The 144179-nt window shown below is 39.7% G+C and overlaps 1 protein-coding gene across 22 annotated transcripts; it reads left to right on the top strand.

The window, feature by feature from the left end:
* The first annotated feature begins 27810 nt into the window (after positions 1-27810).
* SVIL (supervillin) lies at positions 27811-142487 on the top strand. 22 transcript variants are annotated; one of them, XM_061468112.1, is made up of 41 exons: positions 27811-27905; positions 71815-71881; positions 77078-77169; positions 82554-82611; positions 82738-82889; positions 83300-83984; positions 90136-90219; positions 92222-93106; positions 93439-93609; positions 94244-94278; positions 95430-95491; positions 95858-95997; positions 96770-96865; positions 98069-98321; positions 99774-99797; positions 100874-101360; positions 102851-103070; positions 107118-107247; positions 111365-111442; positions 112015-112083; positions 117744-117894; positions 120370-120459; positions 120543-120629; positions 123824-124001; positions 124294-124466; positions 125690-125845; positions 126611-126747; positions 127260-127407; positions 127534-127679; positions 128538-128713; positions 128814-128958; positions 129290-129566; positions 131467-131618; positions 132516-132621; positions 133720-133927; positions 134592-134725; positions 135409-135564; positions 135967-136110; positions 140325-140446; positions 141247-141402; positions 141528-142487. In XM_061468112.1, exons 4-41 carry the CDS (start codon positions 82604-82606, stop codon positions 141612-141614), a joined length of 6708 nt encoding a protein of 2235 aa, XP_061324096.1. In that variant the 5' UTR covers positions 27811-27905; positions 71815-71881; positions 77078-77169; positions 82554-82603; the 3' UTR covers positions 141615-142487. The 22 variants fall into 22 exon arrangements, with proteins under 22 accessions (XP_061324096.1, XP_061324099.1, XP_061324102.1 ...); XM_061468102.1 differs by lacking the exon at positions 27811-27905 and adding an exon at positions 32082-32183 and having other exon boundaries at positions 117747-117894; XM_061468101.1 differs by lacking the exon at positions 27811-27905 and adding an exon at positions 32082-32183.
* Positions 142488-144179: the final 1692 nt, after the last annotated feature.

Here is a 144179-nt window from a genome sequence, read left to right as displayed (position 1 = left end):
TTCCTGTCTTCAGGTGAATGTAAGCTCCTGCTTGGTGCAGCCCGACTGTAATCCCCTGGGGGGATCATTTCACACTCTTTGTTTTCCTGGAAAATTTATAGCTCCCAACTGCACTGCTCAGTTCTGTGTGGATACAAACCATGCTGACTCATATGTTGAACTGTTGCAGCCTTGCTCCATGTAAACACAAGCACACTTCTAAAATATTTAATTTGCAATGTCCTCTGTGGAGAGCTATCCCACAGCTCCTGGCGGAATTCCCAGAAGCAGCCAGATTCTGGGGTACTGGGAGTTTCAAAGGCCATTGGTGCCCAGCGGGATAACCGTCTGAACTAGTTTAGTGTAGTTTATCCTGGCACTGGGACAGTTTGAACTGAGCAGGTATTTAATCTTGCTTAAAGCAAGTCTGCTTTGAACAATACTTGGTATGTGTGTAAATGATTTGAAGCCTGTTGGGACATGGCTGTCAGGAGATCTACATGGTAGGGAAATTTCTGTTATGACAAATAAACTTTGGTGTAGATGTACTTCCTAAAAAAATTTTGAAAACCTTATCTGTGTGCAGCTAGAGTAAAACCGGGAATAAGCTTTTAGAAGATTAGTTTTCTAAGTTCCTCTGTGGCAAAAAACAGCAATAATTCTTTTGTGAAAGAGATGAGTTTGTATTCATATGTAAAATGCTTGTTAGAAAGAGCTCAGAAAGATGGAAACTAGCCATGCACACAAATACGCTGGTAGATCTTTTAATTGAAAATAAACTACAATATATAATTTGACTACAAAGAAAGAGAGCGGAACCAAAGAATTATTTCCAGGTGCACTTATTTTGTCTGTACCTGCTAAGTGCATCACTGGAATTTTAAGATAAATACCTTCTCCTTTAAACCAGTAATTAGTTTAGTGGGCACTAATTAATGAGAAATTAGAGTTCCTTGCCTTTTTGTGGGGTTTTTATTTGGTTTTGGATTTGTTTAAAGTATTATTGTAATCTTGATTGAAAGAGTAATCATTATGGTAAATAGGGAGAGTAATATGGGAGAGGTTCAGTGCAGATTATAGATGGTCCAGATCATTTACATCTCACTTGGTCGTGTAGGTTGACTGTCAGTGCGCTGCCTGTAACCAATAAAAACAATCTGTTTGCTTCACTGGTGTCATAACTCATCCCAAAATCCTGCACTTGTATGGAGCTTCCAGTCTTACCTTTGTTTATTTTGAGAACAGGACTTTAGAGACGCTGGAGTAGTGAGATATGCTCAAACCTGGATAAATCTGGGTAGCAGAACTGCCTCAAAACTCTGGAGAAAAAGTTCCTGGTGAGGCTCTAAAGCTTGTATTGAGGTGCCTTTTGGATACAAGCCATCGCTCCCTCTGCCACAATGTGGCAGCACTTGTAGCAGTTCCTAACAAATGCAGCTTTAGTGCAGCTGAAGAGCAGATCTGTGCTCTTCTTACCTGTACTAACGGTAAGCACTCCTGTTACTGCTTTGCCTGCAGGAGGAGTGCTTAGAATAATACTGTTTTAGTACCAGAAGAATCTTTTCTGGAAGTATGATTCAAATCTTTTCTTATTTTTCTTCTTTAATCAGTACATATATTCCCTTTATATGGGGAATTTCTTAGAAAGCTTAATTCCCAAATTGATTTCAGTAGAAATTCTGTATCAGAAACTTGAAATTGAAGCATACAGGTGTGGCATTTTTGTTGCTTAGGTGTGCTGAGAGATGTGCTTACCATTGACAGAACCCCAGTAATTACAAGACAGAATCTTACAACTGGTATTTCAAAATTCTTTTTACAGTGGCTATTAGTGGCATTTTTCTTTGTGAAAATGAAGGAGATAAAAATTTGTGCCTGCGTCTGTTATTGTTGCTATGACAGCTGTCTTTGTCCAGTTTTAGCTATCATATTCTGAATAGCTCTTAGCTGGGATTGTAACATTAATGGCTATGTGCAGAGGAGGTAGAAGAGGAAATATTTCAATGCCATCTCCTTCTCTCAGTCAAAAAATGTTTCTTTTGAATTACACTATTTTTGAACAAGATGCAGTGGGTTGAAATGTTCCATTACTAACTCTGTTTTGGTGCCTAGCAAAATTAGGGGTAGTACAGTTGCAGTATAAAGTAGCAGCCAGTTTGTTAGCACTATTTAATCATGGTTTGTCTTGAGCAAGACTGATGATACCACTGATATTGTGCTTCCAAGACTTGAAAACTTGTAAGATCACTTGAAGTAAGGTGATGCAATTTTTGTGCAAGGTCATATACAAAACTGTGTTGTTTTCAGGTGTCAGTTGTGAAACAAGCACATGCTCCTTGCAACATGCTCTCAGTCACTGCGTAAGCAGCAGCAAACAAGGGCTGTCCCCCTTCCTATGTATAAGCAGGGGGATGTATTGTCTTTCAAGTGCCAACTGACTTTTACATCAATGTGCAAGACTGCTGTAAAAAAAGCTGTAAAGTAGCCCACGTTTATTCAAACCCTCCTTTCCAGCAAACTGAACACTAACTTCTGTGTAGTCAGTGTCTATATTAAGAGCTTATATATGGCTGTCTTCCTCATGCTAGCTGGAAAATACTGTCACAAGCGAAGGTTTTTTTGTATGTTAGATGTCAACCTGTTTGTCTCAATAATGCATTGTTGGAAACCGTTGGTGGTAAACTAGCAGCAGTTTGAAAAGCTCTATGATCCTAATCCAGACCTGTTATAAAGGGTAACTTCTAACACAGAATCTTGTACGGTTTAGTGCAGTTGGAGGGCCATCTGTCTATTTTGGAAATCAGACTGCTGCCTTTTAAGATGAAAGCCGTATTTCTGCGAATATGAACTCTTTTGTATCTCCTCACTGTGCCTTGTCTGGGGGAAGGAGCAGCTGTAATGCATTCGCCAGACCTGCATTTGGCTGTTGCTGCCATTGTGTTGTGTGTAAACATGTACCATTATTTTGGATCACATAGCAGCCTGTTCAAAAGGGTCTCGCATTCCCCAGCTGTTCTGCAACTTTTCCATCTCTGAGCTTGCCAGCTGCTTAATACAGGCAACTGTAGCTGCATTTGTTTCTGTGGTGTAAAGTATTAAGTGGAGATAAAATTGACTTCTTGTTAAATACTAGGTGCTGCGAGCCCCTCTCCTGTTTCTAACGGACCTAAAAGAAAAGTAGGCAGTTCTTACTGTATAAAAGTTCTCAAAAGTTTTCTTTGCCACTAGTTGTACAGATTGTATAAAAATTTTATTTTCTTAGATTTGGCACAAGTATGAAGTACAGTTGTGTTTACATATACATGAACATTCACATCCTGTGGTAGTAGCTAATCGAGAAGAACTGGGGTATGAAAAGGTGCCCCTTAAATCCATGCCAACAACTCTTTTGTTTTCCCACTTCTCTGAACAATGTTCAGTTTTAACAAGGCATCCTCTGCGCTCTTGTCAGCCAATTCCTTCATTTACCAATGCTTGAAACTTGAGTTATATTTCAGTAGCAGCGCTGCTCATATCAGATGTTGAGGAAAGAATAGGGGCCCTAAAATGCCTCCAGGTGAAGACCATTGGCTGAGCCCTTCCTTGTGGATTTTTCCATCCAGCCTGCTGCCCTGCTATGAAAGGAATAGGAAATGCCTGGAAAAGGTTTTGTGTGGCTGAACGCCTCTTTTCTGCAGCAGTGAATCTATAATCCATCTCCCTGCAGATACAGAACTTAAAAGGTAGACTATCTTCCTGTGGTGAACTTCAGTCAAAGTTCTGAACAGAGCAAATTGAAGCACCTTTAAAAAAGGGGAGTCATTCTGTTAATGACTAAAGTTACTGTTCTAAACACTTAACCTGTTGTACAATGTCAGTTTGAAACTCTGGGTCAGAAGGAGCATATGCTTTGTTGCCGCAGGAGATTGTTAAATATAGCGATAAAGGTAAGTTTTCAGAGGCTTGAGCTGGTTTCATTAACTAGTAGTCTATACCTCCATTCAAGGGGATAAATGAGGAGTTTTTTTGAAACATATTTAGTACAGTTTGTAGTTGAAGAATGTAAATTTAAATTTTCTGGCTATGTGAATCATTTCATGTCAAAGGGAATGACTTGTGCATTCTTGCAGTTGATAACAGAAAAGGCTGCCTTCTTTGCCCCAGGCTCCTAGTTACGCTTTATAGCTGGTCTGAAAACCCTATTATACAGACAGGAAATTTTCAGGTGACTGTAGTTATATTTCTTTTTTCCTACCTTTTCCTTTTTTTTTTTTTTTTTTTTTTAATCCCCCCTTTACAGGGCCTACCTTGTCCTAGCTGGTTTTGTCTTGTGTTCATATTAAACATCAATACTACCTAAATTATGCTAATAAAAGGATGACTCTGGCTTAATGATAGAGCATTGCCCTGTAAAAACAAAACAAAACCAAAAAGTGAAGTCTCTTGGTTTAAGGTAGTGTATTTCAGGATCTGTTTTTCATATCTCTAAATAGCTGAGTTTGAACTTTCTATTCTAATGCTAGTGTCTTAAAAGAAGTTGAAACACTGTCTTTGGCCAGATGCTTGCTCTTGTCTTCTGGAAAATTACTTTTTCAAGGTGAGTGTTGGAGTACTGGATCAGTATTTGTGTAAAGTTGTAGCAGAAATATAGGCTGATAGTTTGAAATGATCATATTAGTTACATTAGTTGAGCAAAGTTGTGGATATTAGCTTAGCTTTGATACAGAAAATGTAGAAATGAATGTGTATTCTGGATTCAATAGCTATATGTGTGAAAAGTTCTTCAGAAAACAGATAATGGTTTCTCATCCAGAACAGCAGACTTCAAGACACACTTCAGAAATAGAGGAAGACAACACTGAGAGCAGGGAGAAATTGGTGGGGAATGCAGGAGGAACATCTGTCACAGAGAAGCTTAGAGTGTGCTTCTTAATTGTCTTTATTTTTCTTTTTTTTTTTCTTTTTTTTTTTATTTTTATGTGCTACTGATTAAATCATAAACCCCTTTGGTTGGGAATGGACAAAGACAAGATTGGGAGCACTGGAATTTGAGAAGTATGAAAGTAAGGAGGGGTTGGTTTGTCCTCAACTGAGCAGAGGAGGAAGACAGTATCTGGCTGTTAAGAGATGTTCAATTATTAAAGGCTTTAGGAGAAACAAATACTTATTTCTCACAGAAGGTGGTGGGAAGTCAGGTGATAAGACTTTAAATGGCAGTAAATTGCCAAACATGCTTAAAAGCACCCATCTCTAAAAACTGTTCTTAACCAAGTTTATGTAAGTTCTGGAAAGGCATAAAAATAGAGCATTGGAAAAATTTGTTAGTTTGTTGGGGTTTTTTTCCCCTTTCTTTTAAATGAAAGGTTCTGTCAACATTGTTCAGTTGGCTTAAATTTGCTCCATCCCCTACAGGGGAAAACATTTATTTTAAAGTTTCCTCTAAACTTATATTGATTTTCAGCCAATTTAAAGACATGTCTGTCTAATGCCTTCCAACTCCAGGAAAACTGACAACCGTAAGACTTAGCAGAGGAAGAGACCTTGTGGATTGCACAGGAGAGCAGCGTTTTCAGCAGCAGGGAAATTGCTGTTCTGAAAATATAACTTGAATTAATCCCTTCAACCTTTGTTTCCTTTTGCTGTTGTTAATGATTTCCTTTGCACAGCTAGTGGCAAGTGCTGCTTTGCCTGCTTCACTTCACTGACTCTTCCACTGCTCTGTGAAACTAAGAATTATATTATGTGTTAATTTAAAGACAGAAATAGAGCAGTGGCAGGTGGAGCTGCTTCCCCAAGACGCAGGCTGATGTGTGATGAGAGCTGTCACCTCTAACTTGGGCAATTTAAGTTGTTTCTCCCCAGGGTGGTCATTGCAGCTCTTACTGTGGGTTGTCCTGTACACTGGTGAGCTTGGGTGCCGGTCATCTCACAAGCTGTGGGGTTCATGACTGCCCTGTATGTAGCTGATCAACCATGTGTATGCCTGCTTACACACAATTGTCTCTACCACTGGAAAGATTCAAGGGCTTGAAAGAAGCTTACTTACACAAAAGCTTAAATAATGAACAAAATTACACAAAGAAAACAAAGTGTATTTACTGAGGTAATACTGATCAGTAAGGATCTGGCTTAGTTAGGCTGTTGTTATGGTTGCCTGTTACAGTTACTTGTGTTCTGGATGCTTTGCCTTGTTTCTGCCCTGCATGTGGGGCTGCACTCCCATCTGTAACCAGCATTTATGTGTTAACTGCTAAAAAGTAGTTGTTCCTTCTTCTCCTGTCTTACTCCACAAGACTGCTTAGCTTATGTATTCCTGATTAGATCACACTGTTGGTTTTAGGCTTAAATTACTTAAGTTATTTTGCCATTTGCGGTTTAGAGTATACACTGTGACAAATATTACTTCAAAGGCATTTCTACAAAACTTGACCCTTGCAAAGCTCAGAGCAGACTCCCCAGAACTCTAAACACCCTGCAGGATTGCACCAAACCTCTCCTGAATGCTTTCCCCAGTGCCCGTCCTCTTCCCTCCTGTTATATGCCAATAGTAGACAGACAAAGGACTTGGTTGTTGGCTTTTCTTTTTTTCTTAAATACCCTTTTTTGTCTTGTCTCCATGATATTTGGTACATGCCTGACTTTATAACTTGCATGCAAATGCCTATTTTTGTGTTGATTTTGTGGGTTGGCAGCAAAGTCTTTCTGTTTTCCTGTTGCAAGCAAAAGCCTGGAGTATGGAAATAAGTTGTTTATATGGGTTTGTGGTATGGAATGCAAGTTTGATTCTTCTAGCATGAAATTAAGTTAACTCTGAATTTAAGTGGCACTGAACCCAGCAAAACAACTTTCAAGGATTTATATTAATAAAAGCTAACAGTAGCATAACTAACTACTGCTAGGTATGCATTTCAGGATCTTAAAACTTGTGGTTTAAGAGGGGAATGCTCAGCTGATACTTCTGTAATGAACTTCATGTCTGAAATGCACTGTGTAGTGTATCCTGCTGGGATAGTACAGCTACAGACAACTTGAAGGCATTTGTGTGGGCAGGGAGATGGCAGATGAAACATTCCAGGTGAGATACAATTTTCCATTCCTTAGTTTGGGAGCCTAATCCTCCTTCCAGTAAGGAGCTGCAAAAAAGAAGATACCAGTGATTTTGTTTCATCTGACTTTACTATTGGAGTCTTGACCTAGTAGCATTTTAAAAGAAATCTTTAAAAGCAGCGTTTGGTTAGACTCTTTCTGGGTTCCCAGGAGGTGCTTGCCAGCAATGAGCTGCTGAAATCAAAAGCAAAACCCCCAAAGGGCCATATATATGTGTGAAGTAGGGAAGCCAAGGACCAGAGTGGTTTTGTGCTGAACTTCAGCCTAGCCAAAAGACCTTTCCAAATGCAATAAAGAGGGGGAACACCTGAAATACTGTCTTTGAGAATCATTATCACTTTCGAAATTCCTAGAGTAACGTACAAATGTACTTTCATGATGCAATAGTAGACAGTGTACTTCCAATAAACTGTATGCTACTGCATTAAATGTTTCTTTTGCAAAGACTGACATGAGAACTTAAAAGCAGGCCAGTCTCTGCTGAAACAAAGCAACTAATCTTGGTGTTACAGAGGTTAGTTTCTTAAGGAAGCCTGAAAAAAACCTTTCCATGAACAAATTGGTATGAATTGGCATTCTTTCTTGCACAGGAAGCTGCAAATTCTTATTGTGGAAAACTTCTAACTCTTGTAAAACTGTCATTAGTTTTGTGTATTAAAGTTGTTCAGAATGTTCTAGTTTTTGTGGTGTGGCCTCTAGAGAGCTGCTGTAAGAAATGTTACTCTTGATAAACAGTAGATCACTTGCTCAAATGTTTCCAGTCACTTGTATTCACTGTGCGTGCTATTGGGCTTGCATATTTGTCAAATACCTACTAGCCTGAGACTGTCTTTATTCCTCAATTATTTTTATCCCCTCAAGTCTCAAAATATGACAGTTGTAGCAACTGAACATGAGCCCTGTATTAAATACAGCAATGTGTTTGATGAGTTGCTTTGTTAGGGTTTCTGCTTGTGGTGGTTGGGTAGCTCCTTGGATCAGCACGACTCAGCGTGCACATGTGGATGCATACACACATGCACATGTGGGCTTGTGTGCTCTCCTTGGTAACACTTGGCCAACACTTGTGTCCCATGTCAATGTGACTTGCATATCACCACTGTGTGATGTGTACTACAAGCTGGAAGCTTCAGGTTGAAAATTTGCTTGTTGTATCACTCCACTGGGACTGTACTGAGCATTCCTCTTTTTTTTTTTTTTTGTTATGCTGGTCTCTTTCATTATGACCCAGTCTTCCCAATCTCTCTTTCCCTCTCCACACCCAAAACCACTCAGTTTTTCAGACTTCACCTAAGATATCTCTTAACTGAGAACTGCATCCTTAATTTGTTCCTTTCAAATACACTATCAAGAGTGTAACTCAAATTACACAGCACATTCTTCTTGGTTTTCGTTTTAATGAAAGGAGAAAGAGCAGTGGGTGGGAACGTAGCAAATTATCTAAGATAGGAGTGATAAAAGTGATTTTTATTTTATTTTTATTTTTTTTTTGCATGCAGAGCAGGCAACTTATTTGAAACAAATTTATCACGTCATCTTCATTAATGTTTTATACTTTCTACTATTCTGGAGTGTTAGTTGGGCTATTAAGTACTGGAACGTTACTGCAGCTATTTAAGACAGGACATCTGTCATTATGTGTCTAGAGTCTGATTTCCCCAAGCCTGAACAATTCTTGTCTTTATATGCTACCTATGTAGCTGTTGCTCTTTCTACGACAGAAAAATACTGCAAATAAATAGAGCTGCAGAGAGGTTAAATGACTCTTTGAAAGACTGTGATTTCTGAGAGTAGAAGCTTGCCAGTACTTATGTCTTGTGTTGTCTGGACAATGCTTTGGCAGAGTTTTAGGAATTTGCTAAACTAGGCCAAATTAACTTTCCTTTCTGGTCAGGCATGGCTTTCTGTACTGGAAGGGTGTACACAAAATAAATTTGTGCTTCTCACAAATGGTGTTAACACTGTCTCATGCCGCACACACCAAGGCTTCTGGGATCCAGCCACAGCAGCATCCTGTTTGTGTGCACCCTTGGCTTACTCCCTTGCTTCTGGAAATCATGGCTTGCATACCAGCTTCCTTGGGTTTTGGGACTTCTCCCTTGTGGTATCCTCGGTGTTGGGTGCCCTCTCAGTTGCGGTTTATATCCCAACAGCTGTTCAGTTTGGACACTTTCATTGTAAATTATATTTACGATATCATGGTATTATTCAATATTCCCTGCACAGGATAGTGAGGTTACTCTGTGGAGCTTCAGAACTCATTCCTAGCAGGGCAGACTTCGCAGGGTAACCTACAGAAACTATTTCCCTTTTCCCACTGAAACCCTACTTTGAAAGCTTTATTTCAGAGGCAATTTTAATGAGCTTTGAAACCTGCATTGCAGTTTTCAGTCCAACTCTTTATGTGTGTGGCTTTGCAACAATACCATTTTGAGGATAAAGTTTTATGAGTCTAACAGCTCCCTATTCCTCCCTACTTTCCCTCTTCCCTTCCTGCTCCCAGCTGTATGCCTGTGCTGGTAACTGAGGTGGTTCTAGTCCACTCCTTCAACTTTGTAAGCTGCTTTATCTCTGGTTTTGGTTACTGGGTCAGCACATCAGTGTTCTGCTGTGTTAGTGAACCAAGGAGGTTCTCAGACCTTCAGTGTGTGTGTGAGCCAGTGCTGTGGGGAATCAGCCCAGCTGGGAATGGGGGCAGAGAAGGAAGAGCGAGCTGGTAGCATAAGGCCCTATCGTCAGCTCCTGACTTCAGAGCCTCAGTCTTCATGCTGTTGGGGCAAGGTGGAGCACAGTCAGACTGGACAAAAAATATGTGCTCTTCATGGTTCACTTAATCTAATGTGGATCCAAGTATGAGCATGGGATTTCCCATTGCACTTTTCAGCTTTGCTTTGACAAATTCAAAGTTTTTAAATGGAACACTGAAGTAGTGTTTACTTGAAGCTTAAAATGCTGGAATTGGTTTGGGTTTTTTGTTTGGTTTTTTTTTGTTTTTTTTGTTTGTGGTTGGTTTTTTTTTGGTTGTTTGTTTTGTTGGGGTTTTTTTCCTCCCTTTATGTTTGTGGCTCCTTTTCCCACTTATTTTCTTAAATTGTTTTCTGTTTAAAGGAAACTTTACACTTCTGGGGGAAGATCACAGCTGGGAAAGGCCAGGAACTGTTGCAGCTGCATAATGTTGTTTGGCTCTGTTGGATTGTAACTGTGTTTGACTGTTACTAATCTAAAATCGCAGATCTTTTACTTGTTCATCAGATTGTAAAGATGCTATGTGACCATTAGCATCTTTCAAAGACATTAAGAACTGCTGTATTTTGGAGTTACAGTTGTCATGGTGACATGACAGTGCTAGTGGGGTAAGTTAAAGAGAAGGGAAGAAATGCTAGGGAGGAAGGACACTTGGCATAACTACTTGGACCAATACAAAGGCCATAGAAAGTTTTGGGAAGCTTTGTTAAACTTGAGCTGAGTACTTAAAATTCTACTAGAGAGTAATATGTGCTATTGAACCTGATGGCTTTGGCTGGAGATCATCAGTGAAGGTCTGCTTTTTCACCTAGTTTTGCAATTGCGGATTTACTTTGGCACAAGGGAGATAAGTGTCTTGTTTGAGTTAGCAGAGTACAAGTGTCTGGAAACATTCCTAGCAATTATCTGATTCCTAGCCTTTTCTGTAACTGCTCAATAGTGTTACCAACGTGTATTTGGCAATAAAAGTTATGACAACTTGCATAAACTTCAGGATTTTTTAATGTCTCAAAAACACTTGAATATGTGGTAAAAAGTGGTGGTTTGTAAACACTGACTTGAAACAAAGTAATTGGATTTAACAGGAAGGCTCCGTGGATTGTCAGTTTCAAGTGTGCTGGCTTCCTAGGAACTGCCAGCTGAGGTTAACAAGGCTGCTTCTGCTTGCTGATTTTGTGGGATTACAGTTGCAGTGTGGTAAGTTGACTGCCAGCGACTAGACCTGCGCACCTACCTCGCAGAACAGGAGTCTTGTCTCCTAACACATCATCTTCCAGACCAAGATCTCGAGTTCAACCAAGATCTCTAGTTCATTGCTAGGCTTTGTTTACAAAAGACACCTGGGCTGGCTCTGTTGGCTGCTGCAGGCATTGAATTGCTCCAGTGATTTAGAGAAGGCTGTGCTGTACTAGCAGTACGTTCTCCAGGATAATTTATATATACACTTTTGACTAAAATAAAAAAGGCACTATCTTCTTATCAATTTTTTTTGCCTTTTATGAAGTAAATTGAAGTATTTGAGTTGAAAACAAAACAATTGGATTTCTCACTTCATTCTGGCAGCAGATGCACATCTGCTGTGCAAAGGGGAGACTCATAGTGGTGTTAAACTCCAGACATGGGAGGGTGTTCTACATTACAGGTGGATGAAACCAGTTTCAGAGCCATCTGGCAGAATGCAACTGTTTGACTGCCTTGAACTTTACTTGTATAAACCTCTGTCATAGGTTTCATTTTGAGGAGTGGGCTGGAAAGATCCTATTTTATTTTTTTGTATTTTACATTTTTATCTGGTGATATTATTGTCCAGAATATTACATAATTTAGATTTGAGATTCAAACTCAAAGTTAAGGTAATGTCTCCACAGTAAAGTCTATGTTGTTCAGAGATGTTTCAGTTTTAACTGTTAACAGAGGTGCCCTCACTGCTCAGCTGAGCTGCAAGGTTTGTTTGCTGAGCACTGCTTACAGCACTCTAGTTGTTCAAGTGCTATTTCTGGTGTCTCATAGCACCCATGTATTTAACTTAATAGACGTGACACGGAGGACCCTTATCCTGAAATGTGCTGCTAGAACTTCGTTGGACTGATTAGGTTATGCTCATAAATACTACTCTGTATTTTCACCAGATTTAATTGCACCATCTGTTTAATTCTATTTAAATAGCATGCTTGAGTTAAAGGAAGGGGAAGAAACCCAACTGACTTCGATCTTTGAGCACAAGATCTGATATTATTTGGTTGATCTTGGCAACCAGAGTATTGTATTGCGTGCTATTGTTTAGAATAACCATGTGTTCGTGTGTGTATTTGATTCACAAGAATCACTCTTATGTTCCAGTAGTCTTAAGCACTTGAAGGTCTTACTTCATCTTGTCTCCTGCCTTTGCCTCACTTCTTTTCTTTCTTGTGTGGTACTATCCATTTCCAAAACCTTGGAGACAGGCTTTCAGGTACAGCTCTTGCTTTCAGGTGTAAGTCTTCAGCCTTGTTCCATAATTGTGCAGCGACGAGAGCTATATCAGTTGTTTTGGAGGAAGCTTGAGATGCTTTGAGGCATTGCAGATCAGAAGATGATCATAGTTCTGTAAGAGTACCTTTCTTCTTCAGTGTGATATAATGTTGTCACTTACAGAATGAGCATTTTTAAAAATTCACTATAGGTGAACAGAAGTGCAGTAAGCTACATGAATTCAGTGTTTCCCTGATTATATTGTTTTGTTAGAAAGACAACTTCTTTTAATAACTTTAGGAATTCTTACATTTCTTGATGTATTTTTAATGAAGTTAATTTCATTAATAAAGGTGATGATTTTAGTCATGCTGTCATAAGATGTTTAAGTGCAGGAGATAAATCTAAATTCTTAATTTGAATACATTCTTAAGAGATTATCTGAATAGGCCAGTGCATGACCTACTGGTTAATGACCATGCAGCATTAGACTTGTCTTTCTGCCTTGTTTGAAAGAATTAAAATTTTAATCCTCCTCCCATTTCTGAATCTGGCCTTTCTGGAGACTGTAATTAGCTGTGACTGTTACCTTTGGTAGGATATTCATCTGTTTCTGTTTTGGATTTTATGGTCTGTTTCTGTCGTTAGTCAGTTCTTGGGTGTTTGGGGTGTTTTCTTTGGGTTTTCTTTTGGCTGTGTGTTCTTCCCTGACTTGCTCTGAAGACTTCATTGCTAGACATTCAGGCTATGTCCAGTTGATCCACATAGTCCCAACGGCCAAGATGTCTTACATTCTGTTGGAGTTGGATGATGTGCTTATGTATTTTAGGATGATACCTAGTAACCTGACCAGGAGAGATGACTACAGAAAAAGGAAGAGGAAAACAGGATTCCGAATTATGTGACCTCTTGCTAGCTTTAGGGAAAGAGCTGCTGGAAAGCAGGTATACTTTTAAGAGACTGCTTTTCTATTATGGGTCTCTTAGGAGCTGCAGAATTTTAATTCTCATTTGAAACTTTGGGAATTACTCTGCTCTTTCTGGTTTTATCCAGATACACAAAGCAATCTTGCCATTGCTGTGCTGACCCAATGACTGATGCTGTTTCAGTGCAGAGTTGTAGTAATTGCTAGTTTAGGTTGGTCAGGAAATGGCCAGTCTATCACTACTATCCCTGCCAAACCCAAATTTTATTCTTTCTTTGTAGACATATAAAAGGATCATGTGCTAACACTCTTTGCAAAGCAGATCTTACAGTATAGCTGGGTGTAACTGAAGATCAGAGCTACCTGCCAGATTTTATAGTTCATGATATGTGATGGATCCGCTGGAGACCGATCTAATGGAAACTTCATTATTGTACTGTTGAAGACTTTGAAATCAACCCTAATTGACTAATTCAAATGGGAAGGCTTTTAGTCAGCAAAAACTTCAAACGTAGTTTGCCCTTCCCTCCCTTTCCAGCTTTTTATTCATATAGGACATTCCTAGACTTACTACTTCCACCTTGGCTGCCCAAGCACTGGAGCTGCCAACCACTGCATCACTTCTGCCTTTTCTGATCTCCACCAAATCTCCTTTAGCCATATTTGCAGCATCTTTCTTTTCTGGCCAAAAGAAAGCATGTGTGTCTTATTTGTATTTCATTTTTTGGTTTATGCACTGCAGTAATTTCAGTGGAGTGGTGCAAAAGTGTGGGTTTGGAAAGAGGACATGAGTTATGTAAATTATATTGTCTCAACAAATTTTACCTCTACAAGTAGAAGCCCAGTGTTGGTCAAAACAAAACAAAAAAAAGCTCTTGCAGACTAATTTGGAAAACTTGATGTTCAAAATTAGACAGTTATTACATGTAGAACTGTCTTTTTCAGGATAAATATATATATATGTTGTTAATGCTTGTGACACCTGTCTCTGTTACCCATTTTGTCAGTGCTGGCAAGTTCAAAACTGCAGCTGTTGCTTGTGATGAGCTGGAATTGCAGTGGTGACACTGCTGTTGGTTCCCTCGTTACCTGTCTCTTTCTGTGCTTGATGCAGCAAGTCTGTTAAACAGTTGTGATAACTGCTGCTTCTCATCATGTAAGAAATTGTAGGAGTAGGATCCTCTCCTTCCCTCTCAGGGAAGTTGTGAATGCTCCATCCCTGCTGGTGTTCGAGGCCAGGTTGGACAGAGCCTTGGGTGACATGGTTTGGTGTGAGGTGTCCCTGCCCATGTCAGGGGGGTTGGAACTAGATGATCTTAAGGTCCTTTCCAACCCTAACTGTTCTATGATTCTATGATTCTAAGTTCATCATCTTTGAGGCAGTGAATAAGTTATGCTACTAATGGCTTTGGATTAAGTAGAACTGAGGAGTTCCTCGCCTAAAATGTCATAGAATCATAGAATAGTTAGGGTTAGAAAGGACCTTAAGATTATCTAGTTCCAACCCCCCTGCCATGGGCAGGGACACCTCACACTAAACCATGTCACCCAAGGGTTCGTCCAACCTGGTCTTGAACACTGCCAGGGATGGAGCATTCACAACCTCCCTGGGCAACTGATTCCTGTGCCTCACCACCCTTACAGTAAAGAACTTCTTCCTTATATCCAATCTAAACTTCCCCTGTTTAAGTTTTAAACCCATTACCCCTTGTCCTGTCACTACAGTCCCTAGTGAAGAGTCCCTTCCCAGCATCCTTATAGGCCCCCTTCCGATATTGAAAGGCTGCTATGAGGTCTCCACGCAGCCTTCTCTTCTCCAGGCTGAACAGCCCCAACTTTCTCAGCCTATCTTCATATGGGAGGTGCTCCAGTACCCTGATCATCCTCATGGTCTCCTCTGGACTTGTTCCAACAGTTCCATGTCCTCCTTATGTTGAGGACACCAGAACTGCACACAATACTCCAAGTGAGGTCTCACAAGAGCAGAGTAGAGGGGCAGGATCACCTCCTTTGACCTGCTGGTCACGCTCCTTTTGATGCAGCCCAGGATGCAGTTGGCTTTCTGGGCTGCAAGTGCACACTGAAGCCGGCTCATGTTAAGTTTCCCATCAACCAACACCCCCAAGTTCTTCTCTGCAGGGCTGCTCTGAACCTCTTCTCTGCCCAACCTGTAGCTGTGCCTGGGATTGCTCTGACCCAGGTGTGTAGGACCTTGCACTTGGCATGGTTAAACTTCATGAGGTTGGCATCAGCCCACCTCACAAGTGTGTCAAGGTCCCTCTGGATGGCATTCCTTCCTTCCAGCGTATCAACTGAACCACACGGCTTGGTGTCATCGGCAAACTTGCTGAGGGTGCACTCAATCCCACTGTCCATGTCAGCCACAAAGATGTTGAACAAGACCGGTCCCAACATCGATCCCTGAGGGACAAGGGTCCTTCAAGGTCTTGTTTGTAAACCCTCTTGCAGATGGATGATGCACCTGATTTTCACTGTTTCTTATATATTTAAATGCTGAGGGAGACAGTAAAGTATTGAAATTGATGAAAGCAGATATAAGCTGATTTGTATGGGAGAAAGGGAATGCACTCTGGCTTGAAGGAATGATTTTCTTTACCTTAGTACTGGGATGTATTTCCGTACTTAGTACTGAAACTTCATTTAATTTGAATGCTGTAGACAAAGCAATAAGGAGGTAACATGGCAGTTGGTCCGAGAAGTGAGAGAAACTGGGCAAATCAAAGTTATTTTGTAGTAGTGAAGTCTTGAATGTATGGATTTTAAGAGGTGGTTAAGAACTGTAATTTGCAGTGTAATCAAATGTGTCTTCTGGAGGGGGAAAAGGTACCATTGCTATGAAATCAGAATACATAAATGTCTCTAGGCCTGAAGGAATGTTTAAAAAAAATCATTTTGAGAACTTGGAAGACAATCTAATGATCAGATGTGGAAATCTGCTAGGTAATACTTATTAGGTTGGCAGGAGTCATTGGTTTACATGATGATAAAGTATCTCTTTCGTAATTGTTTCTACTTGACAAGTCTAACAATGTTAAACTTGGTTTTGCAGCCTTTTCAGATGTCCTAAATAATTGTTGCCCCTACCAAAGGCGCTAAGAGAGACAATGTTATGGAACCACCTCTGATGTCACATTTTAATTGTATAGGAGCTTATTAAGTAATTAAACCTTTAAATATAAGATCAGTCATATTTTAAGACTGGTATTTATTTAATTACAGGTGTGCTTTATTTCTAGGGATTTTATGAGAAAATTGAAAGTTGAAAATGTTCTTGCTCAGACACAGTTGAGCATGACAATTTACAAGTCTCATTAGACACTGGTGTTTGCCTATCTTAAGGCATGAGTTCAGCATGGAACACTGTGACAGATCAATGGCAGCTGGTTTACAAATATAAAAGGAATCTTCTGTTTGCCAGGTGTGTCTTAGTCAAAGTTGCTGAAGTTGCTTGATGTAGTCAGTCAAACCTGTAAAAGGGGTCCTGAGTAGAATTTAGACTGTCACTGGGATATGCACACTCATACTGTGTAGAGCATGTGGCAATCGCTGCACTTCTTAAAATTGGATTTGGGGGATGAACTAGTTCATGCAGCTAGTACTTGGCTTTTATTTTGGTATATCTAATTGATACGTAAAAGATGAGGAAGGCATTCAAGCTGAAGATTAAGGAGTGAGTGTGCCTAAGAGAGCTCAAGCAATGTGATTTGCCCTTTGAACTCATGACTGAAGCTCTAACTATAGCACAGCACTGTGTTTCTGGCCACTGTTTCTATCCGCAGGCACTCTTGTCAGAAGAGATTCCTGCCCCTGTTACTTACACACTCACACATGTCAGAGGTAACTCTCTCAGTAAGGGTGCACATTGCACAATATACACGGTCCTGATTTATAACTGAGGTCTGGCTGAGCAGAGCTGTGCAAGTGCAGGTTAGAAGTCACTCAGATAACATAAATCCAGAACACTTGGGTCTGCCAGTTGGCTGATACATGAAGTGGGTGTTTTACAGCATACTCTAAACTGTGAGGAAGAGATTGAAAACAACAGTTGATTTCTAGATTTGCTGAAAACCATTTTAATGTGTGTGCTTGTATTGTGCTGTTGATGGGGGATCTTCTCCTGCTTTTTTTAGCCTGTTGGTAGGGAAATTCCCTTAGGTGAAATTCAAAGGTGATGCAAATAGTTACTTTTTGCATCCCTCGAGGTTCTTACCCTTACTCATTCAGCACAGGGGGGTTACCTGGCGGAGAGGAAATTGCCTTTCTGTGATGTTTCTAGCTTTTCAGAAACTTGTTACCAGCCTAAGCTGGCCCTCCTGCCCCCTCACTTTCAGACGTTTGAAGTGAAACATAGCAGTCTAAAATTCAATAAAAAAAAAGAAATCAAATTTACAGCCCTTTGTGTATGTTTAAGAAAATGCACTTGTGTGCTATTGGCAAACTGAACATCTGCCCTAAGCATGTAGGTTATGAATTTGCTTGGAGTTGGGGGAAAGCAAGAGGGCACAACTCTGTGCAGGGCAGGACTGAGCTGGTGTCTCTGCGCTGCAGTTCCTCCGGTGTCTGAAACAGGGAGGTCTGCTCTTGTTCAGATGTCTTCCAGTGGAAGGAGTGCTGACTGAGCTTGCCAGCAATGATAAGGCCTCCAGGTGGTGATCACAGTAAACATGCTGTGAGAATCCTGCTTTCCCAGGAGTTACATGAGGCAAGGATGTACTTCTGTCACTTGTTCCATTGGAAGCTTCTTGCCACTAGCAGCCAAATAACATGCAGAGCAATCAAAATATGGCTCTTCTAGCGTTACTGGTGTTCTGGCTTATGGTACTTGCTTCTGTTTTCAAAGAAGAATTTGTCAGCATGGACAGACTACTTCACTCTAAAAATGTAAAATCTCATCACAAGCGCTGCTTGTGTGGTAATAAATGCATATAACTTTAAAACAAGAGCTGCATATAATGCTTGCTTTTTTTCCCCATACTGTTTATTCAACAGCCTGCCAAACAGTGTAAATATCTTCTGAATGGGTTCATACAAAACTGGCAAATCAAGTGGTAATTACGCTGCTTCTGTTAAGTTCAGACTATTGTAAGGCTGCAATTGACTACAAGGAAGTATACCACAAAATTGCTCTGATCTTAGATTAAGCTATAGTTTGAGACTGCTACCTTAAAACAAAAGACCCTAAGTCCATAAATAACCTATAAGCAACAGACTTTTTAATAGCAGATACAGTTAGCAAGGAACTGTGCAAATCCCACAGGACTAGATAATCTCTACCATAATTATGTAGTCCACTGAGTAAAATTTCCAGAGCTCAGTTCATGAATAAGACTGGATTGTTTGTCTATTCATGTATCAATATGATTTTGTAAAACAAGCAAAGAGACTAATGGCTCCAGAAGCTACTTAAGGTTCTGCAGATGGGTTAATGGCTACTGCTTAATTGTTTAAAGCATGTGTGAGGAGATACCTGGCAGTTGTAGAAAGTATATGTAAGAAAGAAAACTTTTAGGTATGTGCTGAATTTCTTTACCAATACAGCTGTGTTTCCGGCAGGTTGCTTTTATAATTTTTCTATTCAAATCTAATCTTTAAATGTTGAGTGAGGTTTTTCTATTTATTCTGCTAGATAATATATGTTGCTAAATATTTTCTGCTGTATTCTGATTGTGCTAATAAAGTGAATATTTGCTGTGATGTTTTGGTTCTGCTTTGGTACTATTAACACATACCTGTTCTGATCCCATACATCCTATCTAATTCTGCCACCTAAGACAACTGTGATAATAGAAAAAGGGAAAAAAACACTTGTAGCAGTCTAGAAGAAAATGCTCCCAGTTGGTGGACTTCCTGACGGATTGTCTTTACTGGCCATTGAGGTAGCTAGCCCCAACAGCAACAGAGGTACAGCTATCACACTGAAGATCATAGGAAGCTGTATCTTTACTTAGGAATGCTTTAAGAATAGGCTGGGCTTCCCTTTCTTAAGAGATCAGAAAAGAGATTCAGCCTCTGGGGACACCTTAACTCTAAGGAATCTCCTGAAGACCATCTTTTGCCTTTTCTTTTTTTATGGGTAGGTGTTGACTTATTGAGATAAAGCAGCATGGGTACTTCTGATACAGCAATTTGCACTTATTCAGGTAAATCTGCTGTGTGATGTCCCACACCCAAATACAGAAGGAATCACAGATGCAGCAGTAAATGGTGACCTTGTTGAGTATGCAGACTTTTAGAAGGGAAAGCTCCGTCTGTGGCTGTTTCCTGGAGCTTCTTGCAAAACTAAGGCTTATCCTGGATTTTCCTGCCTCAACATGGATCCCTCTTTAAGCTTTATTTTACTTCAGTAACTCCTTGACTCAAAATCCCTGAAGAATTTATAAATTTGGGTGATGGGAGCCACAGACTTGTCCAGAACGGTTATTCTGTGGAAAAAATTCCCTTCCTTAGGCACATAATCTGAAAAATTGCTGTAGTGAGTTAACATGAATCTCGGTGCTAACACTGAGTTACTCATCCTCACCAGACCCTGTGAAACTGGGGAGTTCATCCTTGAATGATGGTTTGGGAGCTGGATTATGGGATCTGGATTATGGGGGCTGGGTCTAGCTACCATGTGGTCACCCACATGTACCAGATTCCCCCTCACCCCATGTTCATCTGTGTTTAATGTGTAAGGAAGCAATTGAATAATTTTTATATTTCTGGTCTGAAATGAGTCAGTGCAGGGTCAACCATGTTGTGGAGCAGGGAAGGGATTGACTCACACTGCTAGGGAGAGGAGTGGGAATCTGACAGCTAGCAGCTGGCTGAGATTGCCATGGAGCCACCGAGCAATCACGGTGACTTCTCCAAGGTCATACAAGATTCTGTCAGCAAGAAATTGAAACCATCTCTCTTGTGTTATAGGGTGCTGACCACAGGTCTGTCACGTGCAATCACTAGTGGGTAGTGGCTTTAGATTTATTCTACTTGAATTTGTTGTTAGCTTTCAAATGCTTATGTGTGAATTAATAGATGCTTTCTTGTATATGCCAAAATCCAAGTATACTGAGCTGGTCATAACTGTAGATCTTCAAGTATAAACTGGCTGCATTCCATGATGATTACATAGTTCAGGTAACTTCCCCTTAGAAATGTGATTTTTTGGATAGACAGTGATCTATTGACTACAGCACATTTATGTTTAAGGGCTACTGCCTTTTAATAAAGATAGCTTGGGAATTGGTGTCTGAAACAAATCCTTATGCAGTTTTATATTGCTAACTCAGTTAAAAAATAAGTCAGTATACAGTTGTCTGATAACTCTCACAATCTGCAGCATGATAGTATCAATAGCCTACTACAAACTTTAGAACGGAGTATTTCACTAATCCTAGACACATATTTCTTAGGGGATACAGCATTTCGAGCTATATGTTCCTTATCATTAAGATGGTGCTGAATGTAAGGGTCTGAGGGCAGAGCCTAGGTTATGTACTCTGCCATCAGTTTCTATGCCTTTTTTTTTTTTTTTTTTGATTCATTTGGAAAGGAATAAAGTATCTTTGAAGAGTTCAGAGCTCTGTGTTGGTGATGAAGCTGTCTGCTTTGCTCCTGTGTTTTTACAGTTTCTTTAGAAAACGGGCTGTCCAAAAAAAATTCTGAACATGATTATGTGTAACATATGTGCACTTTCTTTCACTATAGTTAATTCATGTTGAAGGGCTTTATCCTAGCTTTGGCAAATTTTCTTAAGCTACCATTTGACTTAACTTCTGTGCAATCTTTTTTCTTTTTTTTTCTTTTTTTTCTTGAAACCAAAGAAACCTTGTTGCACATAAAAAAATAGAACAAAAAAAAAAAGGCACTATTGGAGAAATCTATCTCCAGCAATGTAATGTATTGTCTGATGTTCTTCTAGGAACAAATGCATCATGCGGATTTTCATGTAGGAGGACTTTTAGGCTTTTAATGGTTGGGTGTTAGCCACAAGGTTCATGTGACATGACAAATGTGGAACATCTGTGTACTGATGCACATCACTGTTCTAAAAGTCATTTCCACTGCTACATGCACTAAATTAAATACAAGAATTTAGGAAAAAAATAGTTGGAAGGACACATTCTGTGAAATACAATGGGAAGGATCTGTTGTGCAAGCCCTCAGACCTCAGTCACGCACTTCTCATTCTGATGTGCTCTGTGCATTAACTATTGCTCCCTTTGGACTGGGAGAGTGTTATTGTGCTTTCCTAGTTATTGACAAACTATTTTCTGGATAGAAATTATGGTTTAGCATAAGGGATTTCTCAATATAGTTCCTTGTCTGAAGAATATATGTGCTGCATGTGAGGTAAGTGGTTGGCTGAGTTGGCATACTTGAATTGGAAATGAAGTGTGGCTGAGTGGCTTTGACTAGGATCTGTCATATTAAAACATGAATCTTATTTGTAAGTCTGCCTGAAATGACCTTACATAGCGACTGATATCTTTGTAAATCCTGCGTGCTACTGGTTTGACTCCATGCTATAACTGGAGTAAGAATTTTTGGCTATAAGATGACTGTGATGTGTTAAGGAAAATCAATTCTTATAGGTAAGATTTGAATTTAGCATTCTGGAGCAGTAGCTAGGAATCCCATTTCATCTAGATCTCTTACTAAATAGCATGAAGGGTACTGTACTTTATTATGACTCGTATACTTGATGCTATTACCATGGTCTGACTAGAGAGGCCTCCAGGTTTAGATTGCAGGATATAGTACATTCAGAAAGCTGACTTCAGGTTGTAAGTCACATCTTATGTTGGGGTGGAATTCATTGCTGGGGTGGCAAGAAGCTCACTGCTGTGCAGAAGGCAAGTGCGGTAGATAATAATAATTGTCTTCCTAATGACTTGCATGTATTTCAGATGTGGTCTGAAGCTTCAGATGTTTAGGTTTAAACACATCATTAAATAGTGTCTTTTTTTTTTAAGGAATGCAAAGCTATTCTTTCAGATGTTGTTATTACAGACAAGGATTTACTGAATTCTGGATCTTACAGATAGAAACCAGTCTTAAAAACTCAGTCCTTTCTAGGTTATCTTCACAGGCTCAAATCTGGGAGGGCAAATGTAGAGGACCTCCTTTAGTTGATCTGAACTTAGTTTCAAACAGCTCTCTGAAATGATTTCTGAATACTTCCTTAATATGTTGAAGTTATGATGACTGTTTTCATGCTGCACTTAACTCTTTTTGAATTTAGTATTTTTGAAGCTTTTAATACCTCTTCAAAAAAGATTAAAATTTATAAGAGCTTCTACTCTAGAGTGCATGCAAAAGCTCTTGTTCCAAGATAGCCACATATGCCTCCACTTTAGAGACATTGGAAAGCTTGGAGACTTTGAAAATGTCACTTCGCTTGGAAATAGCTTCTGAATGATGCCTTGCTTTTAAAGGAGGCAAAAGAAATGGGTTGAAGTAAGGGGAACATCTCTGGGATTTGTTGTCCAGAGTCAGGTGCTTAGGGCTGGACAGAAGTATACAAGCCATAAATAATTTGGGCATCCATTTTAATTGTCATGTTCAGCAATACTGTCTTAGAATTTGCTGTGCTTTCATTAAGTAGTTTTTATCATAAGACTACAGTTAGCTCATAACAAAATACAGATTCTTTAAAGTTGGGATGGAAAATGTTTTTGTTTGGGTTTTATGTTGATAGTTTTGAAATTATTTTAATTTTCTACTTCTTATTTTTTGTTTTTCCTTTTCCAAAGCTGTTGGTCCAAACAAAGCAGCTACTTTCCCACCCAGACCCCCATCTGCCTGAGCTCTCTAAGAGGCCATGCTGCACCCCCTCAGCTGACTCTGGGAGTCCTGTATCTTTAGTGAGCGAGGACCCATGAGGATTTTTATATCACATTTCCATCAGACTTCTTGTCTTGAGTAATGGCTACAGTAAGTACATCTGAGCCAGCAGCACCGTCCACATGCCCTCTGAAAGTCTGATACAGAATCATACAGCTCATCTAATTGTGATCTACCTGGTACAGGACTTGCTCAAGCTGAGTGTTTGTTTGAAATTATTTTTAATTGAGCTTTGAAGATTTGTAGTTAGGAAACATTTTTGTACAGCCAGAATGTTTAGGTATGAAATAAAACTGTTGTTCAAAGTAGTTAAATGCAGCTTTGTTGGAAATAATGTAAACACAGCAGTGCCTTTGCATCCTTAGAGCAATTTAAGTTATGTAGCTTCTTTTACCCATGCTCTAGTTTTGTTAAACAATTGAAAGTAATTCAGTGAGACCTGGTTTATTCAGTCTGGTTTATTGCATGAAAGTCTCCTTCAGAGTGCTGGGAAAACAATACAAAAATTTTCCTAAGGCTTTGAGGAGACTGCTGATGTCTTGAGTTTTTATTACACTAGAGGTCAGTGTATGATGGGAGCTTCTGCGAGGTGGCATAGAGTTTCTTGCAGAATCCTATTTCATCGGATTTGAAACCAGATTCTAAGAGAAACTGTAGCCTACTACTGTGGAAAAAACTTCACATTAACATGTCTTATGACTGTCTTGGATAAAGGTTTTTTTTAAGGTTCCTGCTTTTAATTCTACTTGCTAAAGGAGTATTTGGCAAGTATCAATAGCAGCACTTTAGTGTGGTAAGCATGAATATGCACAGTCCAACATGCACCTCAGACATTCATCTTGCTTTGCAATAGCATGATTTTTTGAATCAGATGTATTTCTATATGCTGTGCTATTTGTAGGAGTTATCCTTAACTTGTGCACTGTGCTTCTTAAGGGTATGGTGGAAGAATTGCACATGCACCTATTATAATTAGTGTAGATGTCAAGTTCCTGGCGTACTGAGCTGGTAACTTTCAGATGAGTGGCTTCACTTTAGAGTGCTGAGGGAAGCATATTCAGGCATGATTCTATGTCCTGCTGACTGGAGCAGACTGCATCACAAATGACAATATAAGTAAGATGGTGGAATAGGGAAAAATAACTGCAGGGTGGATTTGAGTTTTGGCTGTGTTCTCTAAGAGAACTAGCTACAAACAGACATGTCTGTATCCTGTTATTCTTGTGTAGGGCCCTTCTGAAATTCCTCAGAAAACAAGAAAAATGAGAACACGGGATGCCAAGATTTTACAGGCTAGCACCAATATAGAGGGTAAGTGCAGGCACAGAGCTGAATTTAGGTGTTCTTAAGAGATCTTCTGAGTGTTTGAGAGTCCTGGACTGATGAAAATCTTTGTGGTTTTTTTTGTTTTGTTTTTTTTTGGTGGGGTGGAAGGGGAAAAGGACACAATAAAAGCATAACCAACAGTCTGAAAATGTCCTTTGCACTTGGCTGCTGCCCAGTATGTTTTGTTACATGCCTCTGGAGCATTAAGACATGACACCTCAGCTGAGATAGTGTGAAGGAGGTATTAGAGTCTGGTTTAATTGAACTCTCTGTAATGATACATGGCTTCACAGAAAAGTTGTTGCATTCCTCTGCCTCTTTCCCAGATTTTTCCAAGTTATTTTTTTTTTATCCTCTGTAAGAAATGAAGAGGTACTAAGGCTTTGCAGAGTGGGGCCTTGTCAAAACATCTCCAGTTTTTGCGGTGTAATGCTTTATTGTGTTGGGTTTGACAAGCATGAGAAGATGATGGCTTTGTAGAACTGATGTGATAAAAATCATTAAGCAACAATAAAACATCCTAAAAATTTCTTTTCTTTTCCTGTCCTTTTGACATTGGAGGGACACAACCTTAATTTATTTCAGTGAAACTCTTTAAGATAAGCCTCGTAGTTCTGGATCTCTTATGTGCAGAACAGACTTTAAAGAAGAGAAGCTTTTGTAGCTGTCCCCTACCCAGCCTAGTGAATAACCTGATGGGTCAGTGCTGAGTCTTGCAGAGCAGCTATATTTCTGTCTGCTGTGCACATTGTCTTTACTGTTCTTTACTGGTTCAGGTGTAACAGCTGTCAGGTGTTAAATTAGTCCAAATATTGATGTTATCTGCATCCAGAAGAATCTTTTTCTTGAAAAACTGCAAGCTTGATTATTCCCTTGGATCTAAAATGATGGATCTTTGTGAATAAGCAGAAGGGATTGCTCAGTGGCCCCCCTTTCTAGTTTGTAATAACAAGTATCCAAACGATATTCTGATGTCTGTCTTTCCTTCATAATGTATTGACAGATTCCAGGATCTATCTATTGTGCAATAAGCCAGAGTACATAAAAAAATAAAGAATTAATATTTGAAGTGCCTTTTCCTGCTTTTGTTCTAAACTCTCAAAATGCAGGAATTATAATTATATGGTTCAAGTGGCTTGCCAGCCACCTCTCAGATGAGCCGGAGAGAGAGTGAAAAATATTGCAGCCAAGGTCAGTCTTTAGAAGGTTGGAATTCAATTGCCAGCTCTTGAATTTTGATTTCAATCTCAAATGTTCCCTAGTGGGTGATCTGTAGTTCTTAGAACTTGGGTTTGTCTCATTGTGTGTTCTTGCCAAAACTTCACGTAAGACTTCTGACAGTAACAAGGATGCATGGAATACACTGACATATGCAAATATAAAAAGAGAACCCCAACAATTCTGAGAGGATAGTTCAACTCACACCAGATATTCAAGGTTTCTTTGAAAGGGTAGATTTTGACAGGCTTCAAAGCTGCAGGGCCTTCAAAACTGCAGCACCATGGTCCTCAATCTCTTGTTCCAAGCACAAATGTGGCATTTTCAGAATGAGAAGAACTAATGAAATATGCTAGTGGGATAGTGGCAATGTGCACCAGGTTTAATGCATGCTCTGCATTATAAGTGTCACCTCTTCCCACCCCACAGTGGCTTTCAGGAAGCCTGTGAAGTAGTTGACCAAAACTGTAGCTGGATTTCAAATCCTTCCTTCCTTTTCTGTCTTTTTAAATGTCGATACATAAAGAGGAAAAGCCAGGAACAGTAATGGAGCAGCCCTACAGTTAAGTAGTAAGACGGAAATCGGAAACTGAGCATTATGTGATGGTGAAGAAACTGGTTTATTTTACTTTCAACTACCCCTTGGCAACCATCTTTTTTTTTTCTTCAAGTTTCCTACAGGTGGAAAAGTGAGTCCCTGCTCATTTACCCCTCCTAAGTGCAGGAATGCTCATTTGAGGAGATTGAAAGTTGGGAATGGGAAAACAATAGCATGTGGTTTACCATATTTTGGGAACTTTAGGCTAGTTTCCTGCCTGAAATACAAAGATAAATGTGGATAGACCTTAAAAACTGTCTTAGTTAAAATGTGTGAACAGATACATATCATTAGGAAGAAGACTGAATTGCTGCCTTAGCTGTTCCGATGGACTCTAAGGTAGTCTATGTTTGGAGGTTTGTTCGTCTTCTAAAATCAGAGTTTTTCCCAGCTCTGGCAGAATTCCTATCTTTTTTGCCTTTTCAATGGATTACATTTGTTTTGACCTCTTCTCTAGATGTCGTTATTAGTGTCTGACATGTTCAACAGCTGCAGTGGAAGCAAAGCACTGACCTGACTTCTCTTAACAGTTGTTGCTATGGTCACACAGGATATCATGACTTTATTTCATGTCTCTTAGTAGATAAAAAAGGAAAGTTTAACAAAACAGCTGTGGAAGTGAAAGAAGTATATATGGCACCTAAAACTATTTGCAGGTAAGCTGAACCTCAGCCTGCAACAGTAAAAATGTTGGTTTAGCTACCAGCTGTATTACAGGAGGGAGACAATAATCAATTTAACAGGAAAGACTGTTTCATGGAGTTCAGGTCTGCTCTGGAGAGCTTGTCACTGCTCTGTAGAAAGAAACAACTGCATTGGTGGAACCAGTCAAGTCTGGAGTAGCTCATGATTGTGAGTATTAAGGAGTTCAGGGGCTTGGCATCTTCAAGGACAATGTGGTGCTGGGATGATTCAGTTGAAACAATCCCAGTTCAATACTACATCAGTATGAATCTCCACATGGGCTAAATCACCATGTGGGAAAGCAATTAGTGTTACAGGGAGAGCCAGAGATGTTTTACATTTGTCAGAGAAGAAAATAAAAGCAGCTGTGATTCAAGGTGTGGGGATCAAAAATCAGGCAACATGGCAGGTGTCGCCCACAACACTGAACTCATTTGAAAAGGGTATGTGCTCCCCACTGGGAGAGATCTCAGGTCTGTCTCCTGATTGCTGTGGTTCTAGGAAGAGAGCTGGCTCTTCCAGTTGCACCCACTGATGTTTAAAGTTTTTGAGGGTAATAGTCTTTTGGTAGATGTTGCCTTCAATGCTGCTTGACCTTACCGAAAGGTGTAATAGAGACTACTTTCTGCGAGGTGGTTAAGGGAAAGCTTGGCATTTCTGGGGAAATTGGTGGTTCAAGGATATGTCTCATGTGAAAGGCTCAGCCTAGTAAATGCAGGGTCAAGTTGCTTGGGGCTCCTGGCAAACTTGCAAGACCTCTCTTTCCTCGTAAATACGTGCTGCATGAATAGTTGGGCTTTGAAAAGTGCTGTTGCTTGTGGTGATCTTGTCTATATGAATGGACAAGGTTGCAAGATACTTGAAACTGCTTCATTCTCTGTAGTCAGTCAGGTCGTCCCCTTTGTGCATTTGTAGTTCTTACCCATGCTTTTTTTGTGTTTATTTCTTGTAGGAGTAGTTGCCTTTTGAACTGTGAGCCAATTGCGGATTTGGTTGTGGTGATGCAGACCTACCTAGAGGGTCAGGCCTGGATGGCTGAGATTTAAGGTGAGGCCATGCTGAGAAATGGAAGCAGAGGTGAACCAAGAACTATGGGGTGTTGTTTTTCTTTTTTTTCTCCTGGAACTGTTTGTATCAAGCATTTAAAGAATAATCTGCATATGCCTCCCAGTACATACGCAGCAGTAAGAAAATGCGCTAAGAGAGCTGATGTTAGGCAGTTTCTTTCTTGGGGGTATGATAGGTACCACTTCAGTTGTTTTGCTCCAAAATTATATGGGAACTGTTTTTGTTGCAGCTTGCTGTAGCTTATGAAGGCACAGTGTAATGAGTAAAAGTTTGAACAAAAGCTTATTCTGCTTAACATCTTATTAAAAAAAAAAAAAAAAGAGAGACTGGGGACAGTGCTCACTTTTATATATGATCAAGAGCTTGAAAAGTTGGAAGGACTTTCAGTTGAAAAGCAAGACCTAACCTTGATTCCTGAAGATTTGGATTTGGTTTCCATGGAAAAAAATTGACCGAATATTGACAATTCTGAATTAAAGCAGTTGCATAAAGTATCCTCCAAAAATGTCTGGAGCAAGCATATTCAGATCACAGTTATTAGCTGTATGCTTTCTGTGTGGTGAACAAATTTAATGAAGGTGTGTGGAAATAGCCTGTTCTTGCAAGAATAAAGCATACACTGAAAACAGTCCTTGAATTTAGGTTTTTAAGGGTAATATGTACTCAAATAACTTCTTCCAACAAAGACTCACGTAAGTCAAGCCTCCAGAGAATTCCTTGCTGAACTTGCTTCTTAGTATGTACCATCGTAAATTGGTTGTAACCTTCCAAAGATAATGCTGTTAGACCATGTGAATGGGTATTCTCGCTGTATTTAAAAAATCACCCATAAATCAGCAACTAAAATCCATAAGGATTATTTTAGTAGGCAACTTAAACAGCCAGAGATTGTTAACAATACATAATTTACAGGCTTATCATGACTAAGATAAGACAAAGCATGGCTTAAGAAGGTCTGATAACTAAACCACAGGATATAATCTTCAGATAAATGTATTTAAGTTTTTCCACAGCATCTTGAACACTGTGCAGTATTTACTATACTTATAACTGGCTTGTAGTATAGATTCAGTAACGTATTACATGGACTATCAGACTGTAAAAGGATGGAAGAAAATTGGTGATTTCTGGAGGTCATGACCTAGCTTCCTGCTTTGTTGCTGGAGTTGCATCTGGGTAAGATTGTCCAGTTGACTTAAGAGGCTGGGAAATGTGCAGGACATGATGAGTCACTTATAGTCTCTTTTAATGTCATTCCAGTAGTCACAGTTTATGAACAGGTATTTTGGGCTTTTTTTCCCCTTAATTTACAGTGCATTGGCTTTGCTAGCAGCATACCATTTATCATGTACTACCTGTATTGTAGATATAAGGCAGCAAAGCCGAGACTTCATGTGCAAGTTCATGTGCTGTCTTGCTGGACAGTTTAACAGCCCTGCATACATACGAAGAAACATGCAAAACCAGTAAACTCATTTCTGCTGTCCAGGATGGAACGGAAACCCTGGGGATGCCCAGTTTTTATAAATCCCCTGTCACTGTCCTTCAGGTTAATGTCACATGTTGAACACCTGTGCTGTGTTCCCTCTAACCTCACTGGAAACTTCATCCTTTCCCTTCTGGGGATAAAGGCAAACCCATTTATTTCTTGTTCATTTTCTCAGATGGCAATAAGACTGTTCTCCCCTACTATGTTTTCAATGCAACTACTTTTCCAAATACTTTGTAAGCTGAATTGTTGATGCATACAGTGTTTTCAAAAATTATGCTATGCAGTACCTCACAGTATCTCTTGCTGTTCCAGAATTTTTTGGGTGTTTTTTCCCGTTTTGAGAACAGTTTGCTTGAACTTTTGTGCTTTCCTGCTACAGAACACTAGTACTAGACTTACTGCCAAAGTTAAGCTTACAGGGAGTGAGGGAGTGTCATCCTAACAAAAGTGGTTTGCTGTTCTACAGCATATGGTAATGCTTTTGTTAAAACGTGTTTCGCATAGTACCTGTTGTGCCTGGTGTTCTTTGGCAGTGTTTCTCATTCTCAGTTTGCCTGAGGGTGGAAGTGTTAATGCTGGATTAGCCTGGTGTCTTGTAGAGAGTCAAGGTCCTCAGTTGTGCTTAACAGTGTACCAGTTCTTCACCTGCTACCTTGTTGGTAGAGACTGGTCTTTTGCTATTTTTGTTCATACAGTTCCTTTCAGGCTTTGGGATTGCACCACTTGAGCACATGCTCAAACCTTGGATTTGTTTGTTTGATTGTTTAGACATTGTGGATTTTTAGTAAAGATGTTGCCAGGTGAAGAACATGGGATGGAGAGAGAACAAAAATATCTTCCTTATTGCTGCATCTCTCTTCAAATGAATAATTATTGGTAAGGAAGGAAGCTATGCCCAGTGTCACTCCCAGAAATTTAACATGGTATCTCTGCACATGTCCTGGGCTGTTGCCAAATGTCCATAGCTATTTATTATGGTCAACAAAACAGCGTCCTGACTATTTGGGAGCTGTAAACTTTGGATGAAACCACTAATCCATTCAGTCTGACATCTGTTCTGACACTATGCTTCTTTCTGTAGTAAGGCTTTTGAGGAGCAGCCTGTCCACCTGGGTAATTTCTTCCTAATTTCCATTCAGTGACAGTGTTTCTAGGATCTGAATTACTTTTGCCTCTTTCCAAAGCTTTGGTTGCACTGTCCTACTGAAAATGTCAGAAATTATCCTTTTAAGGAATATTTTGTTTCCATGAAGCTGTAATGACTCGAGTATTGGTGTGAAGCCATGCAAAGCAAGAGAAGGTCAAGAAATCTGAGAAGCATACTCAGTTATATTGCTTTTGCTAATTTCTTTGAATTGCAGATTCTAACTTCGTTAGTGGCTTTACAAGCCTTGGTGTTCAAGAGTAGCAACTGATACCTTTTCTAAAAACAGAGGGAGGGAGGAGATGGTGTACTGTGTTTATTTCAACAATCAGAAGCAACACTTCCAAAATATACTTGTGGTTGTATAGCAGAGTTATGAACCTTAAGTTATCTAGCAGTGACTAATATGTTGAGACAGTAGCCTAATATGTCCATGCTTTATTTAGAAAAGGTAGTACTTATTGGAGACAAGGAACAACACTAGTGTTTCATTCACTGTGTTTGCTGAATCCCTAAGTACAGATATCTAAGGCTGTCAGCAGTTCACGATGCAAGATACAGAAGTTTGCCTCTCGGGGTCTGACTGCAAGTTCTGAAGGATTTTGCAGTAGAGAAAGAAACAAACTCCTTTTCCCCCTACACCTTCTCTCCTTCCAAATGCACTTTCTAGCCTGTCCTATGGTTTGATCAAAGTTAGCAAAGGGTTGTGGTATCTCTTGATCAGATCTTTTTCACTTACATTGTGGTAAATTCTTCTAACGCTATTATCTCACTGGAGTGGTGTTTCACAAATAGATTGTGACCGCTTTCTAAATTCTTCAGGCAGAGCCTAGATTATACCAGTTGTTACATTTAGAGAACCCTACAGGTTAAGAAAAAATGACTACTTCCTCACAGCAGAGTTTAACCCATAGAGTCTATGTGTGTGTCTCCTGTTCCGCCTACTTCAAAATAAAATAGAAGACCTTATCTTCCCTCGCAAACTGGGAGATCCTCAGTTTGGGGGTTTATACAGTTTGCATTGAAGATAAACTGGGTTGGAGGGCGTAGGCTTTAACACAAAATACATGGCTTTATTCCTTTAGACAGTGCAGCCAAATGGGATTACTGAAGTCTGTGGGACTGTACTCCCTGACTTGCCACCCTCTCATCAAGCATAGGGAGTTGCTTGGCCTGTGGCAAGAATACCAACTGTAATATGCATCTGATAGTAAAAGAATTAAGAGTTTGTTCTCTCAGAAAGACAAGAAGTGTTTGTGTTGGTTTTTTGTTTAGGGCTTTGTTTTTTGGTGTTTTTTGGTTTTGTTTTTGTTTTTTTTTGGTGGGTTTCTTTTGTTTGTTTGTTTTTATGATAAATAAAAAATCCCCTATGGGTCATTCTGGGCTCTCACAGAAACTTGAATATGCTAAATGAGCATGGCTCCCTAGCTGAGCCAATAGGGATGGCCAGATCCAGGCAACACTTTTATCCCACAAGAGGGAGGAGGGGTGAATGAGCTAGAAGATATAAGCTGAAACAAAGCCATGCTGTCCTTCTGAGTCATTCGCATACACTGGATGGGTAAGGCTTCCTGCTTCCTGGGACGCAGAAGTGGGGTCATGATTCTAACAATGGATGCTGGTAAGTCACTTTTTATTAAATTTGTTTGTCTGGGTTTTTTGTTTTTCTTTTGTTTTGTTTTTTTTTTTTTTTTTTTGTTGTTGTTGTTGTTGGTTTTTTTTTTTTCCTGGGAAGTCTCTCCTTCTCCTTCCCAGCTGGAAAGAGATAATTCTTAAACTGGGAAGCTGAATTGTTAAATAAATGCAGGCTTAATCCAGACTTCTCAAGCTGTGTGCACTTTACTGTGTGTTACACAGTGTTACTTCTTGACTGTTACTTATTGAATTATATACCCTCTCTTGCAATGCAAGACAGAAGTACATAAATCATCATCATCTTCCAAGTTGTGGAAAATTATCAAAAGTGTGTCTGTTAATTTGTACTCTGTCTTTATGGGGACAGAACCTGTGGCATGATGTCTCACTCTCTTTGATAAGAGGTAATAGTCTCTGGAAGATATATGCTAAATCATATGCTTGCTGTAAAGAGCTGGTGGTGATCTAATGAATTCGCTTCCTCTATGTTTACAGAAATTTTGTACTGAGGAGTAAGAGGGAGAAATTGTTGCATTTCCATGGTAATTTTGCTTTGTGTGTTTATAGCCAAAAAAGTCGATGTAAAAAGAGCACACACAGGATTTTAATTTTTCTTTTTTTTTTTTCAAGTTAGGTGCAAAAGTGAAAACTTTAACATAGTTTCCTGTGTGATAGGGAGAGTGGTTTCTATAAAAGAAACAAGCAATCCCAGTCCTGCCTCTTGAGAGGGGGTGTGTTTCCATGTCATAACTCGCATCCTTCAAATTCCAGAGTAATAAAAGACCTTGGATTTTAAATGGTTATGGATAGGACATAAAGCACCAGTGGTTGTGCTCTGGCAGCATGCTCACGGCTGCTCTCTCTCTTACCAGTTGCAAGCATGCCTGCTGCATTTTTAAGAGCGCTGTTGAACTTTTGTCAGTAGTTGGTTCAGCTACTTTTTTTCACCACAGTGCAGAAGCATAATGTGACAAGTTCTACAAGCTGAGTTCAAAGTGATAAACTTATTGAGGCAGATCTTGCTGGTCTGTTTTGTCTACTTGTCACATGCTCAGTTTACTCCATGCTAATGGAAAGCTCACTGTCTCCTGTTGGGCATTTGCTAGGGCCTAAAGGGAAAACTCTCTGTGCCTTCTTCCAGTTGTTTGATTTTTCTGAGACTTCCAGAAGGTGACCCAGCTGTGATCTTCATGCTTGGTTTAGAGGAGATAGCAAACCACTTCATTTAACCCACCCACACTTAACTGAAGTTGCTTTGTCATCATCTGTGTAGGCAAGATTTTGTATTCAGGTTACGTTACCTGCTTTGCAAATCAGTTAAAACCCAGGCCCTTTAACTGACATGATAAACTTTAAGACAAGCTCAGAGAGGCATAGAGTGGCATATGGCTGATAATTTTCCATGGCGTAGAAGATGATGATGATTTATGTACTTTGCCCCTTTCAGGAGGCATATTTCAGGTACTTAAAGAAGTTTGAATACCCAGAATTAGCAATCCCCTTCTACCCTGGCTTGTGAAAGTATAACTGATGCCTCAATGGAGGATGTCCTGGCAGTGTTCAGGATTTATGTGCTTGTGGGAGCTACAGACCCAGGCTTTGCTCATGAGATACTTCTTCCCCTTTGAAGGCCAGAATTCCTGTACTGCACTGAAGTAATTGAACTGTTTGTTTTGGAAAGACTGAGGAAATGTTAATAACATATGGTTAAAAAAGTATCTTTTATTTGCATATACTTACGTACTTGCATTGTGCGCTGTTTCTTTGTGCTGTGAGGTGAATCATAAAGAAGTGACCCTGCTCACCTGTGTTTCACCGGATTCAAACCTGTATTTGATTCTAGAATGGTGTCACTGCACTAGTTTCTCAGAAATTACAGTGCTCTAGTAGTCCTAGTAATTTTCAGAGTTAACACTGACTTCTAAGGTTAGTAAACACATCTTTTGGAAGCTCCCAGCTCCTTAAGAATTCTTAAATTACAGTTCTCTGGTTCTTTATGGGAAAATGGTTCTAACTACCTGAAAGGAAACATTGTAATTCAAGGATTTATAACAGTGAGTTCTAGTACTTCTCAAGTATATTTAAGTTACAGAAAAAATATGCAGGCAATCCAATGCTTTATGATTTAGTCTGGGGCACAGATAGTGCTCCATGAAGTGTATCTGCTTGGTTTCAGCTGCCTTTTAAAGCTGAGCTTGCTATTCTTGGAACTGTTTGCTTATTTCAGATTTTATGTTTGCGTTACAAGTCAGGGCTAATTAATTATTTATTTAAACGGGCATCATGTTCTTAAGTTGTTTTTTAACAGAATAAAGCTTGTTGTGTTCCTTAGGATAAGTGTAAGAATACTTGGGCTTGTGTTTCAGATTTTCATTAAATGCATTTTATTCTGCTGCATTTGTCATTGCAGCTTTTAACTTCTTGCAGGAGCAGGACTAAAAAAGTTTCGGACTGGGGGGGAGTGGAAAGGAGAGCTGCAAGATAAAGTTGAGAGTATAATTGGATTTGAAGCTGCTACAGGCTGGGACTGCTGCAACAGCTGATTTGATCCTTCTGAGTTTCAAGAGCTATTTATGGTAGATTAGCTGTATCAAAGCTCTACTGTTCCAACCATAAAAGGCTGGTCCTATGTGAAGTTGCCACACTGCATTTGGCTTACTCTTCCAAGGTTGGAGAGCCTTATAGCGTTTTGTGGATAAATTCAGTGATGGATGGAAATACTAAAGGCAGATCAAGGAATAACACTGTTGAGGACTTCAGATGGCAGCGAACACTTAAAAGGAGATTTTCACTAATAAATTTTTTGCTCTAGTGTTTGGAATCAGCACTTGGATATAGCTCCAGCATATTTACTGCATTTGGTGAACGCATGCTTTTAGGAAAGCTCTGTTCTAAATTTATCTGACTTATCTGAATCATCTTGACTGCACATATACTTGCCAGCCTTGCATGTTGATATTTGGTAACTTCTGTGAAGTCGCTTTTCTGTTTTCTTAGTGGGTGAGCATTAGGTCCTTCAGAAGGGAATCTTAGCTGAAGTGAGAAGCTTTTCTAAAACAAGAATTATGAAATACCTGACTAAAGAGAGCTTTGGGCATTATCAGTAACTATTTTGAGAAGACTTTGACCCCTTCTTCTGCATCTCTTACTTCTTCCTTTCTTCCCCTGTGTAAAGGCAGACAAGTGGATTTTTTACAGGATTCTGAAGTAAGTAGCACGTCATTTGGAGCTTGCGCGCAGTCACTCGAGCCAGTTGTAAGAACATTTGCGGCTTTGTCAGGTTGAAATGTGAGTGGGTTTATTCCAGCCTGTGCATGCCACTCATTCAGCCTTCCTTGAGGCATTTTGTGGTTTTATTCTTGTGGTTTTGCTTAGAGGATGAGTTCATTCTGCTATGAATGGAAAATCCTGCCACTAGCTGATTTGTGTGTGAGATGTCTGTCTTTCCTTTGTCACTTTTAATAGGTTAACCTAAGCCACAGTAGTACAACCAGTTATAAGAACACTTCTATAAACCCCAAATCCTTCAGCAGTAATTTTCTGTTGAAGAAGTTCTATAAACACATACGAATACTGTTGCATTGGATAACTCTGTATTTTGAGACTTGGAGTGTTTTGAAGAAAACCTCCTCCAACTTTCCACTCTCTTATTTTTAAATATTACCAGGACACCACAGGTGGAAGTTACTTGCACTGTTTTACCTTCCTTTTCTGCAGCAGTTATCAGCTGTTGGGGGGGGGGGGAGGAGTAGGGGAAGCATAAAGAGCAGTAAGAGGAGGTTCCTTGCTTCAAGACCATTCCAGGTGGTGTATCCTAACCATAGCATCTCCAGAAACATAAGAAAAGTATCACTGCCAAGAAAATGAATTTTGTATTTTTGAGTTTCCCTTTCAGGAACTAGCAATTTAAGGCTGTCTTCCATTTCCTTTGTGTTACAGACTTGTATTTCTCTGTCAAATGGACTTAGAATTTTTATTCTGAGTTATATAAACTTGTGTTTAGCCTAGAGAATACCAGAAGACAGAACATGTCCGGAGAATTACTGTATAAAAACTACTGTATCAGTTTACGTATAGGAATATTTTATCAAATAAAAAAAAAATGTATGTGTAATCTTTCCCATGTGGACTTTCTTAGATATACATTTAAATATTTGCCTCTATCTGTGTGTTAGATTTATATTGATGAAGTGGTTTGAAAGCTTTACACAGTCTTAGTACATTTGTTTATACAAAATATGAAGAACATGTAGAATTTGTGGTTTGTTTTTTTTTAAATGCAGCACTGTCATTTTCATTGCTTAGAACGTGTTCACAAGATCAGCTTTTGTCTATGAAGCCTTTAATATAATGATCATAGGTGCAAATTGCACAAGCTTATTTAGTTAAATTGCCATTCTTTGCGTTCATGTGTGTTCCCCAGTGTCTTGGCTGTTATGCATGGCAATTTCGCTACAAAGAGGCAAAAGCTTCTTTGCAGACAGTTTGCAGAAACAGGGTGACTGAGGCTTAAGCACTTTGCAGAGGCATCATGGTTTGCAGTGTATTTCTTGCTGAATGCATAGGCTTCTCTTTCTCCACAGAAAAGCCTCATTTTGGCATAATAGAGGGGAATAGTGAGCTCAAAGGAATCGGTATGCACACTGGTCTTGCATTATTAATTCACTGTTTTTTATACTTTCCCAGCTAGGCACTTTAGAGTTAACAGACACCCTGGAAGGTCGTGATTTTTAATGAGCAAAACATGTCCTAGTTGGAATCTGCTTTAAGCAGATAAGAATGCATTGGGTAACTGGTGATAAAAATGTTTCTGATGTCACTTTCTCACGTGTTGGTGTGTTGAAAGGGAGTCTTTTAGTAGAAAGGGTACAGCAATTACACATTAAGTCTTTGCTGATTTATTTGGATTTAGTTGATGGGATGGTCTCTCTTGGCTGTAGTGATGCCAGTTCTCAGAGTTAAAAAAAAAAAAAAAAGTCTGTAAAGTCAGATTTCAGAGACCCAGATTAAAATAATTCAAATTTCCAGACATGTGTCTCCTTAGGTACACAAAAAAGCATCATGATGAACTTGGACATTAAGCATCATGTATCAAAATTAACTAAGGCAAGATAAGTTTCCAAAACAACTTGGGGCTCCATCAGACCTTTAGGCAGGAAGTGTGTAATTTCCCGACACAATGCAGCCTTTTGATGCCAAAAGCTGCCATGCTGTTACCAGCGGTCTGTTACAAAGGAGCGGCATTCAGGTGTCAGTCGGGAGGGAGACTGGTTGCCAAAATACTCTGAGAAGTTAATAATACTTCCATGCAGTTAATGACTGCCAAATGTGCTCCTCGTGGCTTATACCTGTAAAATTCTTGGCAGTCAGCTAAGGCCTGCAGGATTTCATTCTTGGTCCATCATATCAGCCTTAGATTTAGACAAAATTACTATCTATTCCTTAAAATAAAACAGCGCTGTCTCCTATTAGCTCGCTGTGGAAGGAAGGAGGAGTGTGGATTAGTGTTTCAAAACAGTTGCACCAAATAATTTAGGGAATATGCAGGTTGTATATGCTTCGCATGTGACTTTTCAATCTTGTCCTTGCTGACAGGAAGCTCAGTTAAGACTCAAAGACAGCTAGAATAACTCTTTTAACTCTTAGAAAATACTTGCCCCAACCGTTTATGTTAGAATGAAAAATGGACAGTATTTCAATGTCATTTCCCATGAAGTGTCAACTGGCCTTGAAAACAAGGTGAGAGCCTCAAGGGAACAGCATTTCAGGCAGCACTCCAGTGGTGATTAGGGGTTGATAATGCTGGCCCTGTAGCCAGAAGCTGGGTCTGGGATTTGAGACCTGGCTTTAGTGTCAGTCATTGTAACACCTGCCTGCTTTCAGTTTCCAATAAAAAAAACTTGCCTGATTTGTTAACACAGGCAACTGGAGCTGAACAGCTTAGGCAGCTGTTGTTCCAGCAGCATTGGATTTGTTCCTCTTTGTTGTGAAGACAAGTAGCAGTTTTTTGCAGTGAGTAAAACTAACCTTGAATGATATATTTCTCATTGTAGTCAAGCCATCCATAGCATATAACTTATTTGAAAGAAATAGACTCAAGGATCAGCACTGGTAATTCTAAAGAGCATTATAAATTCCTGAAGTTGAGGGAAATAAAACTTACTGAATGCCTTAAAAAACCCTAACTAGAGTGAGTTTATACTAAAACTATTTCAAAAAAACCCCATATGCCAACTCCCTGAGTTGTGCTCAGTGAAACCTGTGTGAATTGTACAACTTAACTTTGAAAACATAGCTCAAAAGCCAACCTTTCATTCTGATAGTAAGGGTTCACTTTGCAAGCAGGGAATATTTACATTGATAACTGAAGGTTGTGTTTCAGAATGGGAAACTTCATTTTATAACTGTGAAATGAATTCAAGTCTTTAAAGACTGCATTACAGATTTAAATACCAAATTCTCAGGTTGAGTTTTTTTGTAGTTTTCTTACTTCTTATTCTTATGAAATTATCAGTGGGAAAACATTAATAGAAAAAACACTATATGAAATAGCACAGAATACATTCTGGTTATAGTGCTCTACATACAAATATTCTGCTTATCAGCACAGATATCTAAAGGTATGCTAGAAATGTAATTGGAACAGATACAATTTCGATATTGTCAAAATGCATTTGTCAGTTTGTATATGCAAGTATTACAGAAACAGCAGTAAACAAATTGCTGTCTTTAGGTATCTCAGAACTCAAAAGAACAGATTTGGTGATCATATGCTTATATGTAGCATACTTATAGAACGGTTAGGGTTGGAAGGGACCTTAAAGATCATCTAGTTCCACCATTCCTGCCCTGGGCAGGGGCACCTTCCACTAAACCAGGTTGCTTCGAGCCCCATCCAACCTGGCCTTGAACACTGCCAGGGATGGGGCATCCACAGTTTCTCTGGGCGACCTGTTCCATATCATGTCAGATAAGAATGCTAAGTGTTCAGCTTAGAGGAACTCTAGTAACTTAGAGTTGTGAAGCTGTTTTTTATAAAAGCTCCCATACATGCAAATGGTTCTCATTTCTTTTCTGACCAAAGGCTGGAACCCTTTGCTGATCAGTCATTAGATCATGTCACAGCCCTTTCTGTGTAAGGATTCTGTTTAGGCGGGCACTGGAAGAATGATCCATCCTGGCACTTATTCAGAGCCATTAAGGCTTAGATTTTCCAGTGTTAATCATGTTTCTGGCTATTTGGATTATGTATATTTGCTGGCTATAAGGATTTGTAAGGTTAAGTCGAAGGAGAAAGCATAGGATCAACACACCTGGGTCCAACATTTTGCTTGCTGAGCTAATAATGTGTCAGACATTAACTAGGAGGATTTATAGCAATTACTAATTGCAGAAAAAAAAACCATAATATTGTTGATAAGACTTTGTGCTGTTCATAGCTATCCTGCTTTAAACAAGAGAAGTCAAGAGCAGCCTTGCTATTCACTTGTTGTGGGCTGGTGTTTAGGGTTGACCTGAAGTGGGTTCAGGCTTCAGGATGGTGAGTTTCAAACTGGGGTCTCCTCCTTTCTTCTGGAAATACCTAGGCAATTTGAACACTGTTTGGTGAGGCCAGCCACATTCTTTCCTACTGCTGTCAGGAATGATGGCTGTTTTAGACACATAAGCACACCTAGCGGATCATGTTCCTGCAAGTGTTTAAGGCTAGGGATACCAAATTTGTTCTTCTGACTGCTTCAGGCAGCTGATGGTTTGGATTGACATACAGGAATCGTGGAAGTGACAAACCCAGTTTACAATACCAGTTTAGGAATCCCTCCCAGTTGCCCCCCATTCCCAATTTGCTCTTGAACCACTCTTTTCATGTGTGTCAGTTGGCAACATGACCACACAGATAGGGGAACTGTCTCTCTCTGCTCTCTGAGAACCTTTTCCCCTTCTTCTCTGTGGGTTGCCCAGTCTTGCTTACCATGGCTATGCCAGTGTGGGTGCTGATAGAGGGGTTTGAGAGGAGTCGGGGAAGAGCTGCCGTATCCCAGACAAACCCAGAACAATTACAAAGGTTTCTATACTGCCTGTGCTGGGTTGTTTGGACTTCAGTAAAAATAGGTGTAAGTAAAGTTAGGGCATAATTTTGAAGTGCAGCTATGAAAGACTTATGTTTGATATCACAGGAACTTCACAGGTTGATTGAAGCCAACACAGGAGTAGCTAGTTTCTATTAAAACATTAAGTGGATAAGTATTTCTGATTTAAATGTAGGGGCAGTAATTGAGTAGACACAAGTGATTTGCGATTGCCTGTGATGATGCAAGATTGAATGCAGACAATGAAATATCATGACAACGCAAATCAGTGGAAGTTAATTGTCAGAGAAAAAAGTGACTCTATGCACATTCCTGTCAGCAAACACTTAAGATAAATCAAGGTCTATTAGGCTTAGTTGCCCTGGCTTGTCTTCCTGGTGTCTCAAGTATCCTTCTACAGCAAGACACTTGCTCCCTCTGTGAGACTGCAGAGAAACAGAGAGAGAGAGGAGAGAAAGAAGGAGCTGGGAGGCATCAAGGATTAGGGAGCAGGCATTAGGATGAAAACCTAGAGCTGTTTTCAGGGAGAACCAAGGGAAGCACTTAAGAGAAGAGCTTTCTCATGCTTTTGTTTTTACTGTCTTGATTGGATAAATGGGCTAGTTTAAACAGGATCTTTGGGTCACCTCTCTGCTGGGAACACACAGGGCTGATATGCTGGGATAATAGTCTAAGATTTAATCTGAATATTGCATCATAGGATTACACCCTAGGAGGCATAAATGGCTTGTTCTCAACATGACTTCATTTACATCGTGTACTCTGACAATGCCTCACTAGTTATCTCAAGATATTTTGCTCATTCATATCTTTGATTCAGTGGCTGTGAAATGCAACCTGCTGCTCAACTTCAGAGTTTAACAAATGGTCTGAGTTGAAATGAACTCTGAATTGATTAACACTTCCGAATTGCTTCTCTCCTGTGACATGTGACAATTAGTTGAATCACCAAGCAGTTTTCTGATGTCTCCATTGCTTACATGAATCTGGATTTTTGTGTTGAACACTATTTCCCTGATAGCAGGGGAGCAAAATTTAAGCATGGCCCTTGCCATATCCTGAGACTGGTGGGCTGTGAAACCTAACCATGAAAGCCGATGGAGCTGAGATGTGCCCTTCTGACTGCAATGGGATGCTTTATTGCAGCTCCTGCTGGGCAGATGTGTGGCTCTTCCTGACACAGAGGAGTAATTTTGTCAGTTCACAGTGAGTTAAGTGTGTTCAGTAGAGTACAGTAAAAACCAATGTAGTTGGTACTGTTCCCATGGCCATCAAGCTGTCCTCCCTGTGGATGGTGTTATTGAGGCAGACAAGCTCTAAAGGTTTGGAAATATTTACACGGTTCAGGACCCTGACTCTGGCCAACATGGCTGTATATCCTATGAGAGTATCCGATGCAAAAAAAAAAAAAAAAAAAATTGAACATTCAAGTTTACCCAGCCTATCATGTTTTTCCTTAACGCTAAAAGCCCTTCCTACAACCACCTGCCAAGTGTTGTATATGTTTAGCTTTAAGGGCTGACAGGTAACCAAACCTGTTGTGGTTGCAGGCTGGAGACTTAGCTTGCAAGTCTCTTAAAAAAAAAAATGAAGTGAATGTGGTGTAGGGGGATGTGTGTTTAGAGTTTTGCAGGGCAGAGTTGGTTTTGGCCTTTTTCTCCTCCTTTTGGAGCTCTTAGCAAAGCAAAATATCAAACTTAGCTCAGGGCTTCTTGACGCAAATTATTGCAACCTTCTGTTGTTTTTCAATATAACAACAACAAAACCTCCATTCTGCTTCTAAAGGAGATCCCTCCCTCCTGCACCACAAAGGATCTATCCCTGTTAGGGCAAACAGGCAGCTTGTGACTTTGACAATAGGTCTTTGTGTTCTGAAGACATAGCATAAATTATTCCCTCCCCAAAGAAGGCTGTGAAAGAAAAAAACAAGGCTAAATAACCTGGCTCCTCTACAGAAGCCAACCAGAAACATTGTAATTCAACCACAGTGATGCTGTGCTTGCCGTACCCTGATCAGTGTTCAGGACTGCCTGGAGTGCAAAGCTTTTCGTCAGGTTTTGGTAAGAATTTACAATTCTATTCCCAAGTGCCAGTCTCTTGTCAAAGCTGTGGGCTGGGACTTAGAGGAAGCATCACATGAAAAATTGCAGGTGATGATGTTCTGTAAAGACATTTTATTTATGGTACTTCAAACTTTCTGGACTGGCCAATAAGCCATTGTATCAGTCACAATTTTAGCCTTTCCCTTTTTAAAACAGGATCATGATTACATCCTTCAGGACTTCTGACCTTTCTTCATTACTGAAGTTGCTGGTCTCTAATTTCCCCTCCCTTTCCCTTCAGGGATGATAATCTTTATTACCTAAGTTATTCTTTATCTGCGTTTGTCTTCCCCTTTTCTCCTGCTAACTTTGAGTAGTCTACAGGTTTCATTTGGAGACACCTTTAAATATTGTGTTTGCCAAATGGTACTGTTGAAAATGACTCTTCCAAATTGAGAGCTTTCTATTGCTTTGTAAATATTTGGAGCAGTCTTTCTGTCTTGAATGCTCATTTATGACAGCTCAAACCTCTTACCATGTTTGTTCTAAAGTGGTGGTAGTGAGGGGAAAATCACATAATTGAATCAGTTATTCTAAGGTAAGGTTTTACGATGCCTTCAGAAAGATCTATTTGAATTCATTTTGTTAGGAAGTGACAGAAGTAGTTCTGAGCTTTCTTGAGCTGCCTTTCTGCTGACAAAGTAGAAGCAGAGCCAAGGTACAGATAAGAGAAATGACAAATACTATTTGGCTTTCCAGTTTGTGTGAATATCGGGAGGAAGCTTCTAAATAATTAAAAATCCATCTAATGTAGCCTTAAATTTCACATCTTACAAATTGTGCTCTAAACTTTCATTGCCTGATTCACGTTCGTAAGAGTTTTCAATCTACTTCCACTATGAACTTTTCTTAAGCTCTCCTTTCAGAACTGGGGATACTTTACATCTGGGCATGGTTGGGTCTGTGAAATACAGTAATGTCCAACCAGTGGTTTAAAACTGCAGCAGTGTCAGAGTCTGAAAAAAAATGAACAACTGTCAAACAAATTATACTTTGTGGTACAGAAGAACTGTTTATGCCTCGTGGTAATGGAATAATGTGTCACAAACTTTATTTAGCTTTTGCAGTGTGCCAGTTTCATCTGGCTCATAGCACTTGCTGAAGCAAGCTGACTGCGTGAAATAATTGTCTGTACACATCTCATAAACCCCTCCTGGTCTGGGTGACTATTCTCTCACACAGAAGCAGGCTCTGAAGGGCTGGTTGTCCCGTGCTACGCTTGTAACTGCGGTGACGTGTAGGAGGAGCGAAACAAGAGGAGATAAGGGAGAAACAGGTTTTATAGCCTAGAACTGATGAGGCCTGTGAAGAAGCATCATGTCCAGTGGAGGAATTAATTGGCGTCCTTAGCAGTAGCACTCACATGTCTGCTGTGTCTATTAATCTCTATGAAATGACGTAGATGGTTGGACCAACTGCAGGCTCGATGTGCCTTCTGACAGCATAAAATTGGCTTGTAATAAATATGCTAAAGAAGCAACAGGAATAATGAAACCTATTTAGGAACTGACATGCCACTGGGTTTTCATAAATCCCTGGAAGTGTAATGCTGGCAAATGAATATTCATAAACCAGGCTATTAAAATTTTAAGAGAACCTGGAAGGGATGATGATGTCAGACACCACAGTTAATTACAGAGAAGGTTAAATTCTTGGCTAACTAGGCTGAACATGCTCTCGCACTAGTTTTTACATAACACAAGAAGGGAAGGAGCCACAATATTGGATGTAGGTTCTCAGTCTCTTACATATTCTCTGAACTGAAAGTCTAACCAGTGTAGAGAACAGGAAGTATTTACATCCAGCTACTGTGGAAATGAATCAACTTCAAGTAGTTGAGCTGCCGATCATTTCTTTTGTGCTTATTTTTTGTTACTGAACTGGTCCCAGTTTCTGGCTTGCTTGCTTGCCATGAAGTGCCCTGCTGGACTGGGAAGCACGTGGTGGCTCTCTTGAAAGCTGCCAGTTGTTAAATGCAATCTGTAATGTTCCCTAGACTTATTACTGGGAATACTAATACTATAGTAACTCTACTTACTCAAGGTAGCAACCAGTTTTAAGGATTTTTGCTTTGTTTTAAGATATACACTGTTACTCTCAAAAGAGTTATGAAAAGGATATGGTTTCTATTTTGTAGGATAGCAGTATTTTATAATGCTCTCAGAATTGCTGAGGGGTTGGAGCGAGATACAGAGGTCACAGTTCTAGTCCCACTTGGCAGAAATAAATTGAAAAATCTCTAACTTTAGGTGGTGGTCAGTGTACTCTTTATTTTCTTTATTGCATTTCTTTCCACAGCATCGATTGAAACTGTAGAAGCCATGCTAAAACAAATCCCACATACGTGTCCTTGTGGTATGATGGGCGGAAATACTGAACAGGATTCTAGCTTCCCTGGAATCAGGGTAAAGTCTTAGATGTTAGGACCTTACTGAAATTAATGTTACTGTTCCAATTCAAATTATACATACTTCCTTTCTTAACTAGAAAGGATGAAAAGGAAGAACATGTTACTATATATCTTGAATCAAGATCTGTAACACAGGACCCTTTGAACAGGAGAGCCCTTCCACAGATGAAGATGAACAAAATAATACTTGGAACTTTTTTATTTTTTTTTTTTAAATGTAGTGTAAAGTTAAAATCTAAACCAAACTAGTAACTTGTTTTGGTCAAGGAAGTAGAGCAGCTGATCACCCCCTTTATTTTGCCAGAGCAAGGAACAGTAAACACTATAAACACAGATGAAGTGGTTCTTAAATTCCAGCAAAAAGCCTGAAAACAACTGAAAATATCAAAACATGCTAAATAGGATTCTGAGGGTCTGTGAGATTTTAAGAAAATCTTTCCAACTTGTTTTGAAACTGAAATCTTAAGCTTTCAATTTCAATATTTTTTTTTAAGAGGCAACTCCTCAGCAATCTAATAGAGATGCTACATGGCCATAAAAATGCAGAAATCTTAAATTTCAGAATATTAGAAATCATGCTCCCAAGAGTTCTCACCAGCTGGGGGAGTGCAACAAGAAATTGCTAATGTCTACTGAGACATACTGCAATTTTGGGAGAAGGAAAATAACTTACTAACCTCGGCTTTCAGCAGCCCTTGTTGTAGGGTGACTAAAGAGGCAGTGTCTGGCTTGGGTGTAAAACACAAGCTTCCTTTTTGACAGAGGTCTTTGGAATCCTCTGAGAAGACAGCAGATTTATCACTTACCTAATCTTGTGGGTTTTGCAATTAAGTAAGCATGAATTCTTCCACACTTACTGCCCCGTCTTGAGTTCTTTTATTACAAAGGAACTTGTGCCACAGAAACTCTCTCCCCCAACCACCTCTTCCTGCTTTAAGCTTGCCTCTTTAATTGTGTGGCTTCTCTAAATGAGCTCAGGCAGGAAAAATAAAAATATACATTTGCAAGATGTGCTTCATGATGGAAAACAAAGTTCAAGACTGTTCTGGATGACAGCCTTTCAAATGTAGCTTCCAGGCAGCCAAAGCTGTGTTGATAGCATCAATGCAGGAGGCAGCAAGGCCATTTGCCATGGAGGAGGAACTGAACAGATGCCAAACCTTGATCACAAGTCTGTCCCTCTGGGAGTAAAAGCTTGCTTGTTTGAAGTCCAGGCTTTTCCTTAGCAAATTAAGGTTTTTTTAGTATGCATTTCCCCTCCTTTCTCCCATAGTTGCCTCATTCTTATGTTGCTGTTGTACTTGGTTTTCATGTTTAAATTGTTCACTTTCTAGATGGGGAATCTCTGTTTTCATGCAGATGCAGACCACATGTGATTCAAGAGATTCTTTGGGATTCTAATCTTCCAAGATGAGCAGTATGCACAGGCCTAAGGACTGATATAATCAAATCAACCATCCATCAGAAGATGGATGTGAATGGTTTCTGTCATTAAAGTCAGGTGTTTCCATGGACCCTGTGGTCTAGAAAGGTTGGAAGTGGGAGACTGCTGTGGTGGTGATTGTCCACACAGAACCAGTGTTAGGCATCTGCAATAAAGTGGAAATTTTCACCTCAACTCAGCAGCACTAAGCCAGTGCTTCAAACATAGGCGATAATCCAAGCTAAAAATTGTGCAGACTGTAAACTTTAACTTCTGGAACAACAGTTCATTTTCTGAAGAAAATGAAAGTACCTTTAAATAGATAACCTCCTCTCGCTGTTCTGCTTTGATACCTTTTTGTATGGTTCTTGTGTCTGACCTTGGCAGTATCTGACAGGAAGAAGATGGGGATGAAAACCTGAATGGAACTTGCTTGAGTCCTTTTTTTCTTTTTTTCTTTTTCCAAAAGAAAATCTGATGAAGGTATTGTAACTTTTCTAGCTGGGAGCATTTCTTGGTGTGAGAGAAAGCACTGTGGAGAAAGGAAATGCAAAGAGATCCTGGTGTTGCACTTCATGTCAGGTTCTAACTTCAAATTCTTGGGGTCACCTCTTCTCACCTGGTCTCCTCTGCTGCTACGTTCCTGAGCCTCCTGGAAGTCAGGAGTATCAGGAAGATGGCTGGCTTCAAGTTTTAGTTCCGGTTATTTTTGTCAAAGTGAGCTGGTCAATGGCTGTGTAAAAATAGTCTGTCTGCGGGAAGAAGGGGGATGTGATCTCAAGGAGCCATCTTGCAGGTATTGCAATGAATAGACAAGCACTAACACCAATCAGTGCGCAAGATGCGGCTCATTCCTGCTTTTTGGTACACTGATGGTGCCTGATTTGAAGTTTCATGTCCAGCCATTTACCAGCACTTCAGTTAGCTCCCTGTCCCCCTTGCATTCATAACCAGTGCTGCCTGTGCATTTCATAGGACTGTGCCCTCTTATCTGAAGCCAGTACTTGCTCTCAAGAGCAAACACGCTGCAGTCCTGAAGATAGCACTGTGGTACAGGCAATTAGTGTCCTAAGGAGTATAACCGTATGAGCTTCAAGCTTTGCAGGATTTATATAGAGCTCTGGTCCCTTTCTAAAAGCAGAGACCAGAATTCCCCTCTTTCCTTTAATGATTAATAAGCAATTACAAAGGGGTGGGTTTTGTTTGTTTTTTCAAACTGTAAACTCTTGTTTTTTCTGTCCAGCGACAGTTAGAGGAGCATATGGCTGTATTGGTTGTGCAGAGCTGCCACTCATTTTACCAAGTTGCTGTTTGCATGTGGCCAGGCAGTATTTATGAAAAAGCCCTGCCTGCTCCTGCACTGTTTCCAAATAAAGGCATGTCTGAAAGGGGAGTTAAGCCTCCAACTGCCAGACCTTAAAAAAAAAAGACCTTATACCCATGGACTGAAAAGAGGTGATTTATCTGCAGCAAACTGTTCCTCACACTCCCCACCTCACTTCCCTTTCTCAAGTTAAGGGGAAAAGTTGCTTTGAAATTTAAATCATGGAAACTGGTTGTTTTGAACTCATGCTGTATAGCAGACAGTTTAGGAACCTAAGCATCAGCCCTGGAGTCACCTCAAACTTGCTAAAATGTCCAGTCAATGTATTTCTTTTTTTTTTCACATTGAGAGCAGTTTAAACAGAAAATGCTTGTGTTGCTGGAAGGTACTTTAGTAAGTGAATCTTTCCTTGCATATAAACTATCTTGCATGTGATGAGTGGAGAAGTTGAACAACTACCTTTACAATGCAAGGCAGTAGTTCGGGTGACTTTGGTTTTTATTATTTCTTAAACCAGAAGTACTCTTTGTCAGGGTTTAATACAAGTTTGAAGTAACATAATGGTGTTTTGCTGTGTTTGATCTAAGGACATGGCTAACATGAGGTTGTTAGGAAGAGGTAATTTATTAGACCAGCTGGTATGGGGGGAAAAAATGAGACAAGCTTGCAGGCACACCAGCACTTCATCAGGCCTGAAATAGAAGCAGCAGATTTCAAGGTTAAACAGAAGTTATGAAAAACTACTCATTTTAATCAGCCCTGCATTGAACTGTCAAAGAAGAGCTTGCTGGTATGGTATTCCTTCAGTGGAGAGGGGAGGGTGAGAAAGTAACTGTTTTACAGGAGAAAGAAATAAGGAGTTTACAGCCTGTTAAACAGGGGGAGGCTATAAGACCAGTACCTGAGGAGTCCATGGCTGTTTGTTGTATCTGGGGGAACTAGGAAATTTTAGTTATTTGTCTTCTCTTTGGAAGGTTTTATTTCTGTAGGCTTTTATTTGAGAATCAAGACTGCAAGATCAGTCATTTCTAGACAAATAGAGTTGGGTTTATCTAAAAGAACTTTATTGGGCAAATCTAGTTTCAGACATTCTTTGTCATCTGGCTTCCTTCCTTTGCCTATATTGCTAACTTAAGAAGTTACCTAGTCAGTTCACGGTTGTAAAGGTAATAGCAGAAAGGAAAAAAAAAAAAAAGGAAAAAAAAATCTCTATTGTTTGTACAAAGTATTTACTTCTTAAATCAGATCAAATCTATTCTAACAAGAAGCCCTGAATGCTAGTAGAATTTTTAGTTATTATTTTCCTCAAGCAGGAACCAAATTTAGAACTGAAATATTAAACACAATTTCAAGGCTTTACAGAATGATAGATGTTTTACTTGTGCTGTTAATAGAGCTGTCAATGTGCTGGTTTTAAGCTTTGAATTAGGATGTTTTATCAGCATGGTTTCAATACATATCTGATGTATTGTATACTGTTGATGTATACCGGACTGTGGAGAGCAGGAGGAAAACTATTCTGCGCTCTTTTTCTAAAGCTGTTCAATGTTTTTCTTTAGTGCTGTATCATAAAGTGATTAGTATTATCGTTTAAGCAATGTCAGATTAATCTTGTTAAAGTAGAAGTCATTATCTTCTAACTTGCTCATTTCTAACTTGTTCATCTGACTTCTTAGTTCTTTTTAATGGGCTGTACAAACATCCTGTAAATTAACCTCTGTATATATTAACAGTTGCTTTTAAAGATATGGTATCTGGCTTTCTCATGCAAAACTGACTTCCGTTATCAATGATAATGCTCAAAACAACTGATGTTGTTTGAGTGGTGTCAGGAGTCTGCCTGTTTTGTTTTGTTTGTTTTTTCTGAGTTCCACTGCTGTGCATTAAGAGGGCAGGGCTGTTTACTCTGCTATGTCCTGTTAGTATCAGAGGGGCTGGATAGGTAACCCTTTCATTTAACCCAAGCTTTGGGTAGGTAGAGGTCAGAAAAGCTTAATCTTATTTAGATAAACTACTTGCCAGGAAAGGGGTGTACCTGTACTGGCATTTGTCTTTCTCTGCCAGAAGACAGCTTCCTCCAACCTGCTGAACCAACAGTTTGAAAAAAGTTGTCATGTACTGGAGCCATTTAACAGCAAGTAGGATACATTGAGGGAGAGATCACAGCATCTTCTATGATCCTTGATGTTGTAGGATATGGCATATCTGTGTCTTGGTATCCTTGAAGGCAGTTGTACAAAAACTGTCAAAAGATTAAGGTATGTTAAAACATCCGTTTCACGTGGTGCTTCAGTCACATAAGTCTTTGGTCAGTTGTCAAGCGTGGGAGCCAATGCTTTTGTGTTCTGCTTTCAAATTTTTCAAGAAATTGCCTGGAATTAGTTGTGAATGTCCTTCACCACCACCACTTTAGGAGCAGTACCACTGCTTTGTAAACCTGTAATGGGTCTCAAGAGATTTCCTAAAAACCTAAGCTGGACACCAAATCAACCTAAGACTGGTCTTGAGAAGTTGGATGGCTTGAGTATTGCTTCTGTATAGCAAATTCACAAGGAAACTAATATTAGAAGCTAAAACTAATATAGTGTTTTAATATTTGACCAAAAAGGAGTAGCAGCAGTAGTCATTCAAATAATTTTTGATACAGAATCATAGAACAGTTATGGTTGAAAGGGACCTTAAGATCACCTAGCTCCAACCCCCCTGCCATGGAGGGGGGTTGTACCACCTCACACTAAAAACTGTAATCTAACTGGAGCTTAATGGAGTATGGTGGCTCAGTTCTAACAGATAAAGGGCTGTGTTTGGATATTGGCTGCACATTGTGTAAGTAGCTTTTATCTATGGCAGAGGTAATCAGCATGCTCTGTAGTTAGAGCAAAGGTAAAGTTGGAATAAGAGTATTTATAGGATTCCATCCTGATAAATTAATACTGCCAGTGCTTGAAAGGCAGAGAATAAATTGGCATGACACTCGATGGTATTAAAAATTGTGGGGGAGGAGGGAAAGAGTATTTGTAGCAGTTCCAGAAGGTGGAGATGGGTATAGCTATATATTATTGCGACACAAGGGGACGTAAAATCTGTTCAGGGTTCTTCTTACCATATTGTTTTCCAAACCCGATCCCTTAGTAAGGGTAACTGAAAGGAAGTCCAAGTCCTGTTCTAGTCTCTAAATACTTGAAAATTGAAGTATCCTGTATGGACCCCACACTTACTTATTTTCTTCACAATCTAAAATATTAAGGGGGAAAAATGTCTATGAACAGGAGCTGTTAAGCCTTTACATAGGGAAACAGAAATAAAATGTAAGTTTTATTTTTCTGGGGAAGGGATAATTTTGTTACAGTATTCAACAGTGTGTTGCTGGATGTTACTGCTATTTGCCACAAAGTATTGAATGTGGAACACCCTCAGTGGCATGCTTCACCCATAGAAAGAAAGCACCACAACTAATAGTTTATCACTAACACAGAGAAATAACTGCTTATGTTAAATAATGACTTTTTAAATAAAACAAGGCAGTGGTCTACACGGACGTAGATTTCTGTCATTCCTGGTGCTGATTCACCTTGGCATCCCCTAGTCTCCTTCCTTCTCTTCCCTGCCTTTCTATGTTTGGAAGTAATTTTTTAAGGTTACCTACCAGGCTGCCTGTCTTCTGCTTTTCTTTGCTTCCCAAATTACAGGACAGAAAGATAGGATAGGTGAATAAGACTCTTTCAGAGAGATGTGAGCTCAATTTCAACAGAAAATTTTCTTACAGTCAATAGATGAAAAAAAAATTTTCAAAAAGTCTCCCAACCTAGCAAATTTTTTTTCCTGTGAACATTTTGTGAAATCTAGTTTCTATTTAGATGGCTTTTACACACCCTCAGACCCTTCAGATATCAGAAGCTGGATGCTCTCACACCATTTCTCATAATGAATTGCAAGAAATACAGATAATTCTTGGCAAACAGAAAGCTCTCAGAAAAGGAACTAGCTAAGAACTTACATATGCCAAACTGTTTAATAGAATAGTTTCACACACACGTATATCCTTGAGGGAAGAAAGTGAGAATTTGACTATAAAAATGAAGTTATGATTTCCAAGTGAAATCCCTATGTATTATCCTCTCTAGAAGCAATCCTCTAGTTTTGTTCAGCCTTCATTAAATATCATTCTAGTGTTCTGGATCTCCTTGGATAGGATTTTGTTATCTTACTACATATTGTGAGCTAATGCAACTCCTGGACTCCAGTTTGTGCTGTCTTGACATCCAGACTTTTGGGTATAAGCGGCTGATTACAGTTTCAAACTGCCCAGGAAACAAAAATAAAGAACTGAAGAAAACACTGCAGCTTTTCACAGTGATCTCATGCATGGCCACATGCTGTCAAGATGTTTAAGTTTCTTGTAGTGAGCTTTAATGCAGGCATACTTTCCATGGGAGTTTAAAACACTGCTGTAGTTTGACTTAAGGCCATTGGCAAACAATACGCTTACAAGATAGTCTAAATGTCTTTAATTGTAGCATTGACTGAGCTTTTTTTCTGTTTACTATTTAAGAATTTTTTTTAAGTCAGAGCAAGATGTGTGTATGCTGAAGTGCAATGTAAATTGCTAAATAATTTATTTAGATAAACTGCTGGATTACCTAGCTCTTATACTGCTTAATTTTATTCAGTTCTTCCACTAGCACTATACTAGACCAGGTATAGAAAGGCAGTGAGGAAAACAAGCATCTTGCTTGGACTTCAAAATCCTTTGTGCGAGACATTGATACAGAACTCAGCAGTAAATGTGCCAGTAGTGATGGTGTGCCAAAAAAAGCTCCCAAATGGCTCATGGAGGCTTCTTGTTGTAGGAAGAACAACTATTTTCATGCTATGAGGATACCTTTCTGCACACTGTGAGTAGGACACTGTGCTGACAATAAAGTAGGTGCATTTCAGTTAATTTCTTGTGTATGTCTCCCATATGTGTTTTCTTAAGGTGCTGAAGCTCACACACAATTGCTCTTTATTGCTTGGATTGCAAACTGTAGGAGCAGCCTTAGCTGTGACTGTGGAGACTGGGAGGATGGTGGAGTACTTTAACAATGAAGCTTCTCAGGGTCCATGCACCCCAAAATTTCCCAAGGCTTGTAACATCTCAATTGTTGGAAGAACTATACAGCAGCTTAAATGTCATCCATCAAGTTCCTGGAATGCCTAGAGGACTGCTTCCACAAACAAATGTTAGATGTGCCAACCAGGAATGAGGCACTGCTGGAGTTGCTGCTCTCAAACCAAGAAAACCTGCTTTGTAGTATCTTGGCTAGTGCCAGTGTTAGCTGTGGTGATCATAGTAGTTTGGGATCTGGCTGACTCTGCTGAAGGTTAGTACTAAGACCAGAGTTTTAGATTTTAAAAGAGCAAGCTTGAGCTCATTCAGAGCTGAGTTGGGAGGGATTCCATGGGAAGCTTCCCTGGAGGATAAAGGAGCTAAAGTGCTGGGAGATGTTCAAGAATGCTCTATTGGAAGCACAAAACCAGTTTGTTCCCTTTAAAGATAAGGGAAATAGGTGGGGCAAGAGACCCTCTTGCCTAAACTGCAAGCTTCTGAGTCTGCTCAAAACCAAAAGAGAAGTGTGCCAAATATGGAAAAATGAATACCTGTTGAGAAGTACAAGGGCATTGCCAGGGTGTGCAGAGATGCACTTAGGAAAGCAAAACCTCAAGTTGAACTGAAATTGACAAGAGATATTAAAAACTACAAGAAAGGGTTCTTCAGGTACATAAACAACAAGCAGGAACAGTAGGAAAATATTGGCCCACTGTTAATCAGGAGAGCTGAATGAAGTCATCAACAACACTAAAAAAGCAGAAATTCTCAGCACTTTCTTCACCTCTGTCTTTACCAGCACATTTGGCCTTGGGAACAAAAATCCAGGTTTATACAAACACAGATCCAGCATCAGTGAAGGAAGAGTTTGTACTGGAACTATTAGAGGAGCTTGACCCCTACAAATCGACGGGCCCTGGCAATATCCACCTGAGGCTGTTAAATGAGCTGGTTGATGTCACTGGGAGGCTGCTCTTCATAATCTTTGGGAAGTTGTGGAGATCGAGGGACATTCCAGAAGGCTGGGAGAAGGCTAAGATAAGGTTTCTCACAGCCTTCTTCTAGGGAAACTGATGTGTTATAATCTAGACAAGTGGTCTGTGTGGTGGGTGGGGAACTGACCGGCTGTCCACAACCAGAGGGTGTGATAAATAGCTCTTTTTCAAACTGGCAGCCTGTCACTAGTGGGGTCCTTCAGGGATCAGTGTTGGGCCCAATGCTGTTTAATATTTTCGTAAGTAATGCAGAAGACAGCATCAAGTGTGTCTTGATGAGTTTGCCGATACCAAACTGAGTAGAGAAGTGGACACTTTAAAAGGGAGACCCACTCTGTAGAATAAGCTTATCTAGCTTATTCTATCTTATTATTATAGGCTTGGAAGAGTGAGCGAACAAGAACCTTATGAAGTTCAACAGGAACAAGTGTAAGGTTTTGCACCTGGGTAAGCACAATCCAAGAGTGCAGCACAGGATGGGGCCTACCTAGCTAGGGAGCAGCTCTCTGGAAAGGTCCTGGTGGACAAGAAGCTCAATATGAGTGGATAGTGTGCAGCTGCAGCAAAGAAAGCTAACAGGATGCTGGCTTGCATCAACAAGGGCATCACCAGCAGAGATAAGATGTCATTATCCCACTCAGTGCTTGTCAGGCCACATCTGGGATACTGTGTCCAGTTTTGATTCCTCCTGTGCAAAAAGAGACGTGGACAGGCTGGAGAGGGTCCAGAGAAGGGCCACAAAAATGCTCAAAGGACTGGGAAGTCTGTCATATGAGGAAAGGCTGAGAGAGCTGGGTTTGTTCAGCCTTAAGAAAGCTCAAGGAAGACCTTACCACCATATTCCAGTATTTAAAGGTTGGATACAAAGACGATGGAAATTACCTTTTTACAAGGAGTCACATGGAAAAGAGGAGGTAATGGGCACAAGCTACTCCTGGGGAGATTCTGATCAGATATGAGAAAATATATTCACACTCAGAACAATCAGCCACTGGAAAAATATCCCCAGGGAAGTGACAGATTCCCAGATGTTGGACACTTCCAAGATTCAGCTGGGCAGGAAAGACTAAGATAGATTGGACCATATGGTCCTTGAGGTTCCTTCCAGTCTGGTATTCCATGATTCTGTGATCCTATTGCCCCTGAGAACTGCAAGGTCCTTGAGTGTGATGTGGGTGGTAAAGAGAAGTCTTGCTGCAGAACCTGCTGCATTTCGCTGCTGGCTTTTTCAGCCCTCCTGAGTGTTGTCTTCCTGTAGCAGCTAAACATATTGCTGCCTCATCTGTGCTAGCAGAACACTTGGCTCAGCGCTAGACTGTGCTCACACATGACAGGCCCCTAGTGACTGATGATTTTGTAGCATCACCTGGCACAGGGCTGTGCCCCACTGTGTCCTGATGGCTAAGAAGCATTGTGCTGTGCACATCTCTGATTTTAATACAGGATTCCTCAGCAGTGGTTTTGCTTCACTTTTAGACAAATGCTACTGTAGGCGTATTTTCAAAACCCGAGTTGTAAGGCCTGCCTTGCAAGGACCTAGTCTAGCACCTTTATGTAGCTGGTTGTTAGTATATTACTTTAATAGCCAGTGACCATCAAGACATCTAGGGAGACCTTCATTTTTTCCAACTCTGATTTGCTCACACTGCCTGGCCTTTCTTTAAGTGATGTCTGTTTTCTTTTTCCATTACATATGCTCAGTGGCTCTCTTCAAACAGCACAGCGTTCCTTTGATGCTATTCATGGGACAGACAAGTTTACTGGTGAAGGAAATTTACCTGCAAAAGAAAAATGTCCAAGACTATCAGTATCCTTACACTATTGCGCTTCAGTTGTTGGCCTGCTCCATAGTGTGCTCTGTGTGCCCCAGGTTGGTTCAGGTCTCATGAACGCAGGTTTAGTTTCTATTGTCCAGATCTTGCGTTATAGAGGGGAGAGTAAATATCAAGTACATAAGAAGGACATGGACCTGTTGGAGCGAGTCCAGAGGAGGGCCATAAGAATGATTAGAGGGCTGGAGTACCTCTCCTGTGAAGACTGGTTGAGAGAGCTGGGCTTTTTCAGCCTGGAGAAGAGAAGGCTCTAGGGAGACCTTACAGCAGCCTTCCAGTACATAAAGGGGGCCTACAAAATGGTGGAGAGGGATTATTTACAGGGCGTGTAGTGATAGGACAAGGGGGAATGGCTTTAAACTGAAAGAGGGTAGATTTAGACTAGATAGAAGTTCTTCACTGTGAGGTTGGTGAGGCATTGGCACAGGTCACCCAGAGAAGCTGTGGATGCTCCATCCCTGGCAGCTTTCAAGGCCAGGCTGGACAGGGCTTTGAACCTGGTCTAGTGGAAAGTGTCCCTGCCTGTGGCAGGGGGTTGGAACTAGATGATCTTGAGGGTCCTTTCCAACCCAAACCAGTTGATATAATGTGATAAAATCATATGATTTTATGATTCTAACTGTGCTAAATTAGGCAGCCCTTTACTGAAGCCTCCTGGAGAAGGAAACCAAAACTCTGCTCAGTTAGGTGGCCTGGTTTGGGGAGGGGTAGAGTGGGCAAAGAGAGCCAGTGGGGTGGGACTGGGTCTCTGATGGGAGAGTCTGAAGTAAGAGTAGGAGAAGAGCTGGGGGTAGAAGTGTAGAGATACTGTAGAGATTTGTAGAAGGAGAGGCAGATTTGGAGATACTGACAAGTGCAGTCTGATTACCCTTAGTATGGGGTGCAGGAGGAAGGTGAAGTACGCAGAGGTCAGCAGAAATAAAATCAGGAGAGGGGGATTAGCAGTGATGATATCTAGGAGACTAAAAGGAGTAGAGCTGGGAATGGCAGTCCAGTCTCAGGAAGTGACATTTGGGGTAAGTAGAGCTGAGCTCCTTCCCTGTGACAGTAAAAGGTGTGGTGTGCCTGAGCATTCCCTTACAGCCATCACACAGGCATCAAGGTTGCACCAGCCTCAGCAGCTGTCCTCTATACTTTCCCAAGGTGGTTCCAGGAAGCTGGACTGTAACAGACCTCCTGGCTCCCCAAGCAGTTGCCCTTGTTCTTTCATTTGTAAGCTGTTTCTTTGCTCACCACATTTCATTTAAACAAAGTCATGATGGTTTTGCTTTTGAGCTTGAACTGACCATCTGTACACCAGGGAAAGAACACCTCTTCGTTACCTCACCGAAACCCCACCTGTTTTCTCAGTGAATGTGTGCCTGCAGCACGTAATTGTTGATTATGTGGTAGATGTATTTCCTCTCGTGTGAGTGAGAGAGGAGTGTATGAGGAAAAAAAATCTTCAACTTTGATTTAAAGGTTAAGTAGTTACATGAGCCATTACTCTGTTCTTTCAGCATCACCTTTGATATGCATAGATTTTGCCAAAATTACATTTCTGCCCTGTTCCTGGAGAAAGAACTTTACTTGCTAGCTTTGCACCAGACAGGTATAACTGAGTATAAACCCGTGCATTGTACTGAGAAATGAAAAAGCCATTCTGCTTTGTGAGGGTAACTTCCCTATTGCTTAGATGTCATTTTGCATATAGGGTATTCAGAATATGGATTAAAAAATGCTAACTTTTTTTTATTGTTTTCCATCTTTAGTACAGTGGAGGAGACACTGCTGTATTTCTAAACTGTCCCAGAAGTTCCTTCCTCAATCCTGTCCTTTGGAATTTTTAATGTCTGTGAGCAAAGATGTAAAATGGGAGTGTTAAAATGGAGAAAAGTCAGCTGTTACTTTATCTCCTATTTAAGATTAAAACTGCGAAAGCATAAAAGCATTTGAAAGCAACTGTTAGTGTGCAGTTACACAAACGGTCCTAAATTAACTTGTGTCACCCATAAGAGTGTCAGTTTTTGTTTTTTTTCCTGGGTGTGCCCAAGTTTATTGACATTCTCCTTCTTAACAAAGAGGAGAGACAATGCTCCCCCTGGCACCTAGACACCTGTCAATGTCTCTCACTCTGAGAGACTAGAAACAAATGGGTGAACCTTTTTCCTCTAGCAGGTAGTGCAAGCCCAATAGGTTTTCTCTCATCCCAGCCTGTATGTCTGTGAAGGGTTGACTGACTTCCATAGTTCAGGGTTACCCTGACTTCTTCCTTAAAACTCTGTTAACGGGTCTAATGCAGATAGAATTATACACTAGTTTGGGTTGGAAGGGACCTTCAAGCTCTACTGTCAACCCTCTGCCACAGGCAGGGACACCTCCCTCTAGACCAGGTTGCTCCTCGTCCAACCTGGCCTTGACCACTGCTAGGGATGGGGCAGCCACAGCTTCTCTGGGCAACCTGTTCTACTGCCTTGCCACCCATGACAGAGTTTATCTCATTCCTAATGTGTTGTTTAGTTTCCTGCAGCATTCATTATTGATTATAGTCATAAGAGCATACTGTGCTGCTGATCTAAGCAAACTGGACACAAAGTGAGTTAGCTTATTTTAGGACCACTTGTGTATAGTTGTGTCTGACTGGCCCTTTTCTGAATGCCTTCTTTGTATTCCTGAAGCATATATTGGGTGAGAATAGACTTTGAGCAGAAAATCAGCAGTTCTGAGCCAAGATCTGTATGTGCATCTAGGCAAAGCTTCATCCTGAAATAATAAGCCTACAAACTGTCAGCATGATTCCCAGCTGCATTTTTAAACATGCACTATTTAAAGAGTGAGTTGGCCATAGATGTTAATGCTTTTAATTATAATCATGTGAACCCCAGGTTCATTGCAGAAACAGGACATAACTGTGGTAATTTGATTTCTTTCAGTGGGGTGATAATCACAGTTTAGTTTTACTCCCTGTGTGTTAAGGGATTTTTCTGGCTGTGAGAAATACTAGGTAGATGTATTGTTATATCTCATAGTGTTAGGTAGGTATTTAAGCCTTACAGGGTTTAAATACCCAGCAGGGTGGTATTGTTTTGCTAGTACTGAGAAGCTAAGATATGGAGTTTACAAAATACAAGAACTACAAAGTCTCCAGGACTATGGGCAGGATGCTCAGTTTGGTGCCCAGCACCCTCCCATAGACCTGCACTCTCTGTGCCTGTCCCTGCTGCCTGGGGACTTGCGAGCTCTCCAGCAGTGCCCTCACTGGGGATGCTTCATTCAAGACAGCAAAGTGCTTAGGAAATTGAATGCCAATTTTAGAAGTATCAGGGTACAAATAATATCTGAACTGTCCTGGTATTTTACAGCTCAGTGCCAGTCACCGGAGGGAATGAAGGACAGAAATGCACTGCCTGTACTGACCTGTAGGGAAAAGGCCATTCTGAGCAGCCCCTTGGAGAGGGTGATCTGTACGACTCTCCTCTGTCTGCCGGCTCTAACCAGGGTGCGGTCTCCTGGCTTTCCTTGCAGACTCTGTGCTGGGAAGAAGAATAGGATGCGGTCCAAATCGAGCATCTTGAAACTACCTTAAGGTATAAAGGAAAAACTAGTCTGAATCACAGGAGAGACAGTGAGCAGCAGAAGCAAGGGTTGGGGTTTATTTTTGCTAAATACAGCTATTTTGGGGACAGTAAGTCATTACTTTTGAAGCCACCTGTCTGAATTGCAGTGAATCTCACTGTAACTGATAAAAAGCATTAAATAATTAAGTAGTAGTGTTCAGATGAGTATCTGCACCTTCCTTTCATCTAGTTCCCTTGGTTCTGATGTTTGACAAGTACCTGTCAGCCACCTCGGCACTGTGAAGGTGGCTGTTTATCCCCGCGCTGCTGCCCTACTTTCAAGCAACTCACGCAGCGAGAAACCTGATTATTTTTTCCAGCCTACTGGACCTAAAATGTACTGCGGCGAAAACTGTACCTGAACTCTCTGCACTTTCGCTCTGCCTCTGGTAAAGCCGAAGTACGTCTCCCTCGGCAGCGGGGTGCCGGCTGAGCTTACCCTCCCGCGTGGGAGCAGCCAGAGCTCCGGGGCTGTTGGTGCTGAGGGGCAGGCCGCGCTGGCGGTGCCCAGCGGCTGAGGGGGGCCAGCGGGGCCTGTCGGGGCTGGTGGGTAGGTGGGCAGGCAGGCTCCGGCTGCCGCCGCGCAAGGTAAACACTGGGTGACCTCCCCGCCAGCCAGTCAACTCGCGTGTGGCCTTATTAGGCAAGCTGCGGCTGCCGCTGCCGGGACGGAGCGTGCTGGATGGCGGCGGGAGGAGTCCGCGGCCCAGAACGGATCCAGCCCAGACCCCCGGAGGGACGACTCAGTCCCGTGGCGCTGCCGGCGTGCTGCCAGCCAGCGGCTGCTGCCGGAACCCAGCTGTCAGCGCCCGCATCGGGGGTTCTGCGAGACGTGGCTTTAAAAACTGAAACCCTGTTGCGCAGACGTTAGTGACAGGCGCTCTCTCTCTTTATGTGCCTTTCGTGCGCTTGGTTATAACCTTAGGGCACCAGTTCACGCGGTCATCCTGCATACTGGAATGGTTTGTGGTGGCCTTTGCTAAGTGTATTTTTGTTCCTTGGGCTGCCTGCTTCTAGAGGCACACCTGAACTAAGGAATTATTTTGTTGTGTTGTATATGACTTCAGGACTTGTTTCTTCTCTCGTCTTGCGCAGTTTCATGCCCTTTATTGGAAGACTGACTGTTACTGGCTAAAGCAATGATCCTGCTCCCAGGAGAAGGAGAATATTGGCACCCACTGCCTTTGTGCAGACCAGGGTTTGACTAGATTGCTTCATGCCCATCTCATAAAAGCTGACTCTCACATGGAAGAACGCTTTAAAAAAACTCAACAAAAAAAAAACAACCCTGTGTGTTTTTCCTATAGTAAAATCCCCACAGACTTAGTACTGTATAGTACAAGCAGATGCGTGCAAGCTTTCCTGGGCAGCCCTGGGAAAACTCTTCAGATGTGATTTGTGATAAACTTACTATTAGCGATGTGTACCCTTCTGAGCCCTGGGCATGTCTGTGATTTTTGCAGAGGCCTTAGGAGTGTATGAGGCCAATAACAAGAAAAGGCTGTGGCTGCTATGCGTTTGAGCCTGCTCTCTAGAGAACAGGCTCCAGAAGTACAGCATCACTGTGCTAACCAGATTTTCTTTCCTCATGAATTTTTTGCTGAGCCATGTTGGATGCAAATTGAGCCTGGTGTATGTGCTTTTTCATAGCGACGTTATTTTCAGTGGCAGTACTTGTAGTTGAGCTGTCCTACCTTGACCATCAGCTCTTGAATAAAGTACCTGCTTTTTCTTCATTTATTTTACTAAATATTTCATTTTCTGAGAAAGCATTGCAACATGCTATAAACAGGATGGAAGCTGGGGTCATGGATTTGTTGTCTGCAAGGCTGCTGTCTGCCTGAGGCTTGAAAATGACAGTTATATTTCAAGGTAAGTATGCAAGGGATATGATGTGGCCTGTGAAATGTCACATCACAGTGGTAAACAAAATTGATGTTTCCCTTAGATGACTATCATGAAGACCCAGAGAACTCTGTTGTAAATTCTTCCTTGTGGTACGTGTGTCTCACTCTGCTTCCTTATTGGGCTCTTACATGTGTGCAGTGATAGCAGTGCAGAGGTGTTCAAGAGCAGCCTGGAGAAAACTCAGTAGCATGGCTGGGGTTTCTGCATGGCTTAGCTCCATAGGGCCACTTACTGCTCCAGGCAAGGAGACCTGTTTGTGCTGGTTGTATGCAATCTGACAGGAAGTTCTCTGCAGACTGAAGAGACTAAAAGTGTCAGGAGATGGGGATACCTGTCCTGGAAACACTGGCCGCTTGTTTGGAGGACAGTTTGCAGACAGTCTCTCACAAATGCGGTTTAAACCCTTAGTCATTGCAGCAGCAAAGCTCTTATTCACTGCAGGAGTAAAGAAGCTGCTGCTTGTGTCATGACTTCAGTGAAGGATGTCCGCAGAGCTGTGGCCAACACAGCTGCACAGTCTGAGCTGCAGCTGCCTTCTGGTGAGCCATGATGTGAAATACTCTTAGATACTGTTTTGCTAGGTGAAAACCCATGTCTCCTCAAAGTCCCTGGGCTGTTTAATCATTTAAAGTGTACGTACTCTGGGGGATGAGTTTCTGCCTTATCCTCATTTCCAGCCATTTGCTCAGTCTGTGCCCAACTCTGCTCTGTACTTGACATCTTCTGTTACTGTTTCAGGCCCACAGACAAATAGGTCTGACTCAATTCGGATAATGTGCCTTGCTGGTATATGTGATTACCATGAGAGTCGTTTGTGTGTGGCCTTTGAACTTCCTTTAAGGAGCTAGTTTAGACTGATCCTACTCCTAAAGAGGAAAACCTTAAAGATCTTTTAATTATGCTACAGTTTTTCCATACAGTTTTGTGAACAATGATACAAGATGTGGGAATGTCAGGGGACATTACCTTCTTGTTCTCTAGTTTTAAAAGGTGTTGCAAGATTGAAACATACCAAAATCTCCTTTTAGGAGCAATTCATTGCTAAAATTAATGACTTGAGTAAGATTTCAAATCTGAAATAGTAATCTGGAGGCTAGAAGGCAGTGGTGTTTAGTGTGTGGTGTTCTCCCTTTTTCAAGAGCACATGAGGAAATACCCAGTACAAAAGACCATCCATATTATTTTTAACACATCTGTCATGTTGTACTAAAATACTTTAGTCCCCTTTATAACACTTATTACTCCACTTTTTTGATCTTTTTGCATATGACCTGTTTTAAAGTATACCACACAGGCAACACAGTGCTGAAGTTTATCTGAAGACTTGTCCAAAACAGAATCACTACCTGAACAGAAATCTTCTTGCCAGGACTACTGTTCAAGAGTGGTTGCATGGAGTGAGTTGGGGAAAACAACAAAGTGAAAAGGATGATATTTGCTTTCCACTGGAGGGATGATACCATGTCAGGAAACTTTATCTTGGTTTAAAAGTCTGTACGAATGGCCTCCATTTAGGAAATGAGAGTATCACTTGGCCAGGTACATGGGATTTGGATGGAGAAGACAAAATGGATTGGCATTGTCAATCTAGAATGATACTGTGTTTGCAAGCTGCGATGCTTGAACATGGCTTGAGATGTTAATTGTCTGTTAAGTAATTATACTACTGTATTAATTTTCTGTTAGATTATTTTCTCTGTCCTTTAGGTAAATTATTTCTTGAACACGTTGGCAGACATTGCTGGAGAGTGGGAAGAAAGAGAAATATGAGAAGGGAGGTTCTTCCAACGCCCTGCCACTTACTTTTGGAAACACATTCCTACATGCCAAAAACTGTCAGTGTGGCTTGGAGTGGATGAGTAGCCTGGGAGGGAAGGTCAGGTGGAGTGATGGAAAAGTTTGGTCTGGTTTAGTCCTCTTTCCTGACCTTCATTCCTGTGATCATCCACAGCATCTCAGGTCTGTGTACAGCTCACTTTTTATTCCAAGAGTGCTCTCATTGTCCAGAAGAGCAGCAGTGGAATAAAATTCATGAGCTTCTTTAGATCTCTACCCGTGAGATGTGGATGAAAATATGTTTTGATTATCTTATTTATGCAGATCATTTCCATTTTCTGTGCTGCTTGGACTCCTGTTTACCTAACTAGCATATTTGCTGAAAGTGTCTTTGCAGTCACTGGGGGTTTTCTTTCCTCTGCATTCTTGATTTTATTTGTTTTCAGGCTTTCTTCAAACAGCTGTCATGGGTTGCTTTGATTTTTATATTTATGATAACTACAAGTCACAGCAAAGTATCGAGTTCTCCTTATCACAGAGGAACACTTCTAAATATAAATTCGTAAGTGATCAGAACTCAGCAAGAAAAAAGACTTGATCTTGGTGGGACCTGATTCATGACTCTTCAGTGCTTTGGGGCTGGCAGCCCTGGAAGTTGGGAACAGTTTTGCAAGCCATTTAAACCCCAGCTTTGATTACAGTGATTAGTTTTGCCAGACCAAAGGAAGATATTTTCCTTCTCTTCCTGTGGGAAGCTTCAGAAAAACATTTAGCTGCCAGCTGGTCTTTCATGAGCAGTCTCAGTTGTGAAATGTATGCATGCTTAACCTCTAGCTCTTTGCCCAGATGACTGTAAACTTAACTTCCAGCTGGACTGCCCCCCTTTCTAAGGACTGAACTGTTGTTCTCTCTTTGTTTGCTTATGCTGAAGGCTGCTAATGCTCAAGAATTACTTATGGCAGAGGAGGACAAGAACATTACTACTGATTTGTAACACAGCCTTGATAACATAGTTTCACTGAGCGTATTTCTAGGTTCTGGAGACTAGATCCCTTAAGAGGACAAAATACTTTTCCTTCTTGTCTCATCAAGCATTTGGAGGTGGATCTCTTTTCTTCTGGATAGACTTGTTCTTAAACCTGCTGTTTCCAACAAGCAGCAAAACGATAAACCTAAGAATTCTTTTTCTTTGTACCGTTGCTTGACCCTGCTGACTTACTGTTTTTACCAAGGTGTCTTCTCCATAGCCAAAGCTGGTGAAGGGACAGAACAGAGACCTGTCTTGCAGTCTTTTGATGGAAAGGAGGGAGAGAAGTCATCAGTTACCTACAGTTATATCTTCCCAACGATCTGTGTGAAGCACATAGCATTGGTGTAATACCCATCTCATAGTTTGAAGAGTTTTAATATTGGAGGCAGTGTTGACACATACCTCTCATCTTGAAGTGACACTGAACAAACTCTGGACAGTAGCACAATAGCACAGTTTCAGTACTAACAGCAGTGACCTGAATGTGAATTCACAGATACCATGCAGAGAGCAATGAGTAGGGATCACCTTCCAACTTAACATGAAGAGAGCTTGAAGCTCTCTGTGAAGACCTTGATTCAGATGTTACTTTTACCTGGTATTTTGCTTTCCTTTATAAGAATTCTCATTGGTCCCATGAGATGTCCGCTGTATTGTTGTCCTGCTAGCCATAAACAGCAGGGAGAGTCCTACTTGCACCACAGCCTACCACAAGTATTTTTTCCTAGGTGGTAGCCAGAGCTGTTGGAGAAACTGGCTTCTTGCTGTGCTCTTCAAGTAGAATTGAAACAGCACAAGCAAGAACCCATTTAAAATAAACACATTTATGAAAGGTACTCTGGAGTTTTTCTGTCTTTCTGCAGCTCTGCATACTTTACGTTCTGCACCGCATTCACTGGAAGGATGCTGAGGACAAAATGTTGGAGATAGTGCACAGCAGGGGAATGTGGGAGCCTGATCCCTCCCTCCATAATACATCCCTCCTCTCTGTCATGCAGGGCATTTCCAGACGGGATGACAATCAAGTTGAGCTTACCTCCTCTGTTAGCCAGATGGGTTGATCCCTTTCCAGATCATAAGATCCTGTGCCTTTTTATTTTTTTTTTTTGATTCTGGCATCTCCTGGAAAGCATACCCAGCAAATATAAAAGGAACATTTACTGCTGGTTAAGTCATCTGACTGGGTCACTAGGGGAGCAGGACCTAAAAAAGGCTCCACAGAGAGGAATGGGTAGGACTCTTTCTTGGCAGCCATGAGCTATTGCATCAGCTCAGCTGTCAAGTCTAACTTCTCCTTCAGCCTTGCTAAAGACTACAGCCACAAGATTTATCAAGTACGTGTTATTTATCTGCACTTTATGAGAAACAGCTCCTTTACTGTGTACCATATGAGATACAGATGCTCCAGGTAATAATACCGCTATTCACAAGATCAAGTAAACAGTCTACACACAAGCAGGGTTCAGAAGGGAGGAACATCTTCAAAACTGATTGTCTTTCTTATTGATATACCCACACAGTTACTGGTCCCAAATGTCCTTGTTAACTGTTATCAGCAGCCTCTTCGTTCCTCCACTGTCTCGTTTTTTGTGTTTTAAGCACACCTATCCTTATTTCTAGGCCATAAGGAGGATTTTCAGGTTAACAGCGAGTTTGGACCAGTGTTGGCAGACTGCATTTTTTGTTAGTGCTTTTGTATGTACTAGGCTTGAGTACATGTAGGCTTTCACGGATGGTCAAGAGAGCACAGCAGTGTTTGGTTTGTGTGCTGTGGGTAGTGCCGTGGTTAGAATTATGTGTGAGCACCAGTAAGGTTACAGGCAAATATTTCTGGACAGAGGATGTCACTTGGTGAGTCAGTGGCTTCCTTATATCAGGTGACTCTTGCTCAGGGAGCTCTGGACTGTTGAAGTACCAGCTAATAGAAGGTGCTTTGGTTAAGGTGACTCCAACATTATTCATGTTTAAAGTAAATAAATGGATACAAATAGCAGTGGCATTAGACAAGATGGAGCACATATTCTTCTATCCATGGCAAGAACATGAAAAACAGTGTTTTGATGACCTAAACAGGCTAAATACAACTTCATGGTGAGCCATCAGAAATGAATAGGTTTTTAATAGATTATATTTATCACTTGCGGTTAAGCAGTCCCTTTCACAGTAGCACTGCTTACATTTTGTCTGTACATAGAGGTTCCCAGTATGGATCAGGGTCCTGTTGTACCAGGTATCATGAAAGAGGTAAGGGATTCTACAGGTAAGTAGCAAATAAAAAACAGATTAGGGACAATGTAGGCCCCCTCAGGAAGCTCTTGGGAGAACAAGCTACACAGGATTTGGAGAAGGCTGAGGTTCTGAATGACTTCTTTGCCTCGGTCTTCACTGACAAAGGCTCTGACCAAACCACCCAAGTCTTGGAAGGCAGATACAGGGACTGTGTGAATGAAGACCTTGGGCCCACTGTAGGAGAGGATCTGGTTCGAGACCATCTTAAAAATCTGAACGTGCACAAGTCCATGGGTCCTGATGAAATCCATCCGTGGGTCCTGAAGGAGCTGGCGAATGAAGTAGCTAAGCCACTGTCCATCATATTTGATAATCATGTTCCCAACGACTGGAGAAAGGGAAAATATAACCCTCATTTTCAAGAAGGGGAAAATGGATGCCCCGGGTAAATACAGAGCAGTCAGTCTCACCTCTGTGCCTGGCAAAATCTTGGAGCAGATTCTCCTGGAAGGCATGCTAAGGCACATGAAAAACAGCAAGGTGCTTGGTGACAGCCAGCAGGGCTTCGCTAAGGGGAAATCCTGCATGACCAATTTGGTGGCCTTTTATGATGGGACTACAGAACTGATGGACAGGGGTAGAGCAGTTGATGTCACCTACCTGGACTTGTGCAAAGCATTCAACACTGTCCTGCATGACATCCTTGTCTCTAAATTGGAGAGACATCAATTTGATGGATGGACCACTCGGTGGATGAAGAACTGGCAGGATGGCCGCACGCAAAGAGTTGTGGTCAATGGCTCAGTGTCCGGCTGGAGACCAGTAACGAGTGGTGTCCCTCAGGGATCGGTGTTGGGACCGGTCTGGTTCAACATCTTTGTCGGTGCCATGGACAGTGGGATTGAGTGCGCCCTCAGCAAGTTTGCCGATGACACCAAGCTGTGTGGTTCGGTTGATACCCTGGAGGGAAGGAATGCCATCCAGAGGGACCTTGACACGCTTGTGAGGTGGGCTGATGCCAACCTCATGAAGTTTAACCATGCCAAGTGCAAGGTGGGAGCAATCCCAGGCACAGCTACAGGTTGGGCAGAGAAGAGATTCAGAGCAGCCCTGTGGAGAAGGACTTGGGGGTGTTGGTTGATGAGAAACTGAACATGAGCCGGCTTCAGTGTGCGCGCACAGCCCTGAAAGGCAACCGTATCCTGGGCTGCATCCAAAGGAGTGTGACCAGCAAGTCAAAGGAGGTGATCCTGCCCCTCTACTCTGCTCTCATGAGACCTCACTTGGAGTATTGTGTGCAGTTCTGGTGTCCTCAACATAAAAAGGACATGGAACTGTTGGAACAAGTCCAGGGGAGGGCCACGAGGATGTTCAGGGGACTGGAGCACCTCCCTTATGAAGACAGGCTGAGAAAGTTGGGGCTGTTCAGCCTGAAGAAGAGAAGGCTGCGTGGAGACCTCATAGCAGCCTTCCAGTATCTGAAGGAGGCCTATAGGGATGCTGGGGAGGGTCTCTTGATTAGGGGCTGTAGTGACAGGACAAGGGGTAATGGGTTAAAACTTAAACAGGGGAAGTTTAGACTGGATATAAGGAGGAAATTCTTTCCTGTGAGGGTGGTGAGGCACTGGAATGGGTTGTCCAGGGAGGTTGTGAATGCTCCATCCCTGGCAGTGTTCAAGACCAGGTTGGACGAAGCCTTGGGTGAGATGGTTTAGTGTGAGGTGTCCCTGCCCATGGCAGAGGGGTTGGAACTAGATGATCTTAAGGTTCTTTCCATCCCTAACTATTCTGTGATTCTAAGGAAAGTCAAGAATTTCAGTCTTGTGTGTCTGGGCTACCTTTTCACAGTCCTGACAAACTTGTGGAGAGTTTTCTACTGATACTAGCTGAAATCTTTTTGAATGGAAGAAGTCCTTTGGAGGGAAGCTGGTAGGCAGTTAGTGCCTTTGGCTGGATGGGGCTAAGTGCATGGACCTGCTTCAGTCGCATATTTAATGTGTGCTGCTTTGTGTGCATGTGTGCGTGCATGTGTGTGTTAGACCATCAGATGGTTCAGTGCGAAAGACTGAGCCAGGGGCTATTACACCATTTCAAACAAATACTTGCAGACTTTCAAAATGAACTATAAAATGTTGTGACTCTTCAGTCCAAAAATTCAAAAAATCCATTTAATAAAAAACCATGGTAGCTGGACACTACTTTTGTGCACTTTTACACCTTCTGTCTCAAATTAAAATATTTGGAGCTGTGATGTCTGTTCTTAAATCCCCACCCCCACCAGTTATTTTGTTCATATGTTATCCATAAATCTTGTCTGTTTTAAATGTTCCAGCTAATAGTTAGGCAAAATGTTTAGCATAACAATATGATTAACAGAGTCCATTTTGGGGGCAGTCTGGATGCTGTTTTACTTAAGCAAGCATTGCAGTTTATCCTGATTGGAGATATGAAGGAAATATTCCTCTTATTGGAGGTTTTTTTTTCTGTGTATGTGGTTTGCTTTTTTTTTTAAATATGAGGATTTAAGGATTCTGCATTCATTTTGCAGGAATATAATGTGTAATTTGGCTGGATCTTTGAAGTGGCAATATTATAAATCTCCCAATCACCATTGCCCAATCTGTTTTAACATTCATGTGCCTAATTTCTGTTTGTAATCTGATTACTGGCTTGAGCTCCTCCAGCTTGCAGCCTATTGCTATGCATTTACTGTACTCCCTGGGACGCGATAGTCTGACAGCTCCAGTCCTGTGCTATGAAAAATCTCTACACAATATTGCCAAGACAGGCCTAGGGCTGTGGCTGCTGGAGAATTAGCTGCTGTTGTAGTTTCTCTTTGCTGAATCCTTTGTTTGTGCAACCATGTTCAGAAATCCTTGGATCTCCAGCTATTTGGGAAATGTTAAATACTCTGAGGAGCAAGGTAAGAGTTCCAAGTAGATAGAAGAAAATGCAGTTCATTCGTTGCTGTTAAATCTCTCATATATATGTATGCATGTGTAAATATTGTTTGAGTGGATCTTCTGCAGCTACATTAGCTACTTTAACAATCAGTATGCATTTAGTCATCTAGGCTATTTCAATTATTTCCTAAAGGACACTTTTGAAAGATCCGATTAGATGGATCTTTTAATTAGCTTAGCTTGCCACCGACTTAGGGCCTTTAAATATACTAAGGAACACTGGAAGGTTGCATCTCTTTTTTCTTTTTTTTTAATTTAATATATATATTATGTATAAATTCAGCATTCTTAATTTCCCTTGTGTTAAATTACGGATAGTGCTTTTATCTGGTAGTTTGTACCTAAGAGGGAGGGGGACTGGACCGAACAAATGGTTAAACTTCTGAGCAAGTTTGATTTGGAATTCTGTAAATATACTCTCAATTTTAAATACAAATATTTAAGATTACTTTAATGTGGTTATAAGCATGTTTACAGTTCTTCAGTGAAAGAAGGAAGGAACAAAATGCTGTTGCAAAGATTTTCCTGCTCTGTATCAGGTACTGCGAGGGTGAGCTTTCTTCTTTAAATTAACCATTGAATTAAGACTGTGTTAAACTGGTATTTCTTTTATGGGCATATTTATTTTCTTCTGAAGCAGAGTTGTTTTGCTTTTTCTCCTGTGTTTTGTATTTGATTTTAAGACTTCTACATTGTAGTAAGTAAGTTTTATTGGACTTTAATCCTCCCACATGGGTTTAATTTACACAGGAGGAAATACATAAAATATCAGAACTGTGTAACAGATATAATTGTCTGGTTGATTTTCTGTATTTGTGTGGGGAGGGAAGAGAGGAGCTTGCCCCTGTGAAATACAGCAAAGTTTTAAGATGTTTTTGAGGCATTACAGATGTGGTATGTATGAATGTTACAGCATGTGTTTAATGGTAGCAAGAGTCAGAACGGCTTGTGTATCCCCTCTTAACAGCCCTTCTCCTAGCAAAGCAATGAAAGCTACTTTCTTCCCTTTTCATTTCCCTTCTCTGGTTTTGGCTAGGGTAGGGAGAATTTCTCTGTGGTCTACTTGTGGTTTTCATGGTGGACAGCTGTTTTAGTGCCAAAACCTATAGGATGGGTTATATCCTGTTAGAACGCTGTAAATCTAAAATATGCCTGGTTCTGATTAGCTAAGCTGATACTGAGCTGGGCTTTTAAAGTTACTGCAGACTTCTCACAATACTGTAAATCTGGCCTTTTTAGAGGAGACTTATGGCATGGAATCGTGTAAAATACAATGATTTATATACAATTCATACTGTTTTCCTTATAATACTCTGTTTTAGTCTAACAAGATGTTTCTGTGTAAATCTGCATGCTTTATTCTCCATTTACTTGGAAAGAGAAAATGAATGTTAACAAAAACAGGAAAAGTTGCCTATTAATGTTGAAGAAAGCTATTAGCAAAGCTGCCCTGAAATCTGCAGTAACTTGTAGCAAATGCCTAAAAAATGCCTTTTTTGCACATCTTAAGCCTCCTCTATCGCACTATTAAAGTGATCTTTTTTTTTTCTTTAAACCTGTATGTGGAGACGTGGAAGAGAGAAGGAGGGCAAAAAGTTTTGAAAGGCATAGGCACAAGATACAGTTTCATTAAACCCTTTCTGCGAAGATAATAAACATCCTACCTAGCTTTCAGCATAGTTTTTATAAGCAAAAAATACTTTTTTTTTTTTGCCAGCTAGCAGTTAGGCTTTTCTTTGTGATAGTTAAATCTCACCTCTGAGGTAGAGTAAAAGGGATGCAGCTGCTTTTGAATCATCTTAAAGTCCAGGTTGTGCAATATTCAGGCTTGTCTTTAAAAAATAAAATGAATACTGCATCAGAGACCACTTATTTATTAACTTAGGGTCTTGGGGTTGTCGATTAAGTATAGATGGGCATGGAAGGCAGTTTTCCCATTAGGAGTAAATTACTGGTAGCTTCATGTTTTTCAACAGCAGTCACAGACCAGGTGCTCCCCTGCTTCCTGGCTAGCAGTTCACTAAGGTCTCTTAATAGCATCCTCATTGAATGAAGGGAACCAGTACTTGGATAACTGGTCCCCCTTGTCACTGGTTGTTGTTAAGACCCTCTCGACTGCAGAAATGGAAAAATTAGATGTGGGGAAGAGAGGGGAGATTACCCATTGCTTGCTATGGTTCAGAAAGGTTTGGGAACCTGCTGGCTTTGTAATCCATACTTTTTGAATATAAGGCTGCATCTGACACAGTTTTGCTCTCAGTGTAAACACGTGTTCCTTTCTGAAATCATGTTCTAAGGCTATTCAGATGAAAATAGGAGCTCAAGACAATTTCTGAAGACAACCTTCAGAAATATTTCTGTCATGGATGGTATAATACTCTTGTTGCAACAGATCCTCAGCTGGGCATCTCTGACTTCTGCAGTGAATATGCAATTTTTATAATATAGCTAGGATGCAGCCAAAAAGGCTCTTACTGCTTGCAGCATTTCTTATTTGCAGAGTGCTTCATAAACATGTCAACCACCCATCTTATAAGCTGGAAAACTGAGTCAAGGAGTTTAAATGATAGCCCCAGACTGCAGTGCTACACCATGTATACTGGGGTTAGAACATGGCAGTTCCATAAAACATTGATGCTTTTGATATATTTACTGTCTGTACTCACTTTTGCAAGGCTTTGGTTTATCACCATCTTGGACGTGCCAGCTTATGCTCCTTTGACTGTGGGGGAAGGCCTTTATACAGTCTTTTCCAGTGGACAGGAAAACTCTAGTTTCTAGTTTCCTAAAAATTCCCCGTTTATTAAAGCATCTTTACCATGGTATGGTTTGTTTTGTTTTTTTTTTTCATAGATTTTGACAAAGAAAACTCAGTCAGATTTAAACCTTCACGATTGCTCCAAAGGAAGAGAGCATTAAGGTAAGATCAAGTTTTTCTTGCCCAATGAAGATGACTGGTTGCACAATTGTAACTCGCAGTCATTGCTTGAATATACATTTATTCTTTTATCAGAGAGGATGATTATTGGTCCTCTCACAGGATCAAACCTTGGCATCAAACAGGTGCTCTGAACAGGTATTGAAGATACCAACTGCCTCCTAAGTAATGTGGAATTTATAGCTGACATTGCTAAGGGAGAAGTTCCAGTCTGCACTGAGCCTCCTACCACTGCAGTGCTCATTTTTCCTTTCATGGCATGGACGCAGTACTGACGTGTAGTGAACTAGGTTGGAAAACTGATCTGTCTGAAAAAGAAGGTGGCTGAAGTAGGTGAATTAATTATACAGCCATGCAGAGAGCTTTGTCAGCACATGGCGGGGGGGAACACTGCAGACAGGAATGAAAAGGTGATGTTGGTGCTTCTTTGCAGGGCCATGCTGCCTCACACCTGCAGTCTTAGGGCACAGTTCCATGAGGCTGAGTAAGGGGATACAGTTCACAGTCAAACAAGGTGACAGGCCTCTTTTCCCATCCTGACTCCAGCTGCTTTTTGTGTCTGCCTTTGTGCTTGCTGGACTCATTCATAATGGTGGAGAGAGGTGTGGGAGCTGGGAATTGACTCTTGCCCCAGCAGCCAGCTGTTTTGTTGGCTTAGCTGCACAGGAATCCACCAGCCTTAGGCACCCAGGCTTATGTTTGCAGGCATCTTTTCAGTCACCACACACCTTCTGAAGCATACCTGATTATCTGCCATGCTGGATTTTAGGTACTGTAGAGAGGTGGAGGGAATAGGTGTAAAAGACACTTTGCTTTATGGAAGGCAAGTAGGCAAAAGTAGAAATGAGAGTAGTGAAGGAAGAATGTGACTTGTAGAATGGACCTTTTAAGTGAGAGTCCAGGGAAGGACATTGTCCTAGAGGTGGAGAAAGAGATGAAAACTGAATGCCAAGCACTGAGCTGGCAGGTATGCAAGTGGGTTTTTAAACGTGTTTTAGTCACAAAATCTCAATATATGCTGTAGCTTTATCCCAGATGGCAGGGCAGTGTTACTAGTGGCATTTGGATCAAACTTCTGCTCGCTTTTGGGCATTTAACTAGGTTACTGGGGCAGCTATTTAGAAACTTTATACTGCAGCAGGAGCAGCAGAAGTTTTCAGCCTAGAATCCCTGATGTATAGAAGCAGCCCACACTTACTGTGGAAGTTGCAAGAGCAATATAACTACTGAGACTGTCAAATACTCTACTAATGTCACATTATACATCATTGTTTTTAAAGAAAAACTATTGAGGTTGTGAAATATTGTTGCCTGTGTTTTAATAGGAATTGTATGCATTCCTGAACATTGGGGAATATAATGAGTTTGTTTGGAACCGGAGGCCAAACCACACACAAATCCTGTGTGAAACAAATTTGTGGGACCTCATGCTGTTGATGGTATTTCATGAGCATGATCACAGGCTGTATTTTGGGCAAGCAAAGAAGGACAAGTTCTTCTTTCAGTATCCAGAATTAACAGGGACCTTAAGAAGAAAGAATTCTTGCAACTTCTGAAGTATTTATTTTTCATTTAAAGACATGCATGTATGCCTTAAATGATTTTAATAATGTTGTCTGTTAAGTGCAGAAACTCCTGGTGCTGCTGCTCGGAATCTGCACCTAAATTTATAGCAGGACTTGAGACATTAAGGAAAGCACAGGTGAGCAGATGCAGCTGTGATAATTTTAGAATAGGGTTGTAGATGAATTAAAAGGTAAAATATAGTTGGCAGTCCAAGTCTGATTTTCTGACTCTGCTTAAGTAGCTAAATTGATGCTGCAACTGCTCATTTAGCAGGGAAACTGCTAGATAGATCCCTGTGAGGAAAAAGGGAAGCCTTAGTGAGGAGGTACTTATGAGCATATGTTTTTTTAAAACCCTTATGAGTAGTGTCCTGTAATTTTATTTTATTTTTTTATTTTATTTTTACTATTTGGAATTGCTTTAACATCATTCTGACTCAATTTAGATTCCTAATGAATGTTCTTGCTGAATACTGTGACATGTCCTAAATATGCCAACTTTCATTTTTAGAACGAATTTTTTATATGTATCTATAAATACCCAGTTGCTTGGCTTGACTGTTTCATCTTCAGAGCAGTGCTTGGTCTCTGAACAATCTGTGCAAGTGAAAGCATTGTAATTGTTAAATTGGTTTAAAATATTTTGTTTCTAATGTGCAAATATTTAAAACAAGCAATGCCACGTGCAGCTTTGTGAGAGAGCACAAAAATGCCTCTGAAGAAGAAAAAGTCCTCCATTGCGGATTAAATAATCAGTACATGAAAATAGTTAACATTTAAAAATAAACAAGTAAATAAAAATTGACAGCCTGTCCAGAGGGAAATGATAAATGATAGCATAAGGGAAACTGTGAAGGGACTTTCACAAAATGGATAACCTGTGATGGAGTGATCTAGCCCAGGGAGGGTTAAGCTTAAGAAGTTTGTGGTTATTAAAAGAATTTTAATGAAATCTGCCAGTGAGCAAAGTTTGAAGCCATCCTCAGTACGAAGGAGGAGGGAGCTCACATACAGAAAGAACTGAATGACCTTGAGGAGTAATAGAGAAAGGATGTAATGTAATAATACTAAGTGCACATTGGAGGCTGATAAATTTTTCTGTTACTTGTGACTGATGAAAGCAAAGCCTTGGCATATTAGTTTCTCATGCAGGTTTGAGCAACCAAAGAGTATAGATGCCAAAAGGCAAATGTGTTGTAAATCCCAGCATTCATCTGGTTAGTCATACAATAATGATTTCTGTATTAAAATTACTGTTTTTATAAGATGCTGCTAAGACCCAGGTGTGGAATCAAGACTATCCAATTCTGGTTACCCTGTGTGAAAAAGATGACTTAAAACTAGAATAGGTAAAGAACATTATTTACAGACAATCAACGAAAATCAGTAAAACTGAGAGCCTGTCTTGAGACAGCTGAGTAGATGGGGAAAATTTCTCTTAAGAAAAATAAGTAAGGAAACCAGCAACACTGACCTGAGAACAAATGGATGGAAACCCAGTGAAAAAAACATTTAGACTGGGTTTAGAGGGTCTGTTGCTTCAGAGTCCCTGGAATTCCCTGGAGTCTGGAGATAGGGACAAGGGTGAACTTAACTAGTTAACAGGATTTAGAAGTCTGTTGAGGGTCCACAGCAATGCAGTAATACAATTCTTAGAACCACTGTGTTAGTGTCCGTCCAGTTTCTGTATAATTTTACCCTTGAAAATTCATGTGGGGCTGAGGCATAGTCGTAGATGTTAGCACACAGTTAATTTAAATGAGGATTTTGCTGTTTGGATGAATGCTTTTCTGTGCAGAATCACATGTTTATAGAAACTTAAGGTGCTTCTCTGTCACAAGCATTATGAAAGCAATTGGAGATGCTTCTAAATAAAGCCCAGGTATTCAAAAGTGATGAGCTGGGTCCCTTGGCACTTTTGAGACAAGCTTTAAGTACTCATATTGATTTGACAGAATAGATTTCTTTTTGATTTATAGCCTTAGGCCAATATTATTCACATTTTTCAAACTCATCCTCAGCCAGAAGGAGTAGAAACTCCTTTCAAATGGAAACTGGGAATCTCTCCTCCTAAGAGTACTCCAGAAGCTCTGCCTGTGAGAAGAAAAACATACGTTGTAAGGCTAGTAAGAATCACAAGTACTGTCAATATGAAGTTAGGGATATAGGAACATGAGGTTGTCTGAGTCTCTACCCAGTCTCAGATGATACATGGACCCTTGTGGCTGCTGTGTGTTTTTTTATTTTGGTTTTGTTTTTTTGTTTAGTTCCATTAAAATGTTTTCACCCTGTAAGAATACACAGTTTTTCCTAATGGACAAATTATTGCACTTCTCCGTCTTCTGCTTGCTATTTTTTTGTATTGGCTAATATTTCTTTTCTTGGCAGTACCTGGAATAATTTCTCTAAGTGCAGTTGTTGGAAATGGTTTGCAGCAGGTGGCATAGTGCCCAGTTTGTTTAATGTCATTTGAGGGGGTTTATTCTCCCCTCAGTATCTTCCAAAGTATTTTATTTATAAACTATAAAGAAGCAAATACTTCATGGAGTTCATGTAAAATGTTATTAGTCATTATATGTTAAATCCCTTTTCAATAAGAAATGTTCTTCTGGAATAGTGAGTACAGAATAATTTTTACCTATTCTTTCTTTTCTTACCAAATACCTTTGATGAAAGGGTATTCAATTCTTTAAAAGAGCCATTTAAAAACTGTTCTAAGGAAGGAGTTGCCAACTGTAAGGCTGTGTGCAGTTTGTCTTAATCAGGTGACAGTAAATCGTATGGCACAGCTCTGCCCATGCGCAGCTCTAAAGTCACTATGCTTAGATCACTGAGCTAAGATCACTGTGGATTTGTGTCTGTTACATCTGTCTACACAGTTTACTAAAGGTTTTAAGACAGTAGTAAGTTTTCTTATGTCTGGTTGGGATAGTTTAGAAGTCATGATGGCAGAACTAGATGATCTTAAGGTCCTTTCCAATCCTAACCATTCTATTTTTTTGTGAATACAAGAGTTCTCTCTCTGTGTTTAATAATAGGAAAGAATAATCTCACTTTGTTTACCCACAAGAGGGTAAATCTCCAAAAATGTATCTGTGCTCAGTTAGTATATACTTTAGGCCATTATAGCACCTACATTTTAAAGTTAAAATTTGTATATTTAATGAACATATTTAAAGAAATATTTTGTTTTATCTAAATGGCCGCTTTTGCTGTTTTGAGAAGACAAAGTATAAAACTAAATTATCTGCTGCTCATGTTAGTGTATTATAAACTACAAAATATCCAGAGATCAGTGGAGTAACAACAGTAGGGCAGTCGTGCAGAAGGCTTTTAGGCAGAGTGTACATACAGTACTGTATTTGATGAAATATGTTTTAATATTTATGAAGAATAATTTGATACAGATTATTTCAAAGGTGATTGCTAGCAGAGCATTTTGAAGTAGTTTTCAGTCAGCAATTTAATGCAAAAATGTCTGATTTTGTTCTTATGGAAAATATTTTCTTTGGTATCTCTATTAGACTATCTTGCCACAAATTGGTTACATCTTGTCTTTATTTGATTTGTAACAGAAACATCCACAGTTCTGTAAACAAGATGTTGCTTTCAGTTTTCAGAAGGAGTTCTCATTTGAAGATAAAGAAGAGCTTGCAAACAGCACAAAGGATATTGATGCTAATCTCTTAGCAGTACTTCCAAAAGGTAGGTAAGGAAGACACATTATGAACACAAGTGGTAATTTAACACCATGTGAAGTTTATTCTATGCACAGTTAAAATCATTTGGGCACAGATCCTTTGTAAATGAGTTTCCTTTTCCCTGTGAAGTATGCATAAGGGATGAACCACAATGCTCTTTTACAAGGCCTTACTACATCCTTGCTTCGTAAAGTTCAGCTTCGCTTACCTAGTTTTCAGTAGTTTAAGTAGTTGAAATTCAAAACATCAGAGAGGTTGCTTTCTTTGTACAATTAGATTAATACTGAATTTAAAAGTATTAACTTGGCTTGAATCACTGTGCTTGCACGACCAACAGACTACACGCTGACTTTTAGTCTTGCATGCTAAAGGATCTGCACTACATACAGGTTTGGGGATTGTTAATTTTTTTTTTAAACTTCTGCCTTAGTCTGAATAAGTTAAGAAGAAAACAGCAGTTCCATCTTTATTTTTTTCTAACACAGTTGAGGTAGTAGTGAGAGTTAATTCTCTTTAATTTTTAAGAAAAAAATAAGTTTGCTGGGAAATAGTTCTTGACCAGTAAAGGATGACATTCAACTTAAGAGCTATGTTTAACTGGCATAAAGATGCTCCCTTCACTCAAGGATGTTATGGATCTCAGAACTTCGCTTAAAATTGTGTGTTCTGATGTTATTTGCCCTTTTCAGACAAACTGCAAGGCTAGATGCACTAACCCTAATGTAAAGGAGCTAGCTTGCTCTTCTAGTGTCATTCGTTGCAGAGATCCTTTAGAAAAAGGAGTCCTTCTTCCAGCGTAACATTTAAGTGGTATGCTTGCTTTTAAATGTAGTCATTACAGATGTTCAGAAAGACTTCATTGACACAATAATGGTATAGAGTGATATGGATTTACCCAGCCCAGACGTCCTGAGAGCGCTAGTATATGTAGTCCCTCATTTTTCCAGATGCTTAGTTTTACAGTCATGCTGGCCAACAAGTTAATTGTGAGAGCCTTCGGTTGAGAAACCTTGTCTGTCAGTTGCTTCTCAGTGAATTTCTGGTTTGAGATGCCTGTATTTCCTAAGAAATTATTCTCATAATAAAGGCATCAAGTTTAGTGTATACCAGACTTAAGAAAAAGTTCACAGTGGGAGCTACTTGAGGCTCTTTCAAACATTTACTGAAAGTACAGGTTATTTGTCCCATCTAAGGCCTAACTTTAACCTGGATTTTCATGTGTTGGAAAATCAAGGGAATATATTTAATTTTCAACTGATACAGACTGAACTGAGGTTCAAAGAGTCTAGCTGAAGTCTCACATATTGCTACCTGCAGATAGACAATTTGAACATGTATGCCTCTGCTAGTGTAACCAGATGATAAATGCTTCTCCAGCCTGGTTTGTAGACCATCATATCTCCAGGTGAGGCCAAGAGGAGAATAGGAACACGGCACCTAGGCTTCACTGCCATATTAAATTTTGTTCAAAATGAAAATACTTGTGTTGCAATGTTTATTTACTATCTCTGAGAAATTCAGGTGAATTTTTGATTTATATCTATTCAGGCTTCACAAATGTTCCTGCTCGTTCTCTACTTGGACTTTTGGAAGACTTGATTTAATTTTTACATTTTCTGTATTTTAAAAATAAATCCACTGTCGCATGCCTGCAGCTTTATCCACGTGTATCCCCTCTGCTGTTACCAAAGAGACCTTTCAGCAAAAACATATTTATATTCTGTAAGCAATGTTTCTGAAAGATGAATGGCTTCTGTAAAAAAACTTTCACCTTAATTTAAGGAGTTTTTAAAACATTTTTATAAGGTGCACTCCAGACATACTTTCTGTTTCTTATTCTGGGATGAGACATGGAACAAAACTGCTTTTGCTAAATTCTGGTATTATAAACAAAATTCTGTTCAGAATGTCTACAGTTACAAAAATTAAGGTGCCTCTTGACAGTCTAGGTTAGAGGGTATCCTACCACAGCATCATGCTCAACATCCTAAAATAAAGCCTGAAGCTAAGGACTGCACCTGACCCGTGGCTGTTCTTCCTGTTGGCCTTAACTATACTGACCAACAGTGCCTACAAAATGTGTTGGCATGAAGTAACATAGATAAGGAGCTTTTATTGTAAAATTAGTTATTTGAAGCTTCTCAGTCTTGTCTTTTCTCTGAATCAGATCTTTGTGCTGCTTTTTAGGTAGAAGTGTTGCTACTCTTTAGCACCGTCATAGGTGTCTTTGAAATGGTGTAGTTTCTGATGGATTATGTTCCCATATGCAGGTGTCAAATTGGCACCAACATATTCAGATTGCAAACTGAAAAGGAGATATGCAATCACCTAAGCTTGCAAGGGCCAATTCGTGTACTTGGGGGTGAAATTTCTCCAACTGGCCTTCAGGTTTTGAAATCAAATACTCAGGAAAAAAAAAAAAAAAAAATCACTAGAGTAGAAGACTTCCTGCATTTTATCTTCCTTTCTGGGGGGAGGGGAGTTGGTGTTGTGGTTTTGTTTATTTTCTCTTTTTTTTTGGGGGGGGGGGTGTTTGGTGGTGGTGGTTTTTTTTTTGGGGGGGGGGTGTTTGGTTTGGATTTTGTCTTTTTTTTTTTTTTTTTGGTGGCTGTGGTGGTGGGTTTTTTTGTTTGGGGATGTTGAGGTTTCGTTGTTTTTGTTTTGTTTTTCCTTCTTTTTCTCACCTCCCCAGAAGAGTATTGCTGAAAATACTTTCACAAAAAAAAGCTCTGCAGATGTTGGCCAACCTAGCTGAAATTACTGTCTGGAATCTCAAGTGTGGAAAAAGTGTAAGGCAGCATAGAGTAGTCCCATGCTATTTTTGTCCCATCTTGTTTGGGAAGGTGTTGGAGAGATTCTTCATTAAGTCAGTGCTCTTTTTAGGGCTGCAAAGCAGTAGTAGAATCTCTGGAACTTCAGCTAACACGTAACAAAAGAGCGTTGAGCTAACATTGCTGGGAGTTCTTTGGACGTTCCACATTTCTTGTATGTGGACTACTTTTTTGGGGGGGTGGGGGAACAAAGACTTCAGTATACAAAGCTATGCTTTAGAACTTTAAAGCAGTGTAAAAGACCTGTTCTGTGATGATGGTTTTAGGGACTGTATAAATTGGTGACTAGGGAAGAAAAATGATCAGGGTTTGGGTGGAATGTGGTTTTATTAACTGTGAGCTGTGGAGGCCTTTTACCTGTCTGAAGTGGCAGAACAATTATGAGGTTTGTTTTGACCATTTTATGTATGTGTAGCCAGCAGATGGAACAGAAACATTCTAATAGCCAGACAAACAAACTTAAACAGAAGTACCTTTGGCGGAGGTGAGAGCAAAGTATTTATGAGAAACCATTTCTTTGGTGTGAATGTGAGATGGCAGGTAGTTTCATATGGGTAAGTTCTCTGTTTAGCACAGTTCCACTGCTAGCACAGCTTGAGTAGGCCGGGCAGCAGCAGGAACTGTTCATTAATTGAGAGAAAGGTCTATGAAAACACTATGAAAAAGGTCTTTGCTTTGGTATTGGTTCAGGATGCAAATTTTGCATTGCCCAACTCTAGTTCCCATTCATCTCCAGAGATCTGTGGTTGGAGCTTGCTGACTTTCAGTGTCTATCTTCCACTGTCAGCCTGGTCAACATCAAAGGCTTCAATCTGCTTTGCTGCAGATGCTGAAATCAGGCATGGAAGAAGCAACCCTTGTGTTGGTACTGTTAGGCAGCTGCACACTTCGCTATTCTGCACTGCTAGTTGCATCAAATGTATACATATTATATATTTTCGTGGCGTGATCACATTCTGAGCTAACTTGGCTTGACAAATTGAAATGGATAGCTTGAGTCTGCTTTCTTTAAAAATGTAGACTAAAGGAATTTTTTGGAGAGTGGCCCACTTGGTTTTTATCCCTGTTACTCACACATTTTCAGTAGGCACTCAGCTGTAGCCTCAGACGCTATATTTGTACCTCATTCATTTGCTTCTCTGAGTAGTCATGATCAGAATACATTAATTCTTGCTGATCTAAGATATTTTACCTGGAATTCTAGTGGCTTTTCAGCACGTAAGGTTGATGTGACAGGCAATGTCAATAGTATCTATGAGGTATGAGCACTGGTATTGAGCAAACAGCAAACTTCCTGGATATTTGTCAGCTAAGCTGAAACCCTGACTTAGCTATGCATGTAAGTTCTTGCAGCAGAGGAAAGGGAGAAAAGGTGCATCTGACCTTTAAAAGGGTGGCATTTCAATAATGTTTATCCTCTAAGTATGTAGAGCAATGGAGTCTGGTAGGGAAAAAAGCTGACAGCTTTACTTCTGCAGTGGCATGGAACAGTATCTTCTGGACACTCCTGACTCATCAGGCATTTCTGGTGTTAATCTAGGGCTGATTTAGCAGGCTGTAGACTTGAGCTTGCTTTTTCATCCTTGGGTCAGCAGGATCAGAGCTTCATCAGAATAAATGCACACAGGTTTTAGCACCACATCTTAACATCTTTGCTAAGGCAATGATGTGGTGAGTGTGGGGTACTTGCCACCCACCCACACCCCCAGTTTACAGCATCCTTTGATAGCCTTGGGGTTGGTTTCTCTTCTTAGTGGTAAAGAGCCACACCATACTTGTTTTCGTAGCACTCACTGCTCCAGTGTGGCTTGCAAACATCACTGGTAACTGTGCACATATGTGTGCGTGTATGTATATATATATATATATATATATATATATAGGAATTACTTCATCTCTCATGCCTCCTGTTGGTTCACTACTGGTTTTTGAACTGTGACAGCTGTCTGCTAGCACATAACACCACCAAATAGTTCACGGGGAGAGAGGGAAATTATGTCCAATTAAAACTATAAGGGAAAATTAGCAAAGTAGAGAGTGATAACCATGAAGGAATATAATGAGGATACACAGTAATTTTCACTCCAAATGTGAATTACTGGGATTTGCTCAATATAAGGGAGTGGAGGAAGAGTAGGGAATAGAGGACAGTATTTCTCTTTAAATAGGTCAGTCCTAGACCTCTCTGTAGACAGCGTAAGCAGTAATTCCATACTACCTGATTTTGAAATGAGCTACAATAGTATGTAAGCTTGACCCCATCTAATCAAACTGTATCTTGCCCAGTTTATACAAGATCTTGAAAGTTCCTAGAATAGCACAGCAGATTCTCTCTGGAGCAGAGGACTCCTTGATGATTACACCTATGTGCCTAGTGCACTTTTGACAATGCAAGCTTAATAAACTAGGAAAATAGAGGAAAATACTTGTACTCTGACAAAAGCAATTTCGAACCTCTTATTTGATTGTTCCCTTTTATGCTAAAGCATTTTAACAAGTTTCTGAGAGTTGCTGAAACTTAGCAGCTTATAAACTGCATAATCTTTTGTTGTCTCAGTTTCAGAATTAAGAAAACTGTTTGAACCAAACAACCAAGATTTTTTGGAAATGAAAAGGTAAAAGAACAAAAAGCCTTTGGCCTGTAAAACAAAACACACAGCTTGTTTTGTTACCTCCTCTTAGAAACTCTCCCCTCAAATCTTCAAAGATGCTGGGTTTCACATTTTTCACATCTTTTTCAGAAAAGAGAGAATAGCTAGACGCTTAGAGGGAATTGAAAATGATACACAACCTATGCTTCTACAGAACTGTCCAGGTTCAGTCACACACCGTTTATTAGAAGAAGATACACCAAGATATATGCGTGCAACTGATCCATACAGTCCCCACTTAGGTAAGTAGTATAATTTAAGGCAATTTTGCATTACTGAATTACTTCATGTTTACTAGTCTGTCATTTGTGCTGTACATGGAGAGGAGCTTTATGGAAAAGCCATGGTCAGAGGGCTTTTTAACTTGCCTTTTTAATTCTTCAGCTGTCTTACTTGAACAAGGTTGGTTATCCATATTGTTTTAGAACAGTCTTTTGATATGAGACTCAACATATTTAACTAATAGACATTTCTTTATCATTTGCATATGCTTTTGGAGGCGTAAGTGCCAAAATGTAATGTGTCTGTGCAGTCACTAGTACACTTTGACTTGTAAAAAAATGGGAAGCTTTTTGTTTACTCAGTGTGAATGGTAGGTAGAGTACTCAGAGTTTTGGGATGGATTTACTCATATCTGCTGTACTTTCAACAGGAAGATCAAATGAGGAGGAGGAAACTTCAGATTCTTCTGTAGAAAAACAACCCAGATCATCCAGATATCGAGCAGAAACCACAGGAGGTAATACAGAGCCCTTGTATAGTACAGGAAACATGGATGTCCAGGAGCTAGAGTCAAAAGCAGAAAGAATAGCTAGGTACAAGGCAGAGAGGCGGCGCCAGCTAGCAGAAAAATATGGATTATCTCTTGATACTGATTTGGATTCTGACTACTCATCCAGATATACGCGGGCAAGGAGAGATCCTGACAGTGTGGAAAGAAAGGGAGTGAAAAGTGAAAGGCAAGATGATGAAAACAAGGACTGTGGCTCCTCATATTTGTCCAGAACTGAAATGAAGGAGTTAAAGAGTGTGATTTCTGAATCCAAAGAGTACACGAGCCATGAAAAAGATGGTGTTCCAGATAAAGAAGACCTCTCAAATGAAAAGAGTGATAGAAAAGCAGATGATGACAGTGCCATTAGACAGGCTTCTGACCCTTCAGCAACCTTGGATAGTTCCATCTCTCTTTCGCTTTCTGCCCGAGAATCTTCCTCCTACAATGAAGTGCCAATATCACCAAAGCAAACCCCTAGAGAGTCCCTCTCTTCACCAAAGCGGGCAGCCTCACCAATCCATTTGCAGAATGACCAGCCCTTGCACAGTAACATCAGACAAAGGTAAGCATGATTTTTATTTGTTTGTTTATACAGTAGATTCCTTTACCTTAATCACCTTTTGCAGCAATGTCTACAGTATTTATGCAAACATATTTATTACCCTTGAAGAATAGTGGCTTTGGATGTCTCAGGATGGATTGGTTGGGTTTACTGTACCACAGTGTGCTTCTGAAACAAGGGGGTGGGTATCTTTTTCTATTATTAGATATGTCCTTGGTTTCACCTTATATTTATAGAATTTATGCTAAAATTAGGCACTTGCAAGTGGAGTGGAATAACTATGTTTAAGATACTTACACAAACTAGAAATTGAAGCTGTTATGATGTTACGGTTCTAATTCTGTTGTGGTTTTTTGTTTTATTTTGTGAGTAGGTGTTTATTAGGTTTTTTTTTTCCTTAACCTGTTAGAGCAAGCCTTTAACTTTTTTCCTCTATAGGCTGAAATTGTTTGGGTGGGGTTTTCCTCTTAAAAGCAAGTTGTTTCTCAGTGAAGATTTCAATAGCGTCATGACAGCTTCTGCCAAAATAAAGCAGTTGTCGGAGTCAAAAGCTGAAAAGTGTCTTGGGTCATTTGAAATAGTAGTTGATTTGTTTTCCTGCTGTGAAAGTGTAAAAACCCTTTTGAACTGTGGTAGTCAATCTTTCAGATAATATCGAGGTTGTGTGTGTGAAGGGGCAAAAGGGACAGTTAAAATTCCATGCTGAATTTGGAAAATGTAGCCGACTCCCTCACATGATTCTGAATTACTTCAGATTTGACAAATTTACTTCAGTAATAGGGTAACCAGATCCTTCCAGAAGGAAAAAAAAATTGTTTTCACAATTTTTCCATTGTAGTTTCACACTGTAGTGCAAAAACCAGACTGTCAAAATGTGCATTATTTTCAGCCACCATAACAACTAAGCATTTTTTTGAGAGTATGATTTTCTTTAGGTGTGATTCTTCTATTTCTAGGTAGGTGATAGATAGAAAATCATAATTGTAAAAACCTAAGTTAAAGTGTTGCAACTAAAATGATGTAAATTATAATGAGAACTTAACTGTAGACACACCTGCATCAGGCTGAGCAGTGCTGACTGTTTCTGAGAAACTGAAATGAACTGGCATAAACTGGACCATTCACACTTTTTGGTATTTTTTGCAGTAGATTCAAAACCAAGCTACGTTGACTGGACTTTTTTATCCTTCCCATCAAAATCACAAAACTTAATTCTTATTTGTTGTGGCCTTTTTATTACCTCTCACAAGCATACCTTTGAGTTTGAATGATGAAGGAATCTTCCATGTCAAAGGTTAACCAATGGGTGGATTGATTAAGTCATCTATTTACAGTGCCTGTAAACTGCTCAAATGTACTCAGCCTTTTTTGTTTCACTTTATTGCATAGGGCACACCAGTAGTAGTCTGTTAATATTTTTTTCATAGCTTTCCATTATTCAGGTGACTTCTAACCCCACTCACTTTCTTTTGCATGGATACATGGCTATATGAGCTATTGTTAGACTCTCCCAGTTAAGGAAAGGTTTTAAAGGAATATTTTCATTCAGTAAATCCATCAGAGGGAAAGTAAGTCAACATACTTAGGAAGTACTGTCTTATATTTAGTTTATGTTTTAAGCTTACATTTTTGCTACTACAGTAGGTAAAATAGTCATTGCAGGGTCATCTATACAGCTGAGACCAGAGTTGTACTGAAACCCCTTAAGTTGACTGGGTTATTCTAGGCTCCAAAAAAATTGTGTCTGAAGCAGTCTCAACTCAGACATTACAAAACATTATCCCTTATCTTCAAATGGTCAGTTTGAGATAAATCTGTTGACTAATCCAGTTACTGATAGGAAAGGATATTGGAGCAATGGACCTTTGGCAGATTGTTTCCTTTGTTTTATAAAGTGAAGGAAGGGAGAAAGTTTTCAGTTTTAGGAAACCAAAGAGAATAGCCCATCAAACCTCATAGCCAAGAATGTCTGCTGCAGTGGAAAAGGGGTTTTTACTTTCTTTATTCTCATAAAGCAATCCTAGTCACTGTTTCTGTGAGGGGAAACCAATGAAACACTGAACAATGAAATGCCTTCCAGGTTGTTACCTCTTCCAACCCAGGAGAAGCTGCCCTGGTGAAACAGCATGCTAGCTATAGAAAGACACCTGATTCTGCTCATTCACAGATAGCCTTTAATGTTGAGACATCAGGCCTCCTTATAAAGCTCCCTCATGTTTAGCTAGCAAATGTGGTTTTTTTCTAATGCAACTCTGTAAACCAGTGAAGAGGTCAGAGGGAGGGGGCTGAAGGCATTATCAAATCATTCACAAATTCCAACTTTTTTTTTTTTAAAGCTGCCACTCCTGGCATTACTTATTTTTTGATAATAAAAGATGCTGCAGAAGTTGGGCAGAGGAGCAATAATTAAGGCAACAGTGTTTTTAATGGGAGCATGCTCTTTCATTTGTGAAAAGTTCAGTGTCCCTACAAGATCTGATGCTATGCAAACCACCAAGGGATCACCTGTGTTTGGTAAGCACTGGTTGAGACAGGCCCCTCCTGCGAGGTCTTTCTTTTTTTGAGACTTAGTTGTTCTCTGTTTCCAGATAATGAAATGGTAAGATCCATTTTCAGGTGGTTTCTGGTGTTAGGATGGTTCCAGAGTTTAAACTCCATCGCATTTGTGGTAGGGTCGATTTTACTTCTCTGTTCTGCATTAGTGAAATACTAACAAATGACAGTGGGGCAAAAGAAGCAGGAACAGATCTGGCAGATCTTTAAGGATGGTTTCCATAGAGTACAAGAGCTCTTGATCACCAGGTGTAAAAAATCAAGAAAGCAAGAGACAGGAGGTGATTCAAGACAGCCAACATGGCTTCACAAAGGACAGCCCTGCCTTAGTGGCCTCCTGTGATAGAGTGACTACACCAGTGGACAAGGGAAGAGCTGCAGTTGTTGTCTGTCTGATCTTATGTGAGGCATTTGGTGTGGTCCTCCACAACATCCTTCTCTCTAAAGTGGAGAGGTAGGGATTTGATTAGTGGACTGCTCAGCAGATGACAAGTTGGGTGGATGGTCACATCCACACACCAGAGTGTGGTGGTCAATGGATCAATGTCTAGATAGAGATCAGTGACAAGTGGGGTCCCTCACAGGTCCATATTGGGAGCAGCACTGTTTGGTATCTTCATCAATGACACAGTGGGATGAGTGCACCCTTAGGAGGTTTGCAGATCACACTAAGCTGAGTGGTGCAGTTGATGTGCCTGAGGGACAGGCTGTCGTTCGGAGGGACCTGGACAAGCTTGAGAAGTGGGCCTGTGTAAGCCTCATGATGTTCAACAAGGCCAAGTGTAACATCCTCCACCTGAGCTGGGGAAACCCCTGGTATCAATACAGGGTGGGGATAAAAGGATTGAGAGCAGGCCTGCAGAGAATGACTTAGGGGTATTGGTAGATGAAAAGCTGGTCAATATCTAGCAATGTGCACTGGCAGCCCAGAAGGCCAGTTATGTCATAGGCTGCATTTGAAGAAGTGTGGCCAGCAGGTTAAGGCAGGTGATTTTGCTCCTTCATTCTCATGAGACTCCATCTGGAGCCCAGCAAAGATGTGGACCTGTAATAAAGGGTCCAGAGGAAGGCCATAAAAATGATCAGGGAGATAGAACACCTCTACTGTGAGGAAAGCCTTGTTCAGCCTGGAGAAGAGAAGGCTCCAAAGAAGACCTCATTGCAGCCTTTCAGTGCTTAAAGGGGGCATATAAGAAAGATGCGGACAAACTTTTATGCAGGGCTTGTAGTGATAGGACAAGGGCTAATTATTTTAAACTAATTAGTGTACATTTGGAGTAGATTTAAGGAAGAAATATTTTTTATAATGAGGCTTGTGAAACAGTGGAACAGATTGCCCAGAGAAGTTGTGGCTTCCCCATCCCTGGAAACATTCAAGCTCAGTATGGGCAAGGCTCTGAACAACTTGGTCTAGTGGAATGTGTTCCTCTTAATTGGAAAGGTTGGACTAGATGACCTTTAAAGGTTACTTCCAACCCAAACCATTCTATGATTCTGTGAATAAGTCATAACTTAATACAAACTACTGACTGCAGTATCACGAATTTCAGATTCTTTTTGGATGAAGCTAGGATCAGTATTTGCATAAAACAACTTTCCCACAGTTACAGTCTGCCTTTCCTTTTGAAGGAACTCATCTGCATCCACCAAGATGTGGTGTAGAGCTTACTGCAGCCAAGGATTTCAACTTAGGATTTGGTCTTGTTTGGATGTGCATGTAGGTAGTAGGTAGTATTTTAAAGGCCAAGTTTCCAAGAGCCTGCTCTTCATTTTGATACCCCGACAACTTCCAGTGCCAGTTCATACTCAATACTCAATCGTGTGATATTCGGATTTTTAAGAATAACCTCTCAGAAACTTTTGTCCCTGTTTCTGAGTGTAAAGAAGTTATTGCCTATTTCCATGCTGTCTGTTTAAAGTTTTTGTGTGGTGGTCTTCTATAAGGCCATTTGCACAAGTGAAATAAGGGCTAATGCCAGTTTTCCAGGTGGTTGCTGTCTTGCAGTCAGTTCCACATTATACAGAGTGCAAGGCTGGTTTTGTAAAATTTGCAGTGTTCAAATTCGAAAATAAATGCAGCTTGCTTTGGAATACATATGAAAGCTTTGTGCCTTCAGTCCTAAGAAGATTTAATAATTAATCCTGTTATCCATCACTGAGAAGACAACGAAGTTCTACATTTGACATTGTTTGCATTTGGCTGCTGAAGTGGCTGATTAACTCTAAATTCAAAACATGGCTTGCGTTCTTCTGACTGCTCTCTTCAAAGGATGAATGGTCAAGTACAAATAATTGCTGCTTGGGCCCACTATAAAAATGTGCCAAAGTACACATTAAGAGAGGAGAAGGAAGTTTGCTTGCTTCAAAGCAATTCCAGCAACTGGGTCAGCTGCTTTGAAATGTGTTTACCTCCTATTTGGTCAGTTCCTTTCAGAATTCAAAAACATTTGGAAAAACAAAAAGTATTCTAACAGTCGGTGTTTGACTTTGTTCTAAGCGATTTGGATAGGGTGACGACTGTAGGTGAGTTCTCAAATTTAAACTTTTTTGCAGTAAATGCACTGTTACCTTAAGAACAGTTGATTTTACTTTTTCAACTATTTTCATTAAAAGACCAGCTAAGAAAAACTGAAGTAGGTGACCTGGAGCTTAATTTGGGATTTTTCATCCCAAATGTTTCTACTGCCATGCAAGTTCTTCCAGATGTATCCATAGGTAATGGAAAGCAGCCTGCATGCTTGTCTGCTCCAGGGAGTTTGTTTGTAAATGATAATGTGGCCAGACAGTCTGTGCTTACAAGGTTAAAAGTATTTGATGTGATCTACTGTAGGTGAAGGTGGGCATTAGGAAAGTATTTGAGAAAAGGTGCGTAGGTAGTCTGAAACACCCTTTCCTGCAGGGCTTTTAGAAGTTTGCAGTGCTCTTGTTCCCTTTCAACTCCAAAATGGAAACAAAATAAAATCAAGACAAGATCAAATTGGGATTACTTTGTTTTTTTCAATCTTTTCCATTCCCCTGTCTTCTAGTGACACAGCATGTTTTACTTGATCTAACTGGGTTTGCATTTCTGAAGCTACAGGGCTACACGGGGTTCCAGATGATCCTGAGAATTTCTTGGGAAGTATGATGTAGCCATCTGAATTTCTAACTTCATTAAATTCATATTACTACTTTGGTTTGGATCCAGTGATCTTTACCATATTAAACCAGAAAGTAAAGGAATGGTTTTAGCAACTTTTCTAGGTTTTGCTTACATAAACCCCTTCAAATTGACCTGCAATTGCAAATGGCAAAAATAAGTTTGTGTAGTTGCTTTCACTTCTCAAATTCCGGACAGTACACACTTGGTAAAGTTACCTTTGCAGAATATTTAACACTCAGTATACTTTTTAGATGTTTGTGGACTTAATATGCTAGTTTGTTTCACAGTTTATACCTGTCAATTTGATTAATGTGCTTGTGCTTTTGTTTTTATGAACAGTTCTCTGTAACTGAGTAATCAGAAAACAAAAAAAAGTGGTGGGGAGGGAAGATTGGGAGGATAAATGGGAGCATGTGTCGAGATTTCAAAAATTACCTGAACTTCTGTTTTCTGTAGTAGTGCAGGGAAATCAAAACCTGAGTGGTTTCTTCAAAAAGATTCAGAAGGGGACACACCTTCACTTATCAGCTGGCCCTCCAGGTATCATAAAACATAGCTGTGTGGATAACAATCAGACTCAAACCTCCCCTTTCTTTCCCTTTACTCAGTCTTCTTTTAACACTTGCCACTTAACAGCCTTTAATTTTCCTTTACCAGCAGCAAGTTAAAAAGTTGTTTTTTGTGGATAAACATCTGTTGAAACTTTTCAGAAGCATCTGCTTTTCTTGTAGCTTAAAACCAGTTGGTATTTTGATGAAGTACAAACACCCCTAGCTTCTTCCACAGCTACTATCATTCTGGCTTCCACTAATTTTTATCACTTATTTTATCCCACTTTCTACTCCTCAAACCAGCAGATTTTTATACCACACATCAGTCCTCTTAGCATACACTATAATTAATTCCTTGAATTCCAAAGGAGGTGGTACAAGAGAAAGAAAAAGAATTCTATTGAAAAGTAAATGAAGCAGCTGCTTTCTCCCAGTTTGGCAATGCATGCAGTTAGCCCCCTGTGAGGTGCATTGCAGGAAGAATCATTTCTATGTTCCCAATGAAAGTAATTCTTATAACCCAGTACTAACATCAGTGTGAGTGTTCTGGAGAATGCTTGGTATATGTAGTTTAAAGAATCACTTTTTCAGACTGAACACACTGTCTGTACTTAAGTAACTGTGAGGAGTTTCCTGGTAAGTGCACCAATACTCAGAGGTAAGGAAAACAGAAATGTTAGAAAGGTTGGTGTTTCAGATAACTTTGGATATCCAGAAGTATTCTTTCAGTTATTCATTTGCCTTTTTTCAAAATCTTGGGGTTTATTTAGTAATGTAAACTCCAAAAAGTTTGTTGGTAGCAAGCATGGAATTACACATACTTAGAGCTGGATTACTTACTTTCAAATAAAGAGCTAGTCTCCTATTGTACTTGAGTTTCTCTCCTTCTTCAGAATTAAAATCATTTTTTATACCCACTGGGCAGGGAGGAAGTACAGGTCTTTCATTTTTAATACCGTTTATGCAGTTTACAAGCGCTTACCCTGTAAGCTGTATGAACGTGCAGCATGGCTGTAAAGCTGCAGGAGAGCTTACCTGCAGTGGTAGTCATAGAGCAAAGGCTGCCTCCGGCTGCATGCACTTGCCTTCCCTTAGTGCAGTCGCATTAAGTGTCTAAAGGTACAAGACAACTCTGTTTTGCATGGATGTTAGCAAATCTAGAGGCATTTCTAGAAAATACACCAAAGTAAGGTAACTCTGGGGGAGCATTCCTGTAAGTTTTGCATGTTAAAATATAATGATCTGTTTTAAAACAGATTGCCTGTTTTGATTTTAATCCTTTTCTCCCCTGCAAGCCCTCTGAAGAGCAACAGCCATGCCATAGTTTGACTTTGGGCTTGCATTTTCGGTGTGGTTTTGTGTTTTTTTTTTTTTTTTTTACTTACTGAAACGGGTTACACTACATGTAAGATTTTTAGATCTTATATGATATACAAAAGTAGAAATAAAAAGGTCTCTGGCAAAACATCTGAAGGGCTAGGTAGAGATAACAATGTTTTTTTTTTCATCCCTTCCCCCAGTGCAACAGCATCTTGATATGACCTAAGCTGCATAGTATTTAGAAGTCTTCAAAAATCTGTTTAAATATATGGTTGTCAGCAGAATTTGCAATTTCAGACTGAACCCAACACTTTGATAGTATAAAAAGCAGTTTTGATCATCTTGTTTGTTTGAGACTATGGGTATGTGCTGTTTGACAAACACAGTTGTGACCTCATGGGAGCATGCTGTACATTTTCAGAGCTTGCTCGGTTACCTTCTGAGGAGTCATGCATGTTCAAGGTCCTGTGAATCACTTGAATGTTTTTGAGCAATTTTATTGCTAAGATTTAGGGGGCGGAAGGTGTTGCATCATACCATCGCTTTCTTCTATGTGTTGAATGCTTTTATTTTAATACGATGTTGCTGCCTGTACCCACAGTAGGTGTCTTATGATCCTTCTCAGACTGGGTATTGCTGTTCACAGCTTTAATCCTTTTTCTTTCTTAAAGAGTAAAAGTTAGAGAGAAACTGGTGAAAGAGGAAAGTGCTCGTGGAAGCCCTGAACATGGCACAGACACAGTATCTCAGAGAAAATCCCATCCAGTGCCAGCCCACTACATGCCTCTTCAGACAGAAACGTCTGCCTTTGATAGGGTTATAAATCAGCCTGTCAGTTCAGTCCGCCAACCGATACATGGCTATATTCAGCCTGCTGGCACTGCTCACACAGCTCAGCTGATGGCAACAGAAGAACCATCAAACATCTCTGTTGGCAGCCACATCCTGCCAGACAGTGTTAGCCTCTTAACAAAATCAGCAGCAGCCACTGCATCAGAGAGTGAAAAGAAAGAGGCACTTGATTGTGGAGCAAAGCCTGATCAAGAAGATTTGGAGGGTGAACAAGCTTCCAAAGGCAGAAGACCAATTTTACCATCTGAGATTCGCAAGCAAGGGAAGAACCATGAAGGCCTCTTTGGAGGAGGAGAACTGGATACTCCCATGGGGAATTCCTCTTTCACAAGCAAGCTGAAAGTTAACTCAGAAGTTCAAAGAGAGCTGGAGTGCAATAAGAGGCAGGCCCCTGAGCAGCAGTTTAAGACCACTGAGAACATAGAAAGGAGTGAAGCTGTTATGTACATACAGAGTGGGTCTGTAACGCAGCCTGACAAGGCAAAGGCTCCTGTTTGGAAAGTGTCGACAGCAAAGCATAAAGTCCTGACTCGTTCGATGTCTGACTATACTGTGCCTCCTAAGCTAGAAGCTTCTAAAAGTAAGGAAAGTGTGGAAACAAATGCACCAAATGGTGAGATTGGCATGGTTGACACAAAAGTCTCTGTTGCCCAGCTCCGTAATGTCTTTCTGGAGTCTGCTACTGCCAACAAGAAAACAGAACTGTAGGTGACATTTCAGACGTATTTTCGTGTGAAACTTGCACGTCCTTGGCAAAAATTACACACACTCAACAGCAGTCGTGTTCGGCACTTAAAGCGCACAGCTTAGCTCTCACCAGTGTGTACTGGAGGCTGAGATGGTTTGAATCCTGCTTCTGTGCTTCTGCTTGCTAGTGCAAGTTGTGATGTGGGGTAGCTGGAATGTGTACATCTGCGCATGTTACCGGAGGAGCATGCAGAGTGATCTGTAGTGAATTGTTGAGATGCTTACATCTATGCTTTACCTCTCTCTCCTATTTTCTTTTCTATGCACTTTCTATCATGTGGTCTTAAAGTGAATCTCGGTTTGAGATGTCAGCAGCAGGTAGCACTTTGTCTTCCAATGGTGACCGTGAAAGAGGGCCACGAAGGCCGAGGCGCTATTTTACTCCTGGTGAAAATAGAAAGACCTCTGAGAGATTTAAAACTCAACCTATAACGTCAGCAGAACGAAAGGAGACAGATAGGTAGGCACGTATGTAGCATTCTGTGTAGCATTCTGGTACAGGTAGACATGAATCAGCTTGTGAAGAGACTTTGTTCATTTGTTAGTATAAGCATTTTGCAAGATTGTTTATCTTTATAACCAATCAGTATTTGTTATAGCTTCTTATAAAATAAAAACAAAAGCACCACTGACCAAACCAATTTGTTGCAAATCCCCTCCACGTAAAATGATGGGCAGTGAATCATCATAAAGTATTATAGCTGTCTGGTTCTGTCTAATGATAAATGCTTTTGGTTTTATATAAAGAATTTCCTTTCCATCTATTCTGCTTTATCATTTACTTTTTTTTTTGTAAACAACCAAAGCTATGTATTTTATGTTAAAAGAGCTGGCAGCGAATCATAGAGTTTTATCTTCTGCAAGTTGAACTGGAAATCATTTATCTTTACTGTATTTAAGTTTGGCTGCAATTGCTTGCCTTTCTGCTTTATTAAAGGATGTCAAAGTGGAAACTGTTGAAACTTGAGAAACTATAGATAAAGTTTTCCAACTCTTAAGATTTTTTGAGGTCCTGCTACTTCAGATGGAGTTTGAATTTAATTTTTGATGTCTTATTTCCAACTAACTTCTTTCTGTTTGGTAATTTTTACCAGGTCAATTTTGAGTGCAGAAATACCAGCTGTTGAAGGTATGTTACCACACTGCTTTCTAAGGAAGAAATGGGAGCAGATGTGTTTTGTTTTGTTTTCACTGAAGAACTATTTGATAACATTTGTTAATGCAAACAAAGTCCACTTGGAAATAGCTTTTGTTACCTATAATATGTTTGAAGTACCACTTTTCCTTAGGCCATGTCTACTACAGACTTGATTTCAAATTCATTTAAGTCCAAAAGTCTGTCTATGGATTCCAAACTTCATATGGGAGGCAAAGAGGGGAATGGCTTGACGCTTTTCAGTGTAGGGTTGTGAGGTTTTTTTCTGATGTAGACAATAAATAAAAAATAAATTAGACCACACATTTTCATCATTGGTCTAGGACTAATAAATAAAAAAAAGCCTTAGCTGGTTTTCTAGCTAAGGAAGTTATGCTGGTTATTAAATAATATAATTCAGTCTGCCATCTTGATTATCTTTCCCTCTTGTCACTCTTGGCAAGTCTGGCACAAATCAAGTAGGTAATCTCCTGAATAGCTAAATTTAAATTTAATGCCTTATGCTATTTGGAAGCTTATATTCTTTGCAGCTTTGAGATGCAGGTTTTTGGATCTGGAGGATGCTGATTTCAGTTCTTATGGATACCAGATGTGTCTCTGAAAAATGGGGACACAAGGTGGCAATCAGAATGACCAGCTTCCAGGAGGAACCATCTTGTATGGTCAATAATAGAATATAGATGTTCTATACAGCAGGATTAATACTGACCTTTAAGACAGTCTTTCAGTCCGATTATATTCTTAATCCATGTGTCTAACATAGACCGATAGAGTAAGTTTGATTATATTCATAACGGTTTGGATTATATTCATAATGGGTTGTTTGGATAACTCAAATGCGCAATAACTGTTATGAAAACAAATCTTTTGTTCTCAAATCATGTTAAGAATTTTCCTGTGAAGCATTGCACATAAAAACAAGTGAAGTTTACACAACCTGTTTCCTGAGAAGTCTTCCGTTAAAAGAGAGTAACAAACAGCTTACTTGCTAGTGGTCCTTCTTATCTTACTCAAATGTAATTTTTGAGGAATTCAGAAATCATTTAGTTAAAAAAAAAAAAAATTGTGTTTAATATGAGCTTGATTAATTACATTCAGCCTCACTTATTTTTTCCTTTGAGGAGATGAAGAAAAAATGGATGACCGAGCCAAACTAAGTGTAGCCGCAAAAAGGCTGCTTTTTAGAGTAAGTATTACATTTTCTTAATAGAAGGCTGAGTTAAACATTTCATATACAAGATGCTAAAGATCCCAAACTGCATGAGAATTAAGTGTAATGAAGTTAACCAAGTCCAAGCTACATAACATCTTTTTACTTCATCTTACCTACCTACACAGTAGACCTGTTGCTCCAAAGCCTTCTTAAAGAACATCATTTAGCGAGATGTGTAGTTTGGTTTAAGCCCATGACACCTTCTGTGCAATTACATCCTACTTCTAATTCAAAGATGGGCATTTGGGAAATTTATTCTTTGCATGCAAGAAAGCTGTAAAGAAAGTACTGGTTTAGAACATTCAGCCATGGTTTTAGTTATGATGTATGTCCTCTTAGGAAATGGAAAAGTCATTTGAAATGAAAAATATTCCTAAACCACCTACGAGAAGTTCAGCAGTAGAAAGAAGACTGCGGCGTTTGCAGGATAGATCACACACACAACCAATTACCAGTGAGGAAGTGGTCATTGCAGCTACGTAAGTCTTGTTACATATGTTGGCTATAACTTTGGTTCCTGCTTTTAAATCTGGGAATAAGTTCCCATATATGTGGTATTTACAACTTTGTAGCAAGGAAATCATTTATTGTTAAAGTCTAACTTTCTTGAGAACCACAGGGGAAACTATAATGAAATTTCTTTTTAGAAGTAGAGGGACTATAAAAGCATAACTTGCATGAACTATAATTTGGCAGAAAGCTTATGAACCTATAGATTAGGTAAAGGGGATTAATCATAACCCTGGTTTGTAACTCAAATGAAAAAGATACTTTGCGCTGAGGGAAATCTGCGCAAGTTCTTATGGAATTTATTTGTATTGGGGAAAACATTTTACACTCTGAAATCTCAAATTACTTTTTGGAAATTCATTTTTTGCACTCTGGTCATACATCTTGAAATTTTCCTAAAGAAACAAAAGTCAGGTTTGGGGAACACAAAAAAAAAAGTGAATTAATATTCACCTAACGATCTACTAAAATATAGCTTATGTTATGGGTAATGGGTAACTTCAAGAGACAGTCTGTTTGCTCCTCTAGCTTTTTAGTTCTTTCAACATACTTGAAGTTACTTTTGTAAAGGCCGCAGCAGATAATTCAGTTAATTAAAAATCATTGCTCTTTGGTTTTTTTTCTGTTTTGGTTTGTTTTGGTTTTGGTCTTTTCTGTAGTTAACACTTAATGCATTGCTTTTCTTAATGCTTTTTTCTTCTCTCTCCTTGTGAATATTCCCTCCTTGGCAATTCTTTAAAGTGAATCTACCCCTGCTTCACGTTCTATGAATACCCACACAGTAGTGACAAGAGTACCTAGTCCCACTGTAGTTAAGAGCACTGTACAACCCATCAGGTACTGGGGGGGATAAACATGCATGTTACATGGAGCACAAGATTCCTCAATAGCAGATGCATCTTTAAAGCCTTGAATGCCTTTTCAATGTGTCACGTCAATACTCATTTCAGGAATATTTAAAACATTTGTCAACTTCATTTATGTTTGCATGGTAAACCAATGCAGCTTATTTTTATGTCAAGAATCTGTTTTCAGAACCTTTCTAACCACACTTACCTGTTCTAGAAGCATATTTTTCTTTATGAAAGAAATTAATTTGCATGTGAGCAAACCTAGCAGAACCCTCTTTGGTCTTGTCCTTTTTTTTGTACAGTAATGTCATCTTAAATTGAAAATATCGAAGCTGGGTGCTTGATTTCACAAGGAGTACATGTCCACTTTGTCTGTCTCTACAAATATTTTTTTTTAGCTTGCAAAATTAAAGATAAGAAATTGCACCACCTATAGGTAAAGTTGCAGAATACTGTTTGCCTATTCTGAAAGAGAATACTACTAATTCCATAAATGTGGCAGAAGGTGAATAAAATATATTATGGTAGAGGTGACTAAAATATATTATTGTAGAGACAAATGCAGTTGTGGCTTTTATGAATGAATGTGTCTGCCTTCAGCATTGGTCAAACAATATTCAAAATTAATGGAGTATGTTTCACAACTATTTTTGTTGTTGAGTTACCCCAGAAAACTCAAAACAAAAGACAGTCTGAATTCTGGTCAATTTCAAATTACCAGAGGCATAACAGTTTATTGTAACCCAAAAGCAGCACTAACTTGGAACTTAAATTTGTGTTTTAAATGTTCTTACCGTATATGATACAGAAATTATTTCTAATAAAATCAAATTTTACGTAAATGGCACTGTAGAACCCATGTTTGTTCTACAGAATGAATCTTCATTGTCTCTCTGTATTCTCTATGAAGAGATTGGTCTCAAAAGACTGTCTTCAATCTTGAGTTCCCCTTTTAAAAAAATTGTTCTGTCCTAATCCAATGAAGTTGTGTATGAAAATTTAACCCTTTTTGAATCTTCAGCTGTTGAGTTAGAATTCATCATGCCAATGTTGAACCACTGCATAACCACTTAGGCTGCTATATTACATTGGCTGTTGTGCTTCATGTGCAGTTCTGCTTCTATTAGGTTGAGATTTTCAAACCTCAGAACGGCTTTTTCCAGGCTCATTTCCAGTTCTGTTTCTTCAGCTTGCAGGCATCAGCACACCAAAAAATTTTAGCTAAAGAGGAGATAAGAGCAGCCAAAGAGGCGATGGGGCAAGATCAATCTGAGGAACCAGATTCTTCCACCTTAAGTCTGGCAGAAAAGATGGCTTTGTTTAACAAACTGTCTCAACCAGTATCGAGGGCCATCCCCACAAGGAGTCGAGGAGATATTAGGCACAGGAGAATGAATGCTCGTTACCAGACTCAGCCAGTCACTCTTGGAGAAGTTGAGCAGGTAAGTGCAATCTTAGCTCTCTTTCGTTTGTTTCTTTTCATTGGTGAAAACAACTTCAGTGTAAGATGTTGTAACAGCTGGCTTTCTCTTTGCTCTGAACTATACACTGGGGTTATGACATATTTGCAGGAAAAAGCTTGTCAGGAAGCAGTCTTCTGACACTGAGGAGCAACATCCTCTAAAATGTCCGATTTCATTTGTGTGTGTTCTTTAAGTAATTCAAGAGTATAGGATCTTCCAGATTAGCACATGTTGTACCTTTCAAAGGTCTGTCTTTTCTGGTAGAGTATTACACGTCTTCTAAAAGTAGATTCCTGACCAAAAGGGTAAAAATGGTTACGCATGTTGTTGTGCTTCAGAGGTATTTTCAGGGAATTTTGGAACTTTGTCATGTGCAACTCTCAGACTCTTTTCTGAAAGCACTATGTATTTCCATTATTATTCAGGACATATTCTGTCATTTTCCTCTGGAAGGGGGACATATATTTTTATTTGTATTATTTTCCCACAAAGCAGAATATGTTTGAAATTCTGTTCTGGAATCCTTCATATAATTGGAACTACAAAGCAATTTCTCTTAACTGGAGTGTGAGCATAAGATGGCCCAGCAGTGGTCTTTCAGAGCTGATGTTCACAATAGGAGAAACATCAGTCCCTTAGTGTTTGAACTTTAAAAGAAATCACTCTAACAGGGAAGCACAAGTCCTATGCATGTTATATTTCTAGGGATTTGGATCAATATGTGTGTTAGAAAGTTTCTACTGTTTGTTTTTTTTTTATATGCTTCATTTGTGCTTATACTTTTTCCATATTATAACTTAATACTGAGAAGGTAGGCTTTCTCTAACCATATTGGTGCAAAGCTGTACAGAAATATAGTTTACCTTTTATGCCTACTTTACTTAGGCATGAAGTAGTAGTAAATATTTGGCAAATTTTATTTAGCAGGATTTCCACACCTTACATGGTGCTCTTTTCATGCATTTTCCAAATGCCAACCACTGTCACAGCCTGTCCTCTTTAATGACTGTGTCACTAACTTGTTTGACAGCCAGGAAGGTGGTCAACAGAAATGGGCTTGGAGCAGATGGGAAGGAAGTGACAGTCACATTAGTTTGTCAGACTTTTACAGACAAACTTGCTTTTCAAGCAAGGAAACACAGAGGAAGCATCTTTTATTATCTCTTTCTGAACCTAGCCAAAGAAACCAGAGTTGACTCCGAAACAAGTTCAGTGGGAATGCATTTTCAAAAAAACATTGTATAGTGAATTGTTGGAGTCTTGGGATGTTTTGAGGTGCAGTTACAGTTTTTCTAGGAAGGAACAAAAGAAAGATATCATAATAGATAGCTAGAGGTTATGTTCCCAACATAGGTAGTTGCAAATGTAAATGTTTTCTAATTAAAGCTGAAATCCCTTTGCTGATCTCCTCTAAATTTCTAATTCTGATAGATGCAGTGGAACAAGAGTAAACTGGTAACTACTTTCTTAATCTTGCTTTGGAATCCTTGAGCTAGTGCAGTAGTCTTTGCTCTGCTTTCCAATTTGTTTAATGAATGACTGTGGTGTCCATGCTTTATGGAATTTGCATGTGCATTTTGAGTTTTCAGTTGTTTTCCTCTTAGTGGCGTGATTTTATCTGTTCCTTTTGCATGCTGTTCACCAGCCCAGCAGTTTAAGAAAACAACAAAAAAGCCAAACAGAACCCTCTCCTGATGTGTACAAAGGCATGTTTGTTGATCTCTTTCATAGTTTTTTGGCTCCTTTGGAGAAGACATTAAGCAAAGCCCTGCATTTCAGAAAAATTTTGCCTCTTAACTGTCTGTAGGAAAACTCTAAAAAATTATGATGTTAGAAGAGCAGAAAAGGTAATTGTTCCACTGTGGAGGCTCGCAAAGCAAATTTGGAGGGGTTTTTAATATGCTGCTTAGATTCAGATACTTTGTTTAGAGGTATACATGACTGCCAATGTTATATTTGAAAAAGTCTTACACTAACAGTCTCTTGTGAACATGATTTATGTGGCAGAAGCGTCAGGAATGTCTGCCCTATGTAGGACAGGACAGAGTAGTCTCTCTAGCACTGAGCTAGCTCCAGAGCTGGAAGCTGCATAACTGTGTCAGAGCAGAGCTCTGCCAAAGCCAATTAGTCCTGCTGAGATGCAGAGTTGATTAGCCAGGGCACATGGCATGTCATCCAGCGTCTGGAACCTGCACTACTCATTTCCTTCCCCAGTGCTCTGCAGTACCATGCAAGTATGAGCCTTTTCATGGAGCCCTGTCACAACATCATGTTGCATGCTACACATACACCCATTATTACTAAAGATGTTGCTGTTCACATGCAGTTGTTTCTTCCCCGAGTGGAATAATCCATCTGTAAGGCAAATTATGGGGGCATTGTTGCTCTCCTTACCTGTTTCTAGTCTATATTTATTGAGCACTACATTCATACAGCAGCACACCTCTGAAGAACTGACACGATTGGACTGTTTTCAGGAATTGAATTCTGAGCTTTTAAGTTCGTGTGTGTGTGTATGTGTGTGTTCATAGGTACAGAATGAAAGTGGAAAAATTACTGCCCTGTCAACTGCAGTTGCAACATCGATTTCAACAATGGCATCTGCCCTTTCTGCATCGTTTGCTGGAGACCTGCAAACAAAGCCAGCTAGTGATGGAAGTGTGAGTGCTGCCACTAGAGCTGATTTGAGATTCCACTCTGCAGCAGAAAACTCAGACTCTTCAGGAAAATGCACACAGAAGTCAGAACAATGGCAGCCCACAATGGAAGCGCTAGAAAGCAAAAGAGCATCAAAGAAGCATGAAGAAGAAAGAAAGAGATTTATAGCACATGAAGCTAATGAAATAACAAAGTACAGCTCCTTTGAGGAAGAAACCACACATCCTGTTCCTGAAAAAACAGGCGACTACCATAAAGAGACGCCATACAGCTTCCTGAGGAAGGGCAGCTTGGAACTGTTCAGTTCTCAAGCGCTTTTTCAGCCTCTTGAACAGAAGGAAGTGGATACTGGCATGCAAGGTAAATGGGACGTCAAAGAAGGCCAGTCTTTTGAAGAAAAGATGGATTTGGGAAGTGTTATGAAAAGCAAGACTTGGCAAAGAGGTGTAGTATATACTTGCTATTGGTGTAGTCTCATTCAGCAAACAGTGGTGTTTCTCTCCTTTTAAACATCATCATGTAATACATTATTATGACTGGTTATGTTTCATTCTTTTAGTACTTCTTAAAAGTAGAGAAATAACTGTGAAAACTTAAGTTTTACAAAAACAGTTTCTCTTTGTTATTATTTTAATTCTTCAGCCTTTAAAGATGGCTCAACTTTACTCATATTTTCTGATTTTGAAAGAAGTTTTGTTATACATTGAAATTAAGGTTTAGCCTTTCCTCTTTTGCCTTTGCCCTTGCCCTCCGAAATATTGAACAAATCAAACTTGCTGCTCTGGGTCAAATGTCTGCACTTAACTGTTGCCTTCTTGTGCATATATAGGTGTGTATTAATTGCATGCATACGTATATAGCTACTAGTTGATAGTTTTCACATAACTAATTTTGCAAAACCAGTATAATTTTCTCTACAATATAAGTAATTCTCAGAACAATTTCATTTCTGTATGCACAGCATAATTCAAACTTAATATGTAAACTCACCCGTCTATAAATAAAATGCTTTGGAAAGAATCAGTTATTATGGTCATTGCATAAAGCCTTCTATTCTCTTGAATTTAAGAAGGATGTTGTATTCGTCTTCTGTTTTATTATGATGGGGTACAAGACCACAGTACACTGTAGTGCTAGAAACATTTTTGTTTTCATCTTTTGAAGTTATTTTTAATTTAGTGGTCTTCAAACAAGCATAGGGAGGAAGCTATGATTCTGCCTGTATTACTCAACAGCAGTATCCATTCTATCCAATTAACCTTTTGGTGACTTCAGGGGAGACAGAAACTGGGATAAAACAGGAGCAGTCATGTTTCCTTAAGGATAACTGTAATGGTGCATTTATCTTTCATGAAAACAATTATTTTCTCTGGTTTAAAAAGCCCCAACACCCTCCTACAAAATAATACCTTTATTAATCTATTGAATGTCGTCTTACTGTGCTACTTATGTATTCAACTGCTTTACCAATATTTTTATTTCTTATTTGTGTCTGCTTCTCTTCTACTAGTCCTTTCCCTCCCCTCTTTCATCTGTCCATTTGTTTTCCTGTTGGTGTGATGACAGTAGCAGCAGTTTGTCCCTCATCCATATGAAGTTCAGAATTGTGTGTTGAACATATTGTGTGGCTTCATGTGAATTTCAGTCATGAATGGCCAGTCTATGCAGCAGATAATATTGCACAATTTATCTTTGTACTCTAGCTCAGCCAGAGGGTTTTTTATTCCTCTGTTAGGATAGCATGTAATGTGAATGTTAGAAACCAGATTTGCGGGTTCAATGTTAGTAATGTGAAATATGACTGAGAGTAGCACTAAGTCTAATTCAGCACTTCTCTTTTGAATGGGCAGACCATGCTGAGCCTACTTCTGAACTCACCAGCACATCAGCAATAAGAACAGTTTCACAAACCGCAGCTGTGGCATCTTGTAGACTGCAGGAGCTCTCCGAACAATTGGAAGGCAAATTGTATAAGAATTCCTGTGAGATGTTTTCTGTTGGAGAGAACAAAGCACAAACAGCTGAGGATGTCCTTGATAACTCTAGCAAAACGATGTCAATTAAGGAAAGGTACTGGAATTTCACTTTTTTTAAATTATCTCTAAATACAGTAATTAGGCTGGTGGTATAAAAAGCAGCTTTAAACCCGTTTCTGAAAAAGCTAAGCAGTGATTATTAGGCTTCATTATATGTCAAATGCTAACAACAGAAACATGAAGTTAATCTGCCTGACATGCTTATATAGCAGATGGTGGAACAAGAATTATTGTTCAAGGGAACATGTTAATCTGATTTTGAAGGAGCCACCTGAATAAGCAACAAGTAGTTCAGAAAATGAAAGCTGTAAAAATACATGTTCTAGTTACATTTATAAAAACACATGTATAAAAATACGTGTTGTAGTTACATTTATACTTGATGTGCTCAATATACTTCGCAAGGTTCTGATTCCAGTTATAACAAGTATAATGTGATCTTTTTTAAATAACCTGTTTGTCATTGGTCTATGGGAGTCTCTTTTAAATTAGTTGAGAACAGGGAGTGAGGGATAGACTGTGATGTTTCCTTCTCTACTTCAGAAATACACGGTTGCCATTTTGACTTCTGAGAACTTACTGTAGGGATTTTAGACAGGTGATAAGTTGAATGGGTTTGTGGGAGTATTAGAAATACTTTTCCAACCCAAGATCATTCTGATCTGAAACAAAATGTTACTGTCCGCACATGTGCAGACAGTAGGAGTTCATGGCTGGAGCTCCAACAGCTGCTGTATTACTTGTAAAAGTCATTCTAATTTAGTTAAAACTTTAAGAGTATAAGCTGAGTCCCAAACTGTAAACGGATCTGGTAGCAGTCCAGTAACTAAAGTTACAATTATTTGCTTCAAGTTGAAAAATAGGCATATTTTTACTTCACATTTTTTACAGTGAAGGCAGAACCAATAAATAAAAATAGCTGCCTGATTAAACTTTGACTGTGTAAAAGTATTCCCTCACTTGGTGAGGTGAGTGTGATATTAAGAACTCCTAACCATTTTATTTTTTTTTTTTTTAATTTTTAAACATGATTCCAAATCTTGCTTCTTAAATTAATATATTTCTAGGATGTATGCGAGTCCTCTTTATTGATAGAGCATCTCCAGTCCCTGTTATCCTCTTAACATGAAGAAGAGGGTGCAGGGACATCTACAACAGCTGTGCAGTCTCAGTCCCTTTTCTGAAGGATGTACTTACCTTTCTCAGTCTACTGTTGGTTTGTTTAAAGCAACCTTCATTATTAACTTGTGTTCTTTTCCCCTTCAGTAAATATTTCAAGTGTCTAGGTAGATAAGGATTAAGACCAATAACTTCTGGTTTATAGGTGGTAAATGACGAGTCTGCCCTGATTCTTGTGGGGAAAAAGAGGTGGGAGGGAAGATCCAAGTATTAGCAGCTGTTTCAGTCCTAAATTTAAAGTTTTGGTTGAGTTGATCTCTTGGGTAACTGATGTTAGGCCTCCAAGACTGTCTAATCAGTCTCAAAGCTGACAGAAGAAAATACCTTCTGTCTTGTCAGAAATTTGTAGATTCTGATTCCACAAATGTCTGTAAATGGCAGGGCTGGTACCAAAATGTTTTGGCCTTCCAAAATACCACAGTAGTCTACTTCTTGGCCCAGAATTAAAAAAAAACCAAAAACCTACAACCAGTCATTTTCTTTTGCTTGGCTATAGCTGGTGCCAAGTATTCATAAACCTCAAAGAACATTTCTACTAAAAATTAACTATTAGACTTTGGATTTTTATTTTTTTTTCACCCCGTTTACATTCACTAACTTCATCTTCCCATCCAGTGGATCTTTCTGGCTGTGTCAGACATTCTTTCACCTTATGGAAGAACAGCTTTTCCACAGATGTAATGGTATTTGGGCAGGATGCATGCCTGCTGGTCTCGACAGAAGTGATTTTCCACAAAGACTTACTTCACTGAACTAATATTATCCTTGTGGAGTGAGTGTATGCCTGGCATTTTCAGAATTACCAATATTACATGGAAGAATGAAAATCATGATTTTTCAAGGAAGACAAGACACTCTCTTCTTCTGCAAACACACAGCTTGGAGGTGAGAGGGAGCAAAGGCTCATATATTTGAGTAGTTTTGGCTGTGTTTTGTCTTAGGCAGCCAGGGCTAATCCACTGATTGAGTGGTGGAAACCTTTTTTTGAATTGTCTTCCCTTCAGGAAGAGAAATGTCTTGGAAGACTTCAAATGGCACATCAGTTATGTGCAGCTACCTGTCTTTGTGTGTTTATGGAGACCAAAGTTGCTAGGCGGCCATCCAGTTAGCTCCACTTCAGAAGTCAGCTGCATGTCATGATCACCATTTAAAACAACCTACAGATAATTCTGATTTCTGTCAGACCTCTTAACCATTGTTCATTCCCTCTCAGGAGGAACCAAACCTAAACTGAATTTTCAACCTTTTTTTGATGTATGGATGCCAGAGCAAGAATTTCTTATGCAGGCTAGATTTCTGCACTCTTTTAACAGTCAGCTTCCTTTTTGTAGTTACTTATCTCATGTTGACCATTTTCTGCCTGATATGCTGAGCAGCTCTAGGCATTTAAAAAAAACCAAACAATTTAGGCCAAAGCTGACCAAAATGCTTTTCAGCTTCAGTTACTGCAGATCACTTCTAAGCAAAGCTGACCTAAGAGAACATCATACTGAAGATAATTCAACTGCACAGTAGCAATTCAGTCCCATCTTGATCTCCTCCACAGTTTCACACATGCATAGATGCACTCCAGAAGATTAGTTCTGGGCAGTGAAATCTTGCATACACTTTGGAAACAGTGACCATGGTCTCAGCTCCTTATTGTGAGCTCTTCTCAACCCTATTCATCCCATGCTATGAGGTATGAAGCAATCAGGCAATGTGAAGTCTGCCAGCGCTGCCTACCTGGGCAGGAAGAAAGGAAAATAACTGCTTTCTCAAATACTAACATTCTTACTGTCATTGTATTCTGTGGGTTTACCATTTTCTGCATTTTCAATTCTTCTCAAATGACTGCCTCAGGACCAATTGGTTGTCCTTGAATAGGCCAGTAGTATGGTTGCACCCCTTGATTTTTGCAGGAAGGAGCTGCCTGAAACTTGACTTCTGGCTACACCTATTCAGTCCTACCCTTTCCTTCTCCTCAGTTTCAAGACAAGACTTTTACTGTGAGGGTAACAGTAATCACATCTCTATAAAGGCATCTTGTCATCAAAATAGGTTTAACTGCTGAACCTCTTTGAATATAATAGGGTTAAAGGTTTTGTATAATCCTGACTGAAATGCCCTAGATCAAAGAAAGTAATGTAGTAAAACAATTCAAAAAAATTACTTAGTGGACATCCTTTAAATTATTTTAATCTTGCAGATAGGTTTCAGGGTGGCAGTGTAGTTAGCACCAAGTTGCTGCTACATTGGCAGTATTGATCTGCATCACAGCAATGCCTGAGCTAAGCATGGAGGTACTAAGTGATCCTTAGGAGTCTGGTAGTAACCTCAGTCACTGGAGTTGTAGTGAAAGCAGTAGCAGTAGCCTGATGAGATCTAATTTGTGGGTGCCTGTTGTATAGACCTCTTTCTTCTTGGCTTTTAATGAAAATAATTTTTTAAATCTTTTTTTAATGAGTGCAATAAAAGACCAAAGGTAGGATTCATCTTACTAACTTTGGACATCTACAGTGTAAGCATCCATAACTGAGCTAGCCACTCTCTGTGTCTTATTGACAGAAGGGAGGGGAAAAAAATAGTGATTAACCTAATTATATATATATATATTCAGGATGATCTGCATTGTATCTTTTTCGCCCTTGACTGTATTGGCAATTTCCACTGACTACACAAATTAACTGGGGTGTGTGTCTCAGATCTAGATGTCTGTATTTTGACAGATGATTCAACATGTTCAGTAAAGACTTGGTGTTCAGTTGTGAGCTTTGTATTATGTTTATGAAATGTAAATAACTAGTTAATGTTCGAAAACTGAATTTCAAATTCTCTTGAATGTAGCATTAGTGAAAGGGTATCTTTTGAGGATAACAAATACAGTGTTTAAAGCTAACTGCTGGCATGGCTTTTATTCTAGGTTGGCATTATTGAAGAAGAGTGGTGAAGAAGATTGGAAGAGCAGGCTCAGCAAAAAGCAGGAGTATGCAAAAGTGTCTGTCACTGATCGTAACACACAGATGCAAGAAGTTGAGCAGCTGTTGAAGAAGGTAACTCTATCCTTGTTTGGAAGAAACATCTTGAAGCGCTTCAGCTTTTTGAAGATGCATCCAACTAGATGGGCATGCCTAACATTAGCTACTAGCTCTTGTTATTCCTCTTGTTGTTAGGCTTGGTTAAAAAACAGTTCTCCCAACATGAGAGCTCTTTAAAAGAGAATGTCTTCACTGTCTTGGGACATGCAATATTGGTTGCAGTGGTTTTACATCAACAGATTATGAATACGTTAAGTGGGCTTGTAAGGCTTCTAGAATACTTACAGGTATAATGATTTAAGCCTTTACACCTCAGTGAAATTGGCTTAAGACTTTAATTTCAGGTGTTATCTTTAGTATAGGTGAGCTTGAAAAATTTCAGATTCCTAAATCTGTGTTGTCTGTGCATATACCTTTGTTTTAGCAGTAATTTTGGATCCTAGAAACATTGAAGAAATGCAGCTACCAAAGCATTCATGAGCCATTTGGCTGCTGGTTATCTTGCACAATCTTTGGCGTTTGCAGATAGCCAAAACCATCTGGACAAGGATTTTACCTGTCTTGTCAGCGTTAGTGAATAGTAGGAGATGGATAGATAGATAGATAGAAAGGTGTAGAGGAAACAAAAGTCCACATCACTAGCACACTCTGGCTATGTCTATGCACGTGTAAGTTATGTTGCCCAGCAGCAAGAGTGGATCTGTAAAGCAGAAGGATTACTGATAAGGAACCGCTACTATGCCATATTTGCTTGTTTTGCTTCAATATAGTTTCGCCTCAGGCTACATTTAGTCTGCTCCTGTGGCCTGACTGCTGTTAGCAGCCGCTGTGGATTACATGGGAATCCAGGAGTGCGTTTCAGGGCTTAGTTTGATCTAGAAATCTCTGCATTCTGCCGTGTGAACCGAAGTACGAGAAGTGAGGATGACAGGGAGGTTTGCTTCAAAATGGACTGCTGGTTTAAACTACAGGACTAATGTAGACTTGCTTCCCTTCTGAGTCTAGTATTTTGAAAATGACAGTGTCAGATAAAATAGGCCATTTCAAAAGCCTTTAAATTTGAAGGAGTATTTTCACAGAGGACAAGTGAAGACAAAATTTGTGTTATAAATTTTACCAGTGGGGACAGAAATCTTTGGATGCAGTTATTTAGCTGTTAAAATGATGCTTCTATTAAATACTAGAGGCAAACAATAACAAAGAGTCTCTCGTCCATCAATATATTACAAGTAAGGAGTTGTTAGTCTGTCATTACTGAGGTTAAATTGAGGATGTAGTTATTGAACATGTGGCTTAATGGTTCTGTGTTAACTGGGCAGAAAAACAAGAAAGCTGAATTTAGCAGTTTGGATTTAAGGGTTTGTTTTGGTTTTGCCCTGTGAACTTGCTCAAAAATCCAGTTGCAAGTTTGAAAGATGTCCTAAAGCAAAAATAGTTTCAGCAATGAAAGCAAAATTGCAGTCACATTTTTAACAGGCTTGTCTACGAAATGACAACTGTTGAGATCAGGTAACAAATGTACTCCAGCTAAAGACAATGGAGTTCAGAAAAACCTTTAAGCAGCTGCCAAGATTTAGGCAGACAAAACCTTTGTTCTCTCTTCTCATTCCCCAGCACTCATATCCCTCCTGCTGTATTACCATGTGTGCTTAGACTTCACTCAGGGTAGCACAAGTTAGGCTTTTAAAGCAAGTAAGCGAGCTTGAACAGTACAAGCTCGAAGTAAGAATGCTAGCAGTGGGAGTTCCTGTGACACTGGGTCACCCACTCTGTTGGTTCATGTTAGCTCTTGGCTATTTAGAGCCTAAAACAAAGGATTTGCCTGTCTGCCAATGGGTGAAATCTTGGATGTGTAAGAAAAAAATGTCAGTCTTGTTAGATACACAACTCCCTACACTGTGTTAATATTTGTGATGCTGATTCATTATCTGATACATGATAAAAATAATGTAAAGCTTCACTAATTTAACCACAGTTCTTGTAACACACTGTGTCAGCTGCCCTTACATCTGGAAATACTATTCTTGATAATTAAGCAATGTGACGGTTATCATCCTTTGAGGACCGTGAAGCAGTGTGCCACTGAAGTCTCTGTTTGTAAAAGAGCTTTGAGACTACAATGTACTTTAGAATCTTAGTACTTTCTGTTGCTGGATTGCTATAAAAATGCAGGAATTGTACTGATTACTGTGTTTTGAGCTAGTTAAAATACAATTTCCACACATGGCAGTCATGAATTGACAGCAAGGGTATGTAAACTTCTGTCATGCCCTGCTGGTTCAAAATGATGCCTGAAGTTTTTAGTTTCATTATGTCACTCCTGTTAATGTAGTCAGACACTTATTTAGGTTTTCTTGTGTGTGTATGTTATCTAACTTATTCTGGAGATTTGATTCTTCAAGCATAGCTGTTAAAATAGAAGTTATTAGAGTACATTTAGATTTCTAATAAACAGCAGAAGTTGAAAGATTCATACTCTTAATAAAATAGTTATTTTGAATAGTGTTCTTTGATCACTTCTACTCAAAATGCTTTTGCACAGTTGTCTACATGGTGAGATATTTCTTCAAATGTGTTATAGTCATTTATATGTAGGCTAAAGTGTAGAAACCCCATAAAATTCATGGAAAAGCTTGAGAGAGCAACCTCAAATGAGAAAAAAATAGGGCCTAAGGAATTAACTTGAGGAAATACAGAAGGGGGGAAGTTGAGATCTACTTTGAGGTCCAGCATCTGTTTTGATGATTGCTGTACATAGGAGGATAATTTGTTGGAAGCTGTGAAACTTATTAAATTATCATGTGTATGGTAAAACATACTTGGACAATTCAAAGAATAGCTCTAACACAAGGGGAACAACTGTACACTGAGGAATGTCGTTGGGGAAAAAAATCCCTTTTATTTGGAAAAATATTTTTGATTTAGTATACCTCTATTTATCATCTTAGGTTGGATGGAAGACTTCCAGTTTTAGGGGTTTCTTTCATGGGTAGAAAAATTAACTAACTTTAAAATCCCACCTTAGTATTAAAATAGTAAAATTTACTGGAATGAAAATTCCTGGTTTATAGTCAGACACTTTTAACAGAGTCCCTGATAAATATGATTACCAGCTGCATTGCAGTCAATGTTAAAGCAGTGAATGACATTTGAAATGCACTTAATTCTTACAGCAAGTTCAAACTGCAGGTCAGCAGTGGTGTTAAAGGCTAAGGCTAAACATTCAATTCGAAACTACTCAGAGAGGAAGTATATGAAAGTCTTAAAAGGGGGTAAGCCCTTAATAAGTGACCTTTAGGGAAAATATCAGTCTCTTGCTGTGGTAATTTGGATGGATAAAAAGTTTCACCTATTTCATATGTGGCATCCACCAAGTGCTCATATCCAGTTCTAATCAAAGCTGAAAATACTTGCTAGGATTCATTTTGAGCCACTCTAATGAGCTGCATTTACCCATATTGTGAAGAGAATGCAATGTGGAACAAATGTGTTCCACATTTGCTTTAAACTATAGAAAGGAAGAAGAATTACAACTGATAAAGCCATGTCTAATCAGCTTTGGGTAAGCCCAGCTCTGAAGCAGGGTTATTTGTAGGCTTCAGAATGGTGAACCCACCTTCGCTGAGTGCTGTGAGCTAAGCAATTCCCTCCAGATGGCTTTTGAGTATCCCATTTTTAGTAAGCATTCTTTCTGTTCATCCAGAGAATAGATGGCTTGTTACTGAGCAAGATCTGATTAAATTTATAGCAGAATTATTCACGTTGTGGTTGACATGGTTCATCAATTTAATGGTGCATGAAAGCAGGGACATAATTTTTTTCAGCATATGAAAAGTGCATTTTTCTGGCTGTGCTGTTTTGTTCTGTGTTGAGTTGTAGTGATACTGTTGCTAACTTGTTTAATTCCTGCATGGAATGGCTTTGGTAAACATGCTGTTGTGTTGTTTCTATTCTCTGGCTTTCCAATAGGAGAAACATTTCCAGAAGATTAAAAGATTCAGATTTACTTCATCTTAAGAAATTAGGAGAAGATGGGTTATGTATGCCCCATCTCCATTTCTGATAGTCCAGTCCTCTTCTGACAGTACAGTACTATTCTAATTCCTTTGCTTTGCTTCTGTCCTTGTCATAGGAACCTGTATATGCTTCTACTTACTCTCCCGTTATACCTGCTCTCCATAAATTTCATCCTTTTCTACCTATTAATCAGGTGAGGAAAAGTCTGCACAAATTAAATGCTCAACAATTTCAAGTAAGCACATTTTGACAGGTTTTGTTGGTTTTTTTTTTTACATGAGAAATTAATGATCCTCTTAAGTGATTAACCAGCTTAGTAAATGCTCTGTTAAAGAAACATAGTATTAGGCCCCTATGCTTTGAAGTCTTCTTCATATCCATTCTGCTACTGTTTCTATTATGGTTGCTTTTCTAAAAATTCTGTATCTGTTGGACTATATAGATGAGGAAGTAAATAAAGGAGGCATTATTGCATTCATTATAAAATGCAAAAAAAAAACTTGCACATTTTTAATAAAAGCAATATGTAACTGCACAGCATTTATTCTAGCACAAAATGCCATGTACCCCTGACTTCTCTATAAGTATCGTGCATATACAATGTAAGGCATAAAATCATCTAATTTATTGACTACTTTTCTTAAGAGGTGACTTTCCTATAGTGATTTTCCCTAGTCCCTGTCTAAACAATTTTTGCCTTTGCTCATCCTGCTTCTATTCTTTGACTGTCCCATCTTCCTGCTTCTCTCTCTTTCTTCCTTAAAGGTGTGTAGTACTAGTTTGAAAGAATCAAGCTCTCTGATTTCTGATGAACGTCATCCTTGGAGATGGAAGGTGAAATGCTATATAAACTTCCTATTTAATTATTGGAGGGAGGACTAAGAAAATTACATTAGTATCTAAGATGCACATTTCCAAAGCAACATGTGGCAACAGTAAACTTTGAGTTTGCTTCAGAATAGAGTTCTTGCTGCTGTTCAGGATGTTAGAGAAGCTTCAAGTGTTCCTTAAAATCATGTCCATACCTCTGCAATTCCATCATAAACAATTTGAAGAACTTATGAAGAACTAATAGATAATGAGAAATATAAACTTTTTTTTGCTAGAGCTACATAACAGAGTTGCCTTTGAGCAGAAGCAGAATACCGGATCTTGATCTGAGCAAACAGAGCCTGTTTCACATGATCGGAGGTAAAAACAGCTAAGGCAGGAGTGGGCAAAGAAAGAAGTTGGAAGAAAAACATGACAAAACAGGGAGAGTTCACTGAAAGGTCTATGCAAATCTAATCCTGGTTTATTCCAGCTCCTTGTCCCTTGGCTTCCAGCTCACATCTGTGATTCTAGGACTATAAGGAATCCATTGGGTTCTTTATTCCCATACAGAATACAGTGTATGTTGCATGTGGGGAACATTCTGACCAGCATGCATAATAGCAGTGAATTCAAGGGATTGATACTCACTGCTGAAACAGAGGATGATGATTATGGCAGAGGCTATTCAAACTACAATAGAAGTTTCAAGTACTGATATTTACTGTTTCCACATTCATTTTCATAGCTGTCTTTGAGCACGATCATTTACTCCGATTTTTGGGGTTTGTTTTTTCTTTTTTTTTTAATTAAAAATTCAATTTGGGGCTAGCAACTGAAAAGCGTTACTTCTCTGTAAGCTCTGGATTTAAGATAGCTGTATTATTTACTTCAGATAACCTATTAATTCTGTTGTGACAGGATTCACCAGCTGTATGTATCTAGAAGGTAAATATGCAGTTTAACTTAATAACATAGTATCCCTCCACTAGTGAGAGGAGGCCCTCCAATGGGCTGTTCATCCCATCTGTTTTAAAAGTGGAAAACCCGATGGTGAGCTACATCCTGCTCTCTTAGAAAGCTGCTTCCTTCTAGCACAGTGCCAAGGTGCGTACAGATTTGTTTGGGATGCTTCTGGCACAATTAGTCATTTTTTTGTTTTCAATAAACACAAGTTGGGTATATCCTATTTTGCTCAAACCAATTTTGAACCCATTTGCATTTGAGTTTTCTCCATATAACAAGACCCATATAAAATTGGAGAAGAAAATAATGCAGAAACTATGTCATAGTTGTATAACTGTTGGATTCTCTTTGTGCCTTTTTTTTTTTTTTGTCTTAGGAGCCTAAACTAGAGAAGTTACTTGTTTGAAAAAGCAAATAGATACTTTTAGGATTATTCTTTTATATAATTTATAACATTGGTTTTAAATGGATTCCCTTTTTGCAAAATGTATTTTTTATATTCATTCTTGGTTTGACTTCCCCATGTGGGGCACTCAATCTCTGACATAGAAAACCATAAATTCTCTTATTTCTTGCATTAGAAAACCAAAACAAACCCCAAACAACAAACCCGCATGCTTACAGACCACTCTCAGCTGTGTTCTTGCAAGCTAAACGGGACACTGCTTGGACTGAAAAAATGTATGGTATGAAATGGGGCATTGCTGGGATGTGAGCCTTTCTGTAGCATGAACTGATGCTACAAACACAGTGGAATGCCTGTGCATACCCTCAAGAAATGTGTCACAGAAAAGACCAGTTTCATCATCCAATTTAACCATCTGGTGGGGAAAAAAGTAATCCCTGGTTCTAATTGTTCTTGCATCAGGTCTAAAACTCCTTCTGAGACTTAAACATGCAGTCTTTGTTCCAGGCTGTCAACATACAGAAAATAATTCACTGCAATATTAAGTATTTTTTCATTTGGAATTATTCTTGCTGGGTAAAGCTTAACTCTTGACCCTCTCTTCAGTAAAAATGCATACTCATCTGATTTAATCTGAGGTCGATTTTTTTTCAAATCTTGAAAAAATATTGTATCTCTTTCCTTGAAACCTTGTCAGCATTGTGAATATAAGTGTAGAGGCTGGAGATGGGTGAGCTATTGCAGTACAGATTATCTGCTCAGAGCAACTTTGGTTCCATGGGAATTTTTTCTCATCTGTTTCAGTCTTTTTGCATTTTTTCCCCTTTTCAAATAACATTTCTCTTAAAAGCCTAGTTTATTAGATTTTTCGGATAACCTTCCCCCTCACCACCCTGTTTCCAGTCTATGTGATCATTTTTTCATCACTCTTCTGTCTGTTGGTCTCATCCTGAGGGTTTTCTCAGCAGAACCATATCCTTTTAACATGTGCAAGTAAACATTTTGTTCAAAGTTGGGGTGAGTCGGTTCACTGCATGGCTTTTCTCTGTTTAAAAATAATTTTTCAGTCAGTTAACTAGTTTGCAGCCTGTAAGCTGCACTAATATTTTTATATTGCTCAAAAAAACCCCTCGGAATATCATCTGTGATTAAATCAAATATATTAAAGAAATCAAAGATAACTGTGTTAACATATTTAATCATACTTGAGCTCATCAAACTTACCATTTTGATTAAACCTGTTTTCCATAATGCCATGTGGAATAGCATTAATTATGCTCCTGTGCTTTGATTCTTCACTGATTGTCTTCCAGGCGCTCATGGAAGTGTAACTGCTGTAACAACACATTGCTTGTGTGACCTGTACCTGTATGCTTCAATTTTACTTCTCAATATTGTCTCCATCTGAGTTTTTAATCAATCCTATACATTTTTCCATTTTTAAAAGCTTTTTTTTAAATTCACTGCTTGGTTTTTGGGGCATCTCCCATTCCAGTTATTTCGTGATGTTGGATACCAGTTCTTCTCATCCTTTTCCTTCACTTCATTTTATGAACTTATTATTTGTCTGAAATGAGATATAAATGAACATATGGATGTATTTTTCATGATAGATTAGAATGTTTCATTGAATGTAACCAGCTTTTATGTTGAATGGAAAAAATTGCATTGGACCTGTTGTCTTCCTAAGCTTTTTTTATTTTGTGGTTCTTGACACATTAATTCTTGTTTAGACTTTTTTATTGGGCTCTTTGGGTCCCATTATCAAAATGTCAGAGTTACAAATGGGAGATTTAATCTTCTTTCATATTTTTTCACTTGAAAGTAAAATTTGCACTTAAAATCTTGTCGAGCTTTACCTTTCTTGCCATATTTTCTTCCAGTTAGAGTGTGCTTCGAACAACTTATGTCTATTTTCAGTTTTGTTGGCTCATATTAGTTCTCCAACTATAGAAAATTACTCTTTCCTCTATTCGTCACATATACCTTTGTTTTTTCACCAGGACTGTAATGGCAAATTAAATGGGTTAGGGATTGCTTGGTGTCTATTCAGTTTATTTTATTTTTTTTTTTTTTTTTAGTTCATGTGTTCATTAACAGACGAAGCTGGGAGTCATCATGCATTAGGAAGAGATCTAATATGGAATTGCTCTGAGTTTTGTAATTTACACATCCAATCTGATTTAATTTTTTGGGGAACTCCAAAGATGTTTTGCCCAGTGGAACAGCTTGAAATCTTCCATTAAAAAAAGTTTGTTTCTGCTGTTAGACAGCTGATCTCCTTTGTCCTTTGGCACAGCTCCAGAATAATTTATGATGTTTCTCACAATTTACATGTGTAGCGATGAACGCACACACTTCTTACAGGTCTGTGTCTTCAGGATTTCCAGTAGCTCTGCAGACTCTGAAGCTTCAAGTATTTGCTGGAGACACAATTCAAAATCAAGCACCCTGTCACTTAAAAAAAAAGAAAAAAAAAAGGAAGGATCCATATGATTCTACTTCTTCCTGCCTCTCCATCACTTCCCCTCATACTGTAACGGAAGTCAGCATCCTCACTAAGTTAAATGTATTTGTTTTGTGTATGAAATTTCACTTGTGGTTTCATTAGGTATTTATTCATTTCCTGCCCACATCTCCTTTAGTATGTTGCTGTGGGCTTTTTCTACCCGTTGTTCATCCCAGAGGTGGCTGTGCTGACACTGGAATGGGTAGAGACTGGGTGAAGCAAACAGAGATTATTTCCAGTGTTTTTCTTCAGAGCATTCAGAGGCTTTTACAGATGAGGAAGCGATATTGAATAGACTTCCATCTTGTTATTTCTATGGAACATTTTGGAGTTCTAGGGAAAAACAGAGGTTTTTATCTTGATTACCATAACTTGTAGTCACAGTGTCTGGCTATCCAGCTATCTTTCCTAATGAACTGAGGGCAAGCATTACTATAGAAGGCTGCAGAGATACATGGAACTAGAGAAAGGAACGGAGGGCTCTCATGTCCTAGTACTTGTACAAGTCACTTCTTGGATTATCTTTACACTTACTGTGTTACTTACACTTACTGTGTTACTTTTATCCACTTACTGGTGGATACTGCTCTTGGTAAATGATGAAAGCTAGAAATCTCTATTTCAGTGTGTCCCCTGCAGTCAGAATTGTTTTTATAAAAAGTGACTGGTTTATTTAGCCTGATTTATTATTTTAAGAAAATAATAAATATCTGGATTTAGAGCTCTTCTTTGTATCTTGAAGGGAGAAGAGTGTTTACTTTGTGTTCATGAGCTTTAGTGTACTTTTTAATTTCCCCTCTGTGGTTGCATGAGCTAGAGCTGTGCTAAAGCATTAGATTTTCATGTGGTATTTCAATTCTGGCAGCTAGGTTGTGAAGCAAAATGACAAATAGCACACAACTTGGAAGTAATTCTAGAGTTGACAGTCGTGCACTAAAAATACTTTTATGCTCGATTTCTATGCAGTGTAATCCCTGAAATGTTGCTACTTTTTTAAGATAAGTGCACTGAAGCAGTATTTCTTTGGCCTGACCTGGCTTAAGCAAAATATGTAAATTCAGTTTCTTTCCTATGTAATGTATTGTCATCAATCTTTTGTGTTAGGTAGGAAGGCACGAAGATAGTCAATGCTCCTAGTTGCTTCTGATCACTCAGGCTGTTGGCTGTTACCCTCCAAAGCAAGCAAGAAAAGCTCAGAATGTCCTTTTAAAAAAAAAAAGGAGGAGGCAGGGGTATTGATCACAGTCATTGGAAAAGCACTCAGAAGAACAAGCTGACATACGAACAAAAATGAGCATCCCTGGAGAGATAAGGTTGCTAATCCTGCCTGGAGAATTGAGTTATCATAAGAGACTGATTCAGAAATCACCAGCTGAAGTTACACTTCTTCATTGTTATTCCCTGTGCCACCTACAGATTTGTGTACTTTAGAACATTTGCTGAAAGTCAGTTTAGTGATGTCACTAGTGTAGCAAGTCATGCTTCAAAAGAGCAAAGTCTAGAAAATTATGTACAGAGTAAATGGTTTCCTTTGCTTAGAGGGATGCCATTTGCCTTGTAGTTTCAAGAAATGTCAAAGAGCAGAGATCAAAATCTTAGCTTCAAAGTGTAATGGGGCAGCAAGACAATGAAGCTTCTCAGGATCAGGGTCACTAAGCTGTGTCTGATTTTACTTTACTAGTTTTCTTTCTGCTGTTCTTTTCCCTCTGCAGCTGGCAGTTGAAATGCTCAGTCAGTCTTTTGCTGAATCCTGGTCAGTTTACCTATTTTTTTAACATCTCTTTCTCCCTTCCCCCCAAAAAGCAGAGAATGGTAGATAACCAGGAGAGCCAAATGACCATTGAAGAAAGGAAACACCTGATTACCGCTCGAGAAGAAGCCTGGAAGTCTAAGGGTAAAGGAGCAGCCAATGACTCCACACAGTTCACTGTAGCTGGCCGAATGGTAAAAAAAGGTCAGTGATGAAATGATCCCAATATAAATAAGCCACTGCTTATCTGTCTAGTCAAAATAAAGTTAAGCTCGAGCTATGCAGAAACAGTATCCGTGTTTAGCAAGAGGAGGAGAACTATTTATCTTCAACTGAATATCATGTCATGAGGCTGTTCGCTCTAGCTTCTTTTGGCTGTTGGTATTTAATCCATTTTGGTCTATCCTGTTGCACTGCCACCCAGTTATTACTGGGCTCTGCCTGACCAGTGGTAGTCAATTACTTGAAGAGTCATGTGTTTCTTTTTTCCTTCTGATACAACTCAAAGTATACAATTGGATTATTCTTTCTTATTTATTCTGTAATAAATAAGAAATTTATTCTTTAATTAATTTAAAACCCAGGTGCACTGTCTAGAGAAAAGTTATGAAATCTGGTTGTTGCTGTTGCTGGCACTTCCCCGACTCCTAGGATCACTGGGAATATTTAGCAAACACATGTTATTTTTATGGATGCTGTTTTGGACAACAACTTGAAGTGTTGTGCTTGGCTGAAGAAGTCACTGAACAGATTTCTGCATAGAACCAGGGAGTAAAAATAACAAGGGAGCAATGTTGACATTTTGGGGATCTCTTGGACTCGGTCACTGTTTCCAGATGCAGTCATTCTTCTGAAGTGGACAGGAGTCTCTGAACTCTGGTAGAAACTTAGCTGTTCGTGCAGTGTGCCTGGGAAGATGATAGCTTTGGGAAGAAGTCATCTAAAATGATCTCCTGTGGTTAATGGAGACTAAATTTTGTTACAAGAACTTGGTTATTAAACACAACAACAGTGAACCTTAAGTTAAATGACAACCACAAAAATAAAAAAATCACTGTTTGTTGAGGGCAGTATTACAATAGGGAGTAACTCCATTTGCAGTTCAAGCCACATTCTGTTGGCTTTTGTTTTTGTTAATGGGAAAAGAAAAATACCTTGAAAGGATCACTTTAGGTGCCACGATCATTCATGTGGAGAAGGAAGGTAATCCAGTAGCAGTGGCATCAATAAAAGTAGCCCAAGTGGGATTTTATTCAGATGTGTGCTGGTTTTGTTCCCTAAAAGAATAAATTATCATGATGAATTTTTTTAATCTAAGAGATGATGAGAAATCAATACAAAATTAAATCTTTGTTATGTACGTGTGCACAGATGCTGTATTTTAATTGCTTCTTATGGCTGAAAATTTTTCAGTCCTAATTGAAAGGTGGTCCTTTAGTAACATCTGAAGCAATTCTCAATATGGTCTTGTGGATTAAGTCGTGGAAGAGCTGCTTAAGAGCTGTGTCCTCTCAAATACGCCTTGATGAAGGCTTTAGCGGTTGACTTAAAACCTGATGGAATTTTGAGTCTCTTGAGTAATGGGGGAAAAAAATTTGTTTGCGGTAAAGGTACTTGATTATATTCTAAATCTCTTAGCATTTGCCAATTATGACTTGCTAGGACTTGCAGTGAAGGTAGCTGAAATGTGGCTAGTATATACTCTCCCAGCACAATAATGGTTTAATCTGATCAGAATAACTGAAGGCTTAAATTTATGTAGCTCAGTAATTAGTAAGATATGCTAAGTGGAAAATAGATTATTAGAGGAAAGTTTAAATGTCAATTTTCCCATTTACTGAGCGTCCACGCAAGAAGAGGTAATAGATGCAATTCTTTGCTTTGATATACTTTTCTACCTAATAAAAACCGTGAAACCTATAGAGTGGCATTTCTCTTACTGGTGCAACATAGACTCACATTAAAAGAAGTAAACAAAAGTCATCTTATTTTATCCACTGGGTCCAAAATGATTTTTTTATTATTTTTGCTGAAAAGAATGGAGGAGAGTACAACAGAAGGAGGGAGCAGTGCTTGCTGTGATGGGGACAATGATTTCCACTTACATTTCCACGTGTTCTTAAAACATAGCAGGGCCCAAGAATTACCATTTCATCCAAGGACAGCGTTCACAGGTCAGATGCATCCAGCTATATATATTAGTAGAAGTGGGTTTAAATTAAAAAGGTGGCAGGGGAGTGAAGGTGCCAAGCAAATTCTTGGTGGTTTCCCTGCTAACCATATCTTTTTGTTCAAAACAGTTGCATGTTTTAAAATGTGGCATGTGGTAGAACTGGAGTCCAAAATGTAGACCAAGTGAACTGCTGCTCCCTTGAAAACAAGCAAAATGGCTGAATTCAAGAGGAAGTATGCATCTTGCGTTAGTGTGCTCACAGACACTTGGAAACAAAGTTTTGTTCTTGTGACTGGGACAATTTATGAGGCTGCTGTTGATATAAGAAGAAAGCAGGGCAGTCACACTGCCATCCCTAATACAGCAGGGATATAGTGGAGGCCATGGAAGAATGAGGGACTGTACAAAGTGGCCAGCACTTTCCCTAAATAGCTCCCCTTGAGATCATTGTTGGAAACGTGGCCTGACCTAGGACTGTATTTCCTGTGTTCTGTGTTCTTATGCAGGCCTAGCTTCTCCAAGTGCACTAACACCAGTAGCATCCCCTTTCAGTAACCGGCAGAAGTCTACCACTCCAGTTACAAAGCCCTTGGAAGGTGAGGAATAAAAATGGCTGAAATGTCTTCAGGCTTACTTTACTTCCCTTCAATTAACAAGTTTTACTCTCTGGTTTGCTTAGAAATTGAAGCCAGGCCTGATATGCAATTGGAATCCGATATGAAGCTTGACAAGTTGGAGTCGTTCTTGGGAAGGCTAAATAACAAAGGTCAGTAGAGTTACCAAAGGTGGCAATGTGTCCACTCTCCAACTTCAGTAAATCACTTATAAAGTACCTCTTACTTAAAATACCTGGCAACAGGAACTGAATATAGTTTATATTTATGATTCAGTCTTTGCTAAATTTCAACAAAAAAGCCTTATGCTATTGTATTTTGAATGTACAATAGAATAAATCACAAATGCCAAATAACTTTCTTCTTTTCCTACACACAATGCGCACATTCTAAGAACAAAATTTCTTAGAACCACAGAGTCTGAACCATATTGCCATAAACAGTGAAACAGCTTTAAACGTAGTTTAATCTTATTAAAATCAAGATAAGACACTAAGCTGCTTCCAAGCACAGTTCATTCAACTTCCTGCATTTTTGAAAGCTGACTCTGTAGCAGCTCATATAGCTTCCTCATACAGCTTGCTGACTACCTATGAAGCTGTCTAGAGTTCTGTGGTGTTTTCATATCGTATGTATGTCCCCCATTTGTAAGACAAAAATCCATTTGTAATTTATAAAATGTCAAATCCCATTAAAAAGTGTATTCTGTTTCAGCAGAAGTGGCACTAACATAGGATGATGATTGTGCCATGTTCGCTAGTCTGAAGTAGTGAATTTTCCACTTATAGTTCTAGTAGATATTTCCAAAAGAAGGAAATATGTGGTTGGAGGCAGTATGGAATATACAAAACCATAAAATGCTTGTATCATCCTATCAAAACAACATGTTTTTGATAGTGCCTAACTTTCGATTCAGCCATATTTCCCAATCATTCTGTGATACAGATTATTGCATATTTAAAGAGCAGACTTTGGCCTCTTCAGAAACCTGCTTAGTAAGGTTTCCATGGGATATAGCCCTAGAGGGCAGGCGGCCCAAGACTGTTGATTCATATTCAAGGATCACCTGCTACAAGCTCAGGAGTGTTGTGTCCCAGCTAGAAAGAAGTGCAGCAGGAGGGCCAGGAGACCTCCTTGGATAGATGAGGAGCTGCTGAGGAAAGTTCAAAGGAAAAAAGAACTTTATAAAAGGTGGAAGCAAGGACAGCCGACCTGGAAAGAATACAGGGATGTTGTTCAGGAAGCTAGGGACCAGGTTAGGAAAGCTAAGGCCCAGTTAGAATTAAATTTGGCAAGGGATGTGAAAGGTAACAGGAAGGGATTCTATAATTACATTGCAAATAAAGAACAGACTAGGGACACTGTGGGCCCTCTCCGAAAGCTATCAGGAGAACTGGCTACCCTGGATTTGGAGAAGGCTGAGGTTCTTAATGACTTCTTTGCCTCAGTCTTCACTGGCAAAGGCTCTGACCATACCACCCAAGTCTTGGAAGGCAGATACAGGGACTGTGAGAATGAAGACTGTAGGCCCACTGTAGCATAGGATCTGGTTCGAGACCATCTTAAGAACCTGAACATACACACGTCCATGGGACCTGATGAAATCCATCCACAGGTCCTGAAGGAGCTGGTGAATGAAGTAGCTAAGCCACTGGCCATCATATTTGAGAAATCATGGCAGTCAGGTGAAGTTCCCGATGACTGGGAAAAGGGAAATATAACCCCCATTTTCAAGAAGGGGAAAATGGATGACCCAGGGAATTACAGACCAGTCAGTCTCACCTCTGTGCCTGGCAAAATCTTGGAGCACATTCTCCTGGAAGGCATGCTAAGGCACATGAAAAACAACAAGGTGCTTGGTGACAGCCAGCATGGCTTCACTAAGGGGAAATCCTGCCTGACCAATCTGGGGGCCTTCTATGATGGGGCTACGCAACTGATGGACAGGGGTAGAGCAGTTGATGTCATCTACCTGGACTTGTGCAAAGCATTCAACATCCTTGTCTCTAAGTTGGAGAGACATCAATTTGACGGATGGACCACTCGGTAGATGAAGAACTGGCAGGATGGCCGCACACAAAGAGTTGTGGTCAGTGGCTCAGTGTCCAGCTGGAGATCAGTAACGAGTGGTGTCCCTCAGGGATCGGTGTTGGGACCGGTCTGGTTCAACATCTTTGTCGGTGCCATGGACAGTGGGATTGAGTGTGCCCTTAGCAAGTTTGCCGATGACACCAAGCTGTGTGGTTCGGTTGATACCCTGGAGGGAAGGAATGCCATCCAGAGGGACCTTGACATGCTTGTGAGGTGGGCTGATGCCAACCTTATGAAGTTTAACCATGCCAAGTGCAAGGTCCTACACCTGGGTCAGAGCAATCCCAGGCACAGCTACAGGTTGGGCAGAGAAAAGATTCAGAGCAGCCCTGTGGAGAAGGACTTGGGGGTATTGGTCGATGAGAAACTGAACATGAGCTGGCTTCAGTGTGCACTCACAGCCCAGAAAGCCAACCGTATCCTGGGCTGCATCCAAAGGAGCGTGACCAGCAGGTCAAAGGAGGTGATCCTGCCCCTCTGCTCTGCTCTGCTCTTGTGAGACCTCACTTGGAGTATTGTGTGCAGTTCTGGTGTCCTCAACATAAAAAGGACAATCTAACTGTTGGAACAAGTCCAGAGAAGGGCTACGAGGACGATCGGGGGACTGGCACCCCTCCCTTATGAAGACAGGCTGAGACAGTTGGGGCTGTTCATCCTGGAGAAGAGAAGGCTGCCTGGAGACGTCATAGCAGCCTTCCAGTATCTGAAGGAGGCCTATAGGGATGCTGGGGAGGGACTCTTCATTAGGGACTGTAGTGACAAGACAAGGGGTAACGGGTTAAAACTTAAAGAGGGGAAGTTTAGACTGGATATAAGGAGGAAATTCTTTCCTGTGAGGGTGGTGAGGCACTGGAATGGGTTGCCCGGGGAGGTTGTGAATGCTCCATCCCTGGCGGTGTTAGAGGCCAGGTTGGACAGAGCCTTGGGTGGCATGGTTTAGTAGGAGGTGTGCCTGCCCATGGCAGGGAGGTTGGAACTAGATTATCTTAAGGACCTTTCCAACTCTAACTATTCTATGATTCTATGATATGAGTAGCTGTTACACTTCATTTTTAACGTTCTTTTCCAGCTGACTTTTTTACCATCTGTCCTTCAAATTCCATCAATTTAAAACAAACAAAAGGTACAAAAAAAGACATCATCACCACCCAAAAAAGCTTTCACCCCCACAGTTATCAAACAAGCCATGTTTACCTTTTCTAGAGTTAGAAACTTAGTATGATTATTTATTGTGTGAGGTGTGTTTTTCCTGCAGTTGCTGGGATGCAGGAGACAGTGCTGACAGTTACAGGAAGATCTGTGAAAGAGGTGATGAAGCTGGATGATGATGAAACATTTTCCAAATTTTATCGCCATGTGGATTTCCCTTCTTCCTCAGTGCCTTTGGACCTTGATGAGGACTTTGATGCCATCTTTGATCCTTATGCACCAAAGTAAGAACCACTTTGTTTGTTTGTTTGCTTGTTTGTTCATTTTTCCATTGTTTTGAATGCAGACACAGGACAGTGGTCAAAATCTTCAGCTAAAAGTCATCTTGTAGCTATCTTTAGTACTCAGCATGTCTGGTTCGCTACACATTTCTGAAAGCATTCTTTTGCATGAATCAAGGAACTGATCCTAATTTCCTAATAAATGTCACACCCAGAATTAAAGCAAATCTCTTGTCATTAGGTGATTCTTACCCAGAAAATGAACCAATGGTTATAAGCACTGCTTGTTTTTCAGGTTAATATCTTCTGTAGCAGAGCACAAACGGGCAGTTAGGCCTACACGCAGAGTCCAGTCCTCAAGAAACCCTCTGAAAATGCTGGCAGCAAGAGAAGATATTCTTCATGAATATACTGAACAAAGACTGAATGTTGCCTTCATGGAATCGAAGCGAATGAAAGTAGAAAAAAGTAAGCTAACAGGATGATTTGTACAAGATACTGTCTTGCTATTTTAATTTAAAACAAAACAAAAAATACCAACACTAAAACCACAGCTGAAGAAACAGAATGAGACACAATAAATTGATTGAGGTATAAGGTTGAGTGTAGACTGCCTAGGAGGCTGGAGAGAAGGGCATGTGTGACTTTCCCAGGGAAAGCTACCTACAGCCACCTCCTGCGCATAGGTTTAATTATTTGTTTTTGGCACAGTCACCTTGTGCAGAGAGAGTGCCATTGTGCCTGCAGGGCAAGGACAGGAGGTTAAGGTAAGCAGCTCTAACATTATTTTATGCTGAGGAGGAGAGCTGGGAAGAACAGATAAACTTTTGTCCAGGTACACTGGCCTCAATTTTGGGTCCTGGTTTTCTCTCAGAAACTGGAATTAGCCTTCTTGACCCCAGAAGGTTAATTTCCATAAAGGATCAGTGCTCTGTGCCAGGGCTTCGTGTTTTACTTGTGACATTGCTTTGTCCCAACAACAGACAGCAAAAGACATTATTGTAAAACTTATTCAAAGGTTTGTCAAGCCACTTTTACTATTTCGGATGCAGGTTTTACTTATTACACTTGAATAAAGAGACATCATCTTTAAACATTGTCTGCATTGATGAAAACACTAATTATGTGTGTAATACTTTTGTTGCCATTTGATGAGAAGCATTTCCCAGAGTTACAGATTCATAAAGTATTTGATAGAGAAATAAGCAAAAGGAGCCAAGAATTTAGGCTTTAAGTTTACAGTAAAACATGACTAAGACTTTCAAATGTAAATGGCTATCGCATCACACTGGCAGAGACAAATTTGAAGGGAATTTTAGTTAATTAGCCTTGGCTACTGTGTTGTCTTTTATCATGAATCAGTTATAAGGCATTAAAGATCTACACAGCACTTCACAAAACACTGGATAAGACGTGCTTCCTGGCAAAGTTGGTATTTCTGCCAAATGACATAATTCTGACACTGACAGTTTACTCTTGGATGATATCTAGAAGCTTAGGTGCTGCTAAACTCTAAAAAAGCTTTTGGGCTAGCAGTTTAACTGAGTTCAACCTGGTTTTGCTGTTGTTATTGAGAAGGAGAAAAACTGGAAATAATGGGGGGAAGTATATAATTTTTTTTTTGGATGCAACAACCAATTTTTTAGTAATGTTGTTCTTTTTTTTTCTCCCACCTTCATTTTGTGCACAAGTGTCAACAAACTCAAATTTCTCAGAGGTAGCACTTGCTGGCTTGGCAAGCAAAGAGAACTTCAGCAACATTAGCCTGCGGAGCGTTAATCTTACAGAGCAAAACTCTAACAACAGTGCTGTGCCATACAAGAAGCTAATGCTGCTGCAAATTAAAGGTATGATAGAACTTCTTTTACTCTCAATACATGCTAGGCTGATTGTAACATATGGGAGTTGCTACCGCAGTTGGATGCTTAACTTCTTCTAGATCACTAGCTCAAGACTGATGTCCAAAACCTAACAGAGTAAGTGAGAACTGTGTGACAAATGCAAAACCTTACAGATAGGTCCGCATTGTGTTCACTGGTGTGTGTTTTCCAAGAAGAAAACTGAATATTTCAGGAATTCTGGCCACTCCAATGGAAATACTTGAACTTTCCCATTCTTCTAGTTCTCAGTATAACTTGGATGTGGCATGACAACGTTGTTGCTCCACTTCTCCTTACAGCACTTAGTAATGTATTTGATTCTGTGAAATAATAGCTACTTTTTTAGCACAGTAAAATTCTTACAACTTTTTACCACCCACAGAAACTGTGCCATAGCTTCACTTAAGCAAATGTAAAGGATTCTGGAACTTGGCTGCTGTCTGCCATTTACTTAATTCACTTCTTTCCAGAAGGACACAAAGTTGTTAAAGCAAGAGCAGGAAATAATAGATGTATTAGTTGATAGGAGGCAACAATTTTTTGTTTCCTGTGAGTAAACTCTTTTTCCACAGCAGTAGACTTTTTATTCTTCTTTAACAGTCACATATGGACAGTTTCCCTATATTTTTTCTAAATGTGATGGGATTGTTTGTATTTCAGTCAAAACAAATTAGATCTTGGCATTTGATACCAGTAGCCAAAGGAATATAATTAGCTTTGTTTTCTCTTTAGGAAGAAGGCATGTTCAAACGAGATTAGTTGAACCAAGGGCCTCATCACTGAACAGCGGAGACTGTTTCCTGTTGTTAACTCCACATTTATGTTTCTTGTGGGTAGGAGAGTTTGCAAATGTCATAGAAAAAGCAAAGGTTAGTACTAGGTGGTTTTTCTATTACTTATTTTTAGAACTGTTGTCGTATATGTCTCTGATGTAATTGAGCCTTGATGCCAGTTGTCTCAAAAAGTGGCATGTAACTGATAGCCAGTGACAGGTAGATACGCAGGATTCCTGTAAATATGTTTTAGCCTGTGCACTGAATGAAAGCTGACGTAGGAGTGTGTAGGTTATGAAGCTTCAAGAGAAAAGAGGATATCCTCAGGAAACAGATTTGGACTCAAACAAAAATAGTCAGAATTGCAGGATGTCCTTTGTGTTCCCATGCTCATTAAGAGCAAGTCTTGTTTTAAGGCAAATGAAAGAATGAATGTATTTCTGTAGCATTTTTTCTAGCATCTGTTTATTTAGTGCAACAAATAATAACAATTTTTCTACAATTTGCTCTGTTATTTCCTATCTACTTTTGCCTTCTCCCTGAACAAGACATGCACAAGTATTCAAAAGACTTAAGCAATCCTATTCAGATAACTGTTAATCTCTTAGGCTTCAGAACTTGCAACTTTAATTCAGACAAAGAGGGAACTTGGCTGTAGAGCTTCTTATATACAGACTATAGAAGAAGGAATAAATACCCATACCCATGCAGCCAAAGACTTCTGGAAACTCCTTGGTGGACAGACAAATTATCAGTGTAAGCATTCTTACAGTTACAGTATCTGATGTTTTATCACAGTAAAATAGTTGAGTCTGTTCTCTTTACTAAAGGCAGTTGGATGTTAATGTTTTTTTTATTACTTCTGACAATCTTTCCCTTAAGCTGCTGGAAGTCCTGAAGAAGATGAAATGTATGAAGCTGCAATAATAGAAACAAATTGCATTTATCGCCTCGTAGAAGATAAACTTATTCCTGAGGATGACTACTGGGGAAAGGTGCCAAAATGTACCCTGCTACAACCAAAAGAGGTATTGTGCCACTTACAGCTCCTGTGGTAAGTGCAGGAACATAAAGCTTACAGCGACGTTCATTAACTGCAAATGCTCATGGAGAGGCTCACTAAAAATTGGGTTCTCTGTGTTTCTGAAAAGCTTCTGAACACTTTGCTGTGTAGAGTGTGCTGCAGGTCTCAAGAAATTAGATCATGTTATCTTTAAAGTCAAATTTTATTTTAGGAAGTGTAAATCTTTTCATCAACAGTGCCTCACTCCAAAGTCATGAAGTACAAAACAGGTAGCACTTTGGAAGAGCAAAACAAAATAAGCCCCTGCTTTTATTTCTGTCTTAAGCAGACTTTTCAGTTTCAAACAACAATTTCACCCATCTAAGAGCAGATTTCCAAAATAAAGACACAATGCATTTTCTTGAAAGTGTTCAAGGAGCTGCCTGTTTGCTGAGCCAGTTACACAGTCTGTATGTTCTGTCAGCCTTCTCTCGCTGCAGGAAAAAGCAAAGGTCTAAATGTCAGTGAAAGCTAATGTGACTGGACAGCAATCAGTCATGCAACAGAATCAGGTTTTTAGTAATGAGAGATCTCTAATCAGCTACTGACTTAGCTACCACATGAAGATACACCTCATAGTATTCTCTATAAAGTTGCTTCCATTCCTCAACAATTAGATATCACAGTGCAGACCACTCATCTGGCCTTACTTGTGTTGCAATGGTAGTTGTTAGTGTCACTGCAGAGGCTCAGATATTTGGAGGAGCTTGTATTCAACATACTGCCAGCTTGCAGCACTAGGAGACTGGAGGATCAGGGTATCACCTAACCTAATGGTAGATTGATGGTTTGATTTTTTTTTTTTTTCTGGTTTGGTTTTTAGGTGTTGGTGTTTGATTTTGGCAGTGAAGTATATGTATGGCATGGAAAGGAAGTTACTTTAGCACAAAGAAAAGTGGCATTCCAGCTGGCAAAACACTTGTGGAATGGCACCTTTGACTACTCCAATTGTGATATAAATCCTCTGGACCCAGGGGAATGTAATCCCCTCATACCAAGGTATTGAAACTCAAGTTCAGTCTCATTGCAGAAACTTTGTTTTCTTGCCCTTATTTCACAGTGTTTAATTTGATTCTATTTCTTTTATTCGCTTACACAGAAAGGGGCAAGGACGCCCAGACTGGGCTGTGTTTGGCAGACTCACAGAACATAATGAGACAATATTGTTCAAAGAAAAATTTCTTGATTGGACAGAGCTGAAGAAACTCAATGAGAAGAATTCTAGTGAATCCCTTCACCAGAAGGTGCATATAATAAGCATGATAGGTATTTCAAACTAGATGACCTAGCTGGGATGGAAGCCAGGGAAGCTTGTTTTCTGCGATCTAGAGCACTTTCTTTGTCTTGTGAGCTTTGACCTTTGATGGTCAGAACATCATCACCTACAGTGAACCCACAGAGTTGCTTTATATTAGTGCCAAGCAGCTGGGTGAATACTGCCAAGGTGGCTTTGACAAGGCATCGAGTGATGACAAGATATTAAAATACTGAAATATGCAGGAGTCAAACTGGCTGGAACTGTGGGGTAAGAAGAAAAAAGCTGTGCTCAAAGAAATCTCTTGTGTTTTTTGACAGGAAGAATCCAGATCTGACTCTAAACCGTATGATGTCATGCTAATGGTGGCTGTGCCTCAAACAACTGTAGGCACAGTCTTGGATGGAATGAATATTGGCCGGGGCTATGGACTTGTGGAAGGAGAAGATGGGAGGCAGTTTGAAATTATCACTGCATCTGTGGATGTCTGGCACATCCTGGAATTCGATTATAGTAGACTGCCTAAGCAAAGCATAGGGCAGTTCCATGAGGGAGACACATACGTGGTGAAGTGGAAGTACATGGTGAGCACTACAGGTTAGTGAACAATTCCATTTCATCCTGCTGAAACATGGAGAAGTTCAGCTAAAACTGCTGCTGTTAGGGGTGAGATCCAAATCTAGACTTCCTCAGACGTAAAACTGTTTTAAAGGTTAGGAATGCTAATTTAGCCTTCCTAGGCCATTAAGAAGTACAGCTTCTTATTTTATATTGTTTAAAAGAAAGCACTAAAAAAAAAAAAAGAAAGGAAAAAAAGAAGCTGTAGTTATTTTTCATACATCAAATTGTAATACTGTCCATCTCTGCTTTTACCTAACAGTGGTGGTGTACGTGGTCACAGGACAGCTCATTAAGCCAGAATTGTGCCCACAGTTTAACACCAAAATAACTAGGCAGCTGGACTAATGACAGTGTCTGAATATCTTGCAAGAGAGATAGGCTTAGCAACGAGGAAAGCCTTTGCTGGGTAATGGGGAACAGTAACAATGACAGGAAGAGTCCTTGCCACCTCATAGCCTGTGCTGTACTTTTTGCTGTTTCTGGAAGCCCTTTGCGATGGGATTCAGTCTCAGATGGAAAACTTTAGCAGCGTTCTGACAAAGAGCCTGAAAGCAGCAGGTAAAAGTATTGTAACTCTCCCTTCTGGCACTAAACAAAGAATAGGTGGCTTTTATGATAAGTAAAATAGTCTAAAAAGAATTGTTCCAAATAGGAAAATATTAAAATTGGTTGAAAGCAGTATAACAGCTATACAAATTCAGGCTTTTAGCCAAAACATGTAGGAAGGTCTTATTCAGGATTGTTGAGTTCATGTATTTCCCAATCCAAGAAAAATACAAAAGCTTGTAAATCCTGGGAGATGTGGGTAAAACTAATACTGAACTTTAAACAGACTCCTAATCCAAATGGATGAAAATATATTCCATCACTCCAAAGCAGAATAAATTTCTGTGTAGGAGGCAGTACTTTTATGGGCTGAATGTACAGATAAGAGTGAAAACCATAAATTTTAGAAGCGACTGGTGGCTTGGGTATTCTCAACTTGAAAAACCAGGATGCTTTCTCCTAAGTATTTCAGTTGGATGCTGCTCAGCACTGCTGAAATCAAGGCATAAGTTTTTATATTTCTTTTTTAAATCTGTTTTAAAGCTCTTGGTTTTTTTTAAAACCTTTGATTTCATTATATCTGTTTATTCAGTATTCACTGCAAAGAATATAATATTCCATAACAGGTTGTATTTTTTAACTTCATTTGCTGAAACATTATTTGCTTATCATAACAACTAACTGACGATCCTTTAAAACAAAAGAAACCATTCACTGCTAACCCACTATCCAGACCAATGTGAAATACCAAGTTAATTCTAAAAAATAAATAAATAAAGCTTACCCAACTTTTTTATGACTGCAAAATACTGCTTTGGTGTTCTTTTGTTCTGTAGTTTTCCTTTCTAATATCACTTTACCAAGAAAGGTTTTACTTTTAGGCCTGTAGGTTTCTCAACTGTTGCTGTTTCCAGTATCACTCATCAGCCAGCTACTCTCCTGCTGCCAAAGAACAGAGTGTAATGTGGAAAATGAGCCATAATGCAGTCTTCTGGTAACATGAGTGGACATACCATTTCACATGCAAATTGGCTCAAGTGATGACAGTTATTTTTCTCCAGATAGTACCAATTCTTTCTACATCTCTTTCTCTGGCCTACACAGGCTTCTCTGACTGTGGGCTTACATCCACCTGATGAGACAAGGCCAACTTTGCATGGGGATGTACTGGCTTGGAGACCTAATGCTCTTCCAATTGGACATTTTATCTTTCCTGTTCTGGACAGGATAGTCCAGAATTTAATCTGATCTGCTTAGATCAGATTAAACCATGTGCTTTCCAAACCTATAGCCAGAGTACTTTTTTCAGCATGTGCTTTCTGTTTTGCAGTTGGAAGCAGGCAAAAAGGAGATCAACAAGTAAGAGCTGTTGGAAAAGAGAAATGCGTGTATTTCTTTTGGCAAGGAAGGCACTCCACAGTGAGTGAGAAAGGGACATCAGCATTGATGACAGTGGAACTTGATGAAGAGAGAGGAGCACAGGTGAGTTTTCTGCAGACCTAGGTGGCAGATCTGGTAAGACTTGCCTGCCTAAGTAGTCACTACTGGAAAATGCAGATTATCGGTTTTTTTGTCTCCTCTTTGTGTAAAGGTGTTCTTTTCAGTACAAATAGCCAAACCTCAAAATTACTTTGGGCTTTATTCCAGCTTCCAGAAACACGTAAGCTCCTTTATGGATTGTCGTTCCCAAATCCCACTTCTAAAGATTGTATTTCTGAGAACGGCTGAAGGAGAATATCTGCTCTCTCTCCAGGAGTGGGTGAAGCACAGCTACACAAATCTGTGCCTTCACTTCAAGTACATATTCAGATAACAGGACTGTTTTCCTAGTGCTAAAAGCAGGAGAAGCACTTTCAGCCATGCCAAGGCATGAAAATACATTTGAAATTTTCAATTTATTTACTCTGTATTTATATTAGCAATTGGCTATATCAGTTTCATAATCAAAATGCAATGTTTAATGAGCAAAGAACATGCATGTTCTCATAAAAAAGTTTTACATTGAATTGAGAACCAATTTCAGTTCCTACATTATCTCTGTAATAGTTTCAAAGAACATCAAACTAGATGGCTCAATCCTGTAAAAATTCAAATGATGATTAGTTTAATTTAAATCAATGTTTATTTGGTATTCCTTATCCTCTTGATTGTAGAATTCCAGCTAGAAGTTTCTTTCAATATACAGCTCACATATGAAACCCATTGCATGCTGATATATATGGTAAATTAAACAACTGCCAGCAGTTGTAAAGTAGAAGGAAAGCCATCCTTGTGGGTGGCCATAATTGTATAATTTTTACTAGTTCACAGAGATTCATTTTCCTGAGTCTGTATACTTGCTTCATTTTTTTAATGAAGAGTGGTGCTTTCAATTTCCAGGTACAAGTGCTTCAAGGGAAAGAACCGCCATGCTTCCTGCAGTGCTTCCAAGGAGGGATGATTGTGCATGCTGGAAGAAGGGAAGAGGAAGAAGAAAATGCACAAAGTAATTTACTGTTAGTTAAGAGGTTCTGCCCCAAAATCCTTTTTTACCTATTGTGAAGGGCTTTGAATTCGGTCTCGACTACCATACTCTGTAGAAATGAATGCCATGAAACCCATGAGACAGCTTTGCAATGCTTTGTTTCAAGGTAGTTTGTTTCTTCTTTGAACCTAGAATAGATTTTGTCACTCTAGAGAAAGCTGACCTTATGGTATAGAAACGCATATAAATTGTTCTAGTTATTTTTTAATTAAGCAAAGTGCCTGTTTGCTTTAAAATATGTTCTTTTCTACATAGTCTGGGAAAAAGAGTGTTTTCATGAGCAGTTCTCCTGCTCCAAGGAGAACTCAAAGCTCATGTTACTCATTCATTATTTTTTGCAATATGTATTTCTTGAATGCTGTAGTTGAGATAGAATTTCAGTACAAGTGTAGCTTGGAGATCATAGAATCAGAGAATGGTTTGGGTTGGAATGGGTCTTAAGGATCATCTCGTTCCAATCCCTGTGCCATGGGCAGGGACGCTTTCCACTAGACCAGGTTGCTCAAAGCCCCATCCAACCTGGACTTCAGCACTTCCAAGGCAGCCACAAATTCTCTGGGCAGCCTGTGCCAGTGCCTCACCACCCTCATAGTGAAGAATTTCTTCTTAATATCTAATCTAAATCTCCCCTTTTTCATCTTAAAGCCATTCTCCCTTGTCCTATCACTACATGCCCTTGTAAAAGTTGATGTACCAGTTCTCATCTGAGTGTGGCCTCCTGTGCCTAAGGTGCACAGGGAAGGAGGAGCCGAACAAGAGAACTACCATATTCGTTTACCTTTTTTCCCTGAATGAAACAGAGCAGGCTCTTCTGTGCTAAACTCTTCAACTGTTGATACTTGTACTCTCGTATCAAGGTTTCAGAAGGCATCTTTTCTGCAACAGGGTTTCTTAAGTAGTATTAGACAAACCTGATGCTTAGCTAGTTGATTCTGTGGTAATACAGGCATGTAATATGTGAAATTCATCAGTATGAGAATAGCTGCTCCTGAGCAGAGGTCTTGATTTTCAATCCCATGTGACTGTGTAATACTGCTGCACTGTTCCTGTCTGCTCCAGGTGACTGGAGGCTATATTGCGTGCGAGGAGAAGTTCCCAATGAAGGAAACTTACTTGAAGTAGCATGTCACTGCAGCAGCCTGCGTTCCCGGACATCCATGATTGTCCTCAATATAAATAAAGCTCTTATCTACCTGTGGCACGGCTGCAAAGCACAATCTCACACCAAGGATGTAGGAAGAACAGCAGCCAATAAGATAAAAGAACAGTGAGTTTCTGACCTATATCTTGGAGATGTTTATACAGGCTACCAATTGACTTAAAATAGTCTGTCTCAAAGAAAAGTTGAATTAAATAAAACTGTCCTCTGAGTACATCTGCAACATGTGCATGCTTGGTAAGGAGGAGGAATGATGGGTAGTTGACTTAGCGTAGTGGGGAAAACATGTTCTGTAATCATTTTCACCTAAGGTCAAATGCACCTATTCTTCCTACAGTTCTAGTTACAGTTGGAAAAAAAAATTGTAATCCCTTCCCATTTGAAGGGAGGTTCTCAATATCTGAAAAAAAACCTAACTCCTAGTTGGTAGGAGGATTAGAATCAAGCCTTGGGTATAAGGAAGAGGAAATTAATTTAGGACCGCATGTGAGGAGGACAGCAGTAGTTACAAAAACAGGCAGTGAGAATCCCTACCTACAGCTCACGCGAGCATCTCCTCCACTGGGAATGTGATCAGAAATGGTAGAGAAATAGTTGCTGAAACTCCATATCTTGTGTATTGATAATTTTGTCATAATTTTCAAAAGGCCTATGTTGACATGAAGTGTGCAACAAGCCTGTAGAGTGCTTTTGGGTTCTAATAATGTGAGTGGCCAGCAGGTTTTTGTTGGGGGCAAGAAAGTTGGGTTCACTCTCTCTCTGTGTTTTGCAGGTGTCCGCTGGAGGCAGGGCTGCACAGCAGTAGCAAGGTGACGATTCATGAATGTGATGAAGGATCAGAGCCCTTGGGATTCTGGGATGCATTAGGAAGGAGAGACCGAAAGGCTTATGATTGCATGTTGCAAGGTAGATCTGCATTCCAGGATTTGGCACTCACATTTTCCAATATTGTGAGATTGTATGTAAAGATTATATGTGAGCTTAATGTAAAGCTTTTGAAGAACATCTTGGTAGTTGAGATGATCCCTTCAGAGAGATGCTTCCAAAACTCTATTGACTTAAGTAATACTGTTGTGGAAGGGAAGTGCTGGAAAACCAAGTGTTTCGTTTTATTCTCTCCCCCTTCTACATCCCCTCTGTATTCATGCTGCACAGATCAACAGCTAACACCAATGCATTTTGCTTCTCTTCTGAAAGGACTTAGGAGGCAGTTCTGCACACAGTTCTTGTCCAGTCTGCTTTGAAACTGCCAGCAAAGGTAGCAGGAGAATTGATTTACCAAGCGGAAAATGCGTCATCTGAAAACTAAACTCTGAGATCGGCTTGCTTCACTCTAAGCTGCAAAACAGCCAGTTATGAAATGGCTGGTAGTAACTAGCCAGGATCAGGTTCAATCTGATGGCAGCCAGCCTTTTAGCTCAAGTTCTTCATAGCTATTGCTAGTCCTCCAGCACATCTGGTCATCTTTCTTGATTTTTCAAAACCAGGAAAAATTGCAGTCATTCTAAAGCCAACTTTTAAAAAAATGTCATTCACATTCATCTCTGGTATTTTGTATTGAAAGTCTTCTTAATTTTTTTACTTTAAAGATCCTGGAAAGTTTAATTTCACCCCCCGCCTGTTCAGCCTCAGTAGTTCATCTGGAGAATTTTCAGCCACTGAGTATGTTTACCCTTCAAGAGACCCCGCTGTCATCAATTCCATGCCATTCTTGCAGGAGGATCTTTACACTGCTCCACAGCCAGGTATGTGCTTTAAAATATTTAAGTAACGGGTAAGCAGATAAGTGTTTCCTGCACTGGGCAGTGAGTCAGTAACTGTAATCACTGATAATATGATTTGTCTCAGGAAGATGTGTGCATGTGAGACTTACACAGCAGTTAGTAATAGCAGTAATTTTTCCATTATAAAGATGCTGAGAACTAATCAAATGTACATGTGTCCAAAAAGTTTGCAATAGAATACATTGTTTATATCAGAGACTCTGAGTTCAGCTGAGGTTCAGCTGGATGAATAACAAAAGGGATTGGTAAGCTTTGAAGTGATCCTGTCCTGATCCTGGCAAGCATGCAAGACTAGGGTTGTACAGAGGATTCTAAGAACTAGTAAGTGGCTGATGGTGAATTTGTTATTTTTTGGCTGTACAGCACTGTTCCTTGTTGACAATCACCATGAAGTGTACCTGTGGCAAGGCTGGTGGCCTGTAGAAAACAAAATTGCTGGATCAGCTCGCATTAGGTGGGCTACAGACCGGAAATGCGCCATGGAGACAGTGCTCCGATACTGCAAAGGTAAAAGATTGCTGTGCCTGGCTGTCTGAGTCTGTCCTACTTTTCCAAGCATTACTGTTCCCTGCTGAAAGGTACACAGGTGCTCCCGCAACGTTGTTGATAAACATCAGTGTATTTGAGGATACATTCTCCATTCCTTCTTAGCAAACAGTTTGTTTAGTAATGGCATTGTTCCCAAATTGCCAAGATACTCTGCTGACTCAGTTCTCAGAGGAAAGAATTTATTTCTTTTCTGTGTCCCCACTGTGGGAGAATACTTCAGACATCAGATTCCTAAAAGTGAATTCTGAGAACACAGCTTCTTAAACCTGAATGCTTTCTGTCTAGCTTCTCTTAGAATTCATAACCTTCTGTGTATCAAAGGACTGAATGAAGATACTGCTTGCTGATGTAACTGGGTTTTGATTTAGTGAAGGAAGTGGAAAGACTTTGAAGATCAAGAACAAGTCTTACACGGAAACAGATGGCCGTTGGAAATGCTGGAGGACAGAGCTAAGTCTCTGAGCTCATTTCTACAAGACAGAGTTATTGCCACTCAGATTCAGGCTTTAGTTGATCATCATGTTGCGAGTACACAGACTAGATTATTTCCTGCACTAGTAGAGTTTCTTTGAGACATTGTAATGCTTTCCTCTATTTCATCTAAGGTTATGGTGAGGCTAGGAACAGACCTTGCATCTTCTGATAGAGAATGAATAAAGGAAGGTGTAGGGGTTACCATCCAGGAGAGAAGGCATAAGTAAAGCCAATGTTCTGTTAATTCAGAGCAGTTTCCCACTGTGAATAAGTCACTAGGGCTTAATTGGTCCAAACTACGTCCTCTTGCAAGAAAATCCTGATCACTTATAGACTTTGAGACCTCATGATGCCACGGATTTCTTCCGTAGCAAATAAACTTTATAATATGTGACACAGCTGGTGGTAACTGTCATCTTCTTCCATAGATATTTGTATATTTGAAGAGGTAAAGCCATATCCCTACTGGATCCCACCACTACAGGGATAAGCTAGTGTCTCCTTCTCAATCTGGAGGTGGAATAGGAGCAGGAGCAAATGTTGTGTTTCTACCCAGTTGTCTTGTGTCACTGAGAGGAGGTAGTAACACTTGACAAGAGACAGCTGAAAACTAGGACTGAAGTCAGTGAAATGTGATCTTTATTGGACTGTATTATTGCTCTACATGGTTCATCCTCTGGTGTCACTGGCACTGCCCTACCAAACAGCAGCATTTGTTTAGGAACGGGGTGCTGAAGACAGGGCAGTAATTGAAAGTCTTTGGCAGTTACTGCTGAATTCCTTGAAGAAGAGGCTAGTTACTTGTTCTCCACCACCCCCAGTTTTCGTAAGTCAGAAGGAGTGAGAAGATGCATTTCTTTGAAATCATTTCATACAATGTGCTTCACAGCAGAAGTGAATGTCAGCACAGCATCCATGCGATGTAGTACCCAGAGATGCTCAGCAGGCTAGTGAGAGAGATGGAACTAAGATCCTGTTCTCTCCAGTGTTCCTGATACAGTGCTGTAATCTGGTAATGAAAATCATGTTTTCTGGCCCCAGCAGAGATGGAATAAGATACACATGCTGAGATTTGGATACTTTTCCAGATTTCTGGAACTTCATTGAGTTCAATGATGGGAAAAAGGATTAATACCTTCTGCACTGGATTGAAGTTGCTGCATCTGAGTTTGATGCACAGTGGAAAGCACTTCAGTGACTCCTCGGGGGTCTGAAGTTTAGCATATGTTCATAGGACAAACTTTTTTGTTGGGTACTTACTCTTCTACTTCTGGCCATGACTTTGCAGCAGTTGTGGCATTTTTCCTTTTTGTGACGGGGTAGTTCTCAAGAGCTTTGGGCTGTGTGGTTGCATAGATACAGAGCAAATTTGCTACTGTTAAAGACTGATTCTACATGTACTATTTCTATGCTAAAACAGAGTTTAGCTGTTTTTTACTGTTCCAACTATGCTGTCCTGGTGATCTGTCATTTTCGTGATCTGTCATTTTCATGATCTGGAATTCTGTCAACCACTGTCAAAATGTCATTGCATCAAGCTGTCAGGGCTGACTAGCTCTTATGTGTGGCTACTTATCAAGGTGGAGAAATTGAATTTCAGGAGATACCAATGCTGCTGAAATTGCTTTGACTACCAGAATATAGTTAAGTGAACAGAAGCATTAAAATGCTTTTTTCTTATTTTTCTCTCTCCATTTCTTTCCTCATCTCTTTCCACCCCCCACCTTTGCAGGCTTATTCGTTGTTTTTTGTTTTCTTTTCCTGGATTGCAATGTTTAACTACATGATGGTATGAAAGGGACGGACTGGCAGCTCTGGATATCTCATGAATATACCTATCAGTTCTCCTTGAGCATAAATCTTATGTAACTTGTCAAAATATCTTGAAAGTGTTTCTGTGGTTTTATCCGCTAAATCAGCAGTCTGGAGAGCTGAGCTGCAGACTGCTAAGGGAGGGAAGAATCTGGTTTGGCCTTCAGTAATTCTTAGTGAGGAGATCAGCTTGTGCTGAGGGCAGAGTTCATGCAATAAAAATATTTCTCCACTTTACATACAAATTCATCTTGCCTGTACCGGAACATTAGCAAATGCCACTTTCCTTTTATTTCTTGGCTGAATTACTGAGAGTGGAGCAGTGCAACGAGAGCAGATTCACCCTGTTTTTAAATGTAAAGTTTTTAAGTGGTTCTTGAATTATTCCTAGTAGAATGAAGAAATAAACCAAAGTGAAAATACGTGGGAGAGAAGGCTTAAAATCAAATATTCAAATGATAAATCTCCTTCCTAAATTGTACAGTTAACACACATTTTAATATGTTTGTTAGACTACTCCACAGAGCTTTCAACTCTAGTATTCAGTTTGTTGTGAACATATTCTCTGTTACCAGTTTGCTCCCAACTTCTGATGTAAATCCAAACCAGTAATGTTCAGGTTTTGCAGACCTAGTGGAACAGCGATGTCCAGCCAGGCTCTCCATTTGCATTCAGCACAGGTTATTACATGAATATTCTGGGGTGCTCCTCAGCAACAGGGAGGAAGGGGTTGTGTTCTTTTGGACCCTCCTGCCTGACAGCCCACGTGCATCAAGTGCAGGTAGAGAATACAGTGAAAAAACAGGATCTTCTGTAACAGAATTACACACTTCGGAGAAAATCTTAGCACATGAAAGATGCTCTGAGATTGAATGTAGGGAATAACAGAATTCTGCAAGAATTAGTTTTTAGGGCAGCTACAGCCCTTAGAAGTGAGGTGGTATCATGTTTCGCTGTTAGTTTCACCTGGACTTTATAACCTCTTCAGCTTTTCCACTGCCTATCCGGAAGAACAATTTGATTAGACTGAGTTGTTTGAATCTAAGTAAGATGAAGGTACAATATTTTTTGAATGATAGCTCCTCCCAGCCCCTGACTGCCTGTCTACCTCTTTCCAATAATATTTGGAGTTCATCAGTGCTTTTTAATCCTTGGGGAATTAAATCATTCAACCAGTAGGGCCTTTTTTCTACCAGTACCTGGCATAATGACTGTAACTACTTAATCTGATACAGCATCATTCCGAGGCAGGTTTATGTGCATATCCTGTGTAGTGTGCACACTACATGTTTTAAAGAAGCAGGACTTTGAAAATCATCAGTAACTGCCATCCAGCTAGTGTAGTATCTCTGTTAACTCTCAGATCTCATTGCTTCGAATTTGTAATACCAAAATTACTGTGTTACACCTCAGTTATCCCAGTTTAAGAATAGTTTAAACATTCTCACTTAACCCTCCAAGCTTAAGCTTTATTTGCTGTTGGCAGGACACTTCTGCTGAGTGTACCAGAAGGTTTTATTTACCTCAATTTGGCTAATTTCAGACCATCACACTCTGCTTACTCTATTCTAACTCTATTTCTGTAAGATAATAAAGAACATTCGGTTAGGAAGTAACGGGGGGGGGGGGGGGGGGAATTTTCAGCATACATGGTTTGATCTTGTCAAATCAGATACAATAAAAGGCAGAATTAAGAATACCAAAAACCATGTTAAAAGGTGTCATACTGCATTTAAAACAGCATAATGGTGAAACTTATTCATCCTGCCTTAGATTAATTCCACTTTTCAGAAAAGAATCAATTAAACATGCTTACAAGGTAGCTTTGACATTGCAAAATATAGTACTATTTGTAATTTCTCTTTTTTTATTTTGACTGGTTTTAGGGAAAAATGTAAAGAAGCCCCCCAAATCCTATCTAATTCATGCTGGCCTAGAGCCTCTGACCTTCACTAATATGTTTCCAAGTTGGGAACACAGGGAAGACATCGCAGAGATCACAGAAATGGTAAATCTTTTCATTGCACAGGCTGTTTGCTACTGCTAGTAATTGTGTCCCTTGTTGTCAGTAACATCGGTTGGTTGTGCTGTCAAGCCCCAAAATCCAGAGGATGAGCTTAAAAAGTACAGTTCAGGAGTCTGCACAGGAAATAAAATAAAGATGTGGCTAAATATTGACTGGGTATCAGAGGCATTCCCGGTTGTTTTTTCATGTAACTTCTCATTCTTTTTTGTTAGAAATGGGAAGACAATGTTATCTGAATCATCTCTTAGAAAAAGATGTGCTAGAATTTAGCAGAACAACTGTTTCAATCATGTGAAGCACACAGCAACCTGCAGTTCTGGTCTGCCCTTCAGGCTCAAAGTGCAGGAGAGCAAAATGCCTCACAAAGGATCAACTGGCTGCAAGAGCTCCAGCATTGACTGCCCCACCTGGGAAGCATAATCACAGCTGAATTACATGAGACTGTTTAAAAGCCTTCAGTCAAGGGGCATCTCAAGGCAAATGACATTTCCTGTTTTGTAAGTCTTCTGCAGCCATCTGTAGTGGAAAATTCTTGCTTCATGACTAAACACAGAATTCAACCTTAAACCAAGATTCTAGGAGTACAGGGTGTCCTGCTAATCACAGGCCTTCTTTTAGCTGTGAAATTGTTGTAGGAAAGGGCTGTGTGCAGAACTAGAAGTATAGCTTTGTGCTCCTTGGGCCAGGCAGTGCAGGCTGATCCCGTGCCATCTGCAGACTGCAATGGGAGCAGATGGTTTCGGCATTGTGATCCTGTTCTCTTTTTCCTTTTCTCCCTATAGGATGCAGATGTTTCTAATCAGATAATCCTTGTGGAGGATGTGCTGGCCAAGCTGTGTAAAACGGTGTATCCATTAGCAGATCTCTTAGCTAGGCCTCTACCTGAGGGAGTTGACCCACTGAAACTTGAAATTTATCTTTCAGATGAGGACTTTGAGGTAAGGAGAGAATAGGTGCACTGTTACTCTGTGCATGTGTATCTAACCATGCTATGAAGTTGTTTGACAGTTTTGCTGCTTATAAGTGGTTTTACTAATGGTATATCCTCTCATTTTAAACGTAGGTTGCATTAGAGATGACAAGAGAAGAGTACAATGCACTGCCGTCTTGGAAGCAGGTTAATCTGAAGAAGGCAAAAGGACTTTTCTAAGTTGTGTTTGTTGGAGTGAATACTAAAGGGATGTCTGTTTTCACCTTCTATGCCCTTTAGAAGAATTGTACCCCACATTAACAGAATAAATAGAAATAACCTGAAGTTATTAGTGACTACCTATCTGGAGGTGTGTAATATTATAAAAGGCCAAGAGAACTCTTTGGAAATGGAATTCAATTTTGACTGTTAAAGGTAATGTGGTTAAGCTCTACTCTCCTATGCACTTAAACAGTAGTTTCTTGAGCTACTGCTGCAGGTATCCTTTGGCTATATACAATACTTGCCATTTTTGGTTTTGAAGAAGTTCTCTTTGTAAAGTGTTATTTTGTTAGTTTGTGGATTACAAAGAATTTATATTTATATAAACACATAGAACAAGTATGTATTTAACAATGCAATATATATTCACTTCCAAGACTTTCATGTCAAAACTACAGAAGAGTAGCTGGATGGCAGTTGCTTGTACTAAATTAGCTATACCACCAATATGTATCTCCTACGCATTCTGAAAGAATTCTGAAAATTCTCTTTGCAATAGCTAATGAATTGTCCTCAGTGCTGCTTCAGGTGCTAAACTGAACAAAGCGTTTGTATTTATAGCATGGATTTCTTGAGAAACTATGTGAATCAACCTTTATACTTTATTATCCAAAAATGTATAGTGCCTTGTTTTTTGTGTACAGTTTATATACCAAAAAAAAAAGATTGGTCTGCATTTTGAAGATGGCTTAGAATGGTCTCCTACGTTACTTTTCTAATAGTAGAAATAAAAACATCTCAGTTTCTAATCCGTGTTGTAAACATTAAACATGTCTTTTGTGATATAAGAACCGAAAGTAAAAGCTTCTGAATAAACTCTTAGCAATGCTCTGACTTGTCACTATTTTGTACTGTAACCTGTACTGAGTCGTTGGAACCTTCCATAAGGTGGTATTTTATCAAAATATTTTAATCTTTGCTATCTGCAGGTGTTGTACAGAGTTATAATTTGAGAAGCAGATAATGTAGAAAGTAATCAATGTATGAGATAAAATCAGGTCATGCAACACTTTAATGCTGAATGTTGGAACAGTCACTCAACCCCTGCATCCTTTGGGTTTCCCTGTTTTATACGTGAAACCAAAATTATTGTGCTGGTTTTCAAACTCTGAAAAAATCTTTTCAACCTTTGTGCAATTGGGAGTAAACTTGAACTGAAAATGAGTATGGCATCGTGTCCATTCTTTCAGCAAGCACCAGACTCAAAATTGTTTTCATTCAGCTAATTAGAACATGGAATCAAGTAAAAATTTGCTATTCTTTGAAATGGTTTCAGGCATTTGGCACTTCTGTTAACTACTCATGTGGTTCCCCTCTGGCATCCAATGGATTTCACATTTTCATTCCTGCCAGTATAAGCTTAATTCTGCCCTGCAGCTGTTCAGAGCTCCTCCTGCCTCCGTAAAAAGTTGTTGCTCTAGTCATTCTCCTAGGCCCAGGGCAATGAGTTAAGATCTTCGAATATGTGGGGTGTAGATTTCACCAAGATCTGCAGTAAATATTGCTCTGTCGTTAAAATTAATCTTGTTTTGATGATGGGTTGATAAGTTATAAGCTAGCATTCAAGTAAATAAATGCAAAGCCTAGAAATACTTAAGTGCTATTCACCTGACCATAGATACTACAGGTCACTTTTCAGCACTGGTGTATCTCCTTTGTAATGGTTTCTATCAAGAACTGAAACGAAATAACCCAAGAAAAGGGTAGCAACAGTATTCAAAGCCAAGATGCTTCATATATAGCCTCCAGCAAAAAAGGGTGTTTATATGTCTCATAGTTCATCAGAGGTCCTCAGCTACGTCTTCTGCATGGGATACATCATTGCTTGGAAAATGCAGGGCTTTATAGCAACAAGTTTCTATTTCAAGCACTGAGAGGTTTCCAAAGTCACTGCTGTATTCATCTAGGTTTTTTTTGCACCCACATATTTTCCTCTTCCCCCTCTCTGGTGATAAAATCAAGCAGGAATTAAGTTTTGTTTATTCATGTTCAGTCTGTACCATGGAGGTAGCAGGTTCCTCTGTTTTGATTTCTCTCTCCAACAGAGAGCTGATTTGCATAGCATGATTGACCTTGGTTTTTCCTCTGTCATTTGCTTTTGATTTTGAAAACACCGTCAGTCCTCTAAGTGCTGCTGAAGGGCAACATACACTCCTTAAAGCCTTTAGACTTTCAACTAAACGACACGCCAGCACAGGGACCTGCAGGCAGTGAAACATCCTCCAGAGCTGTCAGCTCTCAGAGTTCCTGTAATTGTTACACGATTTGGTATCTCATGTCCCATTTGAGGAACCAGGACATAGAACCCAACTTCCTCCTTCAGTACTTCACTGAAACAACAGTGCCTAGGGAAGCTTCAGGGTTTTGCAGAAAATAGAGTATTTTATTGTCCTTAATATACTTGTTATTTACCAAAATGCTTTCCTGAAATGTGAAGCTGACAACAGAAAGCAAGTCAATGTAAGGCCCCAGTCAGAGCTGTGGGTTATGCTTTAATTTTGTGCTACCTTCCCTCTCTGCTGT

This window comes from Pezoporus flaviventris, unplaced genomic scaffold (genome assembly GCF_033815535.1).
Source record: "Pezoporus flaviventris isolate CSIRO_AGI_PZ_B2104156 unplaced genomic scaffold, CSIRO_AGI_Pfla_v1 ptg000047l, whole genome shotgun sequence".
In the NCBI taxonomy this organism is placed as follows: Eukaryota; Metazoa; Chordata; class Aves; order Psittaciformes; family Psittacidae; genus Pezoporus; species Pezoporus flaviventris.
This window is presented reverse-complemented; position numbering and strand designations above follow the sequence as displayed.

Bases quoted from the DNA above. Each gene is read 5' to 3' on its own strand.
- SVIL (XM_061468101.1), top strand. From the start codon at position 32,120: ATGGGTAAGGCTTCCTGCTTCCTGGGACGCAGAAGTGGGGTCATGATT. The intron at 71,882-77,077 runs GTAAGATCAAGT...TGTTGCTTTCAG, and splicing joins CAAAGGAAGAGAGCATTAAG to TTTTCAGAAGGAGTTCTCAT. The intron at 83,985-90,135 runs GTAAGCATGATT...TGTTTTCTGTAG, and splicing joins CACAGTAACATCAGACAAAG to TAGTGCAGGGAAATCAAAAC.